Below are 144,179 nucleotides of genomic sequence, written 5' to 3' on the forward strand. Positions count from 1 at the left end.
CATGTGATGCTGTCCAATTAGAGGTACCAGCCTTCCATACATCTGGCTTCTTCAGGGGTTGCCATCCAGTTAGAGGTACAAGCCTTCCATATATCTGGCTTCTTCAGGGGTTGCCATCCAGTTAGAGGTACAAGCCTTCCATATATCTGGCTTCTTCAGGGGTTGCCGTCCAATTTCAGGTACAAGCCTTCCATATATCTGGCTTCTTCAGGTGATGCTGTCCAATTAGAGGTACCAGCTTTCCAAATATCTGGCTTCTTCAGGGGTTGCCGTCCAATTAGAGGTACAAGCCTTCCATACATCTGGCTTCTTCAGGGAATGCTGTCCAATTAGAGGTACAAGCCTTCCATATATCTGGCTTCTTCAGGGGTTGCCGTCCAATTAGAGGTACAATCCTTCCATATATCTGGCTTCTTCAGAAGCCAGATATATGGAAGGCTTGTACCTCTAATTGGACAGAATCCCCTAAAGAAGCCTGATCTAAGGAAGGCTTGTACCTCTAATTGGACAGCATCCCCTGAAGAAGCCTGACATATGGGTGAAACATGTTGGGAACTCCATTCTATAGTGCTGCATCCATAAAATCTTGTTGATCTGTACTTGACAATTGTTATATTTTAACAATTGAAAAAATTCTTATATATTATGATATTATTTCAAATGAATTTAAAACCTTAAAAATCCCAATTCCTCCTGCTACATCTAACTAATTAAGGAACGTGGTTCTAATATCAAGTTGATCTGCCCGTGATCATAAAGTTCCTTTCCCTCCTAATACATACCTGAGCCCGATCTAGCGATGTGCATAAGAGCTGCTGTCCTGGCTCCTTGCCTCCTCATTGGCTGAGACACAGCAGTAGCAGCCATTGACAATCACAGCTAGCGAGGAGGACCAGTGGGTGGGGCTGAGCCCAGTTCTGTGCGTCATATGGACGCATAGAGTGGGGCTCGGGAGCGAGCATGCACAAGTGCCCCCATAGCAAGTAGCTTGCTATGTGGGCACTCGGCGGCGGGGGGGGGCCCAGTCAGGAGCGCCGACGGGGGGGACCTGGGAAGAGAAGGATCAGGGGCTGCTCTGTGCCATACCATTGCCGGTAAGTATAACATTTTTGTTTTAAAATTTGAGACTTTATTATTACTTTCAATATATTAGCAGATTTAATTATACTAATATAATATATCATATATATATCAATATATAATATTGAAGCCACAGTTTATAATCAATTAAAGCAAACCCTTTTTTTTCCTTTTGGAATAAAGGTTTTGCATGAATAAAAAAAAAGCTGATAATTTAAAGCACCCTTGTCAATGTAAAATGCTTTGTCTCATCCATGTAAACTGATACATTCTGCTGGAGAGAGCTTGAGTTCATGAAAAATAAAGGACTTTGCAGGCTTGATCACCAGATGAAAACAGAAGAACAAAAAGGGATAAAGGTTTTACATAAATTAGTAAAAGCTGATCATTGTAAGCCCCACCCCCCCCCGTCAGTGATAAATGGTTTATCTCAATGCTCTAACTAACTGCTTCATCTGCAGGACAGCTTGTTCTGTTGAACAACAAAAGACGTTACCTGCCAGATCACTAGGTGAAAATAAATGAAAGAAAGCCTGGAAAAAAAAAAAAAGAAAAACAAATGCAGCAACCACATCTAAGAATTGGTAAGCTGCAATATAATAAATGTTTGCTTTTGGGTTTCATGCCGCTTTCAGACCACTGTCCGCACAAGCTTACACTCAGCAAGTGTTAGAGGACTAGAATAAGAACTGAAAAGAGAGTCGGAGACAAAATCTCTACCTCTGTAACCATAAAGAGAAAAAAAAAAAAAATCCTCTATACCTGGGAAGGAACTGACAAGTATAAAAAAACATTACAGCATGTGGCAAGTGCGAGAACCGTATCACATGACTTCCCCCGCCATCCGCTGTCAGGTGACTTCATCTACTGCCTCCTGTCAACAGAAATGTATAAGTGCTGAATGTGCCACCTAGACAGGGGACACGGGACCTCATCATCTAATCTGCTTATTCCTATTGGTTAACATCTGGAATCCCGGGGCTCTTCTAGTTACGCATGAGCGGGCAGTGGCGACGCAGGAGCTCTATTGAGTGCTGCCAGTGCCAGCAGGAACGGCAGAAATACTTGAAGCAAACCTAAAAAGGGGGGGAGAACAAAAAAAGGTATAATTCTTGCAACACTGACCACTTTAATAATCATTTAGCACTGGAGTGAAGATCTCAGATAGAACTACGCTATATTACCAAAAGTATTGGGACACCGGCCTTTACACACACACATGCACTTTAAAGAGGAAGTAAACCCTGATGAGTTTACTTCCTCTTTGATTCCCTGCAAAGGTAAAGCATAATGGACTACTATACATCGCATCGCATAGTAAAACATAGTGCATCGCATAGTAGTCCATTATGTGTCACTTACCTGACACAGGAGTCAGCGAAGTCACCGCTGTCCCCTGTAGTTCCGAGCGTCCATCTTCTTGGTGGGTCTCGCCGGAGCAGCGATAACGTCACTCCCGCGCATGCGCACGGGAGCCGACACTCGCGGCATACCGCCGCGATCTGCGGCTCACCCAGTGCGCCTGCGCGCCACTGTCTTCAGGTAAATATCTCCTAAACCGTGTAGGTTTAGGAGATATTTCTTGGACCTACAGGCAAGCCTTAATCTAGACCTGTAGGTCAAAATGGTTTGTAAGGGTTTACAACCACTTTAATGGCATCCCAGTCTTATGCCCCGTACACACGGTCGGACATTCCGACGAAAAAATCCGTCTGATTTTTTCCAGACAGATTTTGGTCCAAACTTGTTTTGCATACACACGGTCGCACAAAGTTGTCGGAAAATCTGATCGTTCAGAAAGAGGTGACGTAGAACACGTATAACGGGACTATAAAAGGGCCAGTAGCTTTCGTCTTGTAATTTATTCTGAGCATGCGTGGTACTTTGTCCGTCGGAATTGTCTACACACGATCGGAATTTAAACGATCAGATTTTGCTGTCGGAAAATTATAGATCCGGCTCTCAAACTTTGTGTGTCGGAAATTTCGACAGAAAAAGTCAGATGGGGCCCACACACGATCGGATTTTCCCACAACACGATCCGATCGCACATTTTCCGACGGAAAGTCCGACCGTGTGTACAGGGGGCATTAGTTTGTAGGGTACAATATTGAGTTGGCCCACCCTTTGCAGCTATAACAACTTCAACTCTTCTGGGAAGGCCGTCCACAAGGTTTAGGAGTGTGTCTATGGGAATGTTTGATCATTCTTCCAGAAGTGCATTTGTGAGCTTAGGTTAGACGTGAAGGCCTGGCTCGCAGTCTCTGCTCGAATTCATCCCAAGGGTGTTCTATCGGGTTGATAGCAGAACTCTGTGCAGGCCAGTCAGGTTCATCCACTCCAAACTCGCTCATCCATGTCTTTATGGACCTTTTTTTGTGCACTGGTGGGCAGTCATGTTTGAATAGGAAGGGGCCGTCCCCAAAGTGTTTCCACAAAGTTGGGAGTATGCAATTGTCCAAAATGTCTTGGTATGCTGATACCTTAAGAGTTTCTTTCACTGGAACTATGGGGCCAAGCCCAACCCCTGAAAACAGCCCCACATCATAATCCCCCCTCCACCAAATGATTTGGATCAGTGCACAAAACAAGGTCCATAAAGACACTGATGAGCGATTTTGGAATGGGGGAACTGGCCTGCACTGAGTCCTGATCTCAACCCGATAGAACACCTTTGGGATGAATTAGAATCTAATGTGATGGGGATCCCTTATGATAAAGGGGGGTGCTTTTGATGTGATGGGGAGACCTCTAATGTCATGGAGGACCCTTATGGGAAACGGGGTTGAGGGAGCTTCTGATGTGATGATGGGACTCTGATGTGATTGGGGAGATCTCTGTGAAGAGGGGACTTGAATGTGATGGGGAAACTCTGGTATGACAAGGAGACCTCTAATGTCATGGGGGACCCTTATGGTAAAGGGGGCGGGGGTGCTCTTTTGATGTGGTGGTACAACTCTGATGTGATGGGGGAGGGGACTTTGATGTGATGGGGAAATTCTGATAGGCTAAGGAGACATCTAATGTGATGGAGGACCCTTATGGGAAAGAGGATGGGGGAGCTTTTGATGTGATGGTGGGACCATGATGTGATGAGGAGACCTCTAATGTGATGGAGGACCCTTATGGGAAAGGGGGTGGGGAAGCTTTTGACCTAATGGTGGTACTGTGATGTGATGGGGGAAATCTCTGTGAAATGGGGACTTTGATGTTATGGGGAACTCTGGCATGATAAGGAGACCTCTAATGTCATGAGGGACCCTTATGGGAAAGGGGGGAGCTTTTGATGTGATGTGATGGCAGGACTCTGATGTGATGGGGGAGTTTCTGTGAAAAGGGGACTTTGACCTGATGGTGGGACTCTGAAGTGTTGGGGGGATCTCTGTGAAGCAGGGACTTTGATGTAGGAACTCTGATGTGATGGGGAGACTTCTAATGTGATGGGGAACCCTTATGGGAAAGGTGGGGTGCTTTTGATTTTAATGTGATGCAGGGATCGCTGAGAAGAGGGGACTTTGACGTGATGGGGGAACTCTGGTAGGCTAAGGAGACATCTAATGTGATGGGGGACCCTTATGGGAAAGAGGATGGGGGAGCTTTTGATGTGATGGTGGGACCATGATGTGATGAGGAGACCTCTAATGTGATGGAGGACCCTTATGGGAAAGGGGGTGGTCAAGCTTTTGACCTAATGGTGGTACTGTGATGTGATGGGGGAAATCTCTGTGAAATGGGGACTTTGATGTTATGGGGAACTCTGGCATTATAAGGAGACCTCTAATGTCATGAGGGACCCTTAGGGGAAAGGGGGGAGCTTTTGATGTGATGTGATGGCAGGACTCTGATGTGATGGGGGAGTTTCTGTAAAAAAGGGGACTTTGACCTGATGGTGGGACTCTGAAGTGTTGGGGGGATCTCTGTGAAGCAGGGACTTTGATGTGGGAACTCTGATGTGATGGGGAGACTTCTAATGTGATGGGGAACCCTTACGGGAAGGGGGGGGGGGGTGCTTTTGATTTTAATATGATGCAGGGATCTCTGAGAATAAGGGACTTTGATGTGATGGGGGAACTCTGGTAGGATAAGGAGACATCTAATGTGATAGGGAACCCTTATGGGAAAGGGGGGGTGCTTTTGATATGATCAGCGGGAGTTGGATGTGGGAACTTTGATGTGATGAGGGCACCCTGACATGAAGAAGGTGCTCCGATGTGATGGGGGGGATTGTCTCATGTGAATATTACCCAAGTGATTGTATGCTTCGTCCCAGGATCAGGTTAGACTGGGGTGCCACCAGATTTTTTGTACTTCTAAATGATGCCAAGATTGAAATAAGATTGAGGAGCGCTGGTTTAAATACATGTAAGGTCAATGTGTCACCTCAAGCTTCCTCCATCTCCAAGTGTCATTTACACACCAAATCACAGAAATTTACCAGCATGTTGCAGAAAATGTACACAGGCTTATTTGATAAAAATATGCATGGTGCAATGCACAGCAATCAATGGCAGCCGCAGGCACCGCACTGAACTCCTTGCACTAATAAGAAAAGATGATCCAACACTGAGATCCAGCGGATTGACAATTACCTTCTCTCTGCAGAAAAACGGGCCGAGCTGTAAATTGCACACCTGACACACTGACTCTTCCAGGTACGGGTCAATCTGAATCTGAAAAGAGAAAAGGATGGCAACTGAATGGCACTGTACTGAATTCAATGACTTGACATACAAAGCAACACTACTCTAGAGAAACTCCAGAATCTTCATCACCTGCTCCTTCGACAACCTCAGTCTTTTCCGGGAGGCTGAAGACAGCCATGGTCTCACTTATAGGTGGCCCAGTAATATTTAAAATACGGTTGCACCGATACCATTTTTTTAAGACGGAGTACAAGTACTGATACTTTTTTGCAAGTACTCGCCGATACCAATTACTGATACTTTTTTTTAAATGTCAAGTGACAGTGGCACTAATATGTAGCATTGATGGGCACTGACAGGTGGCACTGATGAGGCGTGGACTGTCAGTGGTTTATTTTATTTTTTCAAAATAAATCTTTTTGATTTTTTTTATTTTATTATTTTTACAATTTAACCTTTAGACCCCTTTCACACCAGGGCGTTTTGCAGGCGCTATAGCGTTAGAAATAGCGCCTGCAATCTGCCCTAAAGAAGCTGCACCATTGTATGTAGTGTGAAAGCCCGAGGGCTTTCACACTACAGCGGTGCGCTGGCAGGACGTCAGAAAAAAGTCCTGCCAGCAGCTTCTTTGGAGCGGTGTGTTTACCGCTCCTCCACCGCTGCTCCCCATTGAAATCAATGGGGCAGCGCTGTAATACCGCCGGCAAACCGCCGCTATTGTGGCGTATTGCCGGCGGTTTTAACCCTTTCGTGGCCGCTAGCGGGGGCTAAAATCGCCCCGCTAGTGGCCGAAATGCGCTGCAAATCCGGAGGTAAAACGCCGCTATTTTTACCGGCAACGCAATGGGCGGTGTGGTGTGAAAGGGGTCTTCTATATTTATTTATTACAAAAGGAAGGAGCCGGTAAATTACATATTTACTGTCTCCTTCCTCCGCTCTGCATTCTGACAGATCTGGGACGAGGGGGGGACTGGAGGAGGACCCAGAGAGCCAGGGGAGGACATGAGACAGTCGGGGATAATCAGTGCGGCGGTGGGGGCAGTTACAAGCACCGATCTCCCTGTATAGCTTTCATTAAAGTAGATGAAAGCTACAGGAGGGAGAGGAGGAAAAGCGTCTGTCAGCTGCTTTACTGAAAGCTATACAGGGAGATCGGTGCTTTTAATTGCCCCCACCGCCGCACCAATCATCTGTGAGGCTGCCCGGCTCCCCCTGCTACGCTGAGGACGCCGGGCCCAGTACAACAAGGCCAGCTGTACTGGCCTCCTGCCGGGAAGTACTCGTGCAAATGCTGGGTATTGGCACAGATACCAATGGGGTTTATTTACTAAAGGCAAATCCACTTTGCACTACAAGTGCACTTGGAAGTGCAGCCGCTGTAGATCTGAAAAGGACACGCAATGAAAATAAAAAACAGCATTTTTTCCAAAAAGGAGGTTCACACAACGCTGGTATTATCCACAAGAAACAGTATTGGAGACTGCTCAGACCAAATACCACCAAAAACAGTGTGCAGGAGTGCGTTACGTACGGGGTGCAACATGTCATTCTCACACCTTCTCCTAGGTTCTGACCTCTGCACCCACCACCCCCCCCACACATCAACCTCCACAGCCCTCAACCCCCCCCCCCCCCCCCAAAAAAAACTTCCCTACATCTGTACTCTCTCCTACCTGACCCAGATCTGGTACCTCCCCTTATAGAAAGTCCTCAAAAAGCCTGCCCACGGGATGCAGCCCACTGGATGGTAAAAAAAAAAACACTGCCATCCAAGCTAACAGGAACCTCCTCCACTAACCGCTATGCCGGACCAACAGCAGATGCACTTAGCGCACTGGCGCCGCTGGATGGACTGAGCAGAAGAGCAGGAAGTGTTTACTCTAGTTCCCTAGGAGATGGCCGGGCCGCGCATGCGTTCACACAAAGCAGGCACCACTCACTGGACTAAGGAGGAGAGCAGGAAATGTTTATTCATTTCCTAGGAGACGGCCGGCCGCGCATGCGCTCACACAAAGCCGGCAGCGCTTGCGGGACTAAGGAGAAGGATGTTCAATCATGTCTGGGAGACAGGCAGTGGGAAAAACAGGAGGCGGCGGCCGGCGGATGCTGCGCGGGCCACATGCCAGGGCCTGGCGGGCCAGATTTGGCCCTCAGGCCTTGCGTCTGCCACCTGTGATCTAGGGTAATCAAAACGTTAAATGTGTGCCTAATGAGTGTAAGGGTCCTTTCAGAGGGTCCCTTTTGGGGGGGGAGGGGTTATCAAAAATATGTAGCAAAATACATATTGGCCTAAATTGATGAAGAAATTTGATTTTTTTCATTGGATATTTTTTAAAGCAGAAAGTAAAAAATATTTTTTCCCCCTAAAATTGTCGCTCTTTTTTTGTTTATAGTGCAAAAAATAAAAACGGCAGAGGTGATCAAATACCACCAAAAGAAAGCTCTATTTGTGGGCGAAAAGGACAAACATTTTATTTGGGTACAGCGTCGCACGACCGCGCAATTGTCAGTTAAAGTAACGCAGTGTCGCAAAAAATTGCCTGGTCAGGAAGGGGGTAAAAAAAGTGGTTAAAAAAAAAGAGCCCATTTTGCACAGTGGAAGGGGGGGGGGGGGCAAAATCCAATTGGGGGTGAAGATCTGCTTTCAGCATATTTGAAAACAGAAGGTATAAGCAACCTCAGAGCACCTTCCTTGGATTTGAGTCTACCACACCTACCTTCTTGGTGAATTTTGATGTTTTTATTTCCACAAAAGCCGCGCTCACCGCCTTGAGGTAACTGCGCTGGTTGTTGAAAGTGACGCGTCCAGAACCTGAGCAAAATAAATGTAATAAAAAATATCACATGTATACAGACAATAGAGTTGAACCCACAGCCCAAATCTGGTTATAGCTTTTAACAAGGACACAGTACAAGTAGGGCTGAACACACGATTGATTGCATGCGCTGAGAAGAACAGCGCCGATGTGCCGATCCAGGTGCATCACGCTTTTTCCTTTCTTTTTTTTTTTGTTAGAACTTGTTTGAAATATCAGTGGCATTTTATTCAGTGCTATTCACCCCAGCGACGTTGCGGCGATTTGTGTTGCAGCACGCTGCGCTCTCAAACGAAATACCGCATGGTGTCCTTTTTTTAGTACGCCAAAAAATACATTAAATTAAAAAATGCTGCTCACCAATCGGGTACTTGTGCTTATCGGTATCAATGCCGGCATAAACCACTCCACCGAAAAGGTCATTCATTACTGTGGCGAGGGCTTCGGCACTTAGCATGCCATGCAATGCACCAACAAACACAGTCTTAGTGCGATCCACGCGATTCGAAGGATTGAGCACAAAGTTACTGTCTGCCAGCACCCAAGGTATGACTTGTACCTAGAGGACACAGAAAGACAGTCTGAACAAAATTGGTGCTCAATAAAAAGGTAAAAAAAAGCCAATAATTCAACATGTCACCCACAAGGTGCAGCTTTCTGGTATTTCTGCCACACTGAACCACGAGAGGCTGTTACCTTCTTGCTGCGCATTCGGCGGCTTGACATTCTGTAGTAATGTTCACACGGCTCGTTTCGTTTTTCCAACTTTTGGGTGCAGGCTTGAAGTAGGGCTTGCACCGACTTCTCCAACTCAAAAACCAGATAAACGTAGCCTAGAATATTAGGAAATACGAATCTAAGACAGAACAGCTGTTGCGTAGCCCTCCGAACCCCCATAAAGAGTAGTTTGTGTGTTTATTCAATCTATGACTGTCTTCTGAAACGTGTCTCCTCTCTATGGATGTTTCTAAAGCATGTCCCCAATCTATGGATGTCATCTTAAACATGTCTCTAGTCTATAAATGTCTTCTAATGCATGTCCCCAGTCTACAGATGTCCTCTAAGGCATGTCCCCAGTCTATAGATGTCTCCTAATGCATGTCTGTCTCCAGTCAATGATTGTCTTCTAATGCATGTCCCCAGTCTATAGATGTCTTCTGATACATGTCCCCAGTCTAGACATGTCTTCTAATGCATGTCCACAGTCTATATATGTCTACTGATACATGTTCCCAGTCTATAGATGTCTTCTAATGCATGTCCCCAGTCTGTAGATGTCTTCTAATGCATGTCCCCAGTCTATATATGTCTACTGATACATGTTCCCAGTCTATAGATGTCTTCTAATGCATGTCCCCAGTCTGTAGATGTCTTCTAATGCATGCCCCAGTCTGTAGATGTCTTCTAATGCATGTCCCCAGTCTATAGATGTCATCCAATGCATGTCCCCAGTCTATAGATGTCTTCTAAAGCATGCTCCAGTTTATGGATGTCTTCTTAAAAATATCGCCAGTCTACAGATGTCCTCTAAGGCATGTGCCCAGTCTATAGATGTCTTCTAATACATGTCCCCAGTCAATGATTGTCTTCTAATGCATGTCCCTAGTCTATAGATGTCTACTGATACATGTCCCCAGTCTATAGATGTCTTCTAATGCATGTCCCCAGTCTGTAGATGTCTTCTAATGCATTTCCCCAGTCTATAGATGTCTTCCAATGCATGTCCCCAGTCTATAGATGTCTTCTAATGCATATCCCCAGTCAATGAATGTCTTCTAAAACATGCTCCAGTTTATGGATGTCTTCTTAAAAATATGTCCAGTCTATAGATGTCTTCCAATGCACGTCCCCAGTCTATAGATGTCTTCTAATGCATGTCTCCAGTCTACAGTACAGATGTCCTCTAAGGCATGTCCCCAGTCTATAGATGTCTTCTAATACATGCCACCAGTCTATAGATGTCTTCTAATGCATGTCCCCAGTCAATGAATGTCTTCTAAAGCATGCCCCAGTTTACGGATGTCTTCATAAAAATATCTCAAGTATATAGATGTCTACTAATACGTGTCCCTAGTCTATAGATGTCTTCTAATGCATGTCCCCAGTCTATAGATGTCTTCCAAGGCATGCCCCAGTTTATGGATGTCTTTCTTAAAAATATCTCCAGTCTATGGATGTCTTCTAATGCATGCCCTCATTCTCTCAACCCTCTCACTGCCACTTTTGCTGGACAGCTTGGTCTGTTGAAAGAAGTTGACAAATAGCAGACAGTGACTGGATCAACAGGTGAAAGTAAAGAGAAAAAAAACTAAAAAAAGAAAATAGACGCAGCCACCACATCTAAAAATGTATACGGGAGCATTTATAACCTATTCTTTGGAGATGGGAAAATTACAGCGCCAAGAGAAAGTATTGATACCCCTTGAAATTTTCCACATTTTGTCATGTAACAGCCAAAAACATTACATTTATTTTATTGGGCTTTTATGTGATAGACCAACACAAAGCGGCACATAATTGTGAAGTAGAAAGAAAATGATAAATGGTTTTCAACATTTTTTACAAATATGTGAAAAGTGTGGGGGGTACATTTGTATGGCCCCCCCCCCCCCCCCCCGGTGCCAATACTTTGTAGAACCCCTTTTGCTGCAATTATAGCTGCAAGTCTTTGCACATCTAGAGAGCGATATTTTTGCCCATTCTTCTATTCAAAATATCTTAAGCTCTGTCAGATTGGATGGAGAGCATCTGTGAACAGCAATTTTCAAGTTCACTAAGGTTCTCTAACAAACCCCTGAGGGTCTTCACAGAACAGCTGTATTTATACTGAGATTAAATTACACACAGGTGGACTCTACTAATTAGGTGACCTCTGAAGTCAATTGGTTCTATAAGCCCCTGTACACAAAGTCGGACATTCTGACAACCAAATCCATTGGATTTTGTTCGACGGATTTTGTCCGAAACTGTTGCATGCACACGGTCGGACAAAGTTGTCGGAAAATCCGATCTTTCAGAACGTGATGACGTAATTTCGTTACGATGGGACTACATTCAGGCTAGTAGCCAATAGCTTTGATGTAGGAATTTGATCTGAGCATGCGTGGCACTTTGTCCGATCGGAATTCTCTACACATGATCGTAGTATGTCCTATCGGAGCAGTTTGTCAGAAAATATTTCCAGCAAGTTGGAAAACTTGTTCCGTCGGATATTCCAACGGAAACAGTCCGATGCAGACCACACACAGTCGGAATATCCGACAAAACGCTCCGATAGGACACATTCCGACGGATTCTCCAACCGTGTGTACAAGGGCTTAGACTGTAGTTAGGGCTATCAGAGTAAAGGGGGGCTGAATACAAATGTACCCCCCACACTTTTCACATATTTATTTGTAAACAATTTTGAAAACCATTTATCATTTTCCTTCCACTTCTCTGTTATGTGCCACTTTGTGTTGGTCTATCTCATAAAATCCCAATAAAATACATTTACATTTTTTTGGTTGTAACATGACAAAATGCAGAAACATTTCAAGGGGTATGAATACTTTTTCAAGGCGCCGTATGTGGAATCAAGGATGCTGGAATGAGGGCATTAGAGCGAATCCTTCAATACCGCAATATTTACAATCTGCAGAAAAACTGACGTATATGCCCTAAAAAGTCAACCAGTTTTTGCAGCTTATAGCAAAATCAGAAAGCATACCAAGTCCACACTATCATGAAAAGATTGCAAACATCTACATACAATTCTGGCTTCAATATTAAACCTATAATCATAACCCATTTGTAGAATATCCAGTCTTTGCAAGAGGTTGAGAAAAGAATCCGTGCCCTCCAAAGAGGTTAAAAGTTACTTTCAAATATTTTAACAGTGCCGTTGGATTCAAATTCTTACCCAGGTGGCTAAGCCATGGATGGTCAGCCAAAAGATAAATTCAATCGTGTACTCTTTTGATACTGAAGAATATAGAATGGCTAACGGATAGCTAGTCACACGAATTACATACACTATATTACCAAAAGTATTGGGACGCCTGCCTCTACACGCACATGAACTACACTGACTGTGGGAACAGTTTGGGGACGGCCCCTTGCTGTTCAAACATGACTGCGCACCAGTGTACAAAGCAAGGTCCATAAAGACATGGATGAGCGAGTTTGGGGTGGAGGAACTTGCCGAGTCCCTCAACCCAAAAGAACACCTTTGGGATGAATTCGAATGGAGACTGTGGGTCAGGACTTCTCGTCCAACGTCAGTGCCTGATCTCAAAATGCGCTTCTGGAAGAATGGTCAAACATTCCCATAGACACACTCCTAAACCTTGTGGACAGTCTTCCCAGAAGACTTGAAGCTGTTATAGCTGCAAAGGGTGGGCCAACTCAATATTGAACCCTACGGACTAAGACTGAGATGCCATTAAAGTTCATGTGTGTTAAAAGGCAGGTGTCCCAATACTTTTGGTAATATTGTGTAGCTGCTGAACATAGCTGGATAATATTGACAGCATTGTTGTAATCCCATCTCCATGCCCCAGAAGGTCCAGGGGTGGCTTATTGAGCAGCATCACAAAGTGCGCAAATAAAGTAATCTCCTACCACTCTAGCATTACCTTTAGACATATTACCTGTAGGAGGAGAACGTGGATGAAGTTCCTGCTTACCAGGCCACTCAACAGTCAGTGCACCAAACGCACGGAATGCTTTTATCAGGGATGCTGCAAAGCAAGAAAGGCAAAGTATGATACAGAACATAAGAAATGAAAGGACATCTTCTATTTGGGCTTGAAAGAAGGGCTAGCATCTCAGGAAAGGCTTTTTATAATGTTAAGCAAAAAAGGCAAATACCCCAATTGGTAACTAGCTTTTAGGCTGCATTCACACCTGAGCGTAGCGTTTTCAAGCAGAAAAATGCGCGAATTTAACGTGATTTTGGGGCGTTTTTTACTGCAATTCACTGCGTTCTTACCGCGATTTTGTGCAGGGCAAAAGGTCACCAATGTTAAAAGAAGAAAAACGCCCAAATCTGCTCGATTCGAGCGTCAAAAAATGGTCTGGAACTTGTTTGGGCTTCAGGCGTTCGGCTTCAGGCGACATGGAGTGGAGATGTGAACCATCTCCATTGAGAATAATAGATTTTTTCCCCTCTAGCGTTTTGTAGCTTCAGGCTTCAAGCTACAAAACGCTCAGGTGTGAATGGGGTCTTAGCCCTTGTACACACGGTCGGAGATTCCGACAACCAAATCCGTCAGAGTAATTCCGACGGATTAATTCCAGAAGAGGTCCGGAAGTGATGTTGCATAAACACGGTCGGACAAAGTTGTCGGAAAATCCGATTGTACATAACGTGATGACGTTATTTCGTTAGGACGTGACTACGTTCAGGCTAGTAGCCAATAGCTTTGGTCTAGGAATTCGATCTGAGCATGCGTGACACTTTGCCCGTCGGAGTAGGCTACACATGATCGGAGTATGTCCGATCGGAGCATTTTGTCGGAAAATTTTACCGGCAAGTTGGAAAAGTTGGTCCGTCAGATATTCCGACGGAAACAGTCCGATGGAGACCACACACAGTCGGAATATCCGACAAAACGGTCCAATAGGACACATTCGGTCGGAATCTCCGACCGTGTACAAGAGTTTAGAGTAAGGATGTTAGGCAGCTTTCCAGCTGCTTCCACCAACAGCGGGGTAAGGAGTCTTCTCATTCTCCTAGCTGCTCCCATCAACAGCGGTGTAACAAGACTTCCCAGACTCCTATTTGCTCCCATTAGCAACAAGGAATCGAGTCTTCTCAGCCTTCTAGTTGTTCCCATCAGCAGCAGGGTAACAAGTCTGGCAGTACAACCCCCAGCAGGATTTGGTCCTCGGCACAGGAGGCACCTTATTTAACCACTTTCCTCATATGACATCCTCCTGCAAAAGCGCCCTGTGCACAGCCGTGCACTATCACCGGCGATGTCCACTGGACACTGCCAATGACAGATCACTGTACCGGCCTGCTGCCAGTATCATGTGATCGCTGTGACCAACCACAGCAGATCACACGACAGATGTAAAAAATGGATGGCTTCCTTTCATGCCACTCATTGTGTTGCTAGCTGTGATCCTTCACAGTGATCACAACAATCCGCAACGTGTGGCTGGCGACGTTGCAAGTGACAATCTATATCTGGTGGCAGGCGACGTGGCAAGTGACAATTCCCAATGTGTGACAGGCAAAGTGGCAAGTGACAATCCGCATCTGGTGGCAGGCGCCGTGGCAAGTGACAATCCACATCTGCTGAGATGTGACATGGCAAGTGACAATTTGCAACGCGTGACAGGCGACGTGGTAAGTGACAATCCGCATCTGGTGGCAGGTGACGTGGCAAATGACAATCCGCAAAGTGTGGCAAGTGACAATCCGCATCTGGTGGTAGGCGACGTGGCAAGTGACAATCCGCATCTGGTGGCAGGCAACGTGGCAAGTGACAATCCGCATCTGGTAGCAGGCGACGTGGCAAATGACAATCCGCAATGTGTGGCAGGTGATGTGGCAAGTGACAATTGGCATCTGGTGGCAGGCCAAGTGGCACGTGACACACTCAGGGCTCCTACTGATTCTGCATTATGGTGGTTGAACTATTTCATTTTATATAACAAAGTAATAATAGAAATAATGCGCTTCAATCATTATGACACCATAGCAACCATGGTGTCGTGATGATTGAATCGCCAACACCAGCCATTTCCCCGATAAATTCACAAAAAAATGTATTTTCTGGCAGTGCCCCTCCCGAGACTAGACTCTGGATCCGCCCCTGGCAGGAAGGCTGTGGAAGTGCCCTGTCTTGAAGTGCTTGTGATAGCATCAGGTTCCTGATTCCCTGTTTGCTTGCCTGACCTAGATGACCTAGATCCCCTTGTTGCCAACCATAGCCTCCCACCCTGACTACTCTTTGGCTTGCCGCCTGACCTTGGACTGCTTACTGGACTATGCTTCCTTGCTGCCTGCCCTGACCCTGGAACTGACTATTGAGCTTCTCTGTTACCTGCCCTGACCTTGTAACTGTTTTCAGACTGTTTTCATCTGGTCTACTCACACTCTGTGACATCCCACGGAAGGCCACCAAGAAACACCTTGCAGGAATAAACCTGATTCTTGTTGCGAGGAGGTAGCTGACCACGCCATGTGTAAGATGCTTCATTCAAAGCTATTAATGAAAAAAATGAGTTATGGCAATATTAACTCCTGCTTTAAACTTTTGTAGGACATTTATATGGCAACATTCAATACCAAGCTCTTGACTTTTACATGCATTATTTGTGTGGATAAACATTCATTTCCTTAGAACAGGAACATGGCAAGAGTGCTGATCATCCTATATCTAGACTTCTATTATTCTGCCATATTGCTTATCTCAGTTGGGAACATCCATAATCACTCTCCGTGGCTCTCCTCCATACCCTCTATAAATCCAAGCCTTCATCATTCATGGCTACTTGAAATATACACTATATCGGCAAAAGTATCGGGACGCCTGCCTTTACACGGACGTGAACTTTAATGTCATCCCAGTCTTAGTCTGTAGGGTTCAATATTGGGTTGGCCCACCCTTTGCCGCTATAACAGCTTCTCTCTTCTGGGAAGGCCATCCACCAGGTTTAGGAGTGTGTCTATGGGGATGTTTGACCATTCCTCCAGCAGCGCATTTGTGAGGTCAGGCACTGATGTTGGGCGAGAAGGCCTGTCTCACAGTCTCCGCTCTAATTCATCCCAAAAGTGTTCTTTCGGGTTGAGGTCAGGACTCTGTGTAGGCCAGTCAGGTTCCTCCACCCCAAACTAGCTCATCCGTGTCTTTATGGCCCTTGATTTGTGCACTGGTGCGCAGTCATGTTGGAACAGGAAGGGGCCATCCCCAAACTGTTCCCACAAAGTTGGGAGCATGATATTGTCCAAAATGTCTTGGTATGCTGACGCCTTAAAGATGAAGTAAACCCTGATGGGTGTTACTTCCTCTTTGTTTCCCTGCAAAGGTAAAGCATAATGGGCATCGCATAGTAGCCCATTATGTGACACTTACCCGCAGGAGACGCCCACGATGTCCCCGTCTTCCTCGCTAGTAGCGAGTCTCCATTCTTCACCCCTCTTACTTCCGGGGCCGCAAACTCCGGCGTGATGTCACTTCCGCGCATGCTACCTTTAGCGACATGACCCGAGCTAGAAACAGCACAGCATGCGCAGAGGAAATCGCCATATGGTGATTTACAAATATCTCCTAGATCTTGCAGGTCTGGGAGATATTTCAAGCACCTACAGGTAAGCCTTAATCTAGGCTTACCTGTAGGTTAAAGTGGTTGTAAAGGGTTTACAACCACTTTAAGCCCTTGTACACACAGTCGGACATTCCGACAACAAAATCCGTCGGATTTTGTCAGATGAATTTTGTCCGAAACTGGTGTTGCATACACACGGTTGGACAAAGTTGTCGGAACATCCAATCATTAGTAACGTGATGACGTTATTTCATTACGACGGGACTACGTTTGGGCTAGTAGCCAATAGCTTTGGTCTCGTAATTTGATCTGAGCATGCGTGGCACTTTGTCCGATTGGAATTCTCTACACATAATCGGACAAAGTCCGATCGGATCATGTTGTTGGAAAATTTTATAGCCCAGCTCTAAAACTTTGTCAGTCGGATACTCTGACGGAAACAGTCCGATGGAGCCCACACACGGTCGGATTATCCGGCAACACGGTCCGATCAGACATTTTCCATCGGAATGTCCGACCGTGTGTACAAGGGCTTAGAGTTCCCTTCACTGGAACTAAGGGCCAAGCCCAACCCCTGAAAAAACAACCCCACACCATAATCCCCCCTCCACCAAATGATTTGAACCAGTGCACAAAGCAAGGTCCATAAAGACATGGATGAGTGAGTTTGGGGTGGAGGAACTTGACTGACCTGCACAGAGTCCTGACCTCACCCTGATAGAACACCTTTGGGATGAATTCGAGTGGAGAATGTGAGCCAGGCTTTCTTGTCCAACATCAGTGCCTGACCTCACAAATGCGCTTCTGGAAGAATGGTCAAACATCCTCATAGACACACCCCTAAACCTTGTGGACGGCCTTCCCAGAAGAGTTGAAGCTGTTATAGCTACATAGGGGGAGCCAACGCAATATTGAACCCTACAGAGTAAGATTTTGAAGTTCACATGCGTGTAAAGGCAAGTGCCCCAATACTTTTGACAATATAGTGTAAAATATGAAAATGCAAGTAGTGTGGATTTGGCATTATTAATAAAGATGTCCCTTTATGTCGCGCTTAGCTGGCTGTTTTTTGTTCCCACTCTATGCTACCTCTTGCACGTCCCTGCTGTCAGTTAGGCTACCCACCACATGAAGCAACCAACAGGATAGCAACAGGGGCAGATGTCTATCTCTAAACCTGCCTGTTCTGATTTAGTCTTCCCCTTGCTCCCAGAGTTAGTATAGTAAAATAGAAAGGATAAATACATCTTAAGCCCCATACACACTATCAGATTATCTGCTGAGTTTTTCCTTCAGATTTACCAAAACCATGTAGTAGAAGGGCCTGCCTGATTGCATACACATTGAAACTCCTAAGATTTGTCCTCATATTATATGGTTTTGGTAAATGTGAAGGAAAAACTCAGCAGATAATCTGATAGTGTGTATGGGGCTTTAGCCCTTGTACACACGGTCAGACATTCTGACAACCAAATCCGTTGGATTTTGTCCGAAACTGTTGCATACACACGGTGGGACAAAGTTGTCGGAAAATCCGATTATAACGTGACTACGTTCAGGCTAGTAGCCAATAGCTTTGGTCTAGGAATTTGATCTGAGCATGCGTGGCACTTTGTCCGTCGGAGTAGGCTACACATGATCGGAGTATGTCCAATCGGAGCATGTTGTCGGAAAATTTTATAGACAAGTTGGAAAACTTGGTCCGTCGGATATTCCGACGGAAACAGTCCGATGGAGACCACACACAGTCGGCTTATCTGACAAAACGGTCCGATAGGACACATTCCGTCGGAATCTCGGACCGTGTGTACAAGGGCTAACATGCGCTCTTCGTTTCAGCTGCTATGGTATCTGGATTTTTTTTTTTTTTCGGCTCCCCGGTATCCTTCAACTTTTCAAAAAAAAGGTGACAATGTCCATGAATATCTTACCTGCAGCCTGTTTATGCAGCCGAGCTTCCTTTTCAATACTAAACGGGTCGCCTGCCGATTCTAAAAGGTCCCAGGATGGCCAGGCAGAAGGACCCGACCATCTCTTGGGCATCCTCAAGTGGGAAGCTCCGTTGTCTGGATCCCGCCTTGAGCCAATGCCCAACTTCAAAGGGTCTTGAGATACGCCACCTCTCGGAGATTGGAACGGTAGAGAAGGAGAAATCCGCAAACCTGACTAGAGTAAGCCACAAAACATGACAAATTAGTGAACTCAATCAAATCAGATTGAAAGATAACTGTAAAATGTATACAGGTTATTGCAAAAACGAATACATTGTACTACTTCCAAATCCTACTTCATTCAGTAGAAGACAGGCAACCATAATGCACATACACCCACCAGCCACTTTATTAGGTACACCTGTTAAAGTGGTTGTAAACCCTTTTTAAAAAAGCCTTAAAAAAAAAAAAAAATCCTGCAAGACAAAGACATGCGTGGCACTTTGTCCGTCGGAGTAGGCTACACATGATCGGAGTATGTCCAATCGGAGCATTTTGTCAGAAAATTTTATAGACAAGTTGGAAAACTTGGTCCGTCGGATATTCCGACGGAAACAGTCCGAGCATACTACCTCATTATGAATAACTTACCTGAGAACGAATCCCCCGAAGCGGTCCTCCATCTTCCTCTTCGCCGCTGCCATGGATCCCGGAGCGACTTCCGGGTCTGTGATTCGCCGGAGCCGCGATGACGTCACTGCCGCGCGCGGGAGTCGCAGCGATCTGCAGCCTGCCCCAGTGCATGCGCCGTAGACAGCGGTGGCTGTCTTCGGGCAAATATCTCCTAAACCGTATAGGTTTAGGAGATATTTCTTGGACCTACAGGTAAGCCTTAATCTAGGCTTACCTGTAGGTCAAAGTTGGTTGTAAGGGTTTACAACCACTTTAAATTGCTTGGTAAAAAAGAGGGTTTCACCATATCAGGTTAAATTGTTGACTTTAACCTACAGGTGAGCCTATAATAAGGCTTACCTGTAGGTAAAAAGAATATCTCCTAAACCTGTACGGTTTAGGAGATATTCCCCTCGCAATGAACCGCTGACTTCAGCGGCGCATGCGCACAGGGGATTCTCGGCTGAAAGTCCGGCAGGCGCCGGACCTTGCCGGGAAGAAAACTCCCGCGCGCACGCGCGACGACATCGCAACTCCGGCCACGCACAGCGCCGGAGCCGCGATACCCGGAACACACGCCGAGGGAACGTGTCAGCTTCCTTGGCGTGGACCGAGTGAGATGCCGACACCTCGTTCTAAGGTAAGTATTTCATAATGAGCTAGTATGCGGTGCATACTAGCTCATTATGCCTTTTCCCTTGCAGGTGTAAAAAAAACACAAAAAAAAAAAAGTCAGCAGGTTTACTCCCACTTTAAGAATAGTGTAGTTGCCACATACCTAGGATATGATTAGGAAAAAGAGAAATCCCCCCTTCAATGGGACTTTAAAGAGGAAGTAAACCCTGATGGGTTTACTTCCTCTTTGTCTCCCTGCAAAGGTAAAGCATAATGGACTACTATGCATCGCATAGTAGTCCATTATGTGTCACTTACCTGACACAGGAGCCAGCAATGTCACCGCTGTCCCCTGTAGTCCGGCGCATCCATCTTCTCGGTGGGTCTCGCTGCTCCGGCGCTGTCATTCGAAGGAGCCGCGATGACGTCACTCCCACGCATGCGCACGGGAGCCGCCACTCGTGGCATATCGCCGTTAACAACGGCGCACTCATTGCGCCTGCGCGCCACTGTCTACGGCGCATGCGCCATAGACAGCGGTGCCTGTCTTTTGGCAAACATCTCCTAAACCTACACATATTTCTTGGACCTACAGGTAAGCCTTAATCTAGGCTTACCTGTAGGTCAAAGTGGTTTGTAAGGGTTTACAACCACTTTAAAGGCAACATCCACATATATTGTACGAAAAATAGTTTGTGAGATATGCATAAAATACTACAATCAAATGGAATAATCGATATTAAAAAACATCAAAGTTTATACAAAATATACATACATATGAAAAAAAAAAAAAAAAGACACAACAGTTTACATAAAAAATACGACAGAGATAATGATCCTCTCCGGTAAATAGTAATCCCCGGTTACCCAACGCGTTTCTTAGTTATACACCTTCGTCAGGGGTATAGGATTGAGGTAAATACAGTCATAATTTGTTTTTACTCATGTGATTGATATTAAAAAACATCAAAGTTTATACAAAATATACATAAATATGAAAAAAAAAAAACACAACAGTTTACATGAAAAATACGACAGATAATGATACTCACGCGTTTCTCAGTTATACACCTTCGTCAGGGGTATAGGATCGAGGTAAATATAGTCATAATTTGTTTTTACTCATGTGATTGATATTAAAAAACATCAAAGTTTATAGAAAATATACATAAATTTGAAAAAAAAAAAAAACAGAACAGTTTACATGAATCATACGACAGAGATAATGATACGCTCCGGTAAATAGTAATCCCCGGTTACTCGGCACGTTTCTCGGTTACACACCTTCGTCAGGGGTATAGGATTGAGGTAAATATAGTCATAATTTTTTTTTACTCATGTGATTGATATTAAAAAACATCAAAGTTTATACAAAATACACATAAATATGAAAAAAAAAACACAACAGTTTACATGAAAAATACGAGAGATAATGATACTCTCCGGTAAATAGTAATCCCCGGTTATCCGACGCATTTCTCGGTTATACACCTTCATCAGGGGTATAGGATCGAGGTAAATATAGTCATAATTTGTTTTTAATCATGTAAAATGATTCCATAAGGAAAATAGGCGAGGCAACTGTGCCAGTGGCGGTGCAGATGGACGCCAACCAAGCAGTAGTGAGATCTTGGAACGAAAAGTTCCCAGTTTATTGTTTGCCTGATGAAGAGCAGGAAATGAATTCCAGCGATTGAACTGAACAGTGTCCACTGTACAGAGAATAAGGTAGGTAGCTGGTCAGAGATTTCAATAAAGCACCAGATGAGTGAGTAGCACCAGTATGTGCTTGTTTCCAAGGGTATGTGTCTTCCCAAATGTGCATAAACAGGTCTCTATGGTTGGCCCAGCTCTGCAGTGCCTGGAGAACAGGGAGATGCCAACTATAGAGACCCGTTCATGTATTTATTGAAAGCTCTGACCATGTCACAAAGCTCCAATCATCTCACCACTGGACAATGAAGTCCCTGAACTCCAATGGCCTCCACACTCACCAGATCTCAATCCAATAGAAAACCTTTGGGATGTGGTGTAACGGGAGATTCACATCCTGGATGTGCAGCCGACAAATCTGCAGCAACTGTGTGATGCTATCATGTCACTATGGAGCAAAATCTCTAAAGAATGTTTCCAACACCTTGGTGGTTCTGAAGGCAACAGAGAGTGTAAGTGGGAGTAAAGCCAACATAACTGTAGAGAAAAGCTTGTTATCAGGAAAGTAAAGTTGCTGTTAACTTACAATCAATTCAGTAAGGGGATCCGAGGCAGAGCTGAATCCACTTGTATCAGAAGTCGAGGGGCTGCTAGAGCGGGATTCTAAAATCAAACTGTTGTCTACCCTGGAGCCATTCAGCAGGAGGGCAGGGTATTTCTCTACCAAGTCTGAGCAAATGGGATCCAGTGGCCAGGAGCCAAGAGGTGGTGGATTTGCTGGAGGGTTTTTGAGTAGGTTAAAAACTAGGGATAAAAAAAAAAAAATCAAAAAATTGTGTTTAGTTTTCAAGTTAATGTTCTATAACATGACCATGCACGGCCAAATAAGGCCCGTTCCACACTTGTGCCACTTGTCCTGCAAAGTCGTTCCCCATGGTTTCCAATGGGTGCCATTCATATCTGTGCGACTTCAAGTCTCGGTGACTTCAAAGTAGTCCATGCACTACATTGGTCCGACTTTGATGCGATTCGAGGTCCATACACCTCTTGTTTACACAGGAATTGTTTAAATTCGCACCAAAATCGCGGTAAAATCAAGCAATTTTCAGGTCTCACAAGTGTGAAAGGAGCCTAAGATAAACTAGACAATCATGTTTTGGGCTGCATGGTAAAATAAACTGGGACACACCATTAGAAGGATTACTAACAAGAGGAAGGAGGTCCTGAACCCTCTATATGGATATTTATATCAATAGAGGGGTCACCAGCAGAAGTAAGGAGGTCCTGATCCCTTTTATATCTTTAGTTATCACTAGAGGGGTCACCAGCAGGAGGAAGGAGGTCCTGATTCCTCTATATAGATCTTTATATCACTAGAGGGGTCAACAGCAGGAGAAAGGAGGTCCTGATGCCCCTATATAGATCTTTAGTTATCACTAGAGGGATCCCAGCAAGAGGAAGGTGGTCCTGATTCCCTTATATATCTTTAGTTATCACTAGAGGGGTCAGCAGCAGGAGGAAGGAGATCCTGATTCCTCTATATAGATTTTTTATATCACTAGAGGGATCCCAGCAAGAGGAAGGTAGTCCTGATTCCCTTATCTATCTTTAGTTATCACTAGAGCGGTCACCAGCAAGAGGAAGGAGGTCCCGATGCCCCTATAGATATTTAGTTATCACTAGAGGAAACCCAGCAAGAGGAAGGTGGTCCTGATTCCCTTATATATCTTTAGTTATCACTAGAGGGTCGCCAGCAGGAGAAAGGAGGTCCTGATGCCCCTATAGATATATTTAGTTATCACTAGAGGGATCCCAGCAGAAGTAAGGAGGTCCTGATCCCTTATATATCTTTAGTTATCACTAGAGGGATCCCAGCAGGAGGAAGGTAGTCCTGATTCCCTTATCTATCTTTAGTTATCACTAGAGGGGTCACTAGAAGGAGGAAAGAGATCCTGATTCCTCTATATAGATCTTTATATCACTAGAGGGGTCACCAGCAGGAAGAAGGCGGTCCTGATTCCCTTATCTATCTTTAGTCATCACTAGAGGGGTCAACAGCAGGAGAAAGGAGGTCCTGATGGCCCTATATAGATCTTTAGTTATCACTAGAGGGATCCCAGCAGGAGGAAGGAGGTCCTGATTCCCTTATATATCTTTAGTTATCACTAGAGGGGTCACCAGCAGGAGGAAGGAGATCCTGATTCCTCTATATAGATCTTTATATCACTAGAGGGATCACCAGCAGGAGAAAGGAGGTCCTGATGCCCCTATAGATATCTTTAGTTATCACTAGAGGGATCCCAGCAGGAGGAAGGAGGTCCTGATCCCTTATATATCTTTAGTTATCACTAGAGGGGTCACCAGCAGGAGGAAGGAGGTCCTGATCCCTTATATATCTTTAGTTATCACTAGAGGGGTCACTAGCAGGAAAAAGGAAGTCCTGCATCCTCTATATAAATCTTTATATCACTAGCTTGGCAACTCAAATTTTCAGCTCCCTCAATTAATTTTCTATAGGATTAAGGGCTAGGGACTGGCTAGGCCTCTCCAAGACCTCAATGCGCTTCTTCTTGAGCCTCTCCCTTGTTGCCTTGGTGGTATTTTTGGGTGCCTGTCATGTTGAAAGACCCATCTATTACCCATCTTGAGTGTTCTGGCTGAGGGAAGAAGGTTCTCATCCAAGATTTTATAATACATGGCCCTGTCCATTTTCCCCTCAATGTGGCAAAGTCGGCCTGTACCTCCTTTAGCAGGGAAACAGCCCCAAAACATAATGTTTCCACCTCTGTGCTTGACTGTAGGGATGGTGTTCTTAGGGTCATAGTCAGCATTTTTCTTCCTCCAAACACGGAGAGTCTCCTTCCTCAAGAAGGCACATGTACAGTCATGCCAATGAACATCTAATGATTCAGTGAAGGATTGGGAGAAAGTGCTGTGGTCAGATGAGACCAAAATTGAGCTCTTTGGTATTAACTTGACTTGGCGTGTTTGGAGGAAGAAAAATGCTGACTATGACCCTAAGAAGACCATTATCTCCCAAATCATTTGGTGGAGGGGGGAGTATGGTGTGGGGTTGTTTTTCAGGAGTTGGGCTTTGCCCTCTAGCTCCGATGAAGAGAACGCTTAAGGCGTCAGTATACCAAGACATTTTGGACAATTTCATGCTCCCAACTTTGTGGCAACAGTTTAAGGATGGCCCCTTCCTGTTCCAACATGGCTGCGCACCAGTGCACAAATCAAGGTCCATAAAGACCTGGATGAGGGAGTTTGGGGTGGAGGAACTTGACTGGCCTGCAGAGTCCTGATCTCAACCTAATAGAATATCTTTGGGATGAATTAGAGCTGAGACTGTGAGCCAGGCCTTCTCATACAACATGCATATGCAATTAGCGGACCTCCAGCTGTTGCAGAACTACAAGTCCCATGGGGCATTGCAAGACTCTGGCAGCCACAAGCAGGACACCCAGAGGCATGATGGGACTTGTAGTTTTGAAACGGCTGGAGGTCCGCTAATTGCATATCCTTGTCATACAACATCAGTGGACAAATGCACAAATGCGCTTCTGGAAGAATGGTCAAACACTCCTAAACCTTGTGGACAGCCTTCCCAGAAGAGTTGAAGCTGTTATAGCTTTAAAGGGCGGGCCAACTTAATATTGAACCCTACGCGCTAAGACTGGGATGCCATTAAAGTTCATGTGCGAGTAAAGGCAGGTGTCCCAATACTTTTGGTAATATTGTGTATTTTCTAACTGAATGTATTTACAGAAATATGATTTAGTTTCAGTCCTCCAATAAGCAAGCCTGCCCCTTTCCAGACAGCATCTTACCTGACTTGGTTACTGAGGGTGTGCTAGACTGCCCAGAAACATCAAGGTCCAGAGAGCTCCATACTCTGTCCCAGCCATTCAGGTCAAGAAACTGCGGACCACAGCAGGAGTTATCTGGGTCAGGAGGATCACGAGGGGATGGATCTTGGGACGTTGGGAAGAGCACTCGACTTGCTCCTTCTGTATTAGGATAGTCTGCTTAGAAAGACAAAGAAAATTTTGATTCCTGTGAACATAAATAAATCTTCACCTGCAACAGGTAGCATGCACTGCCTAACAACAGACGTATCAATACCCACACCCTCGTATTCTGCCTTGCCTGCTATGTTGAGAGCTCAGCAATCATTGTCTTAGTGCCATACAATGCAGTCGGAGTTGGAGGAATAGTGTCCCCTCATTGGTGTCAGTGGGAGGAATAGTGTCCCATCATTGGTGTCAGTGGGAGGAATAGTGTCCCATCATTGGTGTCAGTGGGAGGAATAGTGCCCCATCAATAGAAATAGTATTTCATCATTACTGTCAGTGAAAGGAATAGTGCTCATCCTTGGTGTCAGTGGAAGGAATAGTGCCCTATCATTCGTGCCATTGGGGAAAATAGGGCACCACTGTTGTGATCAGTGAAAGGAATTTCACCCCATTATTAGTGTCAGTGGGAGGAACGGCGCTCAATACTAGTGGGAGTGCCACAAGGGCCAGATAAAGTCAAGCAAACGGCCACATCTGGCCCATGGACCCCGGTTTGGAGACCACCTACTGACCTAGAGGAACCCTTGAATTAATATTCAAGTCTCAGGGAACCCTTGCTAAAAGCAATTCATCTGGGTCAGTGGGAAGAATGCCCCTTACATTGGAGGTCAGTGAGAAAAAATGTTCCTTACTTTGAGGTCAGTGGGAAGGATGCTTCTTAGATTGGTGGCCAGTGAGAAGAATGTTCCTTTCAATGGTGGGCAGTGAGAAAAATGTTCCTTACTTTGGAAGTCAGTGGGAAGAGTGTCCCTTGCAGTTTGGGTGAGTGGGAAGAATACTCCTTACACTGGTGTTCAGTGGAAAGAATGTCCATTACATTGGTGGCCACTGAGAAGAATGTCCCTAACTATGGTGGTCAGTGGAAAGAATGTTCCTTACAGTGGTGGTCAGAATGTCACCCTTACAGACAGCTAAAAAGATCATGTTGCTGGCTCTGCCAGGTGGCAATGGACCCGGGAACTAAGCCGACACCACCAGATGGTAGGACAATCAGTCACAGCTTGAGTAACCCATAGCAAGCTCGAGAAGTATTCCATGGAGCCCTTGTTAAAAAATGACTGTTATTGATAGACTCCAAGCCTGAATCACCAACACTAATGGTGGGCTTCATCACTGGACCAGTGTAATCTGTTTGCTTGGAATACAGACAAGAGCTTGGTGTATGAAGCACTGCTTGCCAGAGAACCTTTGCAGAAATATCCAAATTCAATCAGAGGGTCTAGCTTTTACACACTTTTTCCTAAAAGATTTTCAATGAACGAGGTAAAGCCAGGCTCAGCTCCCATGCATGGTGCGATTTGATCTAACCACTTCTGCTGTATATTCCGGCTGTCTGTCCTAGTCCTTGCTTGCCAAGACAACCAATTTGGGAGGGCAATGTTCCACTCTGTTCATCCATGGGATTGGAAAGAGCTGAAGCAATTATATTGAAAAGATTTATTTCGCAACCATAGCCTTCACTTTCTAGGCCAAACTGAATGTCGGAATGGCGTAGTCAGGGTCAACAACAGAAGTAAAAAAAGTAATTGCCTTGGCAATGGAAAGGTTTCATCAGAGATAAGCAAGCTTGTTAAGGAAAAAAGTAACACTCGATACGTCATTTTCCTCTAAGCCATTTTAAAATGTACCCTAGTGGCAAATGCAAGTTTAAAAGAAGACATTCATTTTAAAGCGGAGCTCCACCCGAATTTAAACCGATATGCCCCTAAGATTATAATAGGGTATAATTTAATTATATCCCAATTACCTTGCTGCTACCATCTTCTCTTTGTTGTTTTTTTCAATTTCCTGGTCTCCCGTAGTCTAAGGATATGGGCGGTGCGGCTGCGGCTAGGGGCGGTGTTTCAGCGGCAGGTCTACACTTCCTTTTGGCCGCACTGTCTCCTGGGATCCTTTTTTTAAAGTTCCCAGGAATCTGTGCGGCGCCCAATTATTGTCAGCGCTTGGATTTGTTTGATCTGCGCATGCGCGAGATCGGCGCTTGAACGGGCGGTGCATGCTGGGATATCAGCAGCACAGTGTCCCAGAAGAGAATGCCTCTGGGCTTCACATGCCCACAGGCAAGATGGAAACCGTCAGGAGACGATTTTACAAACTTGGAAAAAGTCGGAAAAACGGCAGCATGAGAGTTTTAGCATGGCACAAGTAAGTGAAACTATTCAAAATCGTACTCCTTGTCATTTCCCCCCAGAAAAAATAAATAAAAACGGCGGTGGAACCCCGCTTTAATGAAGTTTATAATTCTCTACAATTTTAGATGTTTACCACCTCATCTCCAGAAGGTTTTACCCCTGTCATGACCAGGGCATGTTTTGCCATTTAGCACTGCGCTACTTTAACTGGTAATTGCGTGGTCATGAAAAGCTGTACCCAAGGGAAATTAATGAAAAAAAAATTCACACAAATAGAGCTTTCTTTTGGTGGCTTTTTTCATTATTTTTTTCCAATATATATTTCTTATATTATTTTCTTAAAGCGGTGTTTCAGCCCTAAAAAAAAAAAAACAAAGGTAGCTGCTGACTTTTAATAAGGAGACTTACCTTTCCAGGACGCCCACGATGTCGGCCGCCGAGGCTGATATGTCCCTCGGCTCTCGGGTCCCAGCGCTGCCATCCTCACTAAGGGAAACAGGCAGTGGTGCCTTGCGGCTTCACTGCCCGTTTCCTACTGCGCATGCGCGAGTCGCGCCGCACTTTGTGAATGTGACGCTCTGTGTTAGGGAACACACAGTTCCCAGAACACAGCTCGCCCCATTACCCAGAAGACAGCCCGGAGGAGGGGAGAAGACCGAAGATCACAGAGGAGCAGGAAGAAGGCAGATTAGGAAGACTGCCTAGCAAAAGGGATTTCTGGCAAGGTAAAAAAAAATTTTTTTTTTCAAATGTTTTTTTTTTTTTTTTTAAGAATATTAATGCTTGTTTTTTTTTTAGGGTGGCCCTCCACTTTAACGGGAAAAAACACTTTGAAAAAAAAAAAATTCTTTATTTTCTGCTATAAAACATATGCAATAAAAAATAAAATGGACTTCTTCACACATTTTGGACAATATGTATTCTTACTTGCTTTCTTACTTTAGTTCGTAAAAAAAAAAAAAAAAAAAAAATACCAAGAAGTGTATATTGATGGGTTTAGGGTGTGAAATTTATAACAAACTAGGGTATATACTGTATGCTGGAGTTTTTATATTTTTTCTACTAGTAACGGCGGTAAATAAATGACTTATAATGGGACTGTGACAGGGTGGCGAGCAATTTACTGACACTAATGCACCGTACACACAATCGGAAATTCGGCCAACAAAAGACCGATGAGAGCTTTTGGTCGGAAAAATGCGATCGTGTGTATGCTCCATCTGAACTTTTGCTGGCCGAATTTCGGCCAGCAAAAGATTGAGAGCATGTTCTCAATTTTTTTGGTCGGAAAAAGTTCAGATCCGAAAATGCGTTCATGTGTATGCAAAATCTCAGGCATGCTCAGATTCAACTACCAGACGGAAGCTATTGGCTACTGGGTATTGAACTTCCTTTTTCTAGTCCTGTCATACGTGTTGTGCGTCACTGCGTTCTTAGCGGTTGGAATTTGGTGTGACCGTGTGTATGCAAGACAGCCTGAGTGAAATCCCGTGGGGAAAACCATCAGAGCTTTTCCGACCAAAATTCCAATCGTGTGTACGCAGCATAAGACCCCTTTCACACTGGCACCGCTCCGCGTTAGCGGTAAGACGAAGCCAGTTTTAGTGGCGCTTTACCATCGTTTGCTTTTTGGCCGCTAGTGGGGCGCTTTTAACCCCCCCCGCTAGCGGCCGAAGGAAGGGTTTAGAATGCCCGAAAAGCGCCGCTGCCGAATTGTTTTTTGGGCGCTTCGGCAGCGCTGAAAAAAGAGGAAAAACGCGCTCTTATCCTATTGGTATATAAAACAACAACATAAACCGCATTGTGTAATAGCGACCTAAAGTCGCTGGAAATTGCAGAGTCCCAATAAAGTGCTAGTGCTCAAACTCAAATGACTTAAATGGTTGAACAGTAAAGATTCCAAGTCCCAGATTAAGTGCTCGTGCTCAAATATAGATGTGGGATTCCATACTTGGTCTGTGCTCAGACAAGGTGCCTCCACATAGATGTAAACCCACCCCTCAAAATGGACCAACTATCGTTAGTATGGTCAAACGCACATGTGGGGCAGCCCCTGTAGATCTTCTTTAGACTGGCGTTGGATAAATGTTCCTCATGTGGATAGATGTGACAAAAGAATCTCATTGCGCAGTAAAAATAAAATATATTTAGTAAACTCACATGTATGGCTGCCTAAAACCTGGCACCCGGTGTGAATAGCAGGTAAGTTGTCCAGGAAATTTGCCCATAGGCAACAGTAGAACGCTGCCGCAGTTGTGTTTTTCGATTTCTGGAAACGAACGTTCGGTGGAAGTTGTCATGATGATGCAAATTAAAGTAAATGTTTTTTCACCTTAATGCATTCTATGCATTAAGTTGAAAAAACATCTGGAAGTCCCGGCGCCCCCAGCCCCCCCGTTTTACTTACCTCACCCCTCGAATGTCCCGCGCTCGTCTCCCGACGTCCTTTCCACTGTTCAGCCCGGCCGCTGATTGGCTGGAGTGGATGGATGGAAAGCAGCGCAGCCATTGGCTCGTGCTGCTGTCAGTCACATCCACTGACGCGGAGTGCCGGGGGGCGAGGCCGCGTGATACAGCCAGCGGCTATAACCACCAGCTGTATCATGGGAGCGCGCCCGCAGATGCTTCTCACCATGCGAGGGAGCTCCCATGAACGTGAGAAGCACCTGCGGGAGGAAGCCGAGACAGCCACCGAGGGACCCCAGAAGAGCAGGTTCGGGGCCACTCTGTGCAAAACTAGTTGCACAGTGGAGGTAAGTATAACATGTTTTTATTTAAAAAAAATAAAAAAAATCACTTTACAATCCCTTTAACCTTAACGCGTTTTAGCCAATCAAATGGGCCGTCATCAGGAAGTTTTTCGGCCGCCGTGCCTATTTATTTCAATGGGTATGGGTGGTGGAGGAGTGGTGTATTCACAGCTCCTTAACCGCTCCAAAGAAGTTGCTTGCGGGACTTTTTCTAACTCCCTGCAAGCGCACCGCTCCAGTGTGAAAGCACTCGAGGTTTCACACTGGGGCAGCAGGGGAAGCGTCTTTCAGGCACTTTACAGGCGCTATTTTTAGCCTAAAAGCACCAGAAAAACGCCTTCAGTGTGAAAGAGGTCTAAAGCCCCGTACACACGATCGGAAATTTCGCCAACAAAAGTTGGATGTGAGCTTTTGGGCGGAATTTCCGCCAGCAAAAGATTGGTAGCAGGTTCTCTTTTTTTCCGACGGAAAAAGTTCCGATCGGAAATTCAGATCCTCTGTAGCAATTCTGACGTGCAAAATTCCTAGGCATGCTTGGAAACACAGGCATCGACCAGGAGTTTTACGCTAGAGCTCACTTGCACCTACAAGTGTCTGTGTGCACATGCTCAAATGAACCTGGACATCATTGTTGAAGTCCTCAAGTGATACAAACATAATCAGGTATTACACAACCAATACTGATTGATCAGTTTCTGAGGATTGATCCTTTGACAAACCATTAGTTCTCTCATTTTATATCACATACACAGAAGAATACCCTGCAGGAGGTCACATTTACCGTTGGCCTTGGGAGTGGAATGAACAGCAGCGGAATCCAGAAAGTCGTCCAACATGGCATTTATCAGTCGGAAAATATCTGCATTGCTACACGTAGAAAAAGCCGGAGTGTCGGAAGGGTGTCCCCACCAATCCTTTGTTGTCCCAAAATCATCCATCTGCAAAAAAAAATACAAAAAAATGCTTTAACCACTTCAATACCGGGCACTTAAACACCTTCCTGCCCAGACCAATTTTGAGCTTTCAGCGCTGTTGCACTTTGAATGACAATTGCGCGGTCATGCAACACTGTACCCAAATAAAATTTTTATCATTTTTTTCCCACAAATAGAGCTTTATTTTGGTGGTATTTGATCACCTCTACGGTTTTTATTTTTTGCTTTTAATAAATAAAAAAACACCGAAAATTTTGAAAAAAAATATATGTTTTTTTGTTTCAGTTTCAAAACTTTGTAAATAAGTGTTTTCTCCTTCACTGATGGGCACTGATGGGGCTGCACTGACGGGCACTGATACGGCAGCATTGATGAGCTGGCACCAATGAAGTGGCACTAATGAGGTGGCATTGATGGGCACTGATATGTGGCACTGATAGGCGGCACTGATAGGTGCCACTGATGGGCGACACGGATGGACATTGATAGGTGGCACAAATTGCCACTGATAGCTGTCACGGATTGGCATCGATAGGCGGCATACGTGGGCATGGATAGGCAGCACAGATGGGCATGGATAGGCAGCACAGATGGGCATGGATGGGCACTGATAGTTGGCATGGATGGGCACTGATAGGTGGCACGGATGGGCACTGATAAGCGATATTGTATTGTTTTCTACTGATGGATGCCAATCAGTGCCAAACAATAATGCATGCCAATCAGTGATGCCCATTGTGGGCACTGATTGGCATCCATTGTGGGCACTGATTGGCATCCATTGTGGGCACTGACTGGCATCCCTGGTGGTCTAGGGTGGCATACCTGGTGCTGGGCATCCCTGGTGGTCTGGTGGCATCCTTGGTGGTCCAGTGTGGGCATCCTCGGGGGGGCTGTGCTGATAATCGATCAGCACAGACCCCCCCGTCAGAGGAGCAGCTGATTGGTTCTCCTCTACTCAGGTCTGACAGACGCGAGTGAGGAAAAGCCGATCACCGGCTCTTCCTATTTACACTGTGATCAGCCGTGATTGGACACGGCTGATCACGTGGTAAAGTGTCTCAGTTGGAGACTCTTTACCGAGATCATAGTTGCCGGGTGTCAGAATGACACCCAGCAACAACGATAGTGGTTAATTCTAATAGACCAAACCATCCAAGAGACGAAACCCATCTGACCCTCCTAGCAGTCACAATGCACCTTCCCCTTTACCCTTACCCGTGTGTATTGTTTTTATACTGCCATTTGACACCTTTCCAGAAATTCTCTCTACAATGCTTAGTAGCTGAATTCATTCTTAACAGCCTGAAACAATTGCGGCGCCGGTCACAAGGCCATATTAGGTCCAGATGGCTGACCGAATTTGATCACTGATGTCGCAAGCTTCCCTGCCCACAGCCAATTGACCTGTTACTGACAGCTTCCTTCCAAGATTGGCCAAACATAGGTTGTGACCAGACCCAAGCTCACATGTGTGAAAACACAAGGCCCGTGGGCCGAATGTGGCCCACCAGGCCCTTTCATGTGAGGAGGATAGAACTCCTCCTACAGATTCTGTGCCTCTCTGCGCAGCCACAGCACCTCCTCATCTCCGCCTGGTCTCAGTGTTCAGTAGACTCCGGCAGCTGACTCCAGCCCTCTTCTGGTCCTCCTCCAGACTCTGCACTTTCTGCTTCCCATCTCCACCCCATAGATTCTTCTTCCTGGCAACAGCACAACGTGCGGGGGGGGGGGGGGGTTGTACTGTGATGTAAGGGAGGGTGGGGGACTTCTGATGGTGGATATAAAATGTCCTGCCTTACCCTACAGACCATTAGATATATGTCCTGCCTTACCCTACAGACCATTAGATATGCATCCTGCAGACCATTAGATTTATGTCCTGCCTTATCCTTTATACCATTAGATATACATCCTGCCTTATCCTACAGACCATTAGATATATGTCCTGCCTTATCCTACAGACCATTAGATATATGTCCTGCCTTACCCTACAGACCATTAGATATATGTCCTGCCTTATACTACAGACCATTAGATATATGCGCTGCCTTATCCTACAGAGCATTAGATATATGTCCTGCCTTATCCTACATGCCATTAGATATATGTCCTGCCTTACCCTACAGACCATTAGATACGGTATATGCCCTGCCTTATCCTATATACCATTAGATATATGTCCTGCCTTACTCTACAGACCATTAGATATATGTCCTGTCTTATCCTATATAGCAGTAATGGTGAACCTTGGCACCACAGATGTTTTGGAACTACATTTCCCATGATGCTCATGTACTCTGCAGTGTAGTTGAGCATCATGGGAAATGTAGTTCAAAAACATCTGGGGTGCCAAGGTTCACCATTACTGCTATATACCATTAGATATATGTCCTGCCTTACCCTACAGACCATTAGATATGCATCCTGCCTTACCCTACAGACCATTAGATATATGTGCTGCCTTACCCTACAGACTATTATACAATGTCCTGCCTTACCCTACAGACCATTAGATATATGGCCTGCCTTACCCTACAGACCATTAGATATATGTCCTGCCTTACCCTACAGACCATTATACATACAATGTCCTGCCTTACCCTACAGACCATTAGATATATGTCCCGTCTTACCTTACAAGCCATTACACATATGCCCTACCACCTATCTAGGGGGTGCTGGGATGGGCTGCGCTCCCCAAATTTCTGTAGCCCCCCCCCCCCCCCCCAGGCTGCTCTGGATGCAGTGAGGGGCTAAGCGCTCCTCCTCCTGGCCATTGTGCTGCGGGATACTCGCACTGCACACAGAGCCCGGGGAAGCAGAATGGTCTGGAGGAGGTTGGCTTTTGCCCCGCACACTACACAGTGCAGCACTGCCAATATCCCCTCCCCCCTGTAGCACTGCTCCCATGGCACCCCCACTCCACCCCATTGTAGCATTGCTCCTCTCCTCCCCCTTCTGCCAACTACGGTTGCTGCTGAGGCAGGAGATGGGTGTCAGGATGGAGAGCGGGAAGGGGCTGGTCATGTAGATTACCACAGTAAGGAATTTGTGCTAGGAGGAGGATTTAGGGGGATTTGTGGTTGGGGGTGGATTTGGGGGATAAGAACTGCTCTAGGAGGGGGGATGTGTGCTTGAAGTAGGGATTGGGGGAGATTTGTGCTGGGAGGGAGGAAATTAGTGCAAGGAGGAGGGATTTGTCAAGATTTGTTCTGGAAGGAGGATGGGGGGTTGTGCTAGGAGGAGGGATTAGGGGGGACTTGTTTTGGGAGGGAGGGGGGATATGTACTAGGAGGAGGGATTGAGGGGATATTTGTGCTGGGAGAGGAGATGAGAGGGGAAATTTGTGCTAGGAGGAGGGATTGGGGGATTTGTGCTTGGAGGGGGGATTTGAGGGAGGTTTTGTTTGTGCTAGGAGTGGGATTTGTGCTTGAAGGACGGACTGGTGGAGTTTTCTGCTGGGAGGGAGGGATTTGTGCTAGGGGAAAGAGTTGGGGGATTTGGCTAGGAGAGATTGGGGGGTTGCGCCAGGAGAAGGGATTAGGGGTGATTTGTGCTGGGGGGGGGGGGATTTGTGCTAGGAGGAGGGATTGAGGGGAGACTTGTGCGGGAGGGGAGATGTGAGAGGGAATTTGTGACAGGCGGGATTTGAGGGAGATTTGTGCTAGGAGGGGGGATTTGTGCTTGAAGAAGGGACAGGGGGGAGATCTGTGCTGGAGAGGGGGGAAATGTGTGCTAGGGGAAAAGATTTGGATAGGAGGAGGGATTGGGGGTTTTGTGCTGGTGGGGGGGGGGGTGCTAGGAGGAGGGACTTGTGCTTGGAGAGGGGATTTGGGGGAGATTTGTGCTAGGAAGGGGGATTGGGGGGTATTTGTGCTTGAAGGTGAGATTGTAGGAGATTTGTGCTGGGAGGGGGTAGAAGGAAGGATTGGGGGAGATTTGTGTTGGCAGGGTGGATTTGGGGGAGATTTGTGCTAGGACAGAGAAAGAGGATGTAATTTGTTTTATGGGGGGTGAGGGAGATTTCTGATAGGGGGGAATTGGGGGAGGGGTTTGAGGGCAAATATTTGTGCTGGAATATTTGCATTTTTGTTTGGCGAGAATTTGGCTTGCAGACAGAATTTATTCTTAGGGGGTGAATGTGCTGATTAGAGCAGCTTTATTTTATTTATTTTTTGAGAGGAGGGGGGGGGGGGGGGATTTATGCTGAGATAGGATGCCGGAAGCAACATAAAAACACTGACTCACACTGTACAGGTCACAATGCCCGTGTGAGCCCCGATACCTATTTTACACACAGAGAGCTTCATTTATTAAGGGGAATGTAAACCCGCAAGGTTTTTTTTTCACCTTAAAAGGGTTGTAAAGCTTAGTTTGTTATTTTCTAAATAGGTTCCTTTAAGCTAGTGCATTGTTGGTTCACTTTCCTTTTCCTTTGATTTCCCTTCTAAATGTTTTTTTTCTTTGTCTGAATTTCTCACTTCCTGTTTCTCCTCTGTAAACTTCACACCATCATCCGAGCGGTGTTTAGTCAGCCAGAACAGCTTACTGAACAGCTTACTGAGGAGGAACAGGAAGTGAGAAATTCAGACAAAGAACAAAAAAAACATTTAGAAAGGAAATTGAAGGAAAAGGTAAGTGAACCAACAATGCATTAGCTTAAAGGAACCTATTTAGAAAATAAAAAAACAAACCTTTACAACCCCTTTAAAGGGCTCTGGCCCCCCTTTTACTTACCTGAACCCGATCTTTCCAGCGACGGGGACGAACACAGAAGCTCAAACCTCTGTCCCGGGTCCTCAATGGATAGATTGAGAGCAACGGGAGCCATCGGCTCCCGCTGCTCTCAATCAAATCCAGTGACACGGGAGCCCGGCGGGGGCCCAGTCCTGCTGTTTGTGTGAATGGACGCAGCCCACATGGGTGCCCCTATGGAAAGCGGCTCGAGAAGAGGAGGAGCCAGGAGCGCCACCGGGGGGGGGGCAGGGGGACCCCAGAAGAGGAAGATCGGGGCCACTATGTGCAAAACCAACCGCACCCCTATGGAAAGCGGCTCTGTGTGGGGGGCACTCGAGAAGAGGATGAGCCAGGAGCGTCACAGGGGGGAGGGGGGCCCCAGAAGAGGAAGATCGGGGCCACTCTGTGCAAAACCAACTGTACAGAGCAGGTTAGTGTGACATGTTTGTTATTTAAGAAGAAAACTTCTACAATCTCTTTAACTCAGTACAATTTTTTTAGATTTAGCAGGAAGTTATGTTTGTGCCTCTAATAATACTTTTCATGTATTTTTAGTGATTTCATTTTGATATTTTGGGATTTCTAGGGGCAGCCCGTGTGAACGGGGCCTTAGTAGGAATTTAACAGGAATTGTGTAAATTATGTTGTGTTGATGTCTGATAATAATGTTTTTAAAAGTATTTTCTTAATACAAATAGTAATTTGATAAACACTGGGGGCAATTATTGCTGGGATTGTACTGGCCCCTTGACTTTTTTTTTTTTACTGCCCCCCCCTCCCCCCCATCAGACAGGCTCTGGGCCTTACCGTGCAATGCTTTCAATTAATAATATCCTTTCCTGCCCTACAAACCATTGGATAAAAAATGTCCTGCCCTACTGACCATTGTGTGTGTGTGTATATATGTATATGTATGTATGTATATGTATATATATATATATATATATATATATACAGAGTGTGTGCAGAGATAATCGGATCTGCTCGCACTGTATATATAATAATATGTCCCCCCCCCCCCATATACAATGGTAATTTCCATAGAGAACCTGCAGCGCGCACATGGCGGCTCCTCGGCGGCTCTTCCTCCGCGCTCAGCTCCGTCCAGGGAAAACACGTGACCTCCCCGGGGATTAACCCCTGCGCCGCTGCAGAGCAACCAATCAGAGGCCTCCTCTGTGCACACTAGGCGCATGAAATCGGCGCTGTAGGCGGCTACACACACACAGTGCGCTAGTCTGGGGCCCCTCACACTGGTGTGGGGCCCCTCATAGAACATAGGAGGGGATTCAGCAGTCATTTACCATGGGGGGAGGCACGGCCCGGGGCTCTTGCGCAGTACACCGCTCCCTCTCCATCTCTCTTTTCTTCTTCTCCGACTTCTCCGATTTACTTTTTCAATAACAAGCAGCCTCTCTCTCCTCTCTGTCCCCGCCCTCCAAGAGCTGGGAATGGGAGGCGCCTGTCCCCCACTACTGCTGGAGGAACGTGAGGGGGCGGGGCTTACCGTGCTCCCATATGCTGGGGGAGCACCTGTTGGTGGAAAGGGGGAGAAATACTGCAATATACTGGGGGGAGGGGGTCACTGATTGGAGAGGAATGCTGGATCATACTGGGGGAAGGGTCACTGATTGGAAAGGAATACTGGGGGATAAGCAGATCATACTGGGGGGTCAATGATCACTGGTGGGGGGTGGATAGCACAATATACTGGAGGAACATTCATTGGCCAGAATGCTGAAACATCCTTGGGGGGGGGGCACTGATTGGAGAGGAATGATGGATCATACTGGGGGGGTCAGTGATCACTCATGGGGGGGATACCGCAATATATTCGGGGACCACTCATTGGCAGGAATGCTGAGACGTCATGTCCTGGTGGGGGGGGGGGGGTTCACTCATTGGAAGGGACTACTGGGGGATAAGCAGATCATACTGGGGGGGTCAGTGATCACTCATGGAGGGGGGGGATACCACAATATAGTGGAGGACCACTCATTGACAGGAATACTGAAACATCCTGGGAGGGGGGGGGGCACTCATTGGAGAGGAATGCTGGATCATACTGGGGGATAAGTGGATCATACTGGGGGGGGTCAGTGATCACTCATGGGAGGGGGGGGGGAATACCACAATATAGTGGAGGACCACTCATTGACAGGAATACTGAAACATCCTGGGAGGGGGGGCACTCATTGGAGAGGAATGCTGGATCATACTGGGGGATAAGCGGATCATACTGGGGGGTCAGTGATCACTCATGGGAGGGGGGGGGGGATAATGCAATATAGTGGAGGGCTACTCATTGGCAGGAATGCTGAAACATCCTGGGAGGGGTGGTCACTTATTGGAGGGGAATGCTGGATCATACTGGGGGGGGGGGGTCAGTGATCTCTCACAGGGGGGGGGGAACCGCAATATACTAGAGGGCCACTCATTGTCAGGAATGCTGAGACCTACTGGGGGGGGGGGGTCACTCATTGGAGAGGAATGCTGGATCATACTGGGGGATAAGTGGATCATACTGGGGGGGTCAGTGATCACTCATGGGAGGGGGGGGGAATACCACAATATAGTGGAGGACCACTCATTGACAGGAATACTGAAACATCCTGGGAGGGGGGGCACTCATTGGAGAGGAATGCTGGATCATACTGGGGGATAAGCGGATCATACTGGGGGGTCAGTGATCACTCATGGGAGGGGGGGGGATAATGCAATATAGTGGAGGGCTACTCATTGGCAGGAATGCTGAAACATCCTGGGAGGGGGGTCACTTATTGGAGGGGAATGCTGGATCATACTGGGGGGGGGGTCAGTAATCTCTCACGGGGGGGGGGGGAGAACCGCAATATACTAGAGGGCCACTCATTGTCAGGAATGCTGAGACCTACTGGGGGGGGGGGTCACTCATTGGAGAGGAATGCTGGATCATACTGGGGGATAAGCAGATCATACTGGGGGGTGTCAGTGAACACTCGTGGGGGGGGGATAATGCAATATACCCTGGGGGTCACTCATTGGAGAAGAATGTTGGATAATAATGGGGTACCAGTGATTACTCATGGGGGGGGGGAACTGCAATATACTGAAGGAACACTCATTGGCAGGAATGCTGAAACATCCTGGGGGGGGGGGACACTGATTAGAGAGGAATGCTGGATCATACTATGGGGTCAGTGATCACTCATGGAGGGGGGGAATCTTGCAATATACTGAGGGACCACTCATTGGCAGGAATACTGAGGGGTCACTCATTGGAGAAGAATGCTGGATCCTACTGAGGGGGGGGGGGGTTCAGTGATTACTCATGGAGGGGGGTGTTACTGCAATATATTGGAGGAACACTCATTGGCTAGAATGCTGAAACATCCGGGGGGGTCACTGATTAGAGAGGAATGCTGGATCATACTGGGGGGGGGTCAGAGATCACTCATGGGTAAGGGGGGATATTAGGCAGCAAGTGAACATGTTAACCCTGAAGTTGATGTGTTGAAAGCAGAAAAATAGGGCATGGTAGTTTGTTGTATATGGGGCTGTGTAGCTGCAGACTGGTCAGGGTGCCCACGCTGAGCCGTGTCCACAGCCAAAAGTGCCTACAGCGGGCACGTGAACATCAGAACTGAACCACAGAGCAATGGAAGAAGGTAGCCTGGTCTGATGAGTCACGTTTTCTTTTACATCATGTGTATGGTCGGGTGCGTGTGCGTCACGTACCTGGGGAAGAGGTGGCACCAGGAAGCAGTATGAGAAGAGGACAACCCGCCGGAGGCAGTGTGATGCTTTGGGCAATGTTCTGCTGAGTTCTGTCGTTCCTGGGGATGTTACTTGACACGTACCACCTACCTAAACATTGCTAGTGACCATGTACACCTCCTCATGGGATTAATATTCCCTGATGGCAGTGGCCTCTTTCAGCAGGATAATGCGTCCTGCCACACTGAAAAAATGGTGCAGGAATGGTGTGAGGAACACAACAATAAGTTCAAGATGTTGACATGGCCTCCAAATTCTCCAGATCTCAGTATGATTGAGCATCTGTGGGGTGCGCTGGAGGCCCCACCTCGCAACCTACAGGACCTAAAGCATCTGTCACTGAGGGCTTGGTGACAGGCACCAAAGCATATCTTCAGAGATCTAGTGGCTGTTGTGCCTCAATAGGGCAGGGCTGTGTTGGTGGCAAAAGTGGGGCCTACTCAATATTAATAGGTGGGTGGTCATAAAGGGGGGTGGAAAGTGAGGAGCAGCTTAGGAGGATGAAGTGTGTGGGGGGATGGAAAGTGAGAAGTAGCACTGAAAGAGGAAATGAAGAGAGGCGAACAGTGAGAAGCAGCACTGGAGGAGGAAGAGAGGAGAGGCGGACAGTGAGAAGCAGCACTGGAGGAGGAAATGAAGAGAGGCGAACAGTGAGAAGCAGCACTGGAGGAGGAAGAGAGGACAGACGGACAGTGAGAAGCAGCACTGGAGGAGGAAATGAAGAGAGGCGGACACTGAGAAGCAGCACTGAAAGAGGAAATGAAGAAGGGCGAACAGTGAGAAGCAGCACTGAAAGAGGAAATGAAGAGGGGCGGACAGTGAGAAGCAGCACTGAAAGAGGAAATGAAGAGAGGCGGACAGTGAGAAGCAACACTGAAAGAGGAAATGAAGAGAGGCGGACAGCGAGAAGCAGCAATGAAAGAGGAAATGAAGAGGGGCGAACAGTGAGAAGCAACACTGAAAGAGGAAATGAAGAGGGGCGAACAGTGAGAAGCAGCACTGAAAGAAGAAATGAAGAGGGGCGAACAGTGAGAAGCAGCACTGAAAGAGGAAATGAAGAGAGGCGGACAGTGAGAAGCAGCACTGAAAGAGGAAATGAAGAGAGGCGGACAGTGAGAAGCAGCACTGGAGGAGGAAGAGAGGAGAGGCGGACAGTGAGAAGCAGCACTGAAAGAGGAAATGAAGAGGGGCGAACAGTGGGAAGCAGCACTGAAAGAGGAAATGAAGAGAAGCGGACAGTGAGAAGCAGCACTGGAGGAGGAAATGAAGAGAGGCGGACAGTGAGAAGCAGCACTGAAAGAGGAAATTAAGAGAGGCGGACAGTGAGAAGCAGCACTGAAAGAGGAAATTAAGAGAGGCGGACAGTGAGAAGCAGCACTGAAAGAGGAAATGAAGAGAGGCGGACAGTGAGAAGCAGCACTGAAAGAGGAAATGAAGAGAGGCGGACAGTGAGAAGCAGCACTGAAAGAGGAAATGAAGAGAGGCGGATAGTGAGAAGCAGCACTGAAAGAGGAAATGAAGAGAGGCGGGCAGTGAGAAGCAGCATTGGAGGAGGAAATGAAGAGAGGCAGACAGTGAGAAGCAGCACTGAAAGAGGAAATGAAGAGAGGCGGACAGTGAGAAGCAGCACTGAAAGAGGAAATGAAGAGAGGCGGACAGCGAGAAGCAGCAATGAAAGAGGAAATGAAGAGAGGCGGACAGTGAGAAGCAGCACTGAAAGAGGAAATGAAGAGAGGCGGACAGTAAGAAGCAGCACTGGAGGAGGAAGAGAGGAGAGGTGGACAATGTGGAGCCACGCTAGAGGAGGAAGTGAAGAGGGGTGTGCAGTGAGGAGCAGCACTGCAGGAGGAAGTGAGGAGCAGTACTGGAGGAAGGGCTCCTATAGTCCTGGCCGGCATTTCCTATATGCTTTTTATCTACTATTTTTGTAAGTACAACAACCTTTTTAATAAATATTCCTATGTTACGGAATTATGCTATGGTCCCCTTTCTTCTCATATGCTTTACGATTCCACGGACTGCATGATTCATGGAAAGAGCCTTGCATCCTGAACAACCTTTGAGAGGCATCCTCTGAGTCTTTCCTGACGTTAAAGGCCGTAGCTGGGTTATAGCTGAATGCTGGTTTGTCGCCCTCTGTTAAGCGGCTTTCCTTATGGTCGTGGGTTTTCACTCATTTGTGGACCACAGTGGTGTTTACTCAATCATACAAATGGACATATGGTTTACCAAGAGACTGTATTGAGCAGATTCACTGCATTTGGTACCTATCCTGGATGACATTTAACCTACATTAATCCTTCGGTCTGTTGTGGACCTTGGTGGACTTATTGCTGGAGCGGTTTTCCTTTTCTTTATTGCTTATTGTGTTTATCCCACCCATACTGCAGCCTTTTTAGTTTTTTTTTTAGGTAGCGCAGTTTTTTACTACCACTACCAGTGAGGAGCAGTACTGGAGGAGAAAGAGGAGTGGATGGGTGGACAGCAAGGAGCAGCACTGGAGAAAGGATGAACAGTGAGGAGCAGCACTGGAGGAGGAAGAGAGGAGAGGTGGAGAATGTGGAGCCTCACTAGAGGAGGAAGTGAAGAAGCATGTGCAGTGAGGAGCAGCACTGGAGGAGGAAGTGAGGAAGGGCGGACAGTGAGGAGCAGCACTGGAGGAGGAAGTGAGGAGGGGCGGACAGTGAGGAGCAGCACTGGAGGGGGAAGAGAGGAGAGGTGGACAATGTGGAGCCTCACTAGAGGAGGAAGTGAAGAAGCATGTGCAGTGAGGAGCAGCACTGGAGGAGGAAGTGAGGAGGGGTGGAAAGTGAGGAGCAGCACTGGAGGAGGAAGTGAGGAGGGGCGGACAGTGAGGAGCAGCACTGGAGGTGGAAGAGAGGAGAGGTGGACAATGTGTAGCCGCACTAAAGGAGGAAGTGAAGAAGCATGTGCAGTGAGGAGCAGCACTGGAGGAGGAAGTGAGGAGGGGCGGACAGTGAGGAGCAGCACTGGAGGGGGAAGTGAGGAGGGGCGGACAGTGAGGAGCAACACTGGAGGAGGAAGTGAGGAGGGGCGGATAGTGAGGAGCAGCACTGGAGGAGGAAGTGAGGAGGGGCGGACAGTGAGGAGCAGCACTGGAGGGGGGTGTGAGAAGGGGTGGAAAGTGAGGAGCAGCGCTGGAGGATGAAGTGTGTGGGAGCGGAAAGAGAGAAGCAGCACTAAAGGAGGAAATGAAGAGGGGCAGTCAGTGAGGAGCAGCATTGGAGGTGGAAGTCTGGAGGGGTGGAAAGTGAAGAGCAGCACTGGAGGAGGAAGTGAGGGGGGCAGACAGTGAGGAGTAGCACTAGAGGAGGAAGGGTGTAAAATGAGGAGCAGCACTGGACAAGGAAGTGAGCAGGGGCAGACAGTGAGGAGCAGCACTGGAGGAGGAAATTAAGAGGGGTGGACATAGGGAGCAGCACTGGAGGAGGAAAAGAGGAGGGGTGGAAAGTGAGAAGCAGCACTGGAGGAGGAAGAGAGGAGAGGTGGACAATGTGGAGCCGCACTAGAGGAGAAAGTGAAGAGGAGCGTGCAGTGAGGAGCAGCACTGGAGGAGGAAGTGAGGAGCAGCACTGGAGGAGGAAAAGAGGAGGCGTAGAAAGTAAGGACTGAGGACCATCACTGGAAGAGAAAGCTAAGAGGGGCAGACAGTGAAGAGCAGCCCTGGAGGATGAAGTGAGGAAGGGTGGACAGTGAGGAGCATCACTGGTGGAGAAAGTGAAGAGGGGCAGACAGTAAGGAGACCTGCAAAAGGAAGCTGAAACATTGCTGACACGAATATTGGCTGAGATCCTCCTCCCTGGGATCTACAAATCACCCAACAATCTCAGCTATAAACAGCAATTTATCTTTAAAAACAATCCTGAAATAGGCCCATCATGTTTGGACAATCAACAAATAAATAAAAAAAAATGAAATTCAGCTTCATCTCTCACCATACTCAACCTCATTTGTCTATATCATGGATGTCCAACCAGTGGTCCAGGGGCCACATGTGGCCCGTGGAGTGCCCTGATGTGGCCCGTGGAGTGCCCTGATGTGGCCCATGACCTCCTGATCTGGGATGGCTGGTTGGCAAACCCAGATCCCAGGTTGACGACCATCACTTTTGATTTGACATGAAAGGTGCTTCATCAGTCTGTGTGGTGTTCCTGGTGCATTTCTCTCCACGTGCCAATCTTTGTTAATTCCCCCCTCAGCATCTGTGCGGTTTTGCTTTGGTGGTGGTGATAGATCAGAGTATTGGGAAGGATGATGTGACATGGTATAGCCAGGACTTACAGAAGACCGTGGGACGTAGTAAGATAAAAAAAAATGAAGGACATTCTGCTGATCAAAAAGCCAGATAAGAAGTTGTAAAACTTAAATATCAAATCTACAGACTTCCAATGACCTCTGGTGATCTGGAAGGAATTTGTAGTTGAGTAGACGGGACCATGAATCGGAGTTTTGAGGCATTTTCATTTCTTTTTGTTTTTTGGTTGCGCTTGGTGGACATGTGTCTTTTTGCCACCTAATTACCTATGTAACAAATATGTAGTGGTCTCTGTGCTTCTCCAACCAGTCGACCTTTCTTTGCTGACCTGGACAATAAGTGGGAAGGCTGGCCGTACTGACCACCCAGGCCATGGCACACCTCAGGCCTTGTTTCTTAAGTAATATCGCATTTCCCACTTGAAGACTCCGATTACAAACATTTGATGCATCAAAAGGGAGACCTGGACAAGGAGAGCCATGGGGTCACCAGTGAAGATAGGTGCTCCTCACTCTGGTTAAGTGAAGATTCTTGGAGGAGCTGGTGGTGGTAGATGTGACTGTAAGCTCTCCTCTACACCAGTGTCTATGGGCCTTCAACCTAATTTTATTCCCCTATTCAATGCAAAATCATATTGAAGCAACTCAAAGAAAAATGAAAGCAACTCAGAAGCACCTCAGATCTTCTGAGCCTGGAGTCCTAAATATGGAGCAATGGCCTCCATCCATGAATGGAGTGATTGGGCTGGTGAATTTATCTGATAGCCCCAGTGGTGTCAGGAAGGAAACAGTGTATTCTTAAATTGGCAGTGGCTTTGCTGAGGATCTCTTCTGATGTCTTCTTCTGGATCCACAGAATCATGTAAATCGGTCTTGATAGATATTTCTCAGCCTGTTTCCATGCAACTCGGCTGAAGGTTCCAGCCCTGTACAGTACACATGACTATCTACTGTGCCTACTCCACAACACATTCCTACCTGTTTTATGCCATGGCACTTTTGTACCAGGTTACACAAAGGACAACACACACGTATATCTCCTGTGAACCTTTTATTGAAAATGTTTAATAAATAATAAATATAAAAATGTAAAATACATGAGAATGACAGACAGAGGAGATTATATCGGACACACACCCAGGTGGTGTACAAGCATGCTGGGTCATCTTCCCCTCTCCCCACCCAGAAATGACCCCTTTCCAAACTCTCAGACAAGGCCCCTGTGGCTAGTCTGTCCCCCATGGCCAACATTCAGCAAACCTGGGTTCATCAGTTCTCAAGGCTTGCTAACAGTGCATGTTTTCCTCACTACCAGATAGGAGCAGAGTTTTGCTAAGTAACCCATAGACCTGAGATGACAGCCAACATGGCTGGGCAATGCGTCACTCTCATGCCTATAGTTGGTGTGTTATCTGATTTTGGGGGAGGTCGGAAGATCTTATCTGATTACTATTGTTCCCCCTGAAATAAACAGCAGCAGCGATGAGTCCTTCCTTCTAATCCCATTGGCTCAGTAATGCAGGAAGTGACAACATTCCACAAACAGCAGCTCCCGGTCTAAGGGGCCTATACGCATAAGGTGGAAATTTGGGACTTTTTCTGGATTCAGGTACTTTAGTTTACAAAGCTGCCTGGGGCAATATCTCTGCTCATTTTCTCGCGTTCTACAGGGGTGATAAAAACAAGCACAATCAGCTATGTAGATTTTACCCATTGAAATATTTTTCCAACTTTTTTCCTTCCAGCCACAAATGTGAGAAAAGACAACTTAACTGGCCAATAGATCAAAGTCTCTGCACTATGACCCTTCCGCCAAACCATAGTACTCCCATTACCGAGAAATCCCCCATCATCTGAAAATCTCAGTCAACCTAACATTCCCCTATCATCCCACAGTCCCCCATCACACCAGAATTCCCTACTGACCCAGCAATCTCCATCATCTGAAAGCCACAATCCCCCATCATGCTGGTAACCGCCATCACCCTACAACCCCCTATCACATGGAAAACTGCCATCACTTCACAATCCCCCACTGACCCAGCAAACTCCTATCACCCTGCATACCCCCCACAATCAGCCCACAATCCCCCATCATCCAGACATGTCTCATTACCACACAATCCCCCATTATCCTGAAATCCCCCATAGAAAAAATTATAAACTTGCTCCTGAATGACGAAATGCGTAGGGCGGGACTTCTGGTTCTATCACTTCAAGTTTAGTGAAACGCGTTATATCAACAAGCGTGATTTTACTTTCTTGTGTACACAAGAGGTCAATTCAGTCTGCTGAGTGTGGTGTGTGTTTGTTTGCACATTGGGGAGTGGAGCATATAAGGTTTATTTTTATGGGGTGTATGGAATGCTGCGTATTAGCCCTTGTACATACGGTCGGACATTCCGACGGAAAATGTCCGATCGGACCGTGTTGTCAGATAATCCGACTGTGTGTGGGCTCCATTGGACTGTTTCCGTCGGAATATCCGACGTACAAAGTTTTAGAGCTTGGCCCTAAAACTTTCCGACAACATGATCCGATCGGACTTTGTCCGATTGTGTGTAGAGAATTCCGATCGGACAAAGTGCCACGCATGCTCAGATCAAATTCCTAGACCAAAGCTATTGGCTACTAGCCTGAACGTAGTCCCGTCGTAACGAAATAACGTCATCACGTACCGAACAATCGGATTTTCCGACAACTTTGTCCTACCATGTGTATGCAACACAAGTTTCGGACAAAATCCAACAGATTTTGTTGTCGGAATGTCCGACCGTGTGTACGGGGGTTAAGTCATGTTTTGGGACTCACTTGGACAGTTGTTATTTATATTTATCATTAATAATTTTCTGCATAGAGTTAATGTGCGAGTGCTGTTTTTTTCTTTTTTCATTTCAAAATCCCTCATACCTTTCAATCCCAATTCATCCTGCTACGCCAACAATCCCTCCAATCTCTACAATCCCCATTTTTTCCAGCAATCCCTTTCACTTCATTGATCCCCCAATAATTCCCATAACCACACAATCCCCCATCATCCAAAGTTTCATTTTCCAGCAACCTCCCACAATCCTCCAATGACCCAGTAATGCCCTATCTTCCTGCAATCACCCCACAATCCCTCCTTTTTTCTTGCAATTCCCCTTCACCTCATAAAATGACATCATCCTGCAATCACCCCAACAATTCCCATCATCCAGAAATGACCTCGCCAATCCACCATCGCCTTGTAATCCCTCATGATCCCACAACATCCTCACCAAAATCCCCCCAACACCCCACAGTCCTTCATCACACCAGCCAGCAGATTTGCCATCTGTCATCCATGAAATGCATCGGAAAGACATAAAAAATAAGGAAAATTTCAATAAGAATGTAGCAAATCATTTCACAGTAATAAAAAACCTCCAGCAGACAGTAAACCATCCCAACCGTGACACTCCATTTACTTTACATGCTTTGGATTTCCCCCTTTTTTTTTTTTTTTATAAATGTATATTTATTGAGAAAAAGATTTCTTTCACAGAACAAAGTATATATGCTTCCGATACATACAATCAAAATTAACATTGCAACTGTAACAAGATTTCCCCCTTTTTTGGGAATACTGACAGCCTGCAGGTTTGTTTATAGTGCCTCAAGTGAAATTAATATCTCCAAATCATTTCATAGAATACATTCAGGAGAATTGTACGACCACATCTGATGGGACTGACTGGATGGTACAGAGAGAAAGTATTCTAACCCTGAAGCTAAAAAAAGAGGTCCCTTATAAACTTCAATCTTCAACAAATGTAGAAAAAGCTAGCGCTCCATTGAATCGGCTATAATCAATTGTTCTTTGTAATACAATCATGTACAAATCCAATGCGTTTCGGCTGTCAGGCCTTAACCACTTGCTGACTGCACTATAGCCACATGGCGGCCCCATGATCGTGCTCGCTGCAGGGCATGGTTGACGCGATCTGTGATTGTAGTGTACGCAGGACCCTGCTGATCATATACTGAGGTAAAGAGCCAATCAGCGGATCTTTACCATTCGATCAGCTGTGTCCAATCACAGCTGATTATGGATGTCAACAGAAGCCGGTTAGCGGCACTCATTTCCTCAAGCTGACAACATGAGGAGAGGAGAAAAAAGGTTAACCAGCTTCTCCAAAAGGTACATGTACACTGATATTCAGGGCACTGATTATCAGCGTCCTGATTATCAATGCATTCCCAACAGTGCCCACCAGTGCTGCCAATCAGTGCCCAGAGCTGCCAATCAGTGTCACCTATCAGGGCCGCATACCAGTGCCCATAAGTGCAGCCGATTAATGATGCCTATTAGTGCCACCTATCAGTGCTAAAAAGTGTCGCCTCTTAGTGCTGCCTCATCAGTGCAGCTTATCAGTGCCCATTAATGCCTATTAGTGCCGCCTCATCAGTGCCCATCAGTACAGGTTCTGTGTCCTGATTATCAGTGCAGTCCCATCAGTGCCCACAAGTGCTGCCAATCAGTGCTCATCAGTGCTGCCAATCAGTGACCATTAGTGCCTCCTCATCAGTGTCACCTATCAGTGCTGCATACCAGCGCCCATTAGTGCCACTTATCAGTGCACATCAGTACCACCTATCAGTGCCGCCTATTAGTGCAGCCTCATCAGTGCAGCCTATCAGTGCCCATCAATGCCATCTCATCAGTGCCACTTCATCAGTGCAGCCTATCAGTGCCCATCAGTGCCACCTCATCAGTGCAACCTCATCAGCACACATCATTGGAAAAAGACATACTATGAAAAGGTTTTTTGTTTTTGTTTTCTAAATTTTCGGCCTTTATTTAGCAACAAATAAAAACCCCAATGGTGATTAAATACCACCAAAAGAAATCTCTATTTGTGTGAAAAAAATAAATAAAAATGTAGTTTGTGTACAGTATTGCATGGCCGGGCAATTGTCATTCAAAGAGTGACAGCGCTGAAAGATGAAAATTGGCTTTGGCAGGAAGGGGGTAAAAGTGTCCTGTAGGCAAGTGGTTAATCATGGCCGAAACGTGTTGGCTGTGTACATGACTGTATTACACAAAGTTTAATAAAGAACATTTGATTATAGCCGATTCACAAGAAGAGATTTAGAATGTGAAAGATTGTAACACACTTTTCCCCCTGGACAGGAAGTCCACCCAATCTTCCAGAGATTAGCATGTGCCAATCTATCTATAAGTCTGTCTTTTATCTATATATAAATCTATCTATCTATCTATCTATTTATCTATCTATCTATTGTTTTTTTTTGTTTTTTTGCCTAATTGAACTTCTTTAATCACAATTGTCCAGCAAAGAAAATCTTCCATGAAATGTCTATAAATGTTCCTAACTTAAAACATATCAGCTGAGTCGAGGGAGTTGTGCGATCCCATCATATGAACTGATAAGGAATTGGGGCATCACACTCTGTATGAGGATGACCCACCTAAAATAGAAAAAAAACTGCCAAAACAAGAACAATAATGAGACATTAGGACAGACGCGCCATACAGAATTCGTCATTTCCCAATCTATTACTGCCAGTGAGGAAATAAGACTTACGTCTCTCTGTATAAAATCAGCTGACCCTATTTTAGAACCTGGATTTGGTGTCTTGCCATTCTTCCTATGAGCTGGCGATTTCCTAACAATGTTTTCTCAGTTTATCGGACACCTCCAGCATTTTCCACCAAAAGTTCCCAAATGTGTTTGAACTTAGTATTGGAAAGTTGATGAGATGCACCCTAGGCTCTGAGTGCACCCATTGGCACCTGCTGCACTGCTCTGCCAAAGGGAGGACCATTGAAAATGGGGCAAACTTGTTTCTCATTTATGACTCCAAGGTGGAAATGTAAAAAAACAACTCATGAAATGCCTTTGAAACTCTTCATTAGGCTAGATTCACACCTATGCCTTCCAGCGGGATGCATTAATGGACCTGTTCCCTCAAAGCACCACACTGGAAAGGTGTGAATGGGCCCTTAATAAACTTTTACCTCACCCAACACTTCCAATGGGGGGGAGGGGGATCTGTTGGATTTTACAAGAAGGTGAGAGTAGTCAATAAGAATTGGACACTTTTATTTTTGTTTATCATATCTTAGGACCGGAGGCTGGGTTGCTCACTTTTATCCAGCCCTTGGGGTATTATTCCCCCCACCGTTAGTAACACTGTGATATAGATCCCGTCACTGACATCAACAATGGGGCACAATTCCTCCCGCTAACACCAATGATGAGGCACTATTCCTCCCACTGACATCAACAATGGGACACTATGCCTCCCACTGACACCAAGGATGGGGCACTATTCCTCCCATTGCTACAAAGGATGGGGCGCTATTCCTTCCATTGATACCAATGATGGGGCACTATTCCTTCCACTAACACCAATGATGGGGCACTATTCCTCCCACTGACACCAATGATGGGACACTATTCCTCCCACTGACACCAATGATGGGACACTATTCCTCCCACTGACACCAATGATGGGACACTATTCCTCCCACTGACACCAATGATGGGGCACTATTCCCCCCACTGACACCAATGATGGGGCACTATTCCTCCCACTGACACCAATAATGGGGCACTATTCCTCCCACTGACATCAACAATGGGACACTATTCCTCCCACTGACATCAACAATGGGACACTATTCCTCCCCCTGACATCAACAATGGGACACTATTCCTCCCCCTGACATCAACAATGGGGCACTATTCCTCCCACTGACATCAACAATGGGGCACTATGACACCCCTAATATCAATGATGGAGCATTGTTTAATCCCACTGATGCCAGGACATTTTTTTCTCCAAATGGCCACAGTCTGGCCCCCTAAATTTTGAAGGACAGAAAACTGGCCCTTTGTTTAGAAAATTTGGAGACCCCTGCTCTAGGTCCTTTGACGGTTTCTCTAGGTTCTTGTGCCCTAAACCGCTGGTTAATGTTGTAAATGAATGCTTTTTGTACACACCTAGCTATAATAATGTCCAGGTGTACAAAGCGTATGTTCTGCCATCTACCAGGACCCTAAGGGTCACATAATGGGGCCAACAGCCTCGCTACAGCCTATGTGATGGCCATTGGTCATTCACCCACTACACACATCATAAGACACTGTCCACCCTGCTCAATAAAGAAGAGAAATTAGACCAATGAAAAGATCTGTGTTGATGGCACGGTAAAACCTCAATATCCTCCTCATGGGAGAGGTGCCTTCTCGACTCTTTGTACCCCCTGTTGGCAAAGCAGCTTAGGCTCATGGAGTGTGACTTTTGCTGTACCTCAAAGTTAGACCTTCAGGCTCCTCTGCTTGTGACAATTGAAGACGTATCCCCCCCCATCCGATTATACACATATTGGAAAACCCCTCGTATGACATATCTGAGGACACAGGAGCTGGAGGAGGAGTGGTTCACAATACTGACTTCTCCCATCTATGTAAACAGGAAATGAAGCTTATATACTGTATAATGCCACTTCTGTAAGAAGTTATAAATATCTGCATACATCGAGATAGATATATTTGAAATATCAAGTACAAAGTCCTCCCCAAAGAAAGTCTTCCATCTGGTAAATATGTAGCTGCCTTGTGGATGGTGAGGCTGTCCTTCATTTCCAGTGAGCGTTGCCTCTATGGCGGCCAGCTCAACGACTGGCAACAGCAAAGATGGCAGCGTACTTCCGAGCCTGCCGCAGCCTCCACCATTTCATATGCTTTGAAGGATCCATCTGGTCTGGAAGTAAAGATCTCTGTTGAGTTCAATAATCACTCACCACAGCCAGCTCCGGAGTTAGCTCTACCGTGATGTTCTTGTATAATTGTTCATAGGTGATTTGCGGAGAGTACTTCAGGTTGTTCAGGCCGTCAATGTTCTGACGCTCTTTGGATCTTCTTAGTAAAGTGTAACTGAAGGGAAAAAAACACATCTGGTGAGAAAACAGAAAGTTACTCTCTTAAAATTTGTCGCTCAGGAAAGTCACATGACTTCCCCACTGTAGAACCAGGAGACAATTACTTTCTGACCCTTCTTAGCCCTTGTACACACGGTCAGAGATTTTGCCAACCAAATCCGTCGGATTTTGCCCGTCGGATTTAGTCCCAAGGATTGTGTCCGAAACTGTTGCATACACACGGTCGGGCCAAGTTGGCGAAAAATCCAATCTTTCAGAACGTGATGACGTAATTTCGTTACGATGGGACTACATTCAGGCTAGTAGCCAATAGCTTTGATGTAGGAATTTGATCTGAGCATGCGTGGTACTTGGTCCGATGAAAATGCTCTACACATGATCGGATTAGGTCCATCCGGCCCAGTTGGTCGGGAAATATTTCCAACATGTTGGAAAATTGGGTCGGACGGAGATTCGGACGGAATCAGTCCGATGCATACCACACACAGTCGGATTATCTGACGACACGGTCCGATAAGACTCATTCCGACAGATTCTCCGACCGTGTGTACAAGGGCTTACACATGTCATCCCCTTTTCCTAAACAGGGGCTACTATGCCAATTTAGTTTTTGGCTGGGCTGTAGTCAGGGCAGGACTTAGGGTGGGGGGGGGGCCTGGACTTGAGTCACTTTCGACCCTACCTTCTATACGTTACCGTATTTATCGGCGTATAACACGCACCCTAAGTTTAGGAGGAAATTTTAAGGAAAAAAACTTACAGTGTCATTTGCAGCCTTGTTATTGCAGTCTTGAAGTTTAAAAATGGCGCCGCCGAGATACAGAGTCCTGTGTATCTCAGCGGCTCTCGGGTCCTCTTGGGTGGACTCGGCTCGGCTCACAGTCACACCCAGTCCCGTTATGTCCATCATAGGGCGGGACTGGGCGTGACTGTGAGCGTAGCAGAGCCGAGTACAATCGACTATGTATCTTTGCGGGGCCCCCTATTGGGCGGGGCCCATGGGCTTGAGCCCAGTCAAGCCCAATGGTAAGTCCAGCCCTGGCTGTAGTTAGCTCAGACGGTACAGATTTTCACCTGGTTTATCCACATTCAAGTAGGAGGTTTATGTCACTGATGCCTGCTGGAGGAAGATATAAATATTTGGGACAGGCCATGCACTCGCTCTCTTCCTTTAGGCTGAGGCCTTGGGAGGTGCCGCTGGGTGGAACCCTCTGCTGTTAGGCACAATAGCCTATTTGAGGCCTAACGTGTGCTAAAGTGGTTCTGAAGCTGTCCTATGTGGCCTGGAGAAAGCTATGCCAAGGAGGAGACCCAAGGGTGGCCCAGGAAGAAGGCTGGTTTCTCAGAAGGGCCTGGGGACTCACTTGGAGGATGCACAAAACTTGGGAATGTATTACAGCATTGAGGGTCAGCATTGTGAAGCTGGACATTGACCTGGATCTAGAGAATCTGTAAGTGATCTGACAATAGGGTTGCCACCTGTCCAGGATTCACCCGGACAGTCCGGGTTTTGAATCATGTGTCAGGGTTTCAGTCCTCCTGAAACCCGGACACATTTTTCAGACATGAAAGTGGCTTGGACCAGGGCCTGACAGGAGGGTGAGGGGGCACTATGCGCCTTGCATTACTATTCTCTTTGGAGCGCCCAAAGGTGTCCCAGGTCTGTTATCCTATATAGTGTATACTACAAAAAAAATGTATGTACGTTGCTAAAGTGTTCAGGTTTGGCACCCCAAACCCTCACCACCTTAACTGTTCTGCAAAAAAACTTTAAAAAGACAAAACGTGACTGGTGCCTAATATCCTTTCTTGGTTCACTATTGATGATGAAATTGATGGGATGAAATGCTAGCCCACCCCCGGCCTCTGGAAATGCTATCTTGCCTTCAGTGTGTCAGTGAGGTGTTACGCACATCCTTGGAGATTTATAGGAATCACTTAGGTTGATGTCACTATGGACAATGTATGATGCTGTACAATACAGAATTAGGCAGACTGAGCAATATGTCCATCCAACATGGAGGACCATTGCATAGATCTTAGGTATCCAGTTTTATGTTGGTACCTTGAAATATATGGCTTGGTATCAAATCTTTGTAGCCTAAACTGTAGTAATTAAAGGTACTGTTATAGTCTTTGAAGTGGAAGTTCCGCTCATCTGACCCCTCCCCCCCTCCGGTGCCACAATCGGCACCTTTCAGGGGGGAGGGGGTGCAGTTACCTGGATAATCCAGGTATCTACACCCACATCCGGGACCAGATCGCCGCAGATGCCCCGTCCCCCGTTGTGTTCTGGGAAACACATAGTTCCCAGGACACAGCGGTGACCAGCAGAGACGCACAGAGCGACTCGCGCATGCGCAGTAGGGAACCGGGCAGTGAAGCCGCAATGCTTCACTTCCCGATTCCCTGACAGAGGATGGCGGCGGGGGCAGCAGAGAGACGAGCGATTGCTCATCATCTGCCGCCGACATCGCTGGACCCTGGGACACGTAAGTGTTCATTTATTAAAAGTCAGCAGCTGCAATATTTGTAGCTGCTGGCTTTTAATATTTTTTTTAAAGGTGCAGAGCCGCTTTAAAGGTTGGGTCACTTAAAACAACTGTAAGCATTAGGGGTTGAGGGCTGGGGCATCAAAGGGAGCAAAAAACTCACTTGTGTGTAGTAACAAGGAGATCTCACAGAATCCTAAGTTCAGGTCACATGACCTAATGCCATGGCAGCTGAGGTATAAGCCGTTGACCTAACACACCAGGTTTAAGTCACATGACCCCAAAGGCAACCCAGCAGGATCTTGCTAGGCAAGGAGGTACAATTTAAAGTCGTTCTCAAATTCCTTCCTCACCCAGATCTAAACTCGGAGTCTTCTGCTTGCAGCAATAGAATCTCTAATTTGTTTTGCATCCTTTATTGACCAACACAATATGATTTTTTTCATTATAAGCAGCAGACTTACCGCCCCAGAAACTGGACCTCTCCTCGGTGGTGGTGGGGAATGGACTTATATTTTCCAACATCACCTTCGGGACGCGTCACGGTGTATCCAGCATATTGCACCCTGGGAAGGAGAGAAGAGTCATATTTGAGCTTGTTATACACCATGATGGTGACTGGGCAGGAAGTGCTCTATGTCCACTGGCTTCTCCTTTAGCCTCTCCAGTTCTTGACCATCCCAGTTCTCTGCTGGTCTTACCTGTTCCAGAGGTCATCATCCTCTCCGCCCCAACCCCAGAAGGCGTTAGGAAAACCATTAATGTTCTGGAACTGCTCCACCGTCAGGCCGCTCACACCTCCAAAAAACTCCTTATAAGGTAGCCTGGGTGGAGAATACAGAAAGCAGAGCAGCTATTAGCTGGCAGAAAGGAAAGGGCATGTCTGAGTATAGAGGACAGGGCCTATGAGAGTGAGGATTTACAGTACAATTTTTATTAAAAAAACTATATTGATCACCCTGCTGATCCTATGGCTTTAGTACTTTCTCAGTCTGTAGTCAGGTGCAGTCTATTTTCTCCACTACAGGTGGCACTCAGCTGCAGCGGCAGTGCAGAGGGGGAGGAAGTCAAGGGGAACATGGTTTCTCTATGGTTTCCTGGGTCACAGGGTCAGCGATCCAGTTGGATGCCGACAGCCCATGTGACTCTGGCGGCCATCTTGGTGTCAGACAGAGTCTATTTAAGATCCTGCCTCCTAAGTTTGGCGTGCATTTAGAATGGCATGTTGTTAGTGTCTGGGACAGGTCACCTGTCTGTCAGGGACAGTAATAGCGGCAGGGAAAGGTTCTAGACGAGAAGGGAAAGAATAGGGATCTGCTACTCCTCCTGGAAACCCTTTCCGCTTCGGCTGGGACAAGCTAGGCCGCATTTCTGCCCCTCAAGTCAGACGCTGTAAGCTCGGCTGAGATCTGCTCTGCTACAATCTGCTGTTCACCTGTGAGTGTTCCCGGGTTGAGCTGCCTTCTGCCAGGCTTGTTGTGTTTAGTTGTATTCTGACTACAAGTTCTTTCTATTTGCAACTGGACTGTGTGTGAGTTACTGCCGTTGCACCACACTGCACCCTCCCACAAGTCAGAAAGTCAGAAATAAGTCAGAAATCCATATCTGCATCCTTGTTCTGGATACAAAGTCAAAGTATTCAATTCAGAGGATCGGCATGGAAGCCAGGCACCCCACATTTTTAAAAGGGGAAGTTACCAATGGCAATGTCACACAGGGGAACTCACAGGTACATGTACTTGTCCAGCTTTGCGGCGAAGTGCCGTGGCATATTCTGACAGCCATAATAATTGCGGTCATTCTCCGGAATGTGGTCAACGTCGTGAAATATCAGACAGTCCCAATCCAAATCCTTCATTGCTTCAATAAAGCCGATATTAAAGAGCATTGCACGGTTAAATGGCTGATTCCCTGTCTGCAGAGAAAAAACAATATACGGTAAGTCAGCGAGCTGCTGAGTTGGCACAGTGCGGTAAGTACTGAGGACTAAACTGAAGTTCTATGGAATTTTAGCAATACAATTTCCCTTACCAGCATCCTCCCAATGTCATACACAAGAAATAAAGAGGATGGAAATGATGGGATCATAGGTAGTAGCAGGGCCATCTTTAATATTGATTGGACCCTGGGCAAAACTTTTCTTGGGCCCCCCATGCAGTTTTGCTCTCCACCTGCTCTGAGACATACAATAAATAGCAGCTAGACTCAAAATAATTTTACTGAATCATATCAGGCAGCTATTGCGATTGGTTGCCAGAGGTTACAGTGTATTATTACCGCTTACTGACTGGTTGCTAGAGGTTACAGCACACATTACAGCTCACTGATTCGTTACAGCACATCATCTCCTCACTCCAGGGGTCATGCTATACATATGGATGCCACCTTTAGTTACATATCTATGCAGCTATTTACATATGAAAGCTGCTGCTATTTACATATGAATGCTGGTTATTTACATGTAAACACAGGGTCTGCAGGTGAGTCATCTGTGCACAACAATAGGGCAGAGCTGGGCAGCATTACTAGCAGCACTTCACACTGAGATAACAGGACACAGCAAGAGGCAAGAAAATTTAAACTGGGATAGTTGGCAAGTATGAGACAGCTGCTTTGGGCCCCACAACAATGACAGGGCCCAGGGCTGCTGCCCCTTTTGCCCTGCCTTAAAAACGGCCCTGGGTAGTAGGCACAGTCATCTGCAATACGGGAACAAGAGATCCGAAGTTGGGGTGTCAGAGAGCAAGGGTAGGGGATCAAAAATCTTAGGTTGGGCTCTCTGAGATGCAAGATTGATTCTGACATTGTGAGTTCAGGGATATGAAGCAGGAGGATCTGAGATCTAAGGTTGGTGGACCAGCGATCTAAGGTAGGGAGATTATTACATCCAAGTTAGGGGAATTAGAGATCCAAGGTGGTGAGGTCTGGGATTTGAGGTTGAGGGATCAGAGATCCAAGGCTGGAGAATCAGAGATCCAAGGTTAGAGGACCAAAGATTTAAGGTTGGGATAATCACCTGTAGGGGATCACAGGTCCAAGGTATGGGATCAGGAATCTGAGGTTAGGCTAGATTAGATCTGATACTGTAATGTTTATGACCTTTGAAACTCAACTATATGGTCAGCAGATGAACACAATCTTGTGGAAACAACGGGGCAATATATATAATATGTATTAAAAAAAGTGCAGCACTATACCTTTAAGACCATGTGGTAATAAGCATTAAATCAACTTCTTTCTAATGTAAATAAATTAATTAATAGTAAATAAATATATTTAAATAAATAATAAATAAAATAACAGTAAACAACCAGAGTCCTTATGCCCCGTACACACGGTCGGATTTTCAGACGGAAAATATTCGATTGGGAGCTTTTTGTCTGAAATTCTGACCGGGTGTGGGCTCCATCAGACATTTTCCATCGGAATTTCCATCACACAAGATTTGAGTTCTGGATCTCAAATTTTCCAACAACAAAATCCGTTGTCGGAAATTCTGATCGTGTGTACACAATTCCGACGCACACAGTTCCACGCATGCTCGGAATCAAGCAGAAGAACTTCTCGGCTCGTCGTACGTGTTGTACGTCACCGTGTTCTTGGCGTTCGGCATTTCCGACAACATTTGTGCGTCCGTGTGTATGCAAGACAAGTTTGAGCCAACATCCTTCGTAAATAAATCCAGGATTTTGTTGTCGGAAAATCTCATTGTCTGTAAGCGGCAATAGAGGGGAAATCTTCCAATGGGGACACTAGTTGTGGTGACCTGGGGGGTCCCCAAAGGAGTCCCTTAATTTGTAGGGATTTCCTCTCAATTCCTGTTTGGCTATGGGACAGCAAGTGAAGGGAAATCTCCGCAATGGGACAGAGATGGTGAAAAAAAAAAAACCTGACAGAGGTTATAACCATCCACTGTTGTATCCAAAATGAAAAAGAAAAGGTTTTGCCCATAGTTCTACTTTAAGGGGTCACAATATCTGGTGAGTGTGGCACATGATGGGGCATGTGGAGTGGCACGTGGATAGTTCACTTATATGAGAGAAGCTGTTTTTTTTTCACCTTTTAGCCCATGTACACACGGTCGGATATTCCGACAGAAAATGTCCGATCGGACCATGTTGTTGGATAATCCGACCGTGTGTGGGCTCCATCGGACTGTTTGCGTCGGAATATCCGACCGACAACGTTTTAGAGCTTGCCTATAAAATTTTCCCACAACATGATCCGATCGGACTTTGTCTGATCGTTTGTAGAGAATTCCGATCGGACAAAGTGACACGCATGCTCAGATCAAATTCCTAGACCAAAGCTATTGGCTACTAGCCTGAACGTAGTCCCGTCGTGAATAAATTACGTCATCACGTTACGAACGATCTGATTTTCCGACAACTTGGTCCGACCGTGTGTATGCAACACCAGTTTCGGACAAAATCCGTCGGACAAAATCCGACGGATTTTGTTGTCGCAATGTCCGACCGTGTGTACAAGGGCTTACACATTTGCGCCGGAGCTTATGGGACACAAGAGCAATATTCTGCAATGGAAGCAACAATCTGCATTTTTTTCACAATTGCACGTTTTTGTATAGGCTCTAAGGACACCACATTTTTTTTATGTTATTTTATGTATTTAAATATATTAAAATAGCGCAAACAGTACATGTTTAAACCCATGATTATCACATGTTTGTTAGGCAAAGTTTATTTACATTAGTAAGAAGTAAGTTGGTTTTGATACTTATTAACACATAATGGGGGAGATTTACTAAAACTGGAGAGTGCAAAATCTGGTGCAGCTGTGCATGGTAACCAATCAGCCTCTAACTCCAGCTTGTACAAGGCTCCGTTCACACTTGATGCAACTTTGACACATCTTTGATGCAACTTTGGATGGCTGCAACTTGGATGCGACTTTGGCTTTCACCAGTGATATCGGACAACTGTCGCATGCATAACATTCAGGTCCAACTTTCATTCGACTTTTGAGGGTTTACATTGCAGTCTGTGGCACTTAAATTGCATGAAAGTCAGACCAAAAAAGTGCAGGAACCTTTTTTAAAACCACACATACAGTATTTGAACGGTTGTCATTGAATAAAATGGGGTGCAACTTGTCATGCAACTTAAGTGTCCAAAGTCGCACAAGCAATGCATGGATCTATGCACTGTTCATAGAGGAGGGTGGCTGGAGAGAGGGGGCGGCACCCGTGCACCCTTCAATGGACGCACCGCCACTGCTTTTAAGGCATCAGCATACCAAGACATTGTGGACAATTTCATGCTCCCAACTTTGTGGGAACAGTTTGGGGACGGTCCCTTCCTGTTCCAACATGACTGCCCACCAGTGCACAAAGCAAGGTCCGTGAAGACATTAGATTTGAGAATTAGGGATTCAACAAAGGGGATTAGTAATCTGCGGTTGAATGATCAGAAAGATCCAGGGGGGGGGGGAGGGGAAGGGGGGATCAAAGATCCAAGGTTGGGAGATCAAAAATGCAAGGTTGGAGGATCAAAGATCCGAAGTTGGGGGATCAAAGATCTGAAGTTGGGGTATCAAAGATCTGAAGATGGGGGATAAGAGATCTGAAGTAGGGGTTTCACAGGACAGAGGTGCAGACAGTAGATGTCACACCTTCTCCTCTCAATGCTGAAGGTGATATCATAACCTTGGTAAAACTCTCTTTGTCCACTAGGTGTCAGCAGTGTTCTTTATATCTTACAGAGAAGTGCCATAGACACCAACATTGGTCAGCCATATGTCAACCAATTGTACGCTTCTTCTTGTACTATGCTTCACTTAGACCCCTTTCACACTGGGGCGTTTTTCAGGCATTATTCATGCGCTTTAGCGTTAAAAAATACGCCTGAAAGAAGCCGCAACTGCAATTCCAATGTAAAAGCCCGAGTGCTTTCACACCAAGGCGCTGCGCTGGCAGGGCGTCAAAAAAAGTCCTGCAAGCAGCTCCTTTGCAGCGCTTTTGGAGCGGTGAATACAACGCTCCTAAAGCCCCCCTTCCCATTGAAATCAATGGGAAGCGCCTGTAAAACGCCAGAAAAACGCCTGAAAAACGCTATTGGCAGCAGCGTTTTGTGGGCGCTTTTAACCCTTTATTTGGCCACTAGCAGGGGTTAAAAGCGCCCCAAAAACGCTCGAAAAATGCTGGTAAAGCGCTGCTAGTTTAAACGGCGCTTTACGAGCGTTTTTCGGGCGCTGACATTGTGAAAGGGTTCTTAAAGCACTTGGGCTTTCACATTGGGACTGCAGATGAGGCTTCTTTCAAGCGCTTTACAGGCGCTTTTTTTAACGCTAAAACGCCTGAAAAACGCCCTGGTGTGAAAGGGGTCTTAAAATTGTAAGTCTTTTTTAGTCAATAAGGAGCGCCGGAAAAAAAAAATTTTAATCCGACCGACAGCAGTTTAGAAAAAAACTAATAGATAATCTCTAATCTGGACCAGGACCAGTATCTGATCTATTCAGTATGAAATAATCTTACCAATACTTTGGTTAATCAGTTAATCATTATTGAACACTAATTCAGCAGCACAAGAGATGGACGGAGTGATGTTCTCTTACCTGTTCGATGACGTATAAGGCGAATTGCAGCCGCTGTCTCTGCAGCATAGGAATGAGGTGTCTGAACAGAACCGGGAGATGCTCATGTCGATTCCGGAATGGGATAAGGATGGCAACCTGGAGACATGGGTGATACAAGATACACTATATTGTCAAAAGTATTGGGACACCTGCCTTTACATGCACATGAACTTTAATGGCATCCCAGTCTTAGTCCGTAGGGTTCAATATTGAGTTGGCCCGCCCTTTGCAGCTATAACAGCTTCAACTCTTCTGGGAAGTCTGTCCACAAGGTTTAGAATTGTGTCTATGGGAATGTTTGCCCATTCTTCCAGAAGCCCATTTGTGAGGTCAGGCACTGATGTTGAACGATAAGGCCTGGCTTGCAGTCTCCATTCGAATTCATCCCAAAGGTGTTCTATCGGGTTGAGGTCAGGCCAGTCAAGTTCCTCCACCCCAAACGCGCTCATCCATGTCTTTATGGACCTTGCTTTGTGCACTGGTGCGCAGTCATGTTGGAACAGGAAGGGGCCATCCCCAAACTGTTGCCACAAAGTTGGGAGCATGAAATTGTCCAAAATGTCTTGGTATGCTGAAGCCTTAAGGGTTCCCGTCACTGGAACTAAGGGGCCAAGCCCAATCCCTGAAAGCCAACCTCACACCATAATCCCCCCTCCACTAAATGATTTGGACCAGTGTGCAGTACTGATGTAGCCAGAGGATGCGAACCCCGGAAGGAAGACTGGGGTAAGATGTCAGCCATCTCAGTGGTGGCATTTCAGCACTGAAGGGCTTCGTTCTAAGAAAAGTCTATCATAATGTGCTAGTATGCAATGCATATTAGAACATTACTCAATTGCCTTGCAGGGAATTTTTTTTCATTTTTTTAAACCACCTGCGGTTTACTACCACTTTAAGTGTTGTCATAGTAGAACTTGCAGTTGATTGTGAAGTAATGTACCAGAAATGGCCGTCCAATAGATTACTTTGGGGCCAGTGTGATGTCCTCAGTGCTTTCTGTCTATTTCTATATTCCTATAACAGACACTGGGCCTTGCTATCTGCTGGTATTAGGAGCTATGGCCGCCCTAGAATCTCATACCGGGAGTAGGTAGTCATGTTATCAATGACTAGCATACAGCATGGCTCATAACCTCCCTCTTAGCCCTTGTACATACGGTCAGACATTCCAACAGACCATGTTGTCGGATAATGTGTGGGCTCCATCGGACTGTTTCCGTCGGAATATCTGACTGACAAAGTTTTAGAGCTGGGCTATAAAAATTTTCCGACAACATGATCTGATTGGACTTTGTCCGATCGTTTTTGTAGAGAATACCGATCGGACAAAGTGCCACGCATTCTCAGATCAAATTCCTAGACCAAAGCTATTGGCTACTAGCCTGAACGTAGTCCCGTCTTAACGAAATAACGTCATGTTCTGAACGATCGGATTTTCCGACAACTTTGTCCGACCTTGTGTATGCAACACCAGTTTTGGACAAAATCCGTCCGACAAAATCCGACGGATTTTGTAGTCGGAATGTCCGACCGTGTGTACAAGGGCTTATAGAAGTGGCTATCCTGATGGCAATCAGAAAGAATATCTTTATACTTGGTCCTTACCTTCCAACGTGGGACACAGTCTCTGGGCTTCCAGTGACCACCCAGTTTGATGGAGTCATCCTCAAAGAGTTGTTGGATGTCACTCAACTGTACTTCACTGACGTTGACCTCCATGGGGCCTTCTAATTTTTTTGGGGGAAAAAAGAACCATTACTGGTGAATCTGAGGCACTGAGGCACCCCCCCCCCCCCCCCCCCCCGTGCACACCTATAGTCCAGATTATTACATACAGTATATCATATTATCTGGATTTGCTTTTATAGGGGGCCTCAGAAGTAAATAACTTATACAGGCCCAGTGACGTTGAGAATGGTGTCCTACTGGTCACTGATCTCTGACTTACTCATAAATGGGAGGCGCTCCGGGCACTGAAGATGCGGCAGGTAGGTGAAGTCTTCGGGAAGGAAAGTCGTAGTCTGAATATAGGAGTCATTGTTGCTGAAATAGATGGGATATTCTGAAGAAAAACACAGGTGGAAAGGTATGATCAGGAACCTGAATGTGATATTTATATCAGAACTGCCACTTCCATTGTGAGTTACAGGAAATAAGAGTTAGCATTCATTATCCTTCCACTGAGAACACTAGGTACCCTGGGAAATGCAAAAGGTATTATAAACCTTCCTACCTGCAGCTTTTGTTTTTCACCTGCATAAGATGCATTGATCATGTAATTTCATGGTGACATTTGTTGCCCTGTATACACAGCCTATAGAAGATTAAACCTTTACCTACCAGAGACAGAAGTTTCAGTTTGTGTTCAAACATGAGACGTGCAGCATGGCACTGCACAGGCTAATGCATGACTCTGTCTGCAGTCTAAGAACTGACACTTCCTGTGAAGAAACGACATATCCTACAATCCCTGGGTCACTCTGTCTAGCACTAATGCAGGTAAAAGCTAAAGAGCAATTCGATCTGATAGAAACACAAACAGGCAGAGCAATGAAGATAAAAGATGTGTGGCAGAGCAGGCAGAGCAAAGAAGGGAAAAGGGACAAGCTAGGTTAATGAATACATGGACATAAGGGAATCGATCAGCCATGACACTCCAAAGACATGCAGGTAGGTTAATTGGCTTCTGTCCAAAATTGTCCATAGAATATGAATGGGGACCTTGGATTGTGGCTCCTTGAGGGTAGGGACCGATGTGAGTGTGCAATGTACTGTACAGGGATAGGGATAATTGTAGACACTCACTCAGGTTGAACTGGATGGACTGCTGTCTTTATTCAACCTTACTTACTATGAAACTATGAAACTATGACACTAAAAGCTGCAGCCACAACACCTGAGCCCATCATTACACGGTAAGGCAAACAAACAACACAGGGAATATAACTACACCAGGGGTCTCCAAACTTAGACATGTGCAATTTGTTTTGTTCCGAATTTGTTTTTTTAGAAATTTTTGACAAATTTGCTAATTCGGAAATATCCAAATTAGTGAAAACCCGCTTAGTTTTTCTGAATATTCGTAAATTTGAAAATTAGAAAATTCGTAAATCTGAAAACCCGCAAATGTGAAAATCTGAAATAATAACTAATAATAACTTAACTGTTACTAACTATTAAATTATAGGGATTGGAATTTCCTTTCAAATGTGGCTGTTAGTGAACGTAACAAATACAAATTTATCCGAAGTTATGAATTATCCGAAATAATGACTGCCGTATCTAAACGTAACTAATTAATATTAATAAATATCAACAATAATAATAAAAACTTTTTATTATTAGTAGTATTTATTATTAATTTGTTCCATTCCATTTGTTTAGATGGTTATCCGTTATTTTGGATAATTTGTAACTTCAGGTAAATTCGTATTCGTTACGTTCACTGACAGCCAAATTTGAAAGGAAATTCCAATACCTATAATTTAATAGTTAGTTATGTTTTCGAATTTCCTTTCTTATTTTCGGATTTTTGAATTTCCGCATTTTCAAATTTACGAATTTTCGAATTTACGAATTTACGCATTTTCAAATTTACGAATTTTCGAATTTACGAATTTATGAATTTTCTAATTTACGAACTGCGATCATAACGAATGACCTGAAAAAATGAAAAAAAAAAAAAAAATGATTAAAACAAAAACTAAAACGAACAATTTTTTTGGCAATCCACATGTCTAGTGAACTTAGGGTGAGATAGCCATGAAACCAAAGGATTCGCATGAAAAAGGAGCGGTCAGCATGGTATGCAATTCTCTTATGACAGGTGCACTTTAAGTCCCCTCACCATACTCGAACTGACCCCTCTATAGAATTGTAGGTCTATTGACCAGAGACACCAATCAGAATTGCAGGCATCGGTCCATACCAGAAGTACAGTGTCCCTTGGTCTCAGGTGGACACATGCATTCTGATTGGACAGGGATGTGTCGTATAAAGATGGGGGATTGACTCCCAACTTCCAGTGTGTCTGTGGTCACCCCTGTGTACCTACCTGTGTCATTACTGCTGTTATTCCTCCTTGCGTACGCACTGCGCACCATCTGCTCATACACCTGTGCTCCTATAGTGCGCATGTTCTCCCGTATGAGGATACCACGAGCTTGCATCATGAAAAGATAGGTGTTCACTGTCGAGACACAACAAGGAGACATCATGTACTAAGCTTCTCATTGTATTAGTATCTTGGGGAGGATGGAGGAGATTGGCCAATCAGATGGCTGCTTTCACTGCATACTCTGTGTTGATAAAATGCTGCATGAAATCTGATTGGCTGTTAGGCAAACACAGACATTTTCCTCTCCTCCACACAATGAGGGGGAAGTTATTACAACTAATCAGAATCTCTCATTCTTCATATGTACTATCATTGATCTGTCTGCTGGCAGTGATGACTACGAGGAGATCAGGCCGAGGAGGATCTGCTTGTGGTATCTACTGAGAGATGGGGATCCATCCAGGGAATGGAGGAAGAAAACGGACACTTTACTGGCAAATCCCCCACCCCACCCCCGCACAAAGGGCGTGAAGCTGGAGGAATATGATGAAGAAATACAAAGATAGCGTATGCACACCTACTGATTAAATGTATTATACACAGTGAGGGAGGAACATGTTACATGACATGAAGCAGAGGGCTGGGGATGTGGGGTGGACTTCATGAATAATGGATAAGAAATATGAGATAAGTGCAGACAGGTCCCCTGTGGCCCCTCCCTCCTGTATACACATGTGGCCCCTTTGTCCTCTCTTCTGTATACACCTGTGGCCCCCTGCAGTTTCTTCTGTATACACCTGTGTCCCATCCGTCCTCTGTTCTGTATACACGTGGCCCCTCTGTCCTTGCTTCTGTATACAACTGTGGCCCCTCTGTCCTTCCTCCTGCATACACACGTGGCCCCTCAAACCCCTCTTCTGTATACACCTATGGTCCAGCCGTCTTCCCTACTTTGTATACATATGATCCTGCTATACTCCCTCCTGTATACTCCTACAGCCCCTCCATCCTCCCTCTTGTATACAGATGGGTTCCCTGTGGTCCCTCTGTCCTTCCTCCTGTATACACCTGTGGTCCCTCTGTCCTTCCTCCTGTATACACCTGTGGTCCTTCTGTCCTTCCTCCTGTATACACCTGTGGTCCCTCTGTCCTCCCTCCTGTATACACCTGTGGTCCCTCTGTCCTTCCTTTTGTATACACCTGTGGTCCCTCTGTCCTTCCTTCTGTATACACCTGTGGTCCCTCTGTCCTCCCTCTTGTATACACCTGTGGTCCCTCTGTCCTTCCTTTTGTATACACCTGTGGTCCCTCTGTCCTTCCTTTTGTATACACCTGTGGTCCCTCTGTCCTTCCTTTTGTATACACCTGTGGTCCCTCTGTCCTTCCTTCTGTATACAAATGTGGTCCCTCTGTCCTTCCTTCTGTATACACCTGTGGTCCCTTTGTCCTTCCTTCTGTATACACATGTGGTTCCTCTGTCCTTCCTCCTGTGTACACCTGTGGTCCCTCTGTCCTTCCTCCTGTATACACCTGTGGTCCCTCTGTCCTTCCTCCTGTATACACCTGTGGTCCCTCTGTCCTTCCTCCTGTTTACACCTGTGCTCCCTCTGTCCTTTCTCCTGTATACACCTGTGCTCCCTCTGTCCTTTCCCCTGTATACACCTGTGGTCCCTCTGTCCTTCCTCCTGTATACACCTGTGGTCCCTCTGTCCTTCCTTCTGTACACACCTGTGGTCCCTCTGTACTTCCTTCTGTATACACCTGTGGTCCCTCTGTCCTTCCTCCTGTTTACACCTGGGGTCCCGCTGTCCTTCCTCCTGTATACACCTGGGGTCCCTCTGTGCTCTCACCTGTATACACATGTGGCCTCTCTGTGCTCTCACCTTTGTACACCTGTGGTCCCTCTGTGCTCTCACCTGTATACACCTGTTAAGTATAAAAGGGGGGTTGGGACTTTAAATGAGGTGCATAATATACAGTCAGTAATAGGTAAATATGCATCTTTGTGGACTATTCTTTGTGGGATACTCTGCACCCAAGACCATGGCTATATCATGCATCATGCAGCATGAGATATATTATTTGAACTTTCTGGGACTACCAGTTATGTCACCACTTGCTATCAAAAGGAGATCCACAATTCTCTTCAAGTCCTCTAATTTGGGCGATGTTGGGCAAGGGCAGCATTCCCACAGCTCCTAGTGCAGATGCCTCCTGACAACCCCTTTTCTACAGTAACACATGGTGAACCTTGAGCTGTTGTGTGAGTAAAGCAGGATCTGCATCTGCTCCTGAGGAAGTGGAGTGTTCTGCACGAAAAGCGTCGAGCCATACGGATGCATTTTCTTCAATATCCTTTTTTATGTTTCATTTTACATACAATCTTTTGTCAACCATGAATCTATGTTATAACTGTATATTGAGTTCTATCCACATAATCAGTCCTTTTAAAAAATGTCCATATATTTTTTCTATGTGTTATGATCCAGCCTTATTTATGCAATCATGGAATACAATGTCTGTATACCATTATTGTTGATGAGGCTCTTGAAAAATAAATTCAGCGCTAAACATTAATGTTTAATATTGTATTATGTAACAATCCCCAATATGTCCATATATGAATTATTGTTGTGTTTATGTATTTACCTATTACTGACTGTATATTACACACCTCATTAAAAGTCCCATTCCCCCTTTTTATTCTTAACTGAATAGGGGTGACGGCACTCGGTTTTAACACTTTGTGCCTCATTAAAAGTCCAAAACCTCTCCTCTCTAAATACTGTGTCCCTTCATCCTACCTTTCCGTATACACCTGTGGTCTCTCCATCCTGCCTCCTGTGTACACCTATGGCTTATCCATACTCCCTCCTGTATACACCTATGGTCCCTCTGTGCTCCCAACTGTATACATCTGTGGTCCCTTCTGTATAAAGCTGTGGCCCCTCAGTACACTGTCCTGTATACTCCTGTAGTCCCTCCATCCTGCCGCCTGTGTAGACCAACGGCCTCCCCTCCATACTCCCCCCTGTATACAGACAGCTTCCCAGTGGCTCCTCTGTACCCCCACCTGTATACACTTGTGGCCTCACCGTACTCCCTCCTGTATACACCTATAGCCCCTCTGCCCTCCTTCCTGTATACAGATGGGTTCCCTGTGGTCTCTCTGTATTCTCATCTGTATACATTAGTGGCCCCTCTGTACTCCACCCCCTCCCCACACCATATACACCTGTGTTTCCACCATCACCCCTCCTGTGTACACATATGGCTCATTCATAATCCCTTCTGTATGCACACTTGGCTCCTATGTCTTCCCTCATGTATACACCTGTGATCCCTCTGTACTCCCACCTGTATACACCTGTGGTCCCTTCATGCTTTCTTCTGTATATATCTGTGGCCCATTGGTACTCCTTCCTGTATACATACACCTGTGGTCCCTCCATTCTGCCTCCTGTTTACATCTATGGCCCCTCCATCCTCCCTCCAGTATACTCTTATGGCCCCTCCATACTCCCTCCGGTATACTCTTATGGCCCCTCCATACTCCCTCCTGTATACTCTTATGGCCCCTCCATACTCCCTCCTGTATACTCCTATGGCCCCTCCATTCTCCCTCCTGTATACTCCTATGACCCCTCCATTCTCCCTCCTATATACTCCTATGGCCCCTCCATTCTCCCTCCTGTATACTCCTATGGCCCCTCCATGCTCCCTCCTGTATATTCCTATGACCCCTCCATCCTCCCTTCTGTATACTCCTATGGCCCCTTCATACTCCCTCCTGTATACTCCTATGGCCCCTCCATCCTCCCTCCTGTATACTCCTATGGCCCCTCAATACTCCCTCCTGTATACTCCTATGGCCCCACCATCCTCCCTCCTGTATACTCCTATGGCCCCTCCATACTCCCTCCTGTATACTCCTATGGCCCCTCCATACTCCCTCCTGTATACTCATATGACTCCTCCATCCTCCCTCCTGTATACTCCTATGGGTCCTTCATACTCCCTCCTGTATACTCCTATGGTCCCTCCATACTCCCTCCTGTATACTCTTATGGCCCCTCCATCCTCCCTCCTGTATATTCCTATGGCCCCTCCATACTCCCTCCTGTATACTCCTATGACCCCTCCATCCTCCCTCCTGTATACTCCTATGGGTCCTTCATACTCCCTCCTGTATACTCCTATGGCCCCTCCATACTCCCTCCTGTATACTCTTATGGCCCCTCCATACTCCCTCCTGTATACTCCTATGGCCCCTCCATCCTCCCTCCTGTTAACTCCTATGGCCCCTCCATACTCCCTCCTGTATACTCTTATGGCCCCTCCATACTCTCTCCTGTATACTCCTATGGCACCTCCATTCTCCCTCCTATATACTCCTATGGCCCCTCCATACTCCCTCCTGTATACTCCTATGGCCCATCCATCCTCCCTCCTATATACTCCTATGGCCCCTTCATATTCCCTCCTGTATACTCCTATGGCCCCTTCATTTTCCCTCCTGTATACTCCTATGGTCCCTCCATACTCCCTCCTGTGTACAGATGGGTTCCCTGTGGCCCTTCCTCTGTACTCCCACATGTATACACTTGTGGCCCCACCATACTCCCTCCTGTATACACCTGTGGTCCCTCTGTTCTCCCTCCTGTGTACACCAGCTATGGCCCTTCCATACTCCTTCCTGTATACACCTATGGCCCCTCTATCTTCCCTCCAGTATACAGATGGGTTCCCTGTGGCCCTTCCTCTGTACTCTCACATGTATACACTTGTGGCCCTTCCATACTCCTTCCTGTATACACCTAAGGTAACTTCATCCTTACTCCTGTATACAGGGAGGTCTCTCTTTTCTCCACCACTCTGCTAGTATCAGGGCCCAGCCCTAACACTTCACATTATGGATTCATCTGAAGCCAAAACTAAAACCTACCAGTATTGTTTTCTGCTGTGTCCTACTGGGAAGTGGGAAGACTTCCCTTCACTTCCTGTTCCAAAGAAGCAATATGAAGTAAGAAGAAATCTCTCCAAAGTGAACTGAAACCCACTCTTGCCACCAGAAGGGGGCCCCCACTGCAGGAATAATTGTTTTTGTTTTATTTATTTTTTACAACGCAATACATATCCTACTTGCTACGCTGAGCCTGGTTGGTGGGTTACTGCAAACGTTACCGCCCTATAATAATGTAAACGGGCCCTAAGCCACTCAGTCACCATAGGCCCTTACACCTATACTAGCTTATTACACTTTAACCTCTGAACTTCACTTGAGCCCTTCCACTAACCTGCACGTATAATATGGTTGTATGTTGTCTGCAGGGCAGTGTTCGGGTGATCCCTCTTGTTATCATGGCTTTATAGTTGCCTTACCAGCTGCTTTCTGCTCACTCAGAGGCCGATAAGTAGGACACAGGGGACTCCTCAGCTCTGCAAAGAAAGCTGACTGCGAGAGCGGAAAAAAAAGGCGCCGTAACCTGGGGATCTATTGTAGTCCCAGAGCCACCCAGAGTGTTTTCTAGAACTCCCTTACCAGCTAATAGAAAGAGATATTTCTATCTGCATTGGGTCATCCTCTTAGGCGTAGCCTAGGCCCAGTGGATGTCCAATCTTCCCTAAGGCTCGTTTTAGAGGTGAGGCTAGGAGGTGGCAAAAACAGGCAGAGCCAAAGTCTTACTGCCCCCTCGAACATCCACCTAAACAAAGATATGCAGCCATCTAGGACTGTACACATGCCGTTATAGCCTGCGTTGTGGCTGTGCAAAAAATGACACCTCCTGTCGCATTCAACCGCTGAACTCAACCCATTAGAATTAAGGTGGCCTTGCACCTACAATGCACTTGATTGCATTATGGTCGTTTGCCATTTTGAGGGTTAAAACAGGTGGTGGGGTGGCAACCACACACACAGAGCCTGAGTGCTCACTGGGTGTCCCTTATATGTATATTGGCCCAAAATTTGCCCAAAGATGGACAGGTCAGATCCAGGATATTAGGTCCTAGGTCAATGGTCTACAAAATGTGGCCCTTTGCTTGCTTTTATCCGGCCCATGAGGCACTATTTCTTTCACTGAAACCAACAAAGGTGCATAGTTTCATACTAATGACACCACAGTTCTTCCCAATGACACCAATGATGGGGTACAATTCCTACCAATTACATCAAAAATGGGCTCCAGTGAAGCTAATGATGGGGCACAATTATTCCCAATGACATCAACAATGGGGCAAAATTCCTTGCAGTTACCCCAACGATTGGGCACAATTCCTACCCTTTGACAGCAAAAATGGGGCACAGTTCCTCCCAATGATTCCAACAATGGGACCCAATGACACCAACGATGGAGCACAATTCCTCCTAATGACACCAACAATGTGGCACAAATCCTCCCAATATCACAAATGATCGCGCACAATTCCTTGAACTGACACCAAAGAGGCATTGTTTATTCCAGCTGATGCTGGGACATTTTCTACTCTCGAAGGCCACAGTCCAGCCCCCTAAAATCTGAAGGACAGTAAAGTGGCTTTTTGTTTAGAAAGTTTGGAGACCCCTGTCCTAGGGTAACAACACTGCTATTCCATAGATACAGTACAGCGAGAGAGCGTTGTCACTCATGAATAGGAAGTGTGTTACTTGCAGGATCACCTGGTAAAAAATAAAGGGAAAAAGTCCTGAAAAAAAAGAAAGAAAACTAAGCAGTCACCAATGGTGGTTAACTGAAATACTTAACATTTTTGTTCTTGGCATCAAATATGATTTAACCCTAAACAGCCAGATGGCAAAGCTTGTGTCATGGGTAAGCATTACAGGAGATACCACCTCTACAAAATTCATACATGAAACCAATAAGATGGACAACTGGAGAAAATTGGGAAAGAGAAACTCCAGAAGAGGGGCAGCTGAAGCTGTGCGTTTTAAAAAAAGATCTTAGAAGAGACAGCTCAGGTTCTGGGTAGGGACTGTTGGAGCTGAGTGTGTGGATTAGACCTTAGAAGGAATGGCTCAGATCAGATCCTTGGGTGGGGGGTCTGTTGAAGCTGTGTGTGTGTGTATGTGGACTAGACCTTAGAAGCATGGCTCAGATCCCAAAATGTGGGGGGGGGGTACTATTGTAGCCGTGTGCGTGGAATAGACTTTATAAAGAATAGCCTAAGTCCTTGAATGGTGGGACTCTTGGACCTGCATGTGTGGAATAGACCTTACATAGGGATGGCTCAGGTCCTGGGTCTGTGTGTGTGGAATAGACCTTGGAAGGTATGGCTCAGGTCCCAGGATGGAGGCATTCTTTGAGCTGTGTGTGTGGAATAAGCATTAGAAACTACGGATTTGGGCCCTGGGGTGGCAGGACTCCTGCTTTGTTTGTGAAATAGACCTCAGAAGTCACAGCACAAATCCATTGGCGGGGGGACCTGTTGGAGGTTTGTGTTCAGTAGACCTTAGAAGGGAAAGCTCAAGTCCTGGACTGGGGGACCTTCTGAAGCTGTGTGTGGGATAGACCTTAGAAGGAATGGCTCAGGTTCCTGGGATGAGGACCTTCGGGAGCTACGTGTGTTGAATAAACCTTAGAAGGGTTGGTTCAGGCCCTGGGGTGTTGGGACTCCTGGAGCTGTGTGTGTGGAACAGACCTTAGCAGGGATAGCTCATGTCCTAGAGCAGGGGACCCCTTGGAGCTAAGTGTGGAGTAAACTTTATGAGGGAAGGCTCAAGTCCTGGGGTGAGGAACCTGGAACTGTGTATAGAATAGACCTTAGAAAGAATGGATCAGGTCCTGAGGTTGGTAACTTCTTTGAGCCATGTGTGTGGAATAGACCTTAGAAAGGGCGGCTCAAGGACTGTACTGGGGGAATCCTTGGATCAGTGTGTATTATAGACCTTAGAAGGGCAGCGGATTGGCTCAGGTCCTGGGGTGTCAGAAAGTTATCAACCAAATGTCATATATGAAGGTCTTCCAGTAAAGCTGTCAACACTGAGCCGACAGGCAACATTCTGCACCATATTAATCTCTATAATCTTCCCTTTAAAAGGGACAAATCTGTTCCTTATTACTGTATATAATGCAATCATTATTATAATACTGAAAATTCTGTCCTATGGAGCTAACACTCTAATGTAAAGGAGGTTTGGAGATCAGTCTTTACACAGCATTTGCATCATGTGTTAGGCTGGCCACAAATCTTTTAATTTGAATTGAAGAAACAATCTATTATAGTCAACTTTTATATTCCCTAAGCATAGAGTTACCTTCATATTCTGCTCCATTAGATGTTTCAAAGGAACCCCTTGCCCCAAAACATGCAAATTAAACTGCTCTATTACTGATATACAGATTGTGACTTTCTTCCAGAAGTCAGTAGTTACAGCCTCACTTCCATCTCTAACCACTCCCCCAGCCGCTGACCCAATACATGACTCTCATAGGACAGGCAAAGATGTGAGTGATATTCAGGATGATTCACTTCAGCCTGACTTCACCTCTATGTGCTTTGTGGGAAGCAAGATGGTGGAGCCTACTAAAGAAGACTGCAAGGTGATGTGGGGGGACCATGACTGAAAGGAGGACTGTGATGGGGCGGGGGCAGACATGACTGCAAGGGGCACTGTGATGGGGGGACCATGACTTCAAGCAGGACTGTGATGGGGGGGGACATGACTGCAAGGGGCACTGTGATGATGGGGGGGCGTGACTGCAAGGGGCACTGTGATGGGGGCATTATTGCAGGGGGCACTGTGATGGGTTCCATGACTGCAAGGGGCACTGTGATGGGGGGGAGCTTTGATTGGTAGGGGCGCTGTAGTGCCCCTGTACAGTGTTGTGATGTACAAGGGGACTGATATAAAGGGGTATTGTGAGACCCTGTGACACTCCCCCCCTTTCCCCGGAAAATTGTCTACACCAAAAGCGGTCCCTGGTGCCAAAAAGGTTGGGGTAAGCTGCTGCAGAGATATTAAAATGGCATTATACAGTGGTAACTAATTGTCTCTTAGGCCCCCACCTTTGTGTAGGGATGGTTATTCCAGTCTAATGCAGACTTCAAAGTAGAGGCCATAATGTGCATGTCACTGACCTTGAACAAATGTTCCTTCTCCTTAAAGCCCAACACCAGGCATTGCAAATTATTTGTATGTTTTTTTTTCATCTTTATTCGAAAAAAAATAATTCTTTTTTTTTCTAGTTTAGGAGATCTCTAAGCTTTGCTGAGAGTATCTGCTATATACAGTGGGGGGTTGCACTTAAAACTCCCCCCCTGAATCTGAACAGTGTCTATGATCAATACCAGTTCCAGTGTTGTGCGTCCATTCCTCTCACTCTTCTGTGCCATTTACATAGCAAAGCACAGCAGCAGGGCATCACTGTTGGACACCAGTTCCGTAGGAAGACCTTTATGTTATAACCTGCAGAATTAGCCCTCCTACTCTTGGTCATCCATTTGTCTCCTCAATAGTGATGGCCGAACGGTTCGCCCGGCGGTCGTTTCGCGGCGAATTTCCGACATTCGCGGTCCGCACGTTCGAACGCCTTTTTCCGTCGTTCGCCGCGGCGGACTTACGTGTTTAATGTATACAAGAACTTTAACCTTTGGTGACACGTTTATCATGTGATACAGGACAGCCAATTGAGACATGACAGCACATGGACACTTGTACATTCCCCCTAACCTATAAATACACCCGATCCGGTGGCCATTTTACATTCTTTCTTCTGTTAAGATAGGGACAGGTTCCTGTGTGGAGTAGGGAGAGATAAACCACTAGCTATTTGGTACACAAAAGTTCTTTTCAGGACTGGTATAGGTGTTAGGTGTTGATAGGTTTGCTGTGCTGCTGATTCTTGCAGCAGCCTGAGTGTCTTTTGTTAGTTTAGAGAAAGGGAAAGGACGGTGTATGCTACAGGGACAGCCAGATTAGTCTTTCATCATCATCATCATCATCATCATCATTAGCTGTTACTATCAAGGTCCACAAAAGAGCTGTTCCAGTAACCACTAATCGTTCTCTTTTTTTGCCAATTTGTATAGGGACAGGAAGGAAGCAGTGTTGTCAGGCAGTGAGGGTAATTTTAAAGACTTGCTGTTATTATTAGTTCCACAAAGGTTCTTTTCAGGACTGGTATCAGTGGTACAGTAATAGGCTTGTACATGTATAATATTCTTTCTTCCAAATATAGAAAGGATATTATACTTGACTGCTGCCCTTCTGCTGCAGTCTGCTAAACATTCACAACTCACTTGTTCCACAAAAGTTCTTATAAGGACTGGTAACTTGGTATAGGGTGCTACGGTACATAGGCTTGAGTGCGGTACAGTCTGCTGTTCTGTAAGGACCGCTATCGGTCCACAATAGATAGGGTTGACGTGCACCACTGCTGACCGCTGCCCTATACTGCAGCAGTCCTTCAGCGGTATAGGGACTGACGTACAGTCTGCTAAACACTAATACACAACCTGCTTGGTCCACAAAAGTTCTTATAAGGACTGGTAACTTGGTATAGGGTGCTACGGTACATAGGCTTGAGTGCGGTACAGTCTGCTGTTCTGTAAGGACCGCTATCGGTCCACAATAGATAGGGTTGACGTGCACCACTGCTGACCGCTGCCCTATACTGCAGCAGTCCTTCAGCGGTATAGGGACTGACGTACAGTCTGCTAAACACTAATACACAACCTGCTTGGTCCACAAAAGTTCTTATAAGGACTGGTAACTTGGTATAGGGTGCTACGGTACATAGGCTTGAGTGCGGTACAGTCTGCTGTTCTGTAAGGACCGCTATCGGTCCACAATAGATAGGGTTGACGTGCACCACTGCTGACCGCTCACCTATACTGCAGCAGTCCTTCAGCGGTATAGGGACTGACGTACAGTCTGCTAATCACTAACACACAACCTGCTTGTTCCACAAAAGTTCTTATAAGGACTGGTAACTTGGTATAGGGTGCTACGGTACATAGGCTTGAGTGCGGTACAGTCTGCTGTTCTGTAAGGACCGCTATCGGTCCACAATAGATAGGGTTGACGTGCACCACTGCTGACCGCTGCCCTATACTGCAGCAGTCCTTCAGCGGTATAGGGACTGACGTACAGTCTGCTAAACACTAATACACAACCTGCTTGGTCCACAAAAGTTCTTATAAGGACTGGTAACTTGGTATAGGGTGCTACGGTACATAGGCTTGAGTGCGGTACAGTCTGCTGTTCTGTAAGGACCGCTATCGGTCCACAATAGATAGGGTTGACGTGCACCACTGCTGACCGCTCACCTATACTGCAGCAGTCCTTCAGCGGTATAGGGACTGACGTACAGTCTGCTAATCACTAACACACAACCTGCTTGTTCCACAAAAGTTCTTATAAGGACTGGTAACTTGGTATAGGGTGCTACGGTACATAGGCTTGAGTGCGGTACAGTCTGCTGTTCTGTAAGGACCGCTATCGGTCCACAATAGATAGGGTTGACGTGCACCACTGCTGACCGCTCACCTATACTGCAGCAGTCCTTCAGCGGTATAGGGACTGACGTACAGTCTGCTAATCACTAACACACAACCTGCTTGTTCCACAAAAGTTCTTATAAGGACTGGTAACTTGGTATAGGGTGCTACGGTACATAGGCTTGAGTGCGGTACAGTCTGCTGTTCTGTAAGGACCGCTATCGGTCCACAATAGATAGGGTTGACGTGCACCACTGCTGACCGCTGCCCTATACTGCAGCAGTCCTTCAGCGGTATAGGGACTGACGTACAGTCTGCTAAACACTAATACACAACCTGCTTGGTCCACAAAAGTTCTTATAAGGACTGGTAACTTGGTATAGGGTGCTACGGTACATAGGCTTGAGTGCGGTACAGTCTGCTGTTCTGTAAGGACCGCTATAGGTCCACAATAGATAGGGTTGACGTGCACCACTGCTGACCGCTCACCTATACTGCAGCAGTCCTTCAGCGGTATAGGGACTAAGAGTTTTGTCACAGGGTCATTTAAAAAATGACATGCAGAGGAAGAGGCAGGCCCTTCCGCAGGGGTGGTAGGGGTAGGGCAGGAGCAACAGGCTTGAGCCAAAGTGGGAAGTTGCAGAAGGTGCGTTCAATTACTTTAAAGGATGCACCAGACTTGGTTGAGTGGCTCGCTCAGCCTTACTCTTCTGCACCCTCCTCATCCTCTCGATCTGCACCCTCTTCTTCACTCTCTGCTATGTGCACCCCCAAAGACACTACCACCAACAACACGACCACCACCACCACCACCACATACCTTCCGCTTGAGTCACTGGAATTATTTTCCGATCCATATCAAGAGGACATTTCTGATGCGCAGCCACTCTTGGTATTGGATCAGGAAGAGGAGGTAGCAACAAGCGCTACTCAGCAGTCTGACGCCAGTACCCAGATCAGCCCAAGGAGGAGGTTGGTCCCCGGTGTTGCTGCCTACTCCGAGATCTCTACTTATAGCGGTGGGGAAGGTGACGTTGATGATGACGTGTCTAGTGATGTCACGTGGGTGCCCACAAGAGAGGAAGAGGAGGGGAGTTCAGAGGGAGATATGGACCAGCAGATAGGGAGGAGAAGCAGCAATGACTTACATTGCACAGCAGGGACAAAGCAGACTGCAAATGTATCAGGAGCGAGTCATCGACCATGTACGGTCACATCTGGCGCTCCCAGGACACCGGCACATGGCTCCGCAGTGTGGGCTTTTTTTAACGTGTCCGCTGCTGACAATAGCGTTGCCATCTGCAATCTTTGCAGTCAACGCGTTAGTCGCGGTAAGCCCAATACTCACCTAGGGACGACCGCCTTAAGAAGGCACATGAGCAGCCATCACCGAGCCCAGTGGGAGCAACGGAACACACAAAGCCACACTGCAGGCTCTCACCGTCCAGCCTCGTCTTCTACTTCTCCTTCTCCTCTCTCCTCACAATTGTCCTCCACTCCACCTTCCATCACGCCAAGCTCACATTTTTCTGCAAAAAGGCAGGCTTCCGTGGGCCTAATGTTTGAGCGTAAAAAAATGATGATGCCGGATAACCCTCTTGCCCAACGGTTGGCGGCTGGCTTGTCAGAACTCATAGCCCGCCAACTACTGCCATATAAACTGGTGGACTCGGAGGCCTTTCGCAAATTTGTGGCCATTGGAACACCACAATGGAAGGTCCCAGGAAGGAAGTATTTCTCAGAGAAGGGCATCCCAGAGCTATATGGCCATGTTCAGCGGCAAGTGAATGTATCTCTGGCACACAGTGTCGGTGCCAAGATACATCTGACCACAGACACGTGGTCTAGCAAACACGGGCAGGGAAGGTATATCAGTTTTACTGCCCACTGGGTGAACCTTCTGACGGCCGTCAAGCATGTAACCCGTGGCACCCGTGTAGATTTGGTTTTACCGCCACGGATTGCATGCAGGCCTGACTCTTCTTCTCCTCCTCCTACTCCATCCTCCTCCCTCTCCTCCTCAGCTGCCTCCTCCTTTTCCGCTGCTAGCGTCTCTTCCACTGCACCGCCCAAGCTCCCCAGAACCTATTCCACATGCCAGGTGAGACGTTGCCATGCCGTGCTGCGTCTGTTGTGCCTGGAAGCAAAGAGCCACACTGGCCCGGCACTCCTTTCAGCTTTGCGTTCACAGGCAGATGAGTGGCTAACACCGCTCAATTTGACAGTTGGTAAAGTGGTGTGTGACAACGGTGCCAATCTGCTTAGCGCATTGAAACAGGGCAAAATCACGCACGTGCCGTGCATGGCACACGTCTTAAACTTGGTCGTGCAGCGATTCCTTGTCAAATACCCTGGGGTCCAGGACATCTTGCGGCAGGCAAGGAAAATCTCGGCCCATTTCAGAAGATCTTACACGGCCATGGCTCGCCTTGCTGACATTCAGCGGCGACACCATCTGCCGGTCAGACGTCTTATTTGCGATTGCCCGACGCGATGGAACTCAACCTTCTATATGCTTGATAGGCTGCTCCAGCAGAAACGTGCAGTTAACGTCTACCTGTATGAACTCTGCGAAAGAAACGGTTCTGGGGAGCTGGGTTTTTTTTCACCGCGCCAGTGGCTGCTCATGCGCGACACATGCAGACTTCTGCGGCCATTTGAGGAGATCACCAAACTGGTCAGTCGCAGCCATGGCGCCATCAGTGACATGGTACCTTATGCCTTCTTTCTGGAGCGTGCATTGCGTCGTGTCATTGATCAGGCTGTGGAGGAGCAGGAGCGGGAAGATGAGGAAGTCGCAATGCTGGATGAATTCCCAGGGGGGGCTACTCTATCTGAGACAAGTCAACAACAGGAGTCTGATGAGGAGTCAGAGGAGGATGGTGCCGGGGCGGATGAGCAGGAGCAAGAAGAGCATGCTTTAAACCTTTCTGGGATCCCTGTTGTGCGAGGATGGGGAGAGGAGAATGAAGAGGACGACATTATCCTGGATGATGAGCAGGAGCCAGGCCACCACACCGCTTCCACTTTAGTGCAAATGGGGGCCTTCATGCTCCAGTGTTTTAATAGGGACCCCCGTATAAAAAGCATGAGGGTCAAGGACCAGTACTGGGTGGCAACGTACTTAGACCCCCGGTACAAACACAAAATGGCGGAAATGTTACCGCCGTCGCAGAGGGCTGTCAGAATGCAGCACTTCCAGGCCTTGCTTCGAGAAATGCTGCATTCTGCTTTTGCGTGCGCTGGCAGAGGAGCAATTCCCACTCCCAGAGAAGGATTTGCGGGTACCAATCCAACAGCGCCTGCAAGAAGAGGCCGGTTTGAAGATGTGTTGGTGACTTCGGATATGAGGTCATTCTTTCAGCCGACCCATCGACAGGTGTCATCCGGATCCAGCATCAGGGAACGCCTAGACCGTCAGGTGTCCGACTACATTGGGTTAACGGCCGATGTGGACGCTCTGAGGAGTGATGAACCCCTAGACTACTGGGTGGGCAGGCTTGACCTCTGGCCAGAGCTTGCCCAATTTGCAATCGAACTGTTGGCTTGCCCCTCATCCAGTGTCCTGTCCGAAAGGACGTTCAGCGCAGCAGGGGGGATTGTGACCGATAAGCGTACTCGCCTAGCTCACCACAGTGTTAACTACCTCACATTTCTAAAAATGAATGAGGCATGGATCTCGGAGGAATTCAACACATGTGACCAGTAGACCATGTATATGTCTATAAACTATTTTTTTAATCAAGCACACAGACCTTCTTAATTCATTTGGCTCACTTCCTTGACCCAAAAAAGCACACCGTACTATATGCCCCTACCCTCCTCTTTGAAGAGGTTGAGCGGTGTCATATTTCTACTGGGGCTGCTTATGATATCCCTGTGCTGTGCTGACTTCCTCCTGGGGGTTCTTATTATGAAGGGATCACACTATCCCTGTGCTGTGCTGACTTCCTCCTGGGGGTTCTTATTATGAGGGGATCACACCATCCCTGTGCTGTGCTGACTTCCTCCTGGGGCTGCTTACGGTGCTGCTGTCAGTGCTGTATGTCACGGTGCTGCTGTCAGCGCTGTATGTCACGGTGCTGCTGTCAGCGCTGTATGTCACGGTGCTGCTGTCAGCGCTGTATGTCACGGTGCTGCTGTCAGCGCTGTATGTCACGGTGCTGCTGTCAGCGCTGTATGTCACGGTGCTGCTGTCAGCGCTGTATGTCACGGTGCTGCTGTCAGCGCTGTATGTCACGGTGCTGCTGTCAGCGCTGTATGTCACGGTGCTGCTGTCAGCGCTGTATGTCACGGTGCTGCTGTCAGCGCTGTATGTCACGGTGCTGCTGTCAGCGCTGTATGTCACGGTGCTGCTGTCAGTGCTCTGTATTACGGTGCTGCTGTCAGATGCCTCTATCACGGTGCATGTGTCATTCCGGTATGTCACGCTGCTGGTGATCATCTCCTGCACCCTCTTCTTTGCCTACCCTGGTCCCTGACCTTCCCTCTCCTCCATTGCCTTCATTAGCTCCATAGTCCTGAATTGTTAGAACAATTTCCCAAATAAAATAAAAATGCTTGTAGTTATCGATCCCAAATTCACCTCATACATGTATTATGTCATTGTCCAGATGGTGGGACTACGTTTTACCCCCTAATAATTACCACGTGGCCGCAAATTCGACATGAAGGTTTGCAAAGTTCGCCTCCCATTGAAGTCAATGGGGCCCGCGGCGAACGTTCGGTTTCGCGAACGTTTGGGTCCGTTCGCATTTCGCGTTCGCGAAACGTCCCGTCGGAAGTTCGTCCATCACTACTCCTCAATATACAGCCCGTTGCATTCCTCACTACACTGGACCTGCATATACCAAGTTACTTCACTTGTGTTTGGTTGGCGAGTCTTTGATATGTCTAAGCTTCTGTCTCAGTGTGTTGCTGGCTTGAAAAACATAGGGATGGAATGTTTTCTAAAAATCCTTCTGAACTTTTCTGACATTTCAGCCACATAAAGCCGCGTACACACGGGCGGACTGTCTGGCCAACTAAGTCCGTCAGACAATCCGACGTACAGTCCGTCCTACTTTTGAATGAACGGACTTGACCACACACGATGAACAGACAGTCCGCTGAAAGCTTGCGCGATGACGTGTACAGCACGTACGACGGGACTAGAAAAACGACATCCTATACACTGCAATGCAACCTTCGGCTGTGTAAATCCTTTCTGAGCATGCGCCATACTTAGTCCGTCCAACTTGCCTACTCACGAGCGGACTGTCCGCTGAAACCAAAGTTGGACGGACTGTATTACGGAAATTCCGAAAGACTTAGTCCGCCAGACTGTCCGCTGAAAAAGTCCGCTGAAGCCCACACACGAGTGGACTGTCCGCTGAAATGTGTTTCAGCGGACTAAGTTGGACAGACAGTCCGCCCGTGTGTACGCAGCCTAAGAGATGACTATATTACATATGGATAAGTAGGGAAACATATTCAACATTACTGAGAAAGTCCAGTTAAATGTGACTATTAATAGGTATCAGTTAAGGTCTGCTTCTAGAATTGTACCCCCCCCCCCCCCCACCAATCTTCCACCTCTTATCTTACCCCTTCTACTTCCACCACTTGGGCAGTGATTATAGTAAAGCTTTTTTAGGTGTGTCAATGATGCACTGCCAGCGAATAGGTTCCGGAGGGCTGTAAACCTTCGGTCTAGGAAAAGCATTATTTTCTCGGGAGCCATCAAGAATTGGGAGCAATCAGGTACTATTTTATGAGGGCTTCCCCTTATAGGGAGGCGTGGGGACTTCTCTCATGATGGAAGGGAAGGCTGATTCTATTTCTTCTTTGGAGGAATGTTAGAACATTCAGTAACCCACTGCTAGAACACAGGTCTCACTTTTCTTTACACCTCTCTCAATGTGTTATTAAGAATTTTTGCAACTCATTTCAAGTGTGGTGCCGCCATTATCTTGTATGACTCTTTGTACATATGTGCATGTACAATATATTTAGGTAAAGTCTGTTTTCTGCTTTCAAGAAGCCTTTAGTGGACTGTTTATTCAACAATATGGGGCTACTTTTGGACATGGTCTTAGATATGGAGAAAATAACAAGACAAAGGCCAGCATGTAGACCGGGCTGGATAGAGGTGCTGGGTTCTGGACAGGCCAGGCTGGGTCACCTACAGGGTGTCTCTAGTGTGACCATTATCAACCAGGGTTCCTCCAGAGGATGCTAAGGTTTCCTTGAACTGTGGCTGATTGCCCTTCCATTTCATGGTGCCGCCATAGTTCCAGGACCAACAAAACTTGGCAAAGCCAGCAGAATGACACCAATGATCTTTTTTAGCTGTCTGTATGTGTTGTATTATTCCTACTAACCACCGATGTAAGGGTCCAATTAATTGGATTTAGTAAGGGTTCCTTCAAGGCCTGGAAATTTATTTAGGGGTTCCTCTGGGTTAAAAAGGTTGAGAATGGCTGCTCTAGAGGGTGATAACCCTCATGGGCTCCATTCTAGAGAGCCTCAGGAAACTTGTGGCGACCAAAGGTTTAATGCACACTATAAGCTCTTGTACACACAGTCGGAGATTCCGACAACCAAATCCGTCTGATTTTGTCCGACGGATTTTGTCCGAAACTGTTGTATACACACAGTCGGACGAAGTTGTCGGAAAATCCGATCGTTCAGAACGTGATGACGTTATTTCATTACGACGGGACTATGTTCAGGCTAGTAGCCAATAGCTTTGGCGTAGGAATTTGATATGAGCATGCGTGGCACTTTGTCCAATTGGAATTCTCTACACATGATCGGAGTATGTCCGATCGGAGCATTTTGTCGGAAAATATTTCTGGCAAGTTAGAAAATTTGGTCCGACGGATATTCAGACGGAAACAGTCCGATGCAGACCACACACAGTCGGAATATCCGACAAAACGCTCCGATCGGAACACATTCTGTCGGAATCTCTGATCGTGTGTATAAGGGCTTAGTGTTCCTGTTACATTAAATGCCTACCCTTGTACTGCAGAAATCTCCAAAGTTACCAGGCTCAGGTTATCTGAAGGCCAAAGAAGTCACTGACAGATGTATACTTCCTGCCCCCCAGGCCAACTGTCTATTGCCATCTCCCTCCTATCCTAATTGAAGGCTAGCTCTAATATCACACTAAGCCCTTGTACACACGGTCGGACATTCCGACAACAGAATCCATCGGATTGTGTTGCATACACACGGTCGGACAAAGTTGTCGGAAAATCCGATCGTTCAGAACGTGATGACGTTATTTCATAACGATGGGACTACGTTCAGGCTTGTAGCCAATAGCTTTGGTCTAGGAATTTGATCTGAGCATGCGTGGCACTTTGTCCGATCGGAATTCTCTACACATGATCCGACAAAGTCCGATCGGATCATGTTGTCGGAAAGTTTTATAGCCAAGCTCTCAAACTTGGTCCGTCTGATATTCCGACGGAAACAGTCCGATGGAGCCCACACACTGTCGGATTATCTGACAACGCGGTCCGATCAGACATTTTCCATCGGAATGTCAGACCGTGTGTACAAGGGCTAACACTATCATATGTCATACACAAGGCACACTGAGGCTGGGGGGCAGAGGGGCTAAAGAGTTGGGTAAACTGCCACTTCACTCTTCTAACAGTTTGGTTCTAGGTGTAAGGACTTGGAGTAAGGGATCTGTGAGTATACAGTGTACTATTTCACCAACACAAATGCAGGGACAGCAGCAATTAGGACCTTTTATTAAATGCAGAAATATAATACTGAGAGTCATTAACACATGTGGGTGGTAGTCTAAAGCCACCGGAAGCCTTGCCATCCTATGCCTTGACCTATGTTGGCATTGCCGAAATCCGGCCCAGGGTGCAGCATCATGTATTTGCATGACTGACAGATATTAATGTAAAAGCTCCTGAGCATTCACTTAAAACTGTGTATTTCTATTCTTGTAAGGAATAACATTTAACTGGTGACAGGTGACAACAGTTAGTTGGAATAGATGGTAAAAGCCCATGAGATATGCTGACTTCAGATAACAGAAATGCTGGAGTCATACTAATATATATAAGGTACAACTGCAGGGTGAGGAGGATTACTTTACAGGCCTCAGGCCTCTGCATATAAGAATCTTCACCAACACACTTTCTCATAAAAAACATGAATCCCTTTATTTGAACAGGAAAGTATTCATCTCCATGCATGGGTGGAGGAACCATCTATTACACCTGGAAAAAGACGAGGAGCCACCAACATATCATAATGACTATTTAGCATGAAGTTCTCTACATATTATTTTACTTTCACAGGGGACGGACCATCTACATATTATTATTACACCTGCACAGGGGGAGTAGTTATCTACAAACTGTATCATTATTACACCTACATATAGGGAGGAGCTATCTACATAATTATTATTTAACGTTTACATAGGGAGGAGTCATTTATATATCATTATTACACCTGCACAAGGAAAGGAAACATCTACATACATTACATACATTACAGCTTCAGAGGTGGAGACGTCATCTATATATCATTATTACAACGGTACAAGGGGACGTTGTCTACATAAAATTATTACACTTGCACAGGGGGAGGAGTTATATACAGTTCATAATTACAACTGCACAGTGGGAAGAGTCATCTACATTGTATTATTACACCTTCAGATGGGGAGAAATCATCTATATAGCATTATTTCTAGGGCTGCGCTGATGTTTTTTTTTTTATCAAGTACCGATACTTTGTGGTGTGATTTGTGTCATTACAAAAAAAATTGGCACAAATCTCACTGCAAAGAATCACATGTGATTTGAACAGGAACGCGGTATTATTTCTGTCCGAATCGCACGTGGTTTCCCCCACTGCTCTTGTGTGTGTATAGAAAGAGAAAAGCACCATCTAGTGGGCAGTTTAAAAAAAAATGTTAAAACTCACAGTAAACATCTGGTCACATGCAAAGTAATCTACAGGTGTCCAAGTCCACCGATGATAGCAAGTCAGGGACGCTGGAGGTGCTGACAGGGCTGGAGGAGAAATTCGGGGACCCGTTGGGTATAGGGCGGAAGTGATGCCAGCATGGGGGCGGACCGCCTCTACATCTCCTCCATCCCTGTGAGAACATCCAGCGGCCGTAATTTGCTATCATCGGCGGACTGGGACACCTATGTAGATTATTTTGCATGTGGCCAGATATGTATTGTAAGTTCTAACTTTTTTTTAAACTGCCCACTTGATGGCGCTTTTCCCTTATTATACACACACACAGGAGTGGGAAATCGCATTCAATTGAGACAGGAATCGTATCGCATTCCTGGTCAAATCGCAATGCGATTCTTTTCAGTGATATTTGTGGCTATTCATTTTCTATTGATGCAAATCGCACTGAAAAGTATCGGTTTCGGTGTGGAGATCAATTGGGTGAGTACTGATACTAGCGCAAATGCTTGGTATCAGTGCATCCCTAATTAATACACTTGCAGTCTACATAAAATCATTACACTTGCACAAGGAGAGGCGTTATCTACAGTTCATAATTACATCTGCACAGGGGAAGGGGCCAACTACATTGTATTATTACAACTTCAGAAGGGGAGAAGTCATCTATATACGATTATTACCCCTGCACAGAGGAGTAATATCCCTCTAGAATTTATTACATCTTAATAGGTGTAGGAGCCACCTATATATATAATTATTCGACCTTTATAGGGGCAGATGCTAACTACATATTATTATTTTACTTTAACATAGGGAATAGTAATTTATATATTATTATTACACCTGCACAAGGAAAGGAGACATCTACATATTATTCTTACTGCTTCAGACGCAAAGAAGTCATCTATATATCATTATTACACTTGCACGGGGGGACCGCTATATAAAATGATTACACTTGCACAGGGGGAGGAGTTATCTACAGTTCATATTTACATCTGCACTGGGGGAAGAGCCATCTACATTGTATTATTACACCTTCACAGGAGGAGAAGTCATCTATATACCATTATTACCCCTGCACAGAGGAGTAATAGTCCTCTATAATTTATTACACCTAGGTGTAGGCGCGACCTATATATCATTATTAGACCTGTATAGGGGGAAGGGCTATCTATATATTATTCCACTTTTACATAGGATGTAGTCATTTACATATCATTATTACACCTACACAAGGAAAGGAAACATCTACATATCAGGCCGCGTACACACGCGGGGACTGTTCGGCCAACTTTGTCCGTCAAACAGTTTCGGCAAACAGTCCGCTCAAAATTAGCATGGACGGACATGGCTACACACGACGGACGAACAGTTTGCTGAAACCGTGCGCGATGACGTGAACGGCACGCACGACGGGACGAAAAATACGACGTCCTATACACTGCATTATAACTTTCGGCGTGTAAATCCTTTCTGAGCATGCGCGGAACTTAGTTTGCCGAACAAGCCTACACACGAGGGGACTGTTCGCTGAAACAAAGTTTCAGCGGACAGTTTTTCGGAATTTCCGAAAAACCTTGTTCAGCGGACTGTTCGCTGAAACTGTCCGCTGAAAGCCCACACACGGGCGGACTGTCCGCCGAAACACTGTTCAGCGGACAAAGTTGGCCGAACAGTCCCCGCGTGTGTACGCGGCCTCATTCATACAGCTTCAGGGACGAAGAAGTCATCTACTGTATATATCATTATTACACCTGCACAGGGTGGAGTTGTCTACATAAAATGTTTACACTTGCACAGGGGGAGGAGCCATCTACATTGTATTATTGCACCTTCAGAGAGGGGGAAGTCATTTATATACCATTATTACCCCTGCACAGAGCCGTAATAGTCCTCTATAATTTATTACACCTTAATAGGTGTAGGAGCCAACTATATATTTTTATTAGACCTGTATAGGGGGAGGAGCTATCTATATATTATTATTACACTTTTACATAGGGAGGAGTCATTTATATATCATTATTACACCTGCACAGGGGGGAGTTGTCTACATAAAACTATTACATTTCATAATTACACCTGCACAGGGGGAGGAGCCATCTATATTATTACACCTACAAATGGGGGGGGGGGTTACATAAAACTATTACACCTACACAGCTATCTATATATCATAATTACACAGGGTGAGGAGCCATCCATATTGTATTATTACACCTACAAAGGGGGGGTTTCTACATAAAACTATTACACCTACACAGTGGGAGGAGTTATCTATATATCATAATTACACCTGCACAGGGGGAGGAGCCATCTACATTGTATTATTACACCTTCAGAGGGGGAGAAGTCATCTATATACCCTTATTACTCCTGCACAGAGGAGTAATGGCCCTCTATAATGTATTGTAGGAGCCGCCTATATATAATTATTTTAACTACACAGGAACCCTTTACATATAATATTTATACCTACGCAGGGAAAAGCTGTCCTTAACCACTTGCCGACCGCCTCACGCCGATGTACGTCGGCAGAATGGCACGGGCAGGCATAAGCACGTAGATGTACGTGATTTGCCTCCCGCGGGTCGGGGGCCCGATCGGGCCCCCGCCCGGTGCCTGCGGCGGTCGGTTTTCGTTCGGGAGCGATCCCGGACGAGGGGACGGCCATTCATTCATGGCCACCCCCTCGCGATCGCTCCCGACGAATGGAAATCCCCGGTGACATCACTTCCTCTCCTGTAATGTAAACACAGGAGAGGAAGTGATGTATTCTCTCCTCCGTGTCGGTATTTTTCGTTCCGACACGGAGGAGAGCGGATCAGTGAGTTGCACCAACACATCCCACACACAGTAGAACATGCCAGGCACACTCACACCCCCCCTTTACCCCCCGATCACCCCCCCAATTACCCCTGCCCCCCAGTCACAGTGACACCAATGTCATTTTTTTTTTTTTTTTTTTTTTTTTTGCATTGGTGTCATTTGTGACTGTAATAACTGTTAGGGCAGTTAGGGTTAGCCCCCTTTAGTTCTAATGTACCCCCCTAACCCCCCCAATAAAGGTTTAACCCCGTGATCACCCCCCGTCGCCAGTGTCACTAAGGCTGGGTTCACATTGCAGCGGTTTATGAGAACGAATGTGATTCGCACCGCACTGCAGTGCAAATCACATCCGATCTCTGTGCGATTCGAGTTCAGCCATTCGCCGCACCCGCCGCACCCGCCACACCCGCCGCACCCGCCGCAAATTCGCACGGGACCCTTTTTTTGGCCCGCAGCAGAATCGGATCGCATGGGTGTTCACACCATGCGATCCGAGTTTGCAGATCGCACTGCGATATGCGAACTGATCTGGGGGTGTCAGTAACATTTCACTGACACTCCCAGCAGTTCGCATAGGGCAGTGTGAACTGCCGCCGGGAGGCATGCGATGCGGGAACCCGCCGCGGATTCGCGGCGTTTCCGCATCGCTCCAGTGTGAACCCAGCCTAATAAGCGATCATTTTTCTGATCGCCGTATTAGTGTCACAGGTGACGCTAGTTAGGCAGGTAGGTATTTAGGTTCGCCGCAGCTTTTTATAGCGCTAGGGACCCCCATATACTACCGCATAAAGCCCCCTGATTGCCCCCTAGTTAACCCTTTCACCAGTGATCACCATATAACTGTTACAGGTGACGCTGGTTGGTTAGTTATTTTTTTATAGTTTCAGGGCACCCGCCATTTATTACCTAATAAAGGTTTAACCCCCTGATCACCCGGCAGGTGTCATTTGTGACTAATAACTGTTAGGGCAGTTAGGGTTAGCCCCCTTTAGTTCTAAGGTACCCCCCTAACCCCCCCAATAAAGGTTTAACCCCGTGATCACCCCCCGTCGCCAGTGTCACTAAGGCTGGGTTCACATTGCAGCGGTTTATGAGAACGGATGTGATTCGCACCGCACTGCAGTGCAAATCACATCCGATCTCTGTGCGATTCGAGTTCAGCTATACAGATAGTATGGCTGAATTCGTGTCGCACCCGCCGCACCCGCCGCAAACTCGCACGGGACCCTTTTTTTGGTCCGCAGCAGAATCGGATCGCATGGGTGTTCACACCATGCGATCCAAGTTTGCAGATCGCACTGCGATATGCGAACTGATCTGGGGGTGTCATTAACATTTCACTGACACTCCCAGCAGTTCGCATAGGGCAGTGTGAACTGCCGCCGGGAGGCATGCGATGCGGGAACCCGCCGCGCATTCGTGGCGTTCCCGCATCGCTCCAGTGTGAACCCAGCCTAATAAGCGATCGTTTTTCTGATCGCTGTATTAGTGTCACAGGTGACGCTAGTTAGGCAGGTAGGTATTTAGGTTCGCCGCAGCTTTTTATAGCGCCAGGGACCCCCATATACTACCGCATAAAGCCCCCTGATTGCCCCCTAGTTAACCCTTTCACCAGTGATCACCATATAACTGTTACAGGTGACGCTGGTTGGTTAGTTATTTTTTTATAGTTTCAGGGCACCCGCCATTTATTACCTAGTCTCACTAGTGTACCCCTAAATTTAGGGGTGTCTACTTTCTAAAATGGGGTCATTTGGGGGGGGGGGTTTGTGCCATCTTGGCATTTTATGGCCTTCAAAACTGTAACGCCCTTAGAAAGCCTGAAGGCGGTGCTTGGTTTTTGGGGCCCCGTACGCGGCTAGGCTCCCAAAAAGTCCCACATATGTGGTATCCCCGTACTCAGGAGAAGCAGCAGAATTTATTTTGGGGTGTCATTTCACATATGCCCATGGCATGCGTGAGCAATATATCATTTAGTGACAACTTTGTGAAAAAAAAAAAAAGTTTGTAATTTTCCCGCAACTTGTGGCAAAATATAAAATATTCCATGGACTCAACATGCCTCTCAGCAAATAGCTTGGGGTGTCTACTTTCTAAAATGGGGTCATTTGTGGGGGTTTTGTGCCATCTTGGCATTTTATGGCCTTCAAAACTGTAATAGGTAGTGAGAAGTGAACTCAAAAAATTACGCCCTTAGAAAGCCTGAAGGCGGTGCTTGGTTTTCGGGGCCCCGTACGCGGCTAGGCTCCCAAAAAGTCCCACATATGTGGTATCCCCGTACTCAGGAGAAGCAGCAGAATTTATTTTGGGGTGTCATTTCACATATGCCCATGGCATGCATGAGCAATATATCATTTAGTGACAACTTTGTGAAAAAAAAAAAAAAAAAAAAAAAGTTTGTAATTTTCCCGCAACTTGTGGCAAAATATAAAATATTCCATGGACTCAACATGCCTCTCAGCAAATATCTTGGGGTGTCTACTTTCTAAAATGGGGTCATTTGTGGGGGTTTTGTGCCATCTTGGCATTTTATGGCCTTCAAAACTGTAATAGGTAGTGAGGCGTGAAATCAAAAATTTACGCCCTTAGAAAGCCTGAAGGCGGTGCTTGGTTTTCGGGGCCCTGTACGCGGCTAGGCTCCCAAAAAGTCCCACATATGTGGTATCCCCGTACTCAGGAGAAGCAGCAGAATTTATTTTGGGGTGTCATTTCACATACGCCCATAGCATGTGTGAGCAATATATCATTTAGTGACAACTTTGTGTAAAAAAAAAAAAAAATTTTTTTTTTGTCATTATTCAATCGCTTGAGGCAAAAAAATAAAATATTCAATGGGCTCAACATGCCTCTTATCAATTTCCTTAGGGGGTCTACTTTCCAAAATGGGGTCATTTGGGGGGGTTTTGTACTGCCCTGTCATTTTAGCACCTCAAGAAATGAGATAGGCAGTCGTAAACTAAAAGCTGCGTAAATTCCAGAAAACGTACCTTAGTTTGTAGATGTGACAACTTTTGCGCAAACCAATAAATATACAATTATTGACTTTTTTTTTACCAAAGACATGTGGCTGAATACATTTTGTCCTAAATGTATGACTAAAATTGAGTTTATTGGATTTTTCTAATAACAAAAAGTAGAAAATATCATTTTTTTTCAAAATTTGCGGTCTTTTTACGTTTATATCGCAAAAAATAAAAATCGCAGAGGCAATCAAATACCATCAAAAGAAAGCTCTATTTGTGGGAAGAAAAGGACGCAAATTTTGTTTGGGTACAACATTGCATGACCGCGCAATTACCAGTTAAAGCAGCGCAGTGCCAAAGTGTAAAAAGACCTCTGGTCATTTACCAGCAAAATGGTCCGGTCTGAAAGTGGTTAATCACCATTACGCATGCGCAGGAGGAGGAACTATCTCTATATCCTTATTACACCCACAAGGTGGAAGGAACCTTTAACGCAAATTACTTTTATACCTACGCAGGTGGGAGGAGCCATAAGTATATAGTTATTTCGCCTTATTACACTTTAATAGGCCGAGTCGCTATTTATACTGTATATAATTATTATAACCGTGTGGGGGGGGGGGGGACATATACGTATCATCATTATTATGCCTACACTGGAGGAGGAGTCATCTGTATAGCATCATTATATTGTACCTGTGCAAATATATATTTTTTTTTTTTACTCGAATAGAAGGAGCCATATATTATTCTTTTTATACCTGTCATTGAAGCATTGATGAGAATCCTATATATGGAGGTACTCAAGGCTCCCCCATCCCTCTCTATGGATGGAGGAAGACTTTCCATCGATTGGAATATCCCTTTATATCACTTGCCGGAAAAACTCACAAGTAGACCCTCCTCCCTCACTAGTGAGCACCACTGCCCAAGTCCCTCATCGGTATCATGTATACTGCACATAGCGGGTCATATACAGTCACATAGTGTATGTACTACTAGTCATTTATAATACAACACTCTGTGATGCATAATGCACTGTATTACACTATAACATTCACACTGCTAGTTATAGCTAAGTCCCCATCACTAGCAACATCCATCCATCTACACACACACATAAATGATATATATATAAATGTCTCTTACCTATTCCTGGAGCCACATAAATGAAATAAAGAAAAGAAGAGGACAGGCAGAAGAAAAAAATCACCGCCAGCACAGATCGGTTTGGAATTCGGGCAATTTTCCTCATGGCACAATATGGAATCTTCGAAAATGAGATGTAAAAAAAGAGAATGTGCAGTTCCTGGAAAGAGGAAGGGGGGGGGGGGGTCACATCCACATATTAAAGGGCTCAAGATGACAATGGATAACAATCAGCGATCATATCTGAGAATTAGAGGTTATTGGGCATGGTAATAAAGGGGGGGAGGGGACACATCCATAGATTGTGCGTATTTAATTATTAATGATATTCAGATGTTTCCTGGAATCAAGAAGGAGTCTTCCGGATGTAGAAGAGGGGTATCCCATAGATTTTGGGGTCTCCTGATTAAGAGGAGGGAATATTCCACAGATCTCAGGGTCTCCAAATATAAAGGAGGGAATATTTTGAAGATATTAGCATCTACGGATATAGAGGAGGTTTTTTTTTTTTTTTTTTTTTTTTTTTTAAATATCTGAGTCTCTGTATATAGAGGACAGATATTCCACAGATATCACAGTCTCTATAAATGGAGTAGGGATATTCTGTCTCTATAAATAGAATAGGGGATGTTCCACAGATGCTGGGGTACCTGTATATAGAGGTGAGATTGTTTCAAAGATATTGGGGTCTTTGTATATAGAGAAGGGGATATTTCACAAATGTCACAGATGTTCCACATATATTTTGGTCCCTGTGTATAAGGGAGGAGATGCTCCACGGATTTTGGAGTCTTCAGATAAAGAGAAGATGTTCCACAATTATCAAAGTCTTCAGATAAGGAGGAGAAGGTGTTCCACAGATATTGGGGTCTTTGTATATAGAGAAGGGAAATTTTCCACAGATGTCAAAGGTCTTTTGATATAGAGGAGATGTTCCGCAGATATTTAGGTCCCTGTATGTAGAGGAGGAGATGTCCCACAGATTTTGGAGTCTTCAGATTTAGGGGAGAAGAAGTTCCACAAATATCAGAGTCTTCACATATGAAGGAGGAGATGTTCCACAAGTATTGGGGTCTTCAAATATAGAGAAGGAAATGTTCTACGGATATTGCGGCCTCTGTATGGGAGGAGATGTTCCACAGATTCCAGGGTCTCTGTATATAGAGGAGGGAATGTTCCACAGATATTGGGGTTTTCAGATATAGAGGAAGAGATGTTCCACAGATATCAGGACTTCTGTATATAGAGGAAGGGGTGCTCTAAAGACACTGGGGCCTCCTGATATAGAGGATGGGTATTCCACAGATATTGGGTTCTCTGTATTTAGGGAAAGTGACGTTCCCCAGTTGATGGGGCTCTCCAGATATAGAAGGATATTCCACAGATGGCAGGGGTTTCCAGATACATAGGAGGGGATATTCCACAAATGTCGAGGGTCCTACATACATGCAGGAGAGATGTTCCATAGATAACAGGGTTCTCCGGATATAAAGAAGGAATATTCTACGGATGATGGTATCTCAGATTATAAGAGAAAGCAGGTCCACGCATACTGGGAGCCTCTAAATATAAATGACATGGTCGATCCACAGATGATAGCACCTCTAATGATGGTAAAGGCAAAGTAGGTCCACGGATAATAAAGAATCAGATTGTTGAGACCAGTAGATCCACAGACAACGGGGTCTATAGAAGAGACAATATATCTACAGATGACAAGGGTCTCTGGATATAGAAGAGATGTAAGATCTACACATGATGAGGGTCTCCAGATGTAGAAGAGATGACAAATCTACAGATGATGAAGGTCTCTGAAAGATCTACACACGACGAGGGTCCCTGGGTGTAGAAGAGACGACCGATCTTCAGATGATGAGAGTCTCTGGATGGAGAAAAGGTGTTGGATCCAAAGACGATGGGTGGTCTCTGTATGTAGAAAAAAGGTGGTAGATCCGTAGATGATGGGGGCTACTGGATATAGAGGAGATGGTAGATCCGTAGATGATGGGGGCTACTGGATATAAAGGAGATGGTAGATCCGTAGATGATGGGGGCTACTGGATATAGAGGAGATGGTAGATCCGTAGATGATGGAGGCTACTGGATATAGAGGAGATGGTAGATCCGTAGATGATGGAGGCTACTGGATATAGAGGAGATGGTAGATCCGTGGATGATGGGGGCAACTGGATATAGAGGAGATGGTAGATCCGTAGATGATGGAGGCTACTGGATATAGAGGAGATGGTAGATCCGTGGATGATGGGGGCAACTGGATATAGAGGAGATGGTAGATCCGTAGATGATGGAGGCTACTGGATATAGAGGAGATGGTAGATCCGTGGATGATGGAGGCTACTGGATATAGAGGAGATGGTAGATCCGTAGATGATGTGGGTTACTGTATATAGAGGATATGGTCGATTTAGAGGTGCCAGTGATCTTAATGTATGAAGTAAAGGTAGATCCACAGATGACGAGGGCTTCCAGATAGAAAGGAAGGGGGCTGTACCGCAGAGGAGAGGTAGAAACACGACTAACTGGAGGGATGGAGATAAAATAAATGGTAATCCCAGAGAGGGCTTCGGAGTCTGCAGCAACTCCTCAGCAGGTGGGCAGCATCCAGAACAAAGGGGGATCTGGGCAGTTCCTGGGAAAGGAAAGTGATAGGGGAGGACAGTCAAGAGAAAGGGGTTCCCCTAGCTGCTAGTCTAATGCCGAGCAGCTCATGAATGGGAAGAAAGAAGACCGGGAGGGGGAGCGAGGAGACATGGAAGTGGGTGTGTTCTGGCAGAGACTGTCTACAAACTGCCAGCTGCAGCAGATAGCAGACAGGTCAGAGCTATGTCCTCTGCAGAAACTCACAGCGGCCAATCAGAGATCTCTCCCTGCCTCCTACAACAGATCAATGCTATTAGGAAGGTTTCAATTGTCCACCCTGATGGGTTGAGGTGATGAGATGAATAGGATATTCATAGTGGACACAGTGAACACAGACAGATGTGTGCTGTGCAACACACCGTGCACTACTGCAAAGGAACACAAATGCCTCTTTTACAATTACTCTTCATTTTATCTCAGTTTTAGGGTTTACTGTTTTTATCTTTATGCATCGCACAGCAACAAAATAAATAAACGGGTTCATTTCACATTTTAGGATAGTGAACGAGTTGGCCCAATTATTCCTTTTTACCCACCCCCCACGCTTTATTATGTACATCTGTTCAAATACTTGGTAACACAAATTTCTAATCAGCCAATCACATGGCAGAAACTCAATGCATCTAGACGTGGTGAAGACGACTTGCTGAAGTTCAAACCGAGCATCAGAATGGGGAAGAAAGGGGATTTAAGCGACTTTGAACGTGGCATGGTTGTTGGTGCCTGGCGGGCTGGTCTGAGTATTTCAAAAACTGCTGATCTACTGGGATTTTCACGCACAACCATCTCTCGAGTTTACAGAGAATGGTGCGAAAAAAGAAAATACCCAGTGAGTTGCAGTTGTGTGGAGGAAAATGCCTTGTTGATATCAGAGGTCGGAGGAGAATGGGCAGACTGGTTTGAGGTGATAGAAAGGCAACAGTAACTCAAATATCCACTCGTTACATCCTAGGTATGCAGAATACCATCTCTGAATGCACAGCACATCCAACCTTGAAGCAGATGCGCTACAGCAGCAGAAGACCACACTGGGTGCCACTCCTGTCAGCTAAGAACAGGAAACTGAGGCTACAATTCGCACAGGATCACCAAGATTGGACAACAGAAGATTGGAAAAATGTTGCCTGGTCTGATGAGTCTGGATTTCAGCTGCGACATTCAGATGGTGGGGTCAGAATTTGGTGTAAACATGAAAGCATTGATCCATCCTGCCTTGTATCAACAGTTCAGGCTGGTGGTGTAATGGTGTGGGGGATATTTTCTTGGCACACTTTGGGCCCCTTGGTACCAATTGAGCATCGTTTAAACTCCACAACCTACCTGAGTATTGTTGCTGACCATGTCCATCCCTTTATGACTACAGTGCCCCCATCTTCTGATGGCTCCTTCCAGCAGGATAATGCACCATGTCACAAAGCTCCAATCATCTCACCACTGGACAATGAGGTCACTGTACTCCAATGGTCTCCACACTCACCAGATCTCAATCCAATAGAGCACCTTTGGGATGTGGTGGAACGGGAGATTGACATCATGGATGTGCAGCCGACAAATCTGCAGCAACTGTGTGATGCTATCATGTCACCATGGACCTGCATTCGGGGTGTCGTTAGCTTAACCACTTCCTGACCGGCGCATGCCGATGTACGTCGGCAGAATGGCACGGGCAGGCATATTGGCGTACAGGTACGTCCAGTTTTAAATGCCGCCCTGCCATCACGAGCGCACCGCGTGCCGGTCGGGACCCCTGTGGGTCCAGTCGCGGGTTCCGTGGACTCGATTGCCGCAGGCATACCGGCGATCGTCTCACGGGGCGGCTGAATGAGGAGATGCCGTTGTAAACAGCATCTCCCCGTGCTGCCTAGCAACAAGTGACACTGATATCTGCTCCATGTGATTGGATCAGAGATCAGTGTTCACTAAAACAAATCCAGCCCCCCACAGTTAGTAACACGCCCCTAGGAACACTTAACCCCTTGTAAGGGATCTTCCCGGGGTAGGGTGTGTTTGGACACAGTTCACAGCAGACTTGGAATTTATAAAGCAGATCTTGGCGTTTATTCGTGGTACAAACAGTCCAGCAAACAAAATATATAGCAACACCGTGCTTTCTAAGTACAACAAAAATAAAAGTCCTAGCCCGGCTGGGCGCTTACTAACAGGTTCTGCTCACCTATCTGACACTTACAAACACAGCGTCTTTCGCCTGGATATCGCAGGGTGAGTTTTAGCTCCAGCAGTGGCTGTGCTTGCAGCTTCCTTCAACACACAGATTGTTCATTCCCTGGCTGAGAAGCAATCACCTGCAGACCCTACAGAGCCTTTAGCTTCCCAGGCTAATTAGGATCCAAGCTCACCTGATCCCAAACCCAGAACTGGATCGGGGGATGTGGAATGACAGGTCCCTCTACCAAACCTACCTGCCATTCCATATAAACCCAGGCCCGGCAAAATTAAATAACAACTCAGCAGCATATCGCTGCTGAGAAACTGATCCATCCTGGATTTACCATCTCACACTGTGTAGCAACCTAGGTGAGATGTACACCCCCTCAACCACTTCTCCAGTGACATGTCTACATATCCCCCCCCCTCTTTTTCAGACCGGAGGGCTGAGCCTTTTGTCCCCACAGACAACTTACCCTTGACAATGCGTCAGCATTTGCCTGTAATTTCCCTGGCCTGTGTTCCACAGTGAAATTAAAGTTTTGTAGGGAGAGAAACCATCTAGTCACTCTTGCATTTCTCTCCTTGTTTAACTTCATCCATGTTAGGGGGGCATGGTCTGTCACCAACTTGAATTTCCTGCCTAGCAAGTAATACTTTAAAGATTCTAGGGCCCACTTCACTGCCAAACATTCTCGCTCCACAATGGCATAATTTTTCTCGGCCGGGGTTAGTTTTCTACTCAAGTACGTCACCGGATGCTCCTCACCATTCACTACTTGTGAGAGTACTGCACCTAAGCCTGTGTTAGAGGCATCTGTCTGGACCAGAAATTCTCGCCTGAAATCGGGGGTGACTAACACAGGTGGTTGGCACAAGGCAGACTTAAGGCTTTGGAAAGCCTCCTCGGCCTCTGGGGTCCACGTGACCATTGCTGTCTTTCCGCCCTTTGTCAAGTCAGTTAGCGGAGCAGCAACTGAGGCAAAGTTCGGCACAAATCTACGGTAATAACCCGTAATACCCAGGAAAGCTCTAACCTGTTTCCTTGTCAGGGGCCTAGGCCAATTCTGTATTGCCTCAATTTTATTTAGCTGTGGCCTAACCAATCCTCTTCCAACAATGTAGCCCAGATATTTGGCCTCTTCTAGGGCTAGAGCACACTTCTCGGCATTTATGGTCAACCCTGCATCACTTATGGCATCCAACACGGCCTGTACTTTACAGAGGTGACTTTCCCAATCAGGGCTAAAAATGACCACATCATCGAGGTAGGCGGCTGAGTAATCACGATGTGGTCGCAGAATCAAGTCCATCAACCTCTGGAAAGTTGCAGGCGCTCCATGTAACCCGAACGGCATCACTACATACTGGAATAGCCCATCAGGGGTGGAGAAAGCAGTTTTCTCTTTAGCCTCGTCAGAAAGTGGAATCTGCCAGTAGCCCTTTGTGAGATCGAGGGTGGTTATGTACCTGGCGTTACCCAACTTCTCAATCAACTCATCTACCCTGGGCATAGGATACGCATCGAACTTGGAGATCTCATTCAACTTTCTGAAATCGTTACAGAACCTCCAAGTTCCATTGGGCTTTGGGATTAGCACAATTGGGCTGGACCATTCACTCTGTGACACCTCAATTACCCCCAGAGCAAGCATACGTTTTACCTCGGCAGATACGGCTTCCCTACGTGCCTCGGGTATCCTATAGGGCTTAAGGTTTACTCTGCTTCTAGGCTCAGTTTCAATGTGATGATGGATGAGGTGTGTACGCCCTGGGAGGTCAGAGAACTTGTTTTTGTTTTTCTGTAAAAATTCCTGAGCCTCCTGTTTCTGTGACACTGATAGAGTATCACCTACCTTGACTGGAGGGATTGGTTGTGACAAATTATTAACAGTATTTGTCGCCCCCAAGGATTCCCTGTCTTTCCAGGGCTTGATCAAGTTTATGTGATAAACTTGGAAAGGCTTCCTTCTACCTGGTTGGTGCACCTTGTAGTTCACCTCACTGATCTTTTCAACAATTTCATAAGGACCTTGCCACTTCGCCAAGAATTTACTCTCAACAGTGGGGACTAGTATAAGGACCCTATCGCCTGGGTTGAATGTCCTGATTCTTGCGGACCGGTTGTAAATTCTACTTTGGGCCTCTTGAGCTCTCTGGAGGTGTTCCCTTACCAGGGGCATTACAGTGGCTATACGGTCCTGCATTTGTGCTACATGCTCAATAACACTCTTGTATGGGGTGGACTCATTCTCCCATGTCTCTTTTGCAATGTCTAGTAGACCCCTAGGGTGATGACCATAGACCAACTCGAATGGTGAGAACCCTGTGGACGCTTGGGGCACCTCCCTAATAGCAAACATGAGGTAGGGTAATAAATGATCCCAGTCACGACCATCTTTTGCCACCACTTTCTTCAACATATGTTTCAAAGTTTTATTAAATCTCTCCACCAATCCGTCCGTCTGGGGGTGGTACACAGAGGTACGGATGTGTGAGATTTTAAATAGTTTGCATAATTCCTTCATTACTTTCGACATAAATGGCGTACCTTGGTCAGTTAGGATTTCTTTGGGGATCCCAGTCCTAGAGAACATATAAAACAACTCACGTGCAATTGTTTTAGATGCAGTGTTTCTTAAGGGTACAGCCTCAGGATAGCGGGTCGCATAATCCAGGACTACCAAAATATACTGGTGTCCTCTAGCTGACTTTACAATGGGACCCACTAAATCCATGGCAATACGCTCAAAAGGCACCTCTATAATAGGGAGCGAAACCAAAGGACTGCGAAAATGTGACACTGGGGCACTAACCTGACATGTGGGGCACGACTCACAGTATTTTTTAATGTCATCATATATGGCCGGCCAAAAAAACCTCTGGAGAACCCTCTCTCGCGTTTTGTCAGTCCCCAAGTGTCCCCCAAGAACATGGTTATGTGCCATGTCAAGCACCTGACGCCGGTACGGCTTAGGTACCAGAAGCTGTTCCACAATCTCATCTTTAACCTTATTGACTCTATAGAAAAGATCATTAGTCACCGAAAAATGTGGAAATCTTTTTTCAGCATCTGGTTCCTGAGGTACCCCGTTCATAACAGCAACCTGCTCTCTCGCATTTTTGAGAGTGGGGTCCTGTAATTGTGCAGTCCCAAAATTATCGCTAGACACCTCTAAGTCTAGTATATTTTGCTCAGTGGGAGGAGCCTCCTCCTCCCCAGCCAGGACCTGTAAAGGAAAACAATCATTTTCATCCTGCATACTTTTATCATTCACAGTGGACAAGGCAACCCCCTTAGAGGTATCCTCACTCCTTTTGGGGATTTTTCTTTTTTCCCAGAGAGCCCAGAATAATGGAAAATCGCGCCCCAATATTACATTATGCATGAGGTTTTTAACCACACCCACTTCAAATTGTACGGTGCCTTGTTCAGTCCCGACTTTAGCCAGCACTATAGGGTACATTTTTGTATCACCATGTATGCACACAACACTCATATGCTTTTTAGCCTCTAAGTCCCCAGTCACCAGGCTAGCATGCACCAAGGTTACAAGGCTTCCTGAGTCCATTAACGCTTTAACAGGAAAGTCATTGATTGTAATATCGCAGATTTGCGGTTCAGTCTCTAGTCCAGGAACTGCAGCACAAGATGGTTCCGCAAATAGCGACTGACGCCGGCTAGCGTCACATTCCATGGGTTCAGAGGTAAGAGGGCAATGGGCCGACACGTGTCCCGCCTCATGGCATCTCCAACACTGGATAGGGCCTGGTCTCTTTGGCAAGGAGTCCTTTTCAGAGCCCCTTAGCCACCCGGGACCATCACCAGTCTTTTGTCCCTGAGACACCACTTGAGCCCTTTTCCCCCCATCAGCACCCCTCCACACTCCCCCAATAGATGGAAGTCTCTTACCAGCTGACGGCACAGATCTGGCGCTCCGGGGAGGTGAAGATGCTGCAGGAACATCACGGAGGTAGTCCTCAGTCGCCTGGAACCTCTCCACAAGGTTGACAAGTTCGTTTGCGTTCCTAGGATCACCTTGTCCCACCCAGCGTTGCAGGTCAGTAGGAAGCGCTCGGAGGTAGCGATCCATCACGACCTTCTCTAGGATTTGTGCAGGAGTAGAAGTGTCTGGCTCCAACCACTTTCTTGCCAAATGGATTAGGTCATACATCTGGGACCTCGCTGATTTGTCCAGACTGTAGCTCCAGTTGCGTACCCTCCGGGCACGGACTGCAGTAGTAACTCCTAGTCGGGCAAGTATCTCCTCTTTTAGCCGAGTATAGTCCTTAACCTCTTGCTCACTGAGGTCATAGTAGGCCTTTTGAGGTTCACCTGTTAAATAGGGCGCAATTACCTCTGCCCACTCAGCGGCTGGTAACTTCTCTCGCTCAGCCACGCGCTCAAATACTGTTAGATAGGCCTCAACATCGTCCTCAGCAGTCATCTTTTGCAGCGCTTTCTGCACAGTCCTTCTCCCAGAAAAAATCTCTGGAGCGGCTCCCATCACCACAGGCGCCTCTCGATTTGCTATCAGGTGCTCAATAAGTTGTTGTTGTGCAGCCATGGACTGTTCATGTCGTCTATTGGCCTCTATCTGAGCCTGCTGTTGTGCAGCGATCATCTGCTGTTGTTCAGCCATGGACTGTTCATGTCGTCTATTGGCCTCTGTCTGAGCCTGCTGTTGTTGCAAACTCACTTGCATAAACTGCTTCAGCATCTCCTCCATGTTGCTGGACTGTTTTTGGAGTGTAGTTGCAGCTTTCACCCAGGACATCAGCAGCTGTAGCCAAGTCTGTCCACACCGTTGCCCCTAGCAACCGCGTTGCCCGCTACCTCCACCAATTGTAAGGGATCTTCCCGGGGTAGGGTGTGTTTGGACACAGTTCACAGCAGACTTGGAATTTATAAAGCAGATCTTGGCGTTTATTCGTGGTACAAACAGTCCAGCAAACAAAATATATAGCAACACCGTGCTTTCTAAGTACAACAAAAATAAAAGTCCTAGCCCAACTGGGCGCTTACTAACAGGTTCTGCTCACCTATCTGACACTTACAAACACAGCGTCTTTCGCCTGGATATCGCAGGGTGAGTTTTAGCTCCAGCAGTGGCTGTGCTTGCAGCTTCCTTCAACACACAGATTGTTCATTCCCTGGCTGAGAAGCAATCACCTGCAGACCCTACAGAGCCTTTAGCTTCCCAGGCTAATTAGGATCCAAGCTCACCTGATCCCAAACCCAGAACTGGATCGGGGGATGTGGAATGACAGGTCCCTCTACCAAACCTACCTGCCATTCCATATAAACCCAGGCCCGGCAAAATTAAATAACAACTCAGCAGCATATCGCTGCTGAGAAACTGATCCATCCTGGATTTACCATCTCACACTGTGTAGCAACCTAGGTGAGATGTACACCCCCTCGATCACTTCTCCAGTGACATGTCTACACCCTACACTGCCACCCACTGGTTAAGCCCTTCACTGCCAGTGTAATTTACACAGGAATCACTGCATTTGTATAGCACTGATTGCTGTATAAATGACAATGGTCCCAAAAATGTGTCAAAAATGTCCGATGTGTCCGCCATAATGTCGCAATCAATAATTTACCAAAAATATGTAGAAAAATACTACTAATAAACTGAGGGAAAAATTTTTTTTTATATATTTTTGGGGGATATTTATTATAGTAAAAAGTAAAAAATATTGTTTTTTTTTTTTAATTGTCGCTCTATTTTTGTTTAAAGCGCAAAAAAAAAAATAAAAAAAACGCAGGGGTGATCAAATACCACCAAAAGAAAGCTCTATTTGTGGGAAAAAAAGGACGTCAATTTTGTTTGGGATCCACGTCGCACGACCGGGCAATTGTCAGTTAAAGCGACGCAGTGCTGAATCGCAAAAAGTGGTCTGGTCTTAAGCCAGCGAAATGGTCCGGTCTGAAAGTGGTTAACATTGACACCTTCTGCAGATCGCAATTGCAGTGTGTTTTGAATGCAGTGCGGAAAACGCACACAGAACGCGGGTTTCCCACACCGCGTTCTAGTGTGAACTTTATAAAGTATAGGAGAAAGGGGGTCACATTCATATAATGATGTATGCCAAACAATATCTTTTTCTCCAAAATCTACACACATCCACTACTGAGAGTGGGAACTAAACTGCATCTGAGCACCACAAATCGAAATCGCTATTTAAGAGAGGGTGGCTATGTTCCTCCACACAGTGGGACCATGGAGAACCAATGTAGCCACCCTCAAACAGGAAGTCAGATCGCAGCAACAAAAAATTGCAGAGGATGTTCCACAGAAGATGGAGGTCTTGAGATGTAGAGGAGGAAGTATTCCATGGTAGATGGGGGACTCTAGGTTTAGAAGAAAGGATGTTCCACATTAATCAGGGTTTCTGAATATAGAGGAGGTGTATATTTGGGGGTGTCAGATATAGAGGCAGCAATGTTCCACGGGTGATGGGGGGTCTTCAGATATAGTGGAGGGGATAGTCCTCAGATACCAAGGTCTCCTGATATAGGAGAGGGAAGTTCCACAGACAGTAGGGTCTTTGTATATAGAGGAGGGGATGTTGCACAAATATCAGGATATCCTGATATAGAAGAAGGAACGTTCCACAGACATTGCAGTCTTTGGATGTTCCACAGATATCAGGATCTCCAGATATACGTAGATGAGGGAAATTCCACAGACATTGGGGCCTTCACATAAAGTTAATTGAAAACTCATCAGGTATGGTCGTCTCTGTATATAGAGAAGGAAATGTTCCATGAATATAGATATAGATATCAGGGTCTCCCTATATCGAGAAGGTAACATTTCAGAAGTGATGAGGGTCTCCAGATATAGAGGATAAGGACAACATTGATATACTAATAAATATCTGTTGGCCTAGAAATTCACCGTACCATACATGCCCAGAATATTAACATATTAGATGCACAGTGATGTCATTTGCCAGGTAATGGAAACATATGTGTGTTTGACATTTTTCCTGCACCTGGTCCAGAGATTATCAGACGGCAGCAACCACCCAGATATCTGTGTTTGCCAGAACATCGAGCAATTTAGAGATCTAATAAAGGCACAGAATCAGACTTCAAGTGCACTATATTAAATTATTATTTTCTAATGTGGTACAATTGATTGTATTTCCCGCATTAAAAAGATTTTAATGTCCCCTCTTAAAGTTTTATTTACTCACATAAACCAGATAAATCATCTATATCAGATGTCAGTTTTGGCGTTTTAATGATTAAAAAAATGACATAAAATTACAGAGATTTGTTTCTGATCGTAGAGTACAGGGAGGGATTTGTATCTGATCGGGGAGTACAGCAGGAGATTTGTGTCTGATTGGTGAGTACAGCAGGAGATTTGTGTCTGATTGGTGAGTACAGCAGGAGATTTGTGTCTGATTGGTGAGTACAGCAGGAGATTTGTGTCTGATTGGTGAGTACAGCAGGAGATTTGTGTCTGATCAGGGAGTACAGCAGGAGATTTGTGTCTGATCAGGGAGTACAGCAGGAGATTTGTGTCTGATCAGGGAGTACAGCAGGAGATTTGTGTCTGATTGGTGAGTACAGGGAGGAATATGTATCTGATAAGAGAGAACAGGTGAGTTTGGTGTCTGATCGGGGAGAAGAGGAAGAGATTTGTGTGTGATTGGGTAGTACAGGGAAGGATTTGCTTCTGATCAGGGAGTACAGGAAGAGATTTGTGTGTGATTAGGGAGTGCAGGAAGAAATTTGAGTCTGATCGGGGAGTAAAGGAAGAGATTTGTGTCTGATCAGGGAGAAAAGGAAGAGATTTGTGTGTGATTGGGGAGTGCAGAAAGAAATTTGTGTCTGATCGGGGAGAACAGGAAAAAATGTGTGTCTGATCATGGAGTACAGGGAGGGATTTGTGTCTGATCAGGGGGGAACAGGAAGGGATTTGTGTCTGATCGGTGAGTACAGCAGGAAATGTATGCCTGATCGGTAAGTACAGCAGGAAATTTGTGCCTGATCGGGGAGTACAGAAGGAGATTTGTGCCTGATCAGGGAGTACAGCAGGAGATCTGTGCCTGATCGGGGAGTACAGCAGGAGATTTGTGTCTGATTGGTGAGTACAGGGAGGAATATGTATCTGATAAGAGAGAACAGGTGAGTTTGGTGTCTGATTGGGGAGTACAGGAAAGGATTTGTGTGTGATTAGGGAGTACCGGAAAAATTTTTAGTCTGATCGGGGAGTAAAAGAAGAGATTTGTGTCTGATCGGGGAGAAAAGGAAGAGATTTGTGTGTGATTGGGGAGTGCAGGAAAAATTTGTGTCTGATCACAGAGTACAAGAAGGGATTTGTGTCTGATCAGGGGCGAATAGGGAGGGATTTGTGTGTGATTGGGGCGACCAGGGAAGGATTTGCGTCTGATTGGGGAGTACAGGAAGCGATTTGTGTCTGATCGAGGGGAGTACAGGGAGGGATTTGTGTGTGATTGGGGAGTACAGGGAGGGTTTTTTGTCTGATCTGGGAGTACAGGTAGAAATTTGTGCCTGATCTGGGAGTACAGGGATGGATTTGTTTGGGATCGGGGAGTATAGGGCTGGATTTGTGTGGGATCGGGGAGTACAGGGATGGATTTGTGTGGGATCGGGGAGTATAGGGATGGATTTGTGTGGGATTGGGGAGTACAGGGATGGATTTGTGTGTGATCGGGGAGTACAGGGATGGATTTGTGTGGGATCGGGGAGTATAGGGATGGATTTGTGTGGGATCGGGGAGTACAGGGATGGATTTGTGTGTGATCGTGGAGTACAGGGATGGATTTGTGTGTGATCGGGGAGTACAGGGATGGATTTGTGTGTGATCGGGGAGTACAGGGATGGATTTGCGTCTGATTGGGGAGTACAGGAAGCGATTTGTGTCTGATCGAGGGGAGTACAGGGAGGGATTTGTGTGTGATTGGGGAGTACAGGGAGGGTTTTTTGTCTGATCTGGGAGTACAGGTAGAAATTTGTGCCTGATCTGGGAGTACAGGTAGAAATTTGTGCCTGATCTGGGAGTACAGGGATGGATTTGTTTGGGATCGGGGAGTACAGGGATGGATTTGTGTGGGATCGGGGAGTATAGGGATGGATTTGTGTGGGATTGGGGAGTACAGGGATGGATTTGTGTGTGATCGGGGAGTACAGGGATGGATTTGTTTGGGATCGGGGAGTATAGGGCTGGATTTGTGTGTGATCGGGGAGTACAGGGATGGATTTGTGTGTGATCGGGGAGTACAGGGATGGATTTGTGTGTGATCGTGGAGTACAGGGATGGATTTGTGTGTGATCGGGGAGTATAGGGATGGATTTGTGTGTGATCAGGGAGTACAGGAAGAGATTTGTGTCTGAGGAGAGCAGGGATGGATTTGTGTTTGATCTGGGAGAACAAGAAGAAATGTGTGTCTGACCAAGGAGTACAAGAAGGCATTCATGTCTGATTGGGGAGTACAGCATAGGACTTGTGTCTGATTTGGGGTACAGAATGTGATTTTTCTCTGATTGGGTGAACAGAATATTATCTGTGTCCTATTGGGGGGGGGGAGGTGGTATAGAAAAGGATATAGGTGTATATTGGGGAATAGAATGTGATTTGTATATGATTGGAGAGTTCAGGGAAGGATTTGTGTCTGACCTGGAGGTACAGAGAGAGATTTGTTTAATTGGGGGTACAGAATGATACAGATTGGTGGCCTGATTATGGGGACTGACTGGGATTTGTGGTCTGATTATGGGGACTGACTGGGATTTGTGGTCTGATTATGAGGACTGACTGGGATTTGTGGTCTGAATATGGGGACTGTTTAATTATTTTGGGAGTAAAGAGAGACATTTACAGTAGGACTGATTGGGGGGACTGAATGGGAAACTGGTCAGGTAGGAGGTCTGAGTGGGATATGAGTCTGATAGGCAGTGGTATGCCTGATTGGAAGGACAGTGTAGGATTTGGGTCTGATTGGAAGGACAGTGTTGGATTTGGGTCTGATTGGAAGGACAGTGTAGGATTTGGGTCTGATTGGAAGGACAGTGTTGGATTTGGGTCTGATTGGAATGACAGTATAGGCTTTGGGTCTGATTGGAAGGACAGTGTAGGGTTTGGGTCTGATTGGAATGACAGTGTAGGCTTTGGGTCTGATTGGAAGGACAGTGTAGGATTTGGGTCTGATTGGAAGGACAGTTTAGGATTTGGCTCTGATTGGAAGGACAGTGTTGGATTTGGGCCTGATTGGAAGGACAGTGTAGGGTTTGGGTCTGATTGGAATGACAGTGTAGGCTTTGGGTCTGATTGGAAGGACAGTGTAGGATTTGGGTCTGATTGGAAGGACAGTTTAGGATTTGGCTCTGATTGGAAGGACAGTGTTGGATTTGGGCCTGATTGGAAGGACAGTGTAGGCTTTGGGTCTGATTGGAAGGACAGTGTAGGATTTGGGTCTGATTGGAAGGACAGTGTAGGATTTGGGTCTGATTGGAAGGACAGTGTAGGATTTGAGTCTGATTGGAAGGACAGTGTAGGATTAGGGTCTGATTGGAAGGACAGTGTAGGATTTGGGTCTGATTGGAAGGAAAGTGTAGGATTTGGGTCTGATTGGAAGGAAAGTGTAGGATTTGGTTCTGATTGGAAGGACAGTGTAGGATTCGGGTCTGATTGGAAGGACAGTGTAGGATTTGGGTCTGATTGCAAGGACAGTGTAGGATTTGGGTCTGATTGGAAGGACAGTGTAGGATTTGGGTCTGATTGGAAGGACAGTGTAGGATTTGGGTCTGATTGGGAGGACAGTGTAGGGTTTGGGTCTGATTGGAAGGACAGTGTAGGATTTGGGTCTGATTGGAAGGACAGTGTAGGATTTGGGCCTGATTGGAAGGACAGTGTAGGATTTGGGTCTGATTGGAAGGACAGTTTAGGATTTGGCTCTGATTGTAGGGACAGTGTTGGATTTGGGCCTGATTAGAAGGACAGTGTAGGATTTGGGTCTGATTGGAAGGACAGTGTAGGATTTGGGCCTGATTAGAAGGACAGTGTAGGATTTGGGTCTGATTGAAAGGACAGTGTAGGATTTGGGTCTGATTGGAAGGACAGTGTAGGATTTGGGTCTGATTGGAATGACAGTGTAGGATTTGGGTCTGATTGGAAGGACAGTGTAGGATTTGGGTCTGATTGGAACGACAGTGTAGGATTTTGGTCTGATTGGAAGGACAGTGTAGGATTTGGTTCTGATTGGAAGGACAGTGTAGGATTTGGGTCTGATTGGAAGGACAGTGAAGGATTTGGGTCTGATTGGAAGGAAAGTGTAGGATTTGGGTCTGATTGGAAGGACAGTGTAGGATTTGGGTCTGATTGCAAGGACAGTGTAGGATTTGGTTCTGATTGGAAGGAGAGTGTAGGATTTGGGTCTGATTGGAAGGACAGTTTAGGATTTGGGTCTGATTGGAAGGACAGTGAAGGATTTGGGTCTGAATCGAAGGAAAGTGTAGGATTTGGGTCTGATTGGAAGGACAGTATAGGATTTGGGTCTGATCAGGGGTACAGAGTGGGGTTTGAATCTGATTGGGTCATAGAGAGGTATTTGGGTCTAATCAGGTAGTCAGGCTTAGTCATGTCCTTGCTGACAGAGTGTCCTCCGATGTCAGTGTCACAACATGCAATGTGTACAGTTTTAAGGTTGGACTCCTTAGTCACATAGGTGGCAGTTCGGTCACTCACCCCCATTAATGAACAAATCAATAAGCTTGCTCACCGCATACCTCAGTAAGTAAACAGTTCTATGTACTGGCAGATGAACACTTATGTAATGTGTGATGCTTCTTACATCAAAAATTGTGTCAGAATAAACATTATTAGTGCATTATACTACCATAAAGTAAAGTGGGCAGCATTTTTCAGGGGGTGGCACCTCCCCGTCGAGGCGACCACGCTATAGCCAAATAAAGGCTAACGTGTGGTCGACTAGTTCTGAGAGCGTCTATTGATGTCCTCAACCACACTTGCTATGGCGTGGACCCCGGACGCTCTGTGATCGCTGTGTCCTTTGGACACAGCTGATCACAGACCACGGTAAAGAGCCAATTACAAAAAAGGGAGTGAATTCAGAATGTGTAGAGAATTTTTGGATTCAGTTTATTGAATCACCTACTCTCAAACCATTTTGGAACAGTGTCAACCATTTTCGAAATATGATGACCATTTCAAAGCAGTTTTTATATAAAAAAGAAATGTTGTAATATAAAAAATAAATAAATACACGTACTTACCTACCAGCTGCAGGCATCGGTCTGATACTACATGCTGTCCCTTGCTGGCACTAAGCTCGAGAATTGAGCAATACGTGACCATGATCGCTCAGTTCTCAGGTCCACTATGAGCAAAAAGTGGTGACTTTAAATCACTTCTCTCTTCTTTGTCCCTTCAGGGCTCCCTGGAGCACCATGCTAGAGAGGGGGTGGGAGCAGCTGGCTCAGGCTCTCAGCAGTGTGCTAAAAGGTTGAGCCAGCTGCCTGTAAGGCACCTGGGTGGATCTTAACATTATTGTGGGGATCCCTACAGAGTCTGGAGTGCCTCTGTCATGTTAGCCAGCAGTGGTCTGGATAGGAGATATGTCATACCTCCCAACTTTTTGAGAGAGGAATGATGAAACTTTTACAAAGTTGGCTGGCTGCTGATCTGAAACCTCAGAATATCACAACTGATGCTTGGATGCAGGCACACTACTCGGAAAGCCATTTCGAAACATAAGTCTGACATTTAAAGGGCCCGTGCTTGCTTTGCATTTCGTGGGTCAGTGTGGCACAGGCCCTACAATTCACTGAAAGAAGAATGAAGGAAGTGATAAATGCCCTGGCTCAGACTACAACAGCCCAGCATCAGACATTCATGGAAGCCAACCGCCATCATAAGGAAGTTCAGGGAAGCCAGGAGCAGACTTTGGCTCTATTAATACAGATTCAGGCAGTGCAGCTGGAGGCTCAGAAAGAGTCTGTGCAGGCCAATTGGTCACTCATTCGGAATGGTTGAAGATAGTGGAGGCTGATGGTGAGAGACAAACATTTTTTAGCAAAAACGTTCCTAACGACTTTCAAACTCAGGGCTGAGAGAGGGGTGGCCTCAGGACTAGTGGGCCAGCCTCATTGCCCCACTCCTAAAGGGGGAACCCCAGACAATGGACCAAGTTCAGGCTGTGTTGGACTCTTTAACCACTTCAATACAGGGCACTTTCACCCCCTTCCTTCCCAGCTCAATTTTCAGCTTTCATCGCTCTAGCGCTTTCAGTGACAATTGCGCGGTCATGCTACACTGTACCCAAATGAAATTGTTATCATTTTGTTCGCACAAATAGAGCTTTATTTTGGTGGTATTTATTCACGACTCCGTTTTTTTTTTTTTTGCGATATAAGCGCAAAAAAAGCGGAAATTTGGGAAAAAAACAATATTTTCTTTTTTCTATTTGAAAAGAAATCCAATAAAATCTAATTTTGTCATAAATTTTAGCCAAAATGTATTCTGCTACATGTTTTTGGTAAAAAAAATTCCGTTAAGTGTATAATAATTGGTTTGTGTGATCACGGACATATGTACGCAAATGATCATGTACATATGTGTGCAGGTGATCACGTACATATGTGTGCAGATAATCATTGGGACTTTGTGATTTTAGTGGGACATATGTGGGGGACATGTTTTTATTATTAGGGACATGTGTTTTTATTATTTGGGGACATGTATGTTTTGGGGACATGTGTGTTTTGGGGACATATGTGGGGACTGTGTTTGTACTGTGTGCTGTGTTGTGTGTTTACACTACACTGATGATCAGTGAGTAAAAAGCTGTAAAAAGCAGCTCATACTCACTGATCATCAGCCGGCTGCAGCGTTCTGCTCTCCTCTCCTCAGCGGTGACTTCCGTGTGAGGAGAGGAGAGCCGATTGCCTAGCAACCGGCTGTTTGTTTACATCACATGACGGCCGTGATTGGACACGGCCGTCATGTGATCAGGAGGGCCAATCACAGAGCCCTCCTGCCGATCTGAGATGTGCCGTGTCCGGGTGACACGAGCACATCGGGATCGCGCCGCTGCGCGGGCGCGCGCGCGCGCGATCCCGCTACTCCTGAAGGACGTTCCTGAACGTCCTATCAGGATTAGACGGCTCCCACCCGGCCGTATATATGCATTGGCCGGGTGGGAAGTGGTTAAAGAAGGAGGGGACACTGTCATCCCTGAGAAATGTGCCATTGGGATGGAAAACACCAGGTCCCAAGAGGGGCGGCCGTGACCCTAACCCTAAGGGAGGATGCCTTGGACACTTGATGACCTTGTACTTTTACTAACAGAGGTACATTGTGGATAGGGATTTGGGAAAGCCATAGATGAACAAGGTAGAGGCTATTCAGGCTTGGCCCTGCTCCATTACAAAGAAACAGATCCCAACATTTCTTGGCACAGTTGGTGTGACAGTGGGGTCACTTTGGACACAGGGTGAATAAAAGAAACCTCCGATATGGTCTGTGATAGCCATATTCAAGGCTGTATATACATTGTATATAGATTGGATGTATACTGTATATGGGGGTTAAGTATCATTGCTGTGAGGAATTAAGTTGTTTTGCATTTCTATTGTTCGTTTAAGTCTGTCCTTGTGTGTATTGTAAAGTGCCAGACAGACTGGCTGCCAACCCTTTGTGAAAAGATGTGTATTGGGTGGGATCGTTTGAAGCCTAGCAGACGTCAGGATGAGGTGTTGAGTCTTGGGATGTGTGGGTGGAGTTGGGCCCTTGTTCATGTTAAAGCATGTGCCTTGAATTGTGTATAAAGTTACAATGTTTTCTCAATAAAAAAGTCATTCCTACTACAGAAGAGACAGAGTGCGTCTCGTCTTTATGCCAGAGGGGTCGGCTCCTATAGGAAGGGGTCGTTTAGCTGTGGATATTGGTAGCGAGTGGATGTGTGTCTAGGAGAGGGAACATCGTAAACGGCGTTAACCCCCTTTATATTAGGGGTGCCGTTACAGTTGGGTATTATCAACAGTTTGTCCTCCAACTTCATCACTATCAACACACTGCTGGCCGACTTGATGAAAGATAAGGAGTGGGTCATGGTAAGTTGAATGAGAAGGCTGAAGAGACTTCTCTGGAGCTTAAAACAGAATAAAGTACTCAGGCATTCTCACCTATGCAGGGTGAGGGGTCCCAGGGTGGTAGCCGAGAGGGAAAAATTGATCCACAGTTTTTCCACAGTTGGTAAGTCCTAATATGAGAAACAAAATTTGGAGATTCAGAGGGATTTTGGGTGGGAAAGAGCCTCCAACCCTCACTATGGGTATCTTGGCCCTGTAAAAGGTTAACCAACCCTTGAGAGAGGGTTGAAAAGGCTGGAAGAAGTCAGCAGGTGTCTGTGAGTGGTGAGGTGGAACAGGACAGGCTTGTGAGGAAGAGCCGTGGACTGTTCATTGCTAAGACAATGCTGGCTGGGGTAACCTCTCCTTTGGACTCCCCCAAAGCAAGTGGGGACAGTATAGCTCAGTTAGGAACAAGATTCACTGGTGGTAAGCCAAAGTTTTATTTTTATCTGGAGTTTATGGACTGTTTGTGTTTTTTGTATGCTGAAGGAAAGTTCTTTTTGTTTGCTTGTTTTAAAAACATAAAAGGACTCTCCTTTTTTCAAAATCATCTGGCTGGTGACCCCCCAAACCCTCGAATTTCACAAGATGTTTTAGTGAAGAAAGTTCTAGACATGATTCGGAGTTACCAAGGGGAAATTGCCGGGAACGTTGAGAAGGTGGCATCTTTATTTTGGATGACACAGCTTTGGGCATGGTGGGCATGTGCTTTCATGTAACTGGTGTAATGTTAATCTATGATTAGGTGGCTACAGTACAATATGTACAATAATGTTACGCTTTTATCTTTATTTTGTAAGCTGATAAAACTATACCATCTGATACAATGGGCGGAAGTTGTTTTGCTGCCCCCCCCCAACACATGTGTGCCTAATAAATCCTTATAAATCCTTATCTGATTTGAACTTTCTCACGGACTGTTGATGTTTTTTCTTTTAAAAGAATCCTTATTCAGAAACAGTACGATTGTCTTGTTTCATCCAACCTTCCCTGATTTAAAATTAAATACTCTGTATATGTATTCAGTTTATTAGTGGAGAGGGGCTGACGTACTGTCCTTGGGAAATGTCTCTTCTCAGAGGCCGGAGGAAACAGTCGAAAGATAACTCTATCTATGTGATCTATTACATAGATCTATTACATACATCCCTCCCAGGATCCACACATGAATCTCATACAGATTTTTTTCCGGACCCGTCCACATATCTGATACAGATTCCTCCCAGGACCCATTAACAGATCTCATACAGATTCAAATCAAGATCCGTCCATGGTTCTTGTACATATCCCTTCCAGGATCCATCCATGGATCTTATACAGACTCCTCACAGGAACCATGAATCTTGTACATATTACTCTCATGATCCATCCAAGATCTCATACAAATTCCTCTCAGGATCCATGAAGCTCACACAGATTCTTCTCAGATTCCTCTCAGGATCTATCCACAGTATTCATATAGACTCCCCCCAGGACTCATCCACTGATCTCATACAGATTCCTCTCAGGACACAATCACCGATTTCATACAGATTCCTCTCAGGACACAATCACCGATTTCATACAGATTCCTCTCAGGACCCCTCAACTGATCTCATACAGATTCCTCTCAGGACCCCTCAACTGATCTCATACAGATTCCTCTCAGGACACAATCACCAATCTCATACAGATTCCTCTCAGGACACAATCACCGATTTCATACAGATTCCTCTCAGGACCCCTCCACTGATCTCATACAGATTCCTCTCAGGACACAATCACCGATTTCATACAGATTCCTCTCAGGACCCCTCCACTGATCTCATACAGATTCCTCTCAGGACACAATCACCGATTTCATACAGATTCCTCTCAGGACCCCTCCACTGATCTCATACAGATTCCTCTCAGGACCCCTCCACTGATCTCATACAGATTCCTCTCAGGACACAATCACCGATTTCATACAGATTCCTCTCAGGACCCCTCCACTGATCTCATACAGATTCTTTTCAGGATCCATCCATGGATCTCATACCGATTCCCCTCAGGACTCATTCAGAGATCTTATACAGATTCCTCTATGGATCCATACACATATCTCATACAGATTCCTCTCAGGACACAATCACCGATTTCATACAGATTCCTCTCAGGACCCCTCCACTGATCTCATACAGATTCCCTTCAGGATCCATCCATGGATCTCATACCGATTCCCCTCAGGACTCATTCAGAGATCTTATACAGATTCCTCTATGGATCCATACACATATCTCATACAGATTCCTCTCAGGACACAATCACCGATTTCATACAGATTCCTCTCAGGACCCCTCCACTGATCTCATACAGATTCCTCTCAGGACACAATCACCGATTTCATACAGATTCCTCTCAGGACCCCTCCACTGATCTCATACAGATTCCTCTCAGGACCCCTCCACTGATCTCATACAGATTCCTCTCAGGACACAATCACCGATTTCATACAGATTCCTCTCAGGACCCCTCCACTGATCTCATACAGATTCTTTTCAGGATCCATCCATGGATCTCATACCGATTCCCCTCAGGACTCATTCAGAGATCTTATACAGATTCCTCTATGGATCCATACACATATCTCATACAGATTCCTCTCAGGACACAATCACCGATTTCATACAGATTCCTCTCAGGACCCCTCCACTGATCTCATACAGATTCCTCTCAGGACACAATCACCGATTTCATACAGATTCCTCTCAGGACCCCTCCACTGATCTCATACAGATTCTTTTCAGGATCCATCCATGGATCTCATACCGATTCCCCTCAGGACTCATTCAGAGATCTTATACAGATTCCTCTATGGATCCATACACATATCTCATACAGATTCCTCTCAGGACACAATCACCGATTTCATACAGATTCCTCTCAGGACCCCTCCACTGATCTCATACAGATTCCCTTCAGGATCCATCCATGGATCTCATACCGATTCCCCTCAGGACTCATTCAGAGATGTTATACAGATTCCTCTATGGATCCATACACATATCTCATACAGATTCCTCTCAGGACCCATTTATGGACCACATACAGTACATTGTGGGTGGGTGGTCCAAAAGTGGTTAAAACTGTCCTAAGGGGGACTTACCAGTATGTCGCTGTGCCTGGACCTGTCCACAGTACATTGCGGGTGGGCGAACCAAAAGTGGTTAAAACTGTCCTAAGGGGGACTCAACAGTCACTTCCCAGTATATATATTAAAGTGGTTGTAAACCCTTACAAACCACTTTGACCTACAGGTAAGCCTAGATTAAGGCTTACCTGTAGATCCAAGAAATATCTCCTAAACCTACACGGTTTAGGAGATATTTACTAAAAGACAGTGACAGCTGTCTACGGCGAATGCGCTGTAGACAGCGGCATGCAGGCGTACTATCGCCATTAGCAGCTTGCCGCTGCTAACGGTCGATATGCCGTTAGTGTCGGCTCCCGTGCGCATGTGTGGAAGTGACGTCATTGCTGCTCCGGCGCTGTGAGTGGCCGGAGTAGCGATACCCCAAAGTTGGTGGAAAGTGATTAAAACTGTCCTAAGGGGGACTTACCAGTATGTCGCTGTGCCTGGACCTGTCCGCAGTACATTGCGGGTGGGCGAACCAAAAGTGGTTAAAACTGTCCTAAGGGGGACTCAACAGTCACTTCCCAGCATATATATTAAAGTGGTTGTAAACCCTTACAAACCACTTTGACCTACAGGTAAGCCTAGATTAAGGCTTACCTGTAGGTCCAAGAAATATCTCCTAAACCTACATGGTTTAGGATATATTTACTAAAAGACAGTGACAGCTGTCTATGGCAAATGCGCCGTAGACAGCGGCGCGCATGCACACTATTGCTGTTAGCAGCATGCCGCTGCTAACGGCGATATGCCGTTAGTGGCGGGTCCCGTGCGCATTCGCGGGAGTGACGTCATCGCTGCTCTGGCACTGTGAGTGGCCAGAGCAGCGATACCCGGAAGAAGGTGGATGCTCCGGACTACAGGAGACAGCGGTGACATCGCTGGCTCCTGTGTCAGGTAAGTGACACATAATGGGTTACTATGCGATGCATAGTAGCCCATTATGCTTTACCTTTACAGGGAGACAAAGAGGAAGTAAACCTATTAGGGTTTTCTTCCTCCTTAAGTCATTCTAGGAGCCAGGAACCAAAAACACATACAAAGAAGCTTCTGTTTGTGGCATTTGATATTACTGTTATATAACCTGAATTGTGACTAAACACACCCAACCAAAGATAGGTATGAAGTGTCACCCAACTCATTCTTCTTTCTTAGCCCCTGTACACACGGTCAGAGATTTCCACAACCAAATCCGTCGGATTTTGCCCGTCGGATTTTGTCCGAAACTGTTGCATACACACGGTCGAACAAAGTTGGCGAAAAAATCCGATCTTTCAGAACGTGATGACGTAATTTTGTTACGATGGGACTACATTCAGGCTAGTAGCCAATAGCTTTGATGTAGGAATTTGATCTGAGCATGCGTGGCACTTGGTCCGATCAAAATTCTCTACACATGATCGGAGTTTGTCCGATCGGACCAGTTGGTCGGGAAATATTTCCAACATGTTGGAAAATTGGGTCCGACGGATATTCCGACGGAATCAGTCCGATGCATACCACACACAGTTGGATTATCCGACGACACGGTCCGATAGGACACATTTCGACGGATTCTCCGACCGTGTGTACAAGGGCTTAGTATGGTGCACTTTTCCTGTATAGTTCCTATTTATGGAGAAAATGAGTCGGAGGCAGTCCCGGCACAGCATGCATATGGGGATTGTTTAGGAACCTCCTGTTGGTAGGGACTCCAGTTGGAGTTATGGTCAGAGCACAGGCCATTATTCTGTTCATACAAAGAGAAACATACAAAAAGAAACAAAAAGGTGGGCGTTTACCTATACATGTGATTGTGGGTATATTAAGATGATGTTTGAGGAGGCTAATCAACCATTGCTGTGGCTCTGAAGAAGAGGGTTCTCCCTAGTAACGCGTAAGCCGTTTGTGATGCTATCTGGTTCCTCCAAATATCTGGTCCAGGTTGTAGTCATCTAGAGATACTGCTCGTAATTGCTGTAGCATTCATAAGCCTTGTTTTAAAGAGGAAGTAAAGGCAATATAAAAATAAAAATAAAAACACACCCTGTAAGCCCTTGTACACCCGGTCAGAGATTCCATCGGAATGTTTCCTATCGGACCGTTTTGTCGGATAATCCGACTGTGTGTGGTCTCCATCGGACTGTTTCCGTCGGACCCAATTTTCCAACTTGCCGGTAAAATTTTCCGACAAAATACTCCTATCGGACATGCTCCGATCATGTGTAGCCTACTCCGACGGACAAAGTGCCACGCATGCTCAGATCAAATTCCTAGGCCAAAGCTATTGGCTACTAGCCTGAACGTAGTCCCGTCGTAACAAAATAACCTCATCACATTATGTACAATCGGATTTTCTGACAACTTAGGCCGCGTACACACGGGCGGACTGTTCGCCCAACTTAGTTCGTCAAACAATCCGCTCAAAATTTGCATGAACGGACTTGACCACACATGATGAACGAACAGTCCGCTGAAAGCGTGCGCGATGACGTGAACGGCACGTACGACGGGACGAGAAATTTGACGTCCAATACACTGCAATGCAACCTTCGCCGTGTAAATCCTTTCTGAGCATGCGCGAAACTTAGTTTGTCGAACAAGCCTACACACGAGCGGACTGTCCGCTGAAACCAAGTTTCAGCGGACTGTCTTACGGAAATTCCGAAAAACTTTGTTCGTCAGACTGTCCGCTGAAACAGTCCGCTGAAGCCCAAACACGAGAGGACTGTCCGCTGAAACACTGTTAAGTGTTGGGCGAACAGTCCGCCCGTGTGTACGCGGCCTTAGTCCGACCATGTGTATGCAACATCACTTCCGGACCTCTTCCAGGATTAATCCGTCGGAATTACTCAGACGGATTTGGTTGTCGGAATCTCCGACCGTGTGTACAAGGGCTAAGGCAAAGGTATAATGAGCTAGTTTTTAATAGCATACTAGCTCATTATGAATAACTTACCTGAGAACGAAGCCCCCGAAGCGGTCCTCCGTCTTCCTCTTCGCCGCTGCCATGTATCCCGGAGCGACTTCGGGGTCTCACTGCTCCGGCCGCGATGACGTCACTCCCGCGCACGGGAGCCGACACTTGCGGCATATCGCCACGATTTGCGGCCTGCGCGCCGCTGTCTACGGCATATGCGCCCTAGACAGCGGTGGCTGTCTTTTTGGAAATATCTCCTAAACCGTGTAGGTTTAGGAAATATTTCTTGGACCTACAGGTAAGCCTTAATCTAGGCTTACCTGTAGGTCAAAGTGGTTTGTAAGGGTTTACAACCACTTTAAAGCTTGTTTGTGAGTATAATTCTTGTTATATTTTATAAATACATTTTATCTTTGGTAATGCACAAGGTCGGTGCGCCCTCCTTTTCTTTTTGTATGTTTCTCATTGTTCTGAGGAGGGCAGCAAGACTTGCGACATTCCATATACTTTTTATTAAAAGGGTTGGCTACACCGTCACCACCTACTCAGTTGACCAAGCTCCCGAGGCAGGAGATTGCATTGTGCATTCTTCTGTTCATTGTTGGATATCTTTCATGGATGATTTATAAGCCAGGCAGGACAATCATGGTTCCTGTACCTGTGCTCAGCAAACATCCCATAGGTCTGTAAATTAATTAGGCAGTTTCCAGTCATGCAAAGACTCTGGGCTCTTAGGTTACAGTAACATGGCCGGTAACTTTATCTCCGCCACTGGTGACTGTCTCTGCCATGTGCGTCTTTTGTTGTTGTAGTTGATTAGCGGGGTGTGACTTTTGTCTTTTAGCTTCTTTTTTAATATCTACTCATTTTGGAGGCATCTCAGACATCATCTACACAAAACAATCAGTGCTTAACCACTTCAATTCCGGGCATTTCCACCCCCTTCCTACCCAGGCCAATTTTCAGTTTTCAGCGCTGTCGCACTTTGAATGACAATTGCGCGGTCATGCAACACTGTAGCCAAATTTTTATCATTTTTTGTTTTCCCCACAAATTGAGCTTTCTTTTGGTGGCATTTGATCATCTCTGCAGTTTTTATTTTTTGCGCTATAAACAAAAGAAGAGTAACAAGTTTGAAAAAAAAAACACAATATATTTTACTTTTTGCTAAAATAAATATCAAAAAAATATTTTTTTTAAAAAACACTTTTCCCTCAGTTTAGTCTTTCTTTTGGTGGTATTTGATCATCTCTACAGTTTTTATTTTTTGCGCTATAAACAAAAGAAGAGTGACAAGTTTGAAAAAAAAAACACAATATATTTAACTTTTTGCTAAAATAAATATCACAGTTTTTTTTTTGCAGGCAGTCTGAAACCCGAACACATGATTCCAAACCCGAACTGTCCGGGTGAATCCTGGACAGGTGGCAACCCTAGTTACCAGGTTAGAGCTACAAAGGAAGCAGCGTAAACACACAGATCCACGTCCTGTCAGGTGAGAGGAGACCAATCATGTGTTCCGTGTACAGAGGAACAGCGATAAGTCTCCTCCCCTTGTGAGTCCCCTGCCTGCTACAGTTAGAATCATTCCCTAGGTAACACAGTTAACCCCTTGATCGCCCCCTAGTGTTAACCCCTTCCCTGCCAGTGACATTTATACAGTAATCAATGCATTTTTAAAGCACTGATGGCTGTATAAAAGTGAATGGTCCCAAAATGGTGTCAAAAGTGTCCTATATGTCCGCCGCAATGTTGCAGTCCCAATAAAATTTGCAGATCGCCGCCATTACTAGTAAAAAATAATAATAATAATAATAAAAATGCCATAAAACTATCCCAAATATTGTAGACACTATAATCGCACAAACCAATTAATATAAGCTTATTGAGATTTTTTTAACCAAAAATAGAAGAATACATATCGGCCTAAACTGAGGGAAAAATTAGTTTTTTAAGAAAAAGAAATTGTGATATTTATTTTAGCAAAAAGTAAAATATATTGGTTTTTTTTCAAGCTTGTCACTCTTCTTTTGTTTATAGCGCAAAAAATTAAAACTGCAGAGATGATCAAATACCACCAAAAGAAAGACTAAACTGAGGGAAAAGTGTTTTTTATTTTTTGGGATATTTATTATAGCAAAAAGTAAAATATATTGTGTTTTTTTTTCAAACTTGTCACTCTTCTTTTGTTTATAGCGCAAAAAATAAAAACTGCAGAGATGATCAAATGCCACCATAAGAAATCCTAAACTGAGGCAAAGGTGTTTTTTTTTTTAAATTGTGATATTTATTATAGCAAAAAATAAAATATATTGTGTTTTTTTTTTCAAACTTGTCACTCTTCTTTTGTTTATAGCGCAAAAAATTAAAACTGCAGAGATGATCAAATACCACCAAAAGAAAGCTCTATTTGTGGGGAAAAAAATTATAAAAATTTGGCTACAGTGTTGCATGACCGCGCAATTATCATTCAAAGTGCGACAGCGCTGAAAACTGAAGATTTTAACTTTGTAAACACCAAATGTCAAAAATAGGCTTAGTCATGAAAGGGTTAAGACCCTTTCACATGGCGGGGCGGAGCGGGGGGCTGACGGTAAAATGGTGCTATTTTTAGCGCCGCTTTCCCGTCATTTTAGCGGCGGTATTTGGCCGCTAGCGTGGCGGTTTTACCCCACCACGAAACGCATTCATTTCAATGGGCAGGAGCTGTGAAGGAGTGGTATACACACCTCTCCTTCACCGCTCCAAAGATGCTGCTAGCAGGACTTTTTTTTACAGTCCTGCCAGCGCACCGCTCCAGTGTGAAAATCCTCGGGGGTTTCACACTGGAGTGTGAGGAGCGGCTCTTTCAGGGCGCTTTGCAGGCGCTATTTTTAGCGCTATAGCGCCTGCAAAGCTCCCCGGTGTGAAAGGAGTCTAGGCCCTTGTACACACGGTCGGACATTCCGACAACAAAATCCATCGGATTTTGTCCGACGGATTTTGGCCGAAACTGGTGTTGCATACACACGGTCGGACAAAGTTGTCGGAAAATCCGATCGTTCGTAGCGTGATGACGTTATTTCGTTACGACGGGACTACGTTCAGGCTAGTAGCCAATAGCTTTGGTCTAGGAATTTGATCTGAGCATGCGTGGCACTTTGTCCGATCGGAATTCTCTCTACAAAAGATCGGACAAAGTCCGATCGGATCATGTTGTCGGAAAATTTTTATATCTAGCTCTCAAATTTTGTTGGTCGGACATTCTGACGGAAAAAGTCAGATGAAGCCCACACACGGTCGGATTATCCGACAACACGGTCCGATCGGACATTTTTCGTCGGAATGTCCGGCCGGGTGTACAAGGGCTAACAGAACAAGCTGAATTTAGAAGCTGATTGGCCACCATGCACAGGTGCACCAGATTTTGCACTCTCCAGTTTTAGTAAATCAACCCCATGATCCGCAGAGAATAATGAGTGTTGTTTGTCTTGTAAACCGGCACATGGGTTATTGCAGAAAATCCCACAATCCTCCAAAGTGAAAATGTATTCTGATGCAACTACATTGAGTTTATAAGAGAAGATGTTGATTATTTCTGTGGGAGTTGTAGGACATGGCGGGGGAGAGGAACTTACTGGAACATGAAGTACTATGTCAGCAGGATGTCCATGTGGGTCCTGGGGGTTCATGTAACCTAATACACTCCCTGTCTGTAGGCAACGCTCATAGGACAAGAAATACGCCAACAGCGTGAAGAAGAAAAAAAAATCCCCAATTCCTATCTTCCTACTAATGCCGCATACACACGATCGGAATCTTGGTCGGGAAAAGCACTGATGTGTTGCCTACACACGGTCATACCAAATTCTGACAGTCAAGAGCGCGGTGGCGTACAACACTACCGCAAGCTGAGAAAATTAAGTTCAATGCTTCCGAGCATGCGTCAAATTGTTTCCGAGCATGCGTAGGAATTTTGCGCATCGGAAATTGCTACAGACGATCAAAATTTTTCCGCCAGAAAAATTGAGAACAAGCTCTCAATATTTTGCTGGTCGAAATTCCGCCAGCAAAAGTCAGATGGAGCAAACACACGGTTGCATTTTCTGATGAAAAGCTCTCATCGGTCTTTTGCTGGCTGAATTTCCGATCGTGTGTACGCGGCATAAGATCGTGTGTACGCGGCAATGAGTTTCTGGATATTATATTGCACAATAAGTAAATTCCACTTATTCATACAAGAAACTGTTTATTCCCCCCCCCCCCCCCCCTCCCCACCAAAACATGGGACAGGCAGCCTGAAGACGGGTAAAAATCCACACTGACACCAGATGCACTTACACTAAATGACCAAAAGTATTGGGACGCCTGCCTTTACACTGACATGAATATTAATGGAATCCCAGTCTTATGTCCAGGGCCGTCTTTAATATTGATTGGGCCCTGGGCAAAAATTTGCTTAGGACCCCCCTCCCCCCATGCAATTTCGCTATCCACCTTCTCTGAGACATACAATAAATAGCAGCTAGACTTAAAATCAGTTTACTGTATCAGATCAGGCAGCGATTGCCATTGGTTGCCAGAGGTTACAGCATATCATTACTGCTTACTGACTGGTTGCTAGAGGCTACAGCACTCCTTAAGGCTCACTGATTAGTTGCTAGAGGTTACAGCACATGATTTTGGCTTGTTGATTGGCTGCTAGAGATTACTGTACAGTAATACTGCTCACTGGTTGTTGTAGGTTACAGCACATCATCTCCTCACTGCAGGGGGGCATGATATACATATGAATGCTGCCTTATTTACATATCAATGCAGTTGGCCTCAGCTATTTACATATGCATGTCACTGCTATTTACATATGAATGCTGGTTATTTACATGTAAACACAGGGTCTGCAGGTGAGTTGTCTGTACACAACATCAGGACTAAAACCTTAAGGGACATGGGAATGTAAACTGGGATAGTTGGCAAGTATGAGGCAGCTGCTTTGGGCCTCACAACAATGACAGGGCCCAGGGCAGCTGCCCCCTTTTCCCTGCCTTAAAGACGGCCCTGCTTATGTCGTGTACACACGGAGGGATTTTTCCAATGGAAAATGTTCGATGGGAGCTTTTTGTCGGAAATTCTTACCGTGTGTAGGCTCCATCGGACATTTTCCATCGGAATTTCCGACACACAAAATTTGAGTTCTGGATCTCAAATTTTCCAACAACAAAATCCGTTGTCGGAAGTTCCGATCGTCTGCACACAATTTCCGACGCACAAAGTTCCACGCACGCACGGAATCAAGCAGAAGAGCCGCACTGGCTATTGAACTTCAATTTTCTTGGCTCGTCGTACGTCACTGCGTTCTTGACGTTCGGAATTTCCGACAACATTGTGTGACCGTGTGTATGCAAGACAATTTTAAGCCAACATCCGTCGGAAAAAAATCCCATGGATTTTGTTGTCGGAAACATCCGATCATGTGCACGCGTCTGTAAGGTTCATCCTTTGCAGCTATAACAGCTTCAACTCTTCTGGGAAGGTCGTCCACAAGGTTTAGGAGTGTGTCTATGGAAAATGTTTGACCATTCTCCCAGAAGAGCATTTGTGGCGCATTTGTGGCACATTTATGGCGGCACAGTGGTGTAGTGGTTAGCACCCTCACCTAGCAGTAAAAAGGGACGCTGGTTCGAATCCCAACCACAACACTACCTGCCTGGAGTTTGCATGTTCTGCGAAACCCTGCGTGGGTTTCCTCCGGGTACTCCGGTTTCCTCCCACACTCCAAAGACATGCAGGTAGGTTAATTCGCTTCTGTCCAAAATTGGCCCTAGCATGTGAATGGGGACCTGGGATTGTGGGCTCCTTGAGGGTAGGAACCGATGTGAGTGTGCAACGTACAGGGATAGGGACAATTGTAGACACTCACTCAGGTTGAACTGGATGGACTGGTGTCTTTATTCAACCTTACTAACTATGTAACTATGTGAGGTCAGGTACTGATGTTGGCAGGGCTGGTGCAAAGATATTTGACACCCTAGGCGAAACCTAATTTCCCGCTCCACCCCTGACTCCACCCCTGACTCCGCCCCCTTTGCCCTGCCCATGTATACTCTGCCTTTTTAATTAAGCGCTCATCAAATGCAGCCCCACCAGCACCCATCAAATGCAGCTTCACCAGCGCCCATTATTGCAGCCTCACCAGCGCCCATCCATGCAGCCTCACCAGCGCCCATCCATGCAGCCTCACCAGTGCCCATCCATGCAACCTCACCAGCGTCCATCAAATGCAGCCTCACCAGCGCCCATCAATGCAACCTCACCAGCGCCCATCAAATGCAGCCTCACCAGCGCCCATCAAATGCAGCCCAGCGCTCATCAATGCAGCCTACCAGGGCCCATCAATGAACATTTGCTAGCTTCCATTCATTCAGGAGTTGGGACACAGACACAGTCCTCCACTGCCTGCTGATGCTGAGACTTAGTTGCTTGCTGCAGAGAGAAGAGAGTATAACATCAGTGGCTGGGCGTCCTAGGCAGCAGGGCGCCCTAGGCAGCTGCCTAGTTTTCCTAGTGGTAGCACCGGCCCTGGATGTTGGACAAGAAGGCCTGGCTCGCAGTCTCTGCTCTAATTCACCCCAAAGATGTTTGAATTGAGTTCAGGACTCTGTGCAGGCCAGTCAAGTTCCTCCACCCCAAATTCGCTCATCCGTGTCTTTATGCCGCCTTGTGTAGAGGCAGGCGTCCAAATAGTTTTGGAAATATAGCAAATTACACATCACATCTCAACAAATTCCTTCAACTTCCTGCAAGCTGAGAAGCTACTTCAGCCTATATAAATGGTCCTCTGTTTTTATACCAAACCAAGGCACAAAGTGGTTATTCCAGATATTTTTCATTCTTTTCTTGTATCAAATGACTAAGCCAGAGGCATCCTGGGAGCAGAGTTGAGGGACTGGCATATATTAGTATCAGCCAGTGCATCCTTTCCGCACACATGATGCCTCTGGCATAGTCATATCAAACAAGAACAGCATGTAGAGTTTCAGAAATAACAAGTTTATACTTTGTTTGGTGTAAAAACACAGAGGACCCATTTATACGCATTTTTTTCTATCAGTTGAACTCAATGAACGTGTGCCTTTTTTTTTCAACCTGACTGTGTAACCAATCATGGAGATGCCGTTGCTGACCAATCATGGAGATGCCGTTGCTGACCTTCTTTTGCAAATCCTAGATCCTTGGCTGTGGTTTTGAGCCCCCGCCTTTAATACTTTCCAAGTCACTGCCCTTGAGCAACTATGCAGATCGGGGGAAAAAAGCGAGGAAAGTACTCTATACTAGGTCAACATCGTGAAGCAAGTGGGTCATCATGAAAACCAGCAATTTGAGAAGGAATGTCTAGCAATGAGAAGCTAGTCTAAAGCCGGCCATAGATGGATCAAATCTCGGGCCGGTTTAGCAGGGATCGACCAAGATTAGATTCACCTATGGACAGGCTGGTTGTACTGAAGACCAGGGCCGTTTTTAAGGCAGGGCAAAAGGGGCAGCTGCCCCGGGCCCTTTCATTGTTGTGGGGCCCAAAGCAGCTGTCTCATACTTGCCAACTATCCTGGTTTAAATTCCCTCATCCCTTGAGGTTTTAGTCCTGTGCTGTGTCCCAATATCTCAGTGTGAAGTGCTGCAACTAATGCTGCCCAGCTCTGCCCTATTGTTGTGTACAGATGACTCACCCGCAGACCCTGTGTTTACATGTAAATAACCGTCATGCATATGTAAATAGCGCCGGCATTCATATGTAAATAGGGGATATCATGCCCCCCTGAGGTCATATCCAGAGTAATCTCTAGCAACCAATCAACAAGCAGAAATTATGTGCTGTAACCTCTAGCAACTAATCAGTGAGCCATAATGTGTGCTGCAACCTCTAACAACCAGTCAGTGAGTGGTAATGATACACTGTAACCTCTGGCAACCATCGCAATAGCTGCCTGATCTGATACAGTAAATGGATTTTGAGTCTAGCCGCTATTTATTGTATGTCTCAGAGCAGGTGGAGAGCGAAACTGCATGGGGGGGGGGGGGGCAAGAAAAGTTTTGCCCGGGGTCCAATCAATATTAAAGACGGCCCTGCTGAAGACAATCCATTGATTTTTTTGCATGTGATAACTGTTGGCGGCTATAGCCATTGTGTTCTGCCGGTGGGGAAGGATACAATGAGATAAAACAACAAAAGAAGATGGACAGATAAACCAATCTGTGTGAAACAAGTACTGTTCATCACATTGTGGGCTACCAAAGGAATCTGAGGGCCCACAAGTAATAATAGCATTATAGGATCATTGTAAGGATAGATGTAAGGCCAGACGTAGGTCTGACTATGGTATATAAAGTATACTATGAAAGCAGGAGGTCTGGTAAATAGGGGTTCCACCTTGATGGCAGGTGACATCGTGCACCTTACGTATCCCCTTTTACAGTCACAGGAGAGACCCCAGCATGTCCATGTAGTGTTTGAGGTGAGGAAATCACATTATTCTCACATTTGTTTGTCTTCACCTACAACAATGGAAGGAGACCTCCAAATTTCTAGGGCGTACCCCACAGAGATATGTGGCTCTATTACTGGGCAGTTGTGAACTGTAATCATTTGGTCCTGGAAGATCCTTCAACTCCAGCTCCTAAACTATAGTCAGGGAGTCCTGATGGGCCCTTTACATCAGGCTCCTGAGCTGTAGTCAAGGGGGCCCAGTGGTCCTGGCTTTTACCTAGGGATTCTGGTTTGTAGTCATGGGGTCAAGGCCAGTCCTTAACATCAGGCTTATGGTCTGTAGTCAGGGTTCCTACAGGGCTTTCATATCTGGCTCCTGGCCTGTAGTCATGAGTTTCCAGTGGACCATTCACATCAGGCTCTTGGGTTTCCACTGGGATTTCAGTAAGCCATTCACATCAGGCTCTTGGGGTTCCACTGGGTTTTCAGTAAGCCATTCACATCAGGCTCTTGGGCTGGAGTCAGACTCTTTATATCTGGCTATTAGGCTGTAGTTATGGGGACCTTGCAGGCCTTTTACATCTGACTTCCGGGCTGTAGTCAACGTTAGGCTCTCAGGCTGTAGTCAAGGGATTCATTGCATCAGAATCCTGAGTTTTAGTCAAAGGGTCCATTGGGTCCATCACATCAGGCTCTTGGGCTATAGTCAGGAGGTCCAGCAGGCCCTTCACATCAGGTTCCTGGGCTTTAGTAAGGGTGTCCGTTGAACTCTTAAAATCAAGCTCTTAGGCTGTAGTCAGGAGTACTGGTTGGGCCCTTCACATCAAGGTGAAAGCTGATGGTAAGAGGATGGTGATGGCTGATAGCAAGCAGGGTGAGAGATGATGTGATGGCCCTTCACATTATGCCCCTGAGCTGTAGTCAGGGGGCCCAGCAGTCCTAACCTTTATTTAGGGATCCTGGCATGTAGTCACAGGGTCCTTACCAGCCCTTAACATTAGGCTACTGGTCTGTGTTTGGGGGGTCCTGTTGAGCCCTTGATGTCAGCCTCTTGGGCTGTAGTCAGGTGTCCTGCAGGGCTTTCACATCTGACTCCAAACCTGTAGTCAAGGGTTTCCAGTGGGTCCTTCACATCACGGCGCTGGGGCTTGAGAAAGGGGTCCTGGCAGGCCCTTCATATTCAGCTACTAGGATGTAGCTAGAGAGTCCTTGCAGGCCTTTCAGATCAGTGGGTGGGGCCTTCACAGGGGTATCTGAAGGACCTAGCACATCAAACTCCTGAACTGTAATCATTTAGTTCTGGCAGACCCTTCAACTCCAGGTCCTAAATGATAGTCAGGATGGGCCCTTCACATCAGGCTCCTGAGCTGTAGTCAGGGGGACCCAGCAGTCCTGGACTTCACTTAGGGATCATGGCATGTTGTCATGAAGTCCTGGCCAGCCTGTAACATCAGGCTCCTGCCCTGTAGTCTAGGGGTTCTGTTGGGCCCTTGATATCGCCCCCTGGGCTGTAATCAGGGGTCCTGAAGGGCTTTCACGTCTGGCTCCTGGCCTGTAATTAAGGGTTTCCAGTGGGTTCTTCACATCAGGCTCTTAAGCTTGAGTAAGGGGTCCACTCCTGGCAGGTCCTTCATATTCAGTTGCTAGGCTGTAGCTATGGAGTCCTTGCAGGCCTTTCAGATCAGCTGGTGGGCCCTTCACAGGGGGTCCCTAAGGACCTAGCACATGAAACTCCTGAACTGTAATCATTTTGTCCTGGCAGACCCTTCAACTCCAGCTCCTAAACGATAGTCAGGGGGTCCTGATGGGCCCTTCACATCAGGCTCCTGAGCTGTAGTCAGGGGGACCCAGCGGCCCTGGACTTCACTTGGGGATCATGGCATGTTGTCATGAGGTCCTGGCCAGCCTGTAACATCAGGCTCCTGCCCTGTAGTCTAGGGGTTCTGTTGGGCCCTTGATATCAGCCCCCTGGGCTGTAATCAGGGGTCCTGAAGGGCTTTCACATCTGGCTCCTGTTCTGTAATTAAGGGTTTCCAGTGGGCCCTTCACATCAGGCTCTTAAGCTTGAGTAAGGGGTCCACTCCTGACAGGTCCTTCATATTCAGTTACTATGCTGTATCTAGGGGGTCCTGGTAGACCTTTCAGATCAGCCCCTTAAAAGGATGTTCCCTGATCTCTGTACTGCATGGAGCTTCTTTCACTGTGTGTCACAGATTGCATTGCTCCTTTCTGCACTGTGCAAGGGGGTATGTGATGCAGGGATATGCAATTAGTGGACCTCCAGCTGTTGCAGAACTACAAGTCCCATGAGGCACAGCAAGACTGACATCCACAAGCATGACAGCCAGAGGCCGAGGCATGATGGGACTTGTAGTTTTGCAACAGCTGGAGGTCCGCTAATTGCAGATCCCTGTGATAGAGTATACCATGTAACTACAACCATACAGGTGCAGACTCCTCCCTTCCACACATTGGCTCCTCCTCCCGTCTAAAGCTTCGTAACCATAGCAACAAGCAACGTCAGCAAGCTTCCTGTCAGCCCGAAAGGAGACGTTGTAGTGTCACAGTTTGATACCTATCACAGGATGGTGCGGAAGTGACGTTGTTGCGTACTGCGCATGCGCGATGCGCTCCAAACGCTCGCGCCGTGCGTTCCAACATAGTTTCGGCAATACAGTTCAGCGAAACCATCACATAATGTTACGGAAGTGATGTTACACACAACACAAACACGGGCCACGTTGTTGCGTACTGCGCATGCGCGATGCGTTCCAAACACTTGCGCCGTGCGTTCCAACATAGTTTCGGCAATACAGTTCAGCGAAACCATCACATAATGTTACGGAAGTGAAGTTACACACAACACAAACACTGGGCCGTTCGTTACAACACTAATACTTCCCTTGTTACCTAGTAGGTTTTGCATTGCTGGGACTTGTAGTGCCTATCCTGAGCTACATGCTTCAATGTTCAGTGTCCTCATCCCTATCCCCATGCTTCAATGTTCAGTGTCCTCATCCCTATCCCCATGCTTCAATGTTCAGTGTCCTCATCCCTATCCCCATGCTTCAATGTTCAGTGTCCATCCTTATCCCCGTGCTTCAATGTTCAGTGTCCTCATCCTTATCCCCGAGCTTCAATGTTCAGTGTCCATCCTTATCCCCGTGCTTCAATGTTCAGTGTCCTCATCCCTATCCGCGAGCTTCAATGTTCAGTGTCCTCATCCTTATCCCTGTGCTTCAATGTTCAGTGTCCTCATCCCTATCCCCATGCTTTAATGTTCAGTGTCCTCATCCCTATCCGCGAGCTTCAATGTTCAGTGTCCTCATCCTTATCCCTGTGCTTCAATGTTCAGTGTCCTCATCCTTATCCCTGTGCTTCAATGTTCAGTGTCCTCATCCCTATCCCCATGCTTCAATGTTCAGTGTCCTCATCCCTATCCGCGAGCTTCAATGTTCAGTGTCCTCATCCTTATCCCTGTGCTTCAATGTTCAGTGTCCTCATCCCTATCCCCATGCTTCACTGTTCAGTGTCCTCATCCCGATCCGCAAGCTTCAATGTTCAGTGTCCTCATCCTTATCCCTGTGCTTCAATGTTCAGTGTCCTCATCCCTATCCGCAAGCTTTAAATGTTCAGTGTCCTCATCCTTATCCCTGTGCTTCAATGTTCAGTGTCCTCATCCTTATCCCTGAGCTTCAATGTTCAGTGTCCTCATCCCTATCCCCATGCTTCAATGTTCAGTGTCCATCCTTATCCCCGTGCTTCAATGTTCAGTGTCCTCATCCTTATCCCCGAGCTTCAATGTTCAGTGTCCATCCTTATCCCCGTGCTTCAATGTTCAGTGTCCTCATCCCTATCCGCGGGCTTCAATGTTCAGTGTCCTCATCCTTATCCCTGTGCTTCAATGTTCAGTGTCCTCATCCCTATCCGCAAGCTTTAAATGTTCAGTGTCCTCATCCTTATCCCTGTGCTTCAATGTTCAGTGTCCTCATCCTTATCCCTGAGCTTCAATGTTCAGTGTCCTCATCCCTATCCCCATGCTTCAATGTTCAGTGTCCATCCTTATCCCCGTGCTTCAATGTTCAGTGTCCTCATCCTTATCCCCGAGCTTCAATGTTCAGTGTCCATCCTTATCCCCGTGCTTCAATGTTCAGTGTCCTCATCCCTATCCGCGAGCTTCAATGTTCAGTGTCCTCATCCTTATCCCTGTGCTTCAATGTTCAGTGTCCTCATCCCTATCCCCATGCTTCAATGTTCAGTGTCCTCATCCCTATCCGCGAGCTTCAATGTTCAGTGTCCTCATCCTTATCCCTGTGCTTCAATGTTCAGTGTCCTCATCCTTATCCCCATGCTTCGATGTTCAGTGTCCTCATCGAAGCAGGGGGATAAGGATGAGGACACTGAACATTGAAGCTCGCGGATAGGGATGAGGACACTGAACATTGAAGCAGGGGGATAGGGATGAGGACACTGAACATTGAAGCTCGGGGATAAGGATGAGGACCCTGAACATTGAAGCAGGGGGATAAGGATGAGGACACTGAACATTGAAGCTCACGGATAGGGATGAGGACACTGAACATTGAAGCATGGGGATAGGGATGAGGACACTGAACATCGAAGCATGGGGATAAGGATGAGGACACTGAACATTGAAGCTTGCGGATAGGGATGAGGACACTGAACATTGAAGCACGGGGATAAGGATGGACACTGAACATTGAAGCTCGGGGATAAGGATGAGGACACTGAACATTGAAGCTCGGGGATAAGGATGAGGACACTGAACATTGAAGCATGGGGATAGGGATGAGGACTCTGAACATTGAAGCATGTAGCTCAGGATAGGCACTACAAGTCCCAGCAATGCAAAACCTACTAGGTAACAAGGGAAGTATTAGTGTTGTAACGAACGGCCCAGTGTTTGTGTTGTGTGTAACTTCACTTCCGTAACATTATGTGATGGTTTCGCTGAACTGTATTGCCGAAACTATGTTGGAACGCACGGCGCAAGTGTTTGGAACGCATCGCGCATGCGCAGTACGCAACAACGTGGCCGTGTTTGTGTTGTGTGTAACATCACTTCCGTAACATTATGTGATGGTTTCGCTGAACTGTATTGCCGAAACTATGTTGGAACGCACGGCGCGAGCGTTTGGAACGCATCGCGCATGCGCAGTACGCAACAACGTCACTTCCGCACCATCCTGTGATAGGCATCAAACTGTGACACTACACCGTCACCCTGTTGGCTTCCTCTCTCTGGTGATCTCTGGAAGTGACGACGCTGCGGTCCTGTCACTGCAAGGAGACGCTCTGCCCTGCACTCAGCTGCACTCTATGGTACCGCTCGCTTTCTGAAGGTGTAGCAAGATGGCGGAGGCGGAGTGAGTGCTGACCCTTCATTACTTCCGTATTTACGATGGAGATACATATGATATGTTACTGAGGGGGGCGGGGAGGGACTCACTACGTGTTCTGTCCCTGAGGGGCTCCTGTGTTTCCCTTCTACTGTCACCACCGAGGGGCCCCTGTGTGTCCCCCTCTACTGTCACCACCGAGGGGCCCCTGTGTGTCCCCTCTGCTGTCACGACCGAGGGGCCCCTGTGTGTCCCCTCTTCTGTCACCACCGAGGGGCCCCTGTGTGTCCCCTCTTCTGTCACCACTGAGGGGCCCCTGTGTGTCCCCTCTTCTGTCACCACCGAGGGGCCCCTGTGTGTCCCCTCTTCTGTCACCACCGGGGGGCCCCTGTGTGTCCCCTCTACTTTCACCATCGAGGGGCCCCTGTGTGTCCCCTCTACTGTCACCACCGAGGGGCCAATGTGCGTCCCCTCTACTGTCACCACCGAGGGGCCCCTGTGCGTCCCCTCTACTGTCACCACCGAGGGGCCAATGTGCGTCCCCTCTACTGTCACCACCGAGGGGCCCCTGTGCGTCCCCTCTACTGTCACCACAGAGGGGCCCCTGTGCATCCCCCTCTACTGTCACCACTGAGGGGCCCCTGTGCGTCCCCCTCTACTGTCACCACCTAGGGGCCCCTGTGTCCCCTCTACTGTCACCACCGAGGGGCCCCTTTGCGTCCCCGCTACTGTCACCACCGAGGGGCCCCTGTGCGTCCCCGCTACTGTCACCACCGAGGGGCCCCTGTGTGTCCCCTCTACTGTCACCACCGAGGGGCCCCTGTGCTTCCCCACTACTGTCACCACCGAGGGGCCCCTGTGCGTCCCCACTACTGTCACCACCGAGGGTCCCCTGTGCGTCCCCTCTACTGTCACCACCGAGGGGCCCCTGTGCGTCCCCTCTACTGTCACCACCGAGGGGCCCCTGTGCGTCCCCTCTACTGTCACCACCGAGGGGCCCCTGTGCGTCCCCTCTACTGTCACCACCGAGGGTCCCCTGTGCGTCCCCTCTACTGTCACCACCGAGGGTCCCCTGTGCGTCCCCTCTACTGTCACCACCGAGGGGCCCCTGTGCTTCCCCACTACTGTCACCACCGAGGGTCCCCTGTGCGTCCCCCTCTACTGTCACCACCGAGGGTCCCCTGTGCGTCCCCCTCTACTGTCACCACCGAGGGTCCCCTGTGCGTCACCTCTACTGTCACCACCGAGGGTCCCCTGTGCGTCACCTCTACTGTCACCACCGAGGGTCCCCTGTGCGTCACCTCTACTGTCACCACCGAGGGGCCCCTGTGCTTCCCCACTACTGTCACCACCGAGGGGCCCCTGTGCTTCCCCACTACTGTCACCACCGAGGGTCCCCTGTGCGTCCCCCTCTACTGTCACCACCGAGGGTCCCCTGTGCGTCACCTCTACTGTCACCACCGAGGGTCCCCTGTGCGTCACCTCTACTGTCACCACCGAGGGTCCCCTGTGCGTCACCTCTACTGTCACCACCGAGGGTCCCCTGTGCGTCACCTCTACTGTCACCACCGAGGGTCCCCTGTGCGTCCCCTCTACTGTCACCACCGAGGGGCCCCTGTGCGTCCCCTCTACTGTCACCACCGAAGGGCCCCTGTGTGTCCCTTGTTTTACCATCACTAAAGGGGCCCTATGTGTCCCCTGTATTATCATTGAGGGTCCCCTGTATTATTTACTGTCACTAGTGAGGGGCCCCTGTGTGTCCCCTCTACTGTCATCACTGAAGGGCCCCTGTGTGTCCCCTCTAACATCATCACTCAGGGTCCCGTGTGTCTCCTGTTTTATCATCACAGAGGGACCGCTGTATTATAATTGCCACTTGTTTTATCATCACTAAAGGGTCCCTGTGTGTCCCCTGCATTAACACTGAGGGGCCCCTGTGTCTTTCCTCTAGTGTTCTCATGAGGGGCCTGTGTGGCCCCTGTAATATCCTTACTGAGGGGCTCTTAGGTGTCCCTCCTACCATCATCATTAGGTGGCCCCTGTGTGTTCCCTCTGTCATCTCTGAGGGGCCCCTGTGTGTCCCCTCTGCCAACATCACTCGGGACCTCCTGGATATCATCACTGAAGGGCCCCTATGGGTCCCCTCCACCTTAAAGTCGGATGTCCCTGGTGTGTCAAGTGTGTTATCACTGAAAGGCCCCTGTGTGTCCTTGTATCATTATCACTGAGGGGCCCCTGTGTGTTCCCTGTGTTATCATCACCAAGATGTGTGTTATCTGTACCATCACTGAAGGGCCCCTTGTTTCCTCTCTATTATAGTCCTGAATTATCACTGAGGGACCCCTTTGTGCCTCCATTTAAAAAATAATAATCAATTTTGTGGGTGGGATTCAGCTATGGGCCTATTACAAATAAATGTGTGGTAACCCATAAAAACTTTCCTGTTAGTAGTCTAGTGAGTGGTGGATTGTGATTGGTTGCCGTATGTCCTGCACACTCCATGCTGGACCTATTGGGGAAATGTGGGAGGACTGCAGGTCCCATGTTCTGATTGTTGGTGGATGTGTTTATGGTTTTATTCCAGGGTGCGCAATGACAGCCATGGAGACTTCAACATCACTCTGCTCACCACGGCGGCCATGTCCACGCGGCTTGTCCTACAGACCCCGGCTAAGCCCATCATCCCGGTCCAGACTGGAGTCCAGGCTCTGCAGGAGGAGCAATCAAATGGGATGACCATCTTCTTCAGCCTGCTGGTCCTAGGTGAGGGTGTAGAGTTGTCATCTGCTCCACATAAAGCTGAATGACCTCTCTGTGGTCATGCGGGGCATCCACTGGTCAGTATTTTGTTCAGCCACCCTCCCGGTAATCTTCCAGCCAGCCATGATGAGATTACTGCCCTGACCAGGAAAAACCAGTACAACAAGCCTGCGTTTGGCACTGAGATAGAGGCCAGCTAAATAAAAACATGTGTTAGTATAAAATTACATGGTTGTAAATAGGGTGGTTGGACAAGGAATGGTGGGCCATGGTGTGGTTGAACAAAAGTTGGTGGGACAATGGATGGTTGGAAATGGGATGATAGGACATGAAGTGATGCGATATGGAGTGGTTGGACATGAGATGGTTGATCATAAGGTGGTTGGACATGGAATGATGGGACAGGTATTGCTTGGACACAGGGTGAACAGTTATAGAATGGTGGAAGATAGAGTGGTTGGACTTGAGAGGGTAAGTCAGTGATTAGTTGGATAGGTAGTGGTTGAACAAGAGGTGGTAAATAGTGTGTTTGAATGTGGGATGGTGGGCCATGGGGGAATTGGACACAAGATGGTGAGTATTAGGGTGGTTGGACATGAATGTGGGGCATAAGGTGGTTAGAGACAACTTGGTGTGGCATAGGGTAGTTGGACACAGGAGGGTGGAGCATAGGGTAGTTGGACCTGGGATAATTGTAAATAGGGTGGCTGGACATGGAATGGTGGGCCATGGGGTAGTTGAACACAAGATGGTTGGACATGGGATGGTTGGACATGGGGTGGTTGGACACGGGGTGGTTGGACACGGGGTGGTTGGACATGGAGTGATGTGATATGGGGTGGTTGGACATGGGATGGTCGATCAAAGGGTGGTTGGTTGTGAAATGATGGGCCATTGATTGCTTGGACATAGAATGGTAGCACATAGAGCAACTTGATTTGAGATGGTGGGACAGGGGGTACTTGAATAGGTAGTGGTTGAAAAAGAGATGGTGAGACATGGGATGGTGGTAAATACAGGCATACCCCACTTTTAAGTACACAATGGGGTTTATTTACTAAATCTGTAAAGTGCAAAATCAGGCTCACCTCTGCATAGGAACCAATGAGCTTCCAGGTTTTATTACCAAAGCTTAATTGAACAAGCCGAGATTAGAAGCTCATTGGTTCCTATGCAGAGGTGAGCCTGATTTTGCACTTTCCAGCTTTAGTAAACAAACCCCATTGTGTACTTAAAAGTGGGGTACGCCTGTAGTGTGTTTGGAAGTAGGATGGTGGGCCATGGAGAAGTTGGACACAAGCTGGTGGTGTATAGGGTAGTTGGACACGGGATGGTGGGGCACAGAGTAGTGGGACATGGAATGGTGGGGCATAGGGTAGTGGGACATGGGATGGTGGGACATGGGATGGTGGGCCATAGGGTAGTGGGACATTGGATGGTGGGGCATAGGGTAGTGGGACATGGGATGGTGGGGCATGGGATGGTGGGGCATGGGATGGTGGGGCATGGGATGGTGGGGCATGGGATGGTGGGGCATGGGATGGTGGGGCATGGGATGGTGGGGCATGGGATGGTGGGACATAGGGTAGTGGGACATGGAATGGTGGGACATAGGGTAGTGGGACATGGAATGGTGGGACATAGGGTAGTGGGACATGGAATGGTGGGACATAGGGTAGTGGGACATGGAATGGTGGGACATAGGGTAGTGGGACATGGAATGGTGGGACATAGGGTAGTGGGACATGGAATGGTGGGACATAGGGTAGTGGGACATGGAATGGTGGGACATAGGGTAGTGGGACATGGAATGGTGGGACATAGGGTAGTGGGACATGGAATGGTGGGACATAGGGTAGTGGGACATTGAGTGTTTGGACATGGCTTGATTGACTGTGGTGGTTGGACGTGGAATGTTGGGACATAGTGGTTGGTTGAGGGATAGTGAGACATGGAGTGGATGGACAAGGGATAGTGAAGGAATGGTTAGACATGGGGTGGTTGGACTCGTTCGGTCAGTCAATGTGACTGACTAGTCATCCAGCTCCATCATCACACCAGAATACATCAAGTCGGCAGCCGTATTCTTCATTTGTATACGGCACAAGCCTCTTTGAAGTGTCTGGAAAAATGTTCACATGACAATGTGCTTGTTCCTCCTTGCTGGTCAGTTGCAAGCTTGCCTGGGGGGGATTTTGCACATGTGAAGGGATGATGTGAGGGGTTTCTTGTACTCCATATGCGGAGAGCCCTGTGTCTGCAGAAGACTTCATCGGCTGAGGAGCAGGAGATGTCATGGAGAGATCACATGACCAGCTAAAGAATAAATGGCTCTTAGCAGAGGTTGTGTCACTCGGAAAGTAGAAGTTTGGATGTCCAATGCTGGAGGAGCCAACCTTCTGATAGATATAATTCAGATGGGTTCATTATGGTCATCAGATGCTGAGCTTCCTGAATGTGTACTATTGTTCATCTTCTACCCCTCCCCTCCCCCCCTGAGTTCACACGGCTTCCCTGGTCATCTGATCCCCGATTGCCAGTCTTAAGTCAGTTGGCTGAACAGTACTGCCTTTCAGATCTGATGAGTGATCGCTGAGCCCTCCGTACAGCATGGGCTGAGCACTAATGTGCAATCATCTTCTTCCTGTGTTTCTCTGAGGGTCATATAACCCTGCACTTCAATCTAATTGTCCTGGTCTTGTACAGCGTGTTTCCTACATAGAGGAGGAGCACTTACTTATATTTCAGGGGTTTTATAGGTCTGCACTTTGTCCCATTTCCCCATCACCCCCCCTGCATTATACATACTGTACTCCATGGGTCCTGAGCCAGCAATATGCCAAGATCATATAGACCTGCACTTCACCCAACTCCTCCTGCATTATGCCGAGTATTTGTTTTATTAGCCAGATGTGCTAGAGGTCCCTTGCCACCAGAACATATACCTCCCCCCCCCCCTCCCCCATCATCACTGTGTTATATGCAGTATCCTATATTAGATACATATAACGTAGGTCACCAGCCAGTGGTACATATACCTCGGGGATCATACAGTGCTTTGAAAACGTATTCCTACCCCTTGACATTTTCCACATTTGTCATGTTACAACACAAAGTGTCATGTGATAGACCAACACAAAGTGGCTCATAATTGTGAAGTGGAAGGAAAATTATAAATTATTTTCAACATTTGTTACAAATAAATCTGTGAAACGCGTGGGGTACATTTGTATAGCGCCCCCCCCGGAGTCAATTCTTTTGTAGAACCTCCTTTCACTGCAATTACAGCTGCAAGTCTTTTTGGGGATGTCTCTACCAGCTTTGCACATCTAGAGAGGGACATTTTTGCCCATTCTTCTTTGCAATAAAGCTCAATCTGTCAGATTGGATGGAGAGCGTCTGTGGGAAGCAATTTTTAGGTCTTGCCACAGATTCTCAATTGGATTTAGGTCTGGACTTTGACTGGGCCATTCTAACACATGAATATGCTTTGATCTAAACCATTCTATTTTAGCTCTGGCTGTATGTTTCGGGTCGTTGTCCTGCTGGAAGGTGAACCCCCCCCCCCCCCCCCCGGTCTCAAATCTTTTGCAGACTCTAACAGGTTTACTTCTAAGATTGCCCTGTATTTGGCTCCATCCATCAACTCTGACCAGTTTCCCTGTCCCTGCCGAAGAAAAGCATCCCCACTACATGATGCTGCCACCGCCGTGTTTCACGGTTGGGATGGTGTGTTCAGGCCAGGTGATGTGCAGTGTTAGTTTTCCGCCACACATAGAATTTTGCTTTTATGCCAAAAAGTAGAATTTTGGTCTCATCTGACCAGAGAACCTTCTTCCACGTTTGCTGTGTCCCCCACATGGCTTCTCACAAACTACAAACAGGACTTCTTATGACTTTCTTTCACCAATGTCTTTCTTCTTTTCACTCTTCCATAAAGGGTAGATTCCTGGAGAGCACAGCTAATAGTTGTCCTGTGGACAGATTCTCCCCCCTGAGCTGTGGATCTCTGCAGCTCCTCCAGAGTTCCCATGGACCTCTTGGCTCTTCTCTGATGAATGTTCTCCTTGCCCGGCCGGTCAGTTTAGGTGGACGGCCATGTCTTGGTAGGTTTGCAGTTTCTCCATTGTTGGATGATGGATTGAACAGAGCTCCGTGAGATGTTCAAAGCTTGGGATATTTTTTATAACCTAACCCTGCTTTATACTTCTCCACAACTTTATCCCTGACCTGTCTGGTGTGTTCCTTGGCCTTCATGATGCTGTTTGTTCACTAAGGTTCTCTAAAAAAACATGAGGGCTTCACAGAACTGTATTTATACTGAGATTAAATTACACACAGGTGAACTCTATTTACTAATTAGGTGACCTCTGAAGGCAGTTGGTTCCACTAGATTTTAGTTGGGAGTATCAGAGTAAAGGGGGCTGAATACAAATGCCCCCCCCACACTTTTCACATATTTGTAAAAAAAAAAAAAGTGGAAACCATTTATCATTTTCCTTCTACTTCACAATTATGCGCCACTTTGTGTTGGTTTATCACATAAAATCCCAATAAAATACATTTCCGTTTTTGGTTGTAACATGAGAAAATTTTGAAAATTTCAAGGGGTATGAATACTTTTTTAAGGCACGCTACCGCCTCACTTTGTCCAATCCCCTTTCATTACACAGAGTAGTTATTGGTAGTTTATAGCAGAGGTCACTGGTCAGTAGTATGTATTTCATGGGGATTTTTTGCCTCCACAGGTTGTCCCCCTTCATTTCCCTTCATTATACAGAGTATTTATATGGATTGTTAATTGGAAAGGTATAACAGAGGTCCCAGCCAGTGGTACATATACACTGGAGATCATAAAACTCCACACTTTGTCCAGTTCCCCTTCATTATACAGAGTGTTTATTGGTAGCAGATAGCAGAGGTCCCCAGCCAGTGGTACCCTGTTTCCCTGAAAATAAGACAGTGTCTTATATTAATTTTAGCTCCCAAAGATGTGCTAGGTCTTATTTTCAGGGGATGTCTAATCCACCTGTGCCATCTTGATCCCCCACTTCTAATCCACCTGTGCCATCTTGATCCCCCACTTCTAATCCACCTGTGCCATCTTGATCCCCCCCACCTTCTAACCCACCTGTGCCATCTTGATCTCCCCCCTTCTAATCCACCTGTGCCATTTGACCCCCCTCAAATCCACTGTGAGCCCCCCACCCCTGTGTGGATTATTTACCCTCTCTCCTTCAATATGCCCGACTCCTGCCCCGCACGACTCACTGTCTTGTGAAGCAGACTCCGTCAGGTGGCAAGAGGCATCAGCATGTCATGGCCGCGGCACGGGCTCTCTGATGACGGTGACGTCACTCGCCACCGCTACGGTCCAGAGGAGTCAGACTCCTTACGGTACGGTAGTTTCAGGTGGCTTTATTATCGGGGAGGCCTTATGTTTGGGGGGTGCCTTATTATCGGGGGGGCCTTATTATCGGGGGATGCCTTATATTTCTGCAAGATGGAAACCTGGTGGGAGGTCTTACTTTCGGAGGATGTCTTACTTTCGGGGGAAACACGGTATGTATAGCCCGTGGATCATTTACTATGCTTCCGCACTTTGACCACCTTCATTTCTGTTCATTAATATTTGGTATGTTATAGCAGAGGCCACCAGCCAGTGATACGTATACCCCAGGGGTGATGCCTCTATGCTTTGTCAAATCCCCTTTTGTTATATTTAATGGTAGCATGTAGCAGAGGTCCTCAGCCTGTGGTATACAGTATCTTACAAAAGTGAGTACACCCCTCACACTTTTCGAAATATTTTCTTCTATCTTTTCATGTGACGACACTGAGGAAATGACACTTGTCTACAATATAAAGTAGTGAGTGTACAGCTTGTATAACAGTGTAAATTTGCTGTCCCCTCAAAATAATTCAACACACAGCCATTAATGTCTAAACCGCTGGCAACAAAAGTGAGTACACCCCTAAGTGAAAATGTCCAAATTGGGTGTCAATATTTTGTGTGGCCACCATTATTTTCCAGCACTGCCCTAACCCTCTTGGGCATGGAGGTCACCAGAGCTTCACAGGTCACCACTGGAGTCCTCTTCCCCTCCTCCATGATGACATCACAGAGCTGGTGGATGTTCAAGACCTTGAGCGCCTACACCTTCCATGTGAGGATGTCCCACAGATGATCAATAGGGTTTAGGTCTGGAGACATGCTTGGCCAGTCCATCACCTTTACCTTCAGCTTCTTTAGCAAAGCAGTGGTCATCTTGGAGGTGTGTTTGGGGTCATTATGTTGGAATACTGCCCTGCGGCCCAGTCTCTGAAGGGAGGGGGATCATGCTCTGCTTCAGTATGTCACAGTACATGTTGGCATTCATGGTTCCCTCAATGATCTGTAGCTCCCCAGTGCCGGCAGCACTCATGTAGCCCCAGACCATGACACCCCCACCACCATGCTTGATGGTAGGCAATACACACTTGTCTTTGTACTCCTCACCTGGTTGCCCCCACACACGCTTGTCACCATCTGACACGAAATAAGTTTATCTTGGTCTCATCAGACCACAGGACATGTTTCCAGTAATCTATGTCCTTAGTCTGCTTGTTTTCAGCAAACTGTTTGCGGACTTTCTTGTGCGTCATCTTTAGAAGAGGTTTCCTTCTGGGATGACAGCCACGCAGACCAATTTGATGCAGTGTGCGGCGTATGGTCTAAGCACTGACAGGCTGACCCCCCACCCCTACAACCTCTGCAGCAATGCTGGCAGCACTCATACGTCTGTTTCCCAAAGACAACCTCTGGATATGACGCTGAGCACGTGACCTGAACTTCTTTGGTTGACCATGGTGAGGTCTGTTCTGAGTGGAACCTGTCCTGTTAAACCGCTGTATGGTCTTGGCCACTGTGCTGCAGCTCAGTTTCAGGGTCTTGGCAATCTTCTTATAGCCTAGGCCATCTTTATGTAGAGCAGCAATTATTTTTTTCAGATCCTCAGAGAGTTCTTTGCCATGAGGTGCCATATTGAACTTCCAGTGACCAGTATGAGAGAATGAGAGCTTTAACACACCTGCTCCCCATTCACACCTGAGACCTTGTAACACTAATGAGTCACATGACACCGGGGAGGGAAAATGGCTAATTTGGCCCAATTTGGACATTTTCACTTGAAGAGGTCTTGAACATCTACCAGCTCTGTGATGTCATCATGGAGAAGTGGAAGAGGACTCCAGTGGCAACCTGTGAAGCTCTGGTGATCTCCATGCCCAAGAGGGTTAGGGCAGTGCTGGAAAATAATGGTGGCCACACAAAATATTGAAACCCAATTTGGACATTTTCACTTAGGGGTGTACTCACTTTTGTTGCCAGCGGTTTAGACATTAATGGCTGAGTATTGAGTTATTTTGAGGGGGACGGCAAATTTACACTGTTAACCCCTTCCCGCCGAGCGTACGCAGATGTGTGTACTCGGCTTCCGGGGGGTATACCGGGATGATGCCCGCACCTGCAGGCATCATCCCGGTACCGTTTTTTTCAGCAGGCGATTGGCTATCCAGGCATAACAACCGATGCGGCTATGCTGGAGGAGCGGGAGGGGATATTCCCCCCCCCTCCCGCCGCTGTTACCGGTGCTCCCGGTGCTCCCGCTCGATCGGGAGCACCGATTCAAATTCTGCTGCCTCCGGCTGCTGGGGAGGAACTGGAACGAAGCGGTAATCGGCTTCGTTCCAGTCTCCTCATAGTAAACACGGAAGCGACGTCATGACTTCACTTCCCGTTTACTGGGCTGCCAATGGCGCCGGTTTTAAAAAGATATATACGGTATTCAGAATCGCCGTTTTCGGCCATCTGAATACATTGAAGTGTAAAGGAGGGGTGGGGGGTCTTTTAGAGCCCCGATCCCTCCATAAAGAGGACCTGTCACCACCTATTACTGTCACAAGGGATGTTTACATTCCTTGTGACAGCAATAAAAGTGATCACATTTTTATTTTTATTTTTTTAAACAATTTAGTCATTTTTAAAATGAATAAAAAAATAAATTTTTTTTTTTTAAAGTGCCCGCCGTCCCCGCGAGCTCGCGAAGCAAAGAAAACGCATACGGAAGTCGCGCCCGCTTATGTAAACGGTGTTCAAATCACACATGTGAGGTATCGCCCAGATCGTCAGAACGAGAGCAATAATTCTAGCACTAGACCTCCTCTGTAACGCTAACCTGGTAACTGTAAAAAAAAATTAAAGCGTCGCCTATTGAAATTTTTAGGTACCGTGCTTTGTCGTCAATCCACAAGTGTGACATGCTTGGTATCTATTTACTCGGCGTAACATTATCTTTCACATTATGCAAAAAAATTGGGCTAATTTAGTTTTTTTTTTTCTTTTTTTTTTTAATTCATGAAAGTGTCCCTTTTCCCAAAAAGTTGTGTTTAAAACACCGCTGCGCAAATACCGTGTGACATAAAATATTGCAACAATCTCCGTTTTTATTCTCTAGAGTCTCTGCTAAAAATATATATATAATGTTTGAGGGTTCCAAGTAATTTTCTAGCAAAAAATATGGGTTTTAACTTGTAAACACCAAATTCCAAAAATAGGCGTAGTCATGAAAGGGTTATACAAGCTGAACACTCACTACTTTACATTGTAGACAAGTGTCATTTCTTCAGTGTTGTCACATGAAAAGATAGAAGAAAATATTTACAAAAATCTGAGGGGTGTACTCACTTTTGTGATATACTGTGTATACCCTGGGTCTCTTCTACATTGTCCCTTTTAATCCCCTTCATTATACAGAATATTAATTAGTAAGATATAGCAGAGGTCTCCAGCCA

General features: G+C 46.4%; 3 protein-coding genes across 3 annotated transcripts in view; 1 reads left to right on the forward strand and 2 right to left on the reverse strand.

The window, feature by feature from the left end:
- Positions 1 to 647: 647 nt before the first annotated feature.
- LOC143934967 (cytoplasmic polyadenylation element-binding protein 1-B-like) lies at positions 648 to 34,213 on the reverse strand. The gene is made up of 12 exons (XM_077458512.1): positions 34,202 to 34,213; positions 31,412 to 31,568; positions 25,503 to 25,697; positions 22,259 to 22,476; positions 18,733 to 18,967; positions 15,628 to 15,738; positions 13,171 to 13,260; positions 9,236 to 9,372; positions 8,900 to 9,098; positions 8,441 to 8,535; positions 5,670 to 5,750; positions 648 to 2,156 (listed from the first exon to the last, which is right to left on the reverse strand). The coding sequence occupies exons 1-12, from the start codon at positions 34,211 to 34,213 to the stop codon at positions 2,067 to 2,069; spliced, it is 1,620 nt and encodes a 539-aa protein (XP_077314638.1). The 3' UTR covers positions 648 to 2,066.
- An 11,159-nt stretch (positions 34,214 to 45,372) lies between these two features.
- Positions 45,373 to 95,527, reverse strand: B4GALT5 (beta-1,4-galactosyltransferase 5). Its single transcript, XM_077458807.1, has 9 exons — positions 92,745 to 95,527; positions 65,410 to 65,544; positions 63,304 to 63,417; positions 62,961 to 63,082; positions 61,335 to 61,451; positions 56,489 to 56,676; positions 55,463 to 55,585; positions 55,226 to 55,327; positions 45,373 to 52,264 (listed from the first exon to the last, which is right to left on the reverse strand). Exons 1-9 carry the CDS (start codon positions 92,848 to 92,850, stop codon positions 52,117 to 52,119), a joined length of 1,155 nt encoding a protein of 384 aa, XP_077314933.1. The 5' UTR covers positions 92,851 to 95,527; the 3' UTR covers positions 45,373 to 52,116.
- A 36,944-nt stretch (positions 95,528 to 132,471) lies between these two features.
- SLC9A8 (solute carrier family 9 member A8) overlaps positions 132,472 to 144,179 on the forward strand; it is a 68,849-nt gene continuing 57,141 nt past the window's right edge. The window contains 2 exon segments of the mRNA XM_077458808.1: positions 132,472 to 132,614; positions 135,172 to 135,350. Coding sequence (XP_077314934.1) covers positions 132,601 to 132,614; positions 135,172 to 135,350 — 193 coding nt within the window. The 5' untranslated portion in view covers positions 132,472 to 132,600.

This window comes from Lithobates pipiens, unplaced genomic scaffold (genome assembly GCF_037356315.1).
Source record: "Lithobates pipiens isolate NorthernLeopardFrog02 unplaced genomic scaffold, aLitPip1_a1.2 Scaffold_28, whole genome shotgun sequence".
Lineage (NCBI taxonomy): Eukaryota > Metazoa > Chordata > Amphibia > Anura > Ranidae > Lithobates > Lithobates pipiens.

Excerpts from the sequence above, each read along its gene's own strand:
- B4GALT5 (XM_077458807.1), bottom strand. The coding sequence starts at position 92,850 with ATGAGGAAAATTGCCCGAATTCCAAACCGATCTGTGCTGGCGGTGATT. Across the intron at positions 61,452-62,960 it reads ACTGTGTCCCACGTTGGAAG|GTTGCCATCCTTATCCCATT; the intron begins GTAAGGACCAAG and ends CCATGTCTCCAG. Across the intron at positions 52,265-55,225 it reads GAGGTCCAGTTTCTGGGGCG|TTACACTTTACTAAGAAGAT; the intron begins GTAAGTCTGCTG and ends TTTTCCCTTCAG.
- LOC143934967 (XM_077458512.1), bottom strand. Across the intron at positions 15,739-18,732 it reads GCTGCATAAACAGGCTGCAG|CTTTGAATGAAGCATCTTAC; the intron begins GTAAGATATTCA and ends TTTCATTAATAG. Across the intron at positions 9,099-9,235 it reads GCCGAATGCGCAGCAAGAAG|GTACAAGTCATACCTTGGGT; the intron begins GTAACAGCCTCT and ends TGTGTCCTCTAG.